At 34.0% G+C, this 144179-nt stretch overlaps 7 protein-coding genes and 3 long non-coding RNA genes across 22 annotated transcripts in view; 8 read left to right on the forward strand and 2 right to left on the reverse strand.

Moving 5' to 3' along the window:
• LOC127850213 (uncharacterized) overlaps positions 1–889 on the reverse strand; it is a 29669-nt gene extending 28780 nt beyond the window's left edge. The window contains exon 1 of the long non-coding RNA XR_008035133.1: positions 647–889. This is a non-coding gene — a long non-coding RNA (uncharacterized LOC127850213). The remainder of the gene's footprint in view (positions 1–646) is intronic.
• Positions 1–3858, forward strand: part of LOC127849824 (uncharacterized) — a 38530-nt gene extending 34672 nt beyond the window's left edge. The window contains exon 5 of the mRNA XM_052382575.1: positions 3010–3858. Within this exon, the coding sequence (XP_052238535.1) occupies positions 3010–3465 (456 nt within the window). The 3' untranslated portion in view covers positions 3466–3858. The remainder of the gene's footprint in view (positions 1–3009) is intronic.
• A 3847-nt stretch (positions 3859–7705) lies between these two features.
• LOC127850212 (uncharacterized) lies at positions 7706–31029 on the forward strand. 2 transcript variants are annotated; one of them, XR_008035132.1, is made up of 10 exons: positions 7706–7786; positions 13604–13761; positions 14054–14173; positions 15003–15067; positions 16920–17012; positions 21149–21382; positions 22262–22327; positions 24938–25002; positions 25703–28934; positions 29216–31029. XR_008035132.1 is itself a non-coding variant. In XM_052383072.1 (9 exons), exons 1-9 carry the CDS (start codon positions 7773–7775, stop codon positions 27861–27863), a joined length of 2976 nt encoding a protein of 991 aa, XP_052239032.1. In that variant the 5' UTR covers positions 7706–7772; the 3' UTR covers positions 27864–31029. The 2 variants fall into 2 exon arrangements, 1 of the variants encoding a protein (XP_052239032.1); XM_052383072.1 differs by having other exon boundaries at positions 25703–31029.
• A 9543-nt stretch (positions 31030–40572) lies between these two features.
• Positions 40573–55157, forward strand: LOC127850185 (uncharacterized). 3 transcript variants are annotated; one of them, XM_052383012.1, is made up of 9 exons: positions 40573–40780; positions 45220–45274; positions 46441–47358; positions 49114–49404; positions 49660–49863; positions 50248–50318; positions 50625–50753; positions 51510–51653; positions 52074–55157. In XM_052383012.1, the coding sequence occupies exons 2-9, from the start codon at positions 45250–45252 to the stop codon at positions 52116–52118; spliced, it is 1827 nt and encodes a 608-aa protein (XP_052238972.1). In that variant the 5' UTR covers positions 40573–40780; positions 45220–45249; the 3' UTR covers positions 52119–55157. The 3 variants fall into 3 exon arrangements, with proteins under 3 accessions (XP_052238972.1, XP_052238973.1, XP_052238971.1); XM_052383013.1 differs by lacking the exon at positions 40573–40780 and having other exon boundaries at positions 45072–45274; positions 49114–49190; positions 49224–49404; XM_052383011.1 differs by lacking the exon at positions 40573–40780 and having other exon boundaries at positions 45074–45274.
• A 5719-nt stretch (positions 55158–60876) lies between these two features.
• Positions 60877–68809, forward strand: LOC127850187 (uncharacterized). Of its 5 annotated transcripts, none has more exons than XM_052383015.1 (8): positions 60877–61134; positions 61465–61887; positions 63238–63582; positions 63864–64067; positions 64414–64484; positions 64722–64850; positions 65416–65559; positions 65785–68809. In XM_052383015.1, the coding sequence occupies exons 1-8, from the start codon at positions 61113–61115 to the stop codon at positions 65827–65829; spliced, it is 1383 nt and encodes a 460-aa protein (XP_052238975.1). In that variant the 5' UTR covers positions 60877–61112; the 3' UTR covers positions 65830–68809. The 5 variants fall into 5 exon arrangements, with proteins under 5 accessions (XP_052238975.1, XP_052238977.1, XP_052238978.1 ...); XM_052383017.1 differs by having other exon boundaries at positions 60877–61101; positions 63238–63567; XM_052383018.1 differs by having other exon boundaries at positions 60878–61115.
• An 8364-nt stretch (positions 68810–77173) lies between these two features.
• Positions 77174–85176, forward strand: LOC127850190 (uncharacterized). Its single transcript, XM_052383023.1, has 8 exons — positions 77174–77625; positions 78050–78148; positions 80766–80939; positions 81334–81366; positions 81920–82021; positions 82367–82479; positions 83577–83699; positions 83932–85176. Exons 2-8 carry the CDS (start codon positions 78052–78054, stop codon positions 83962–83964), a joined length of 675 nt encoding a protein of 224 aa, XP_052238983.1. The 5' UTR covers positions 77174–77625; positions 78050–78051; the 3' UTR covers positions 83965–85176.
• Positions 85177–97809: 12633 nt separating this feature from the next.
• LOC127850189 (uncharacterized) lies at positions 97810–103120 on the forward strand. Of its 4 annotated transcripts, none has more exons than XM_052383019.1 (9): positions 97824–98075; positions 98378–98476; positions 99462–99635; positions 99851–99883; positions 100009–100041; positions 100578–100649; positions 101019–101131; positions 101580–101723; positions 101954–103120. In XM_052383019.1, the coding sequence occupies exons 2-9, from the start codon at positions 98380–98382 to the stop codon at positions 101984–101986; spliced, it is 699 nt and encodes a 232-aa protein (XP_052238979.1). In that variant the 5' UTR covers positions 97824–98075; positions 98378–98379; the 3' UTR covers positions 101987–103120. The 4 variants fall into 4 exon arrangements, with proteins under 4 accessions (XP_052238982.1, XP_052238979.1, XP_052238980.1 ...); XM_052383020.1 differs by having other exon boundaries at positions 97832–98075; positions 99480–99635; XM_052383021.1 differs by having other exon boundaries at positions 97844–98075; positions 99483–99635.
• An 8795-nt stretch (positions 103121–111915) lies between these two features.
• On the reverse strand, positions 111916–118008 carry LOC127850990 (uncharacterized). The gene is made up of 4 exons (XR_008035613.1): positions 117943–118008; positions 114911–115010; positions 114417–114478; positions 111916–114045 (listed from the first exon to the last, which is right to left on the reverse strand). It is a non-coding gene; the product is annotated as an uncharacterized LOC127850990 (long non-coding RNA).
• Positions 118009–123688: 5680 nt separating this feature from the next.
• LOC127850657 (uncharacterized) lies at positions 123689–131986 on the forward strand. Of its 2 annotated transcripts, none has more exons than XR_008035404.1 (4): positions 123689–123821; positions 127759–127825; positions 128558–128610; positions 129705–131986. It is a non-coding gene; the product is annotated as an uncharacterized LOC127850657 (long non-coding RNA). The 2 variants fall into 2 exon arrangements; XR_008035405.1 differs by lacking the exon at positions 123689–123821 and adding an exon at positions 124865–124889.
• A 10362-nt stretch (positions 131987–142348) lies between these two features.
• The window catches only part of LOC127850250 (uncharacterized), a 23305-nt gene continuing 21474 nt past the window's right edge, over positions 142349–144179 (forward strand). For both annotated transcript variants that reach the window (XM_052383130.1, XM_052383129.1), the window contains exons 1-2: positions 142349–142403; positions 142579–142677. In XM_052383130.1, coding sequence (XP_052239090.1) covers positions 142364–142403; positions 142579–142677 — 139 coding nt within the window. In that variant the 5' untranslated portion in view covers positions 142349–142363. The remainder of the gene's footprint in view (positions 142404–142578; positions 142678–144179) is intronic.

Consider the following 144179-nt stretch of genomic DNA (forward strand, 5'->3'; position numbering starts at 1 on the left):
AAATATGAAGGCTGGCTCAGTTAAGCATCTGCTGCACTGTCCATACTGTAAAAATGCCTGCCATTCCATGTCGGTGAAATGGGGCTCTGTTTGAATGTTCATGCTTTTCGCAAAAGTTTTAGTTGCCTTACTCGATCACGGAGTCCCTGGCGTTGAATTCTAACTTCATGTAACACATTAACGCGACACGGTCAACCAATATGCGGTTGAATTTAAGTCGGAAAGCAATTTAGCCCTTATTCCACTATATAAGGGTGGGGGGTCAACTTGAAAAACAACTATTCCACGTCAAATAATCTGAATTCATGCATTTAATGCACTTATTTTCTTCTCTTTTGCTAAGAAATGACCAAAAATCTGCTTTGCCAGTCATATTTTGCACTTGCAGATGATATTTCATTTTTATCATAAGTTAGTTTAGGTCACAACATACCAAAAGATTTCCTGCACAAATTCAATGTAAAAGCAATAACTTTAACAAAAAATAAAGTCAAACTTTTGCGCGTAGACACCCCCATAACCATACCTTTTCTTAAAGAGCATTCCAAGCCGCAATGATTTAAACAATAAAAAACATAGGTCATCCAATATGTAAGAAAGAACTCAATGCAAATCAGCGGTCACTGTTTTATGGCCATCTTTTTACCGGCATCTCTCCAGTTGATGATGGTTTCCCGCCAACTGTCAAAGTCTTATGTAGTCTCCAACCTAAAAGCAAAACAGGGAATTTGTAGTATACAACAATGTTTTCCCTACCACATGAACACAGAAATATTCAAAAATAAAGTCATGGCAAGTGCCCGTACAGAGAATTGTGTCTTCAAATAAATGAAGATTTTGTTTTTAGAGGGTATAGCATTGAACACCAAAAGTATTTAGTGTATTGTAACCATAAGAGAGCACCGATTATTCAACGGGTGAATTTCTTTCTTTTTGTAAAACTTTTTTGTTTGTCATGCAAATTGTATGAAATAAAGTTTTTCTGCTAGTGGAGATGTTAAGCTAGTGTTATAACAGAAAAAATGTTTGAAAAACATGCATTTTGTAGTTATTTGTCTAGGAAAGTAAACACGTTGACACATTAAAAAAAAACATTTAATTAAACTAAATGCAATATGTATCATTTGATTATATGCATCAATCTTAAAATCGCGTAATCCTTTGCATTCCAATGTTGAATTGCCCGTTTGTTCTGCATAATCCGATTATCTCGTTTTGATCAGATATTATCCAGACTTAACTAACAACATGGCGTCACCCCGGGGTGTCATAAACCACACTGGGTGGCAGATGACAGTCTGGTCATTAAACACAATTGATGATGCCACCATGTCTTCTCTTTCTGGTAGTATTAAGCAGTCATTTGGTTTAATATTTTACCCCCGACATACTTAACAGTTGCGTTCATTAGATATGTTACATATTGTACAAATTAAAAGTTATGTCCAATATAGAATATCAGAAATTGTACACCGTAAAGATACTAGCCCGTTTAATCCCTGGTTTAATTTATAAAAAAAAGTATTTGATAATTTTAAAATTTACCTAAAAACATAACATTTAACGTATTTAGCGGGTATCGGTTAATTAAAACTACGTCATTTCGTATGAAGATTTAATGTTACGGCAATGCACGAACGACATCATAAAAACAAGAAATTACATTTGACACGAACGGGGGTAAATAATGTTTAAAAAAATATTAATATAGATATATGTGTGTTAAAATGTTAGATATTTGCCACTCATACTCACTAGTAACGATTTTTCAATATACATGAATACACAGTTCAAATTGCATCATGTAAAGTTGTGTTTTTCAGTTGTATGTTAATATTCCTCAATAGCGTCATTCTCTGTACAAAACCCATCAAATTAAAATTACATGTAAATACTGTCATGCACTTCGCTTTTAATAGGGCTTTGTAGTACGTTTATTTTCAATGCACCCCTTACACTTTCTATTACTCACGTGTTTATCACACTAACGTACTCATGCCATTCATAATTATATTTTTATAATTAGATGTATTACTATTGTAATTTATTGAAGCTTTTCTGCAAAAAATATTACGGCTTATGCATAGAGCTCTTTGTTGTGTCAAATTGTTGGCCTTACAGTCTTCAGATAATCTTTAATTTGATGCTTATGCCGCGTTTTTAATGTTGCAAATAAATGTATTAATAAATTCGTTTGGCGCTTAATAATATATTTTTGAAATATTATTTAGGTGTTTTTTCGGAGTTTTTTTGTGTGGATTAATTGACTAAACATTTGGTGTCGTTATCCATATGTTTTGCGTTACTTCAAAGACCTATAAAATACATTTTAAAGTATTTTTTAGCTTTATAGCTGTTAAATGATTCACAGATGCAAATATAGATATATCACATAGATCACATTCTCTTCATCTTCCGAATAATCACATAAAATATCGTCAAGATCAATATCACTCTCTCATGATAAAAAGCTCGTTTTTAACGTGACAAAATTCCATCTAAAAAAAAATAAATATAAATCCAAACCACAATTTTTTATCTTTGATATCAGTTAGAACAAGAAAAATAATGGAAGGCGTATCAAAAATATCATACCGTACTTAATATAATATGTTATGATTTTGGAATGTAGATTTTTACAAAATGAGACCAATTACAAACAATTAGCGGTAATTAATTGCGCGAGAATCTTTAATAAGTATTAATTAAAATATAAATTGCTTGATGTTGCGGCTATTAACATCAACACAACAATACATGCGTGAATTGTTTGTGAAACGTTAAAAGTAAAAAGTCTAATCAAAGACATAGTATGAGCGACTGAACCGGCAAATTTTCGCCGATGATTACCACTTGATTACAGATATAAAAAAGCAAATACACGAAAGCATTTTAAACATTTTATTTGTAACAATCAATCTCAACTTCAAACAATCATTTAAACAACAAAAATGTGATAATCGCCTCACATTAATTCATTAAGTAATTTATTTATCCGACAACGGTTAAGCGGGTATTCTCTACGTCTTTGGCTTTTGGAATCGCAGACTCGCACCAGTTAGCAGCAGTGTAATGGCGGACAGTCACGTGACTGACAATATGGCGGCGGTCAATTTATCGATTATGGAACGGTCTATATACAACACAGAAACCAATCGACGACGATTACCGCTAACGGGTGTAATGGTCAACTCTGTCGCAATTGCTGCCAACAGGGAACCTTTTGTTGTCGGGAAACCGTCTCGAACAATGTTTGATTTCGTTTTAAAGGCACACTCCGACTTGAATTTAAAGAGAACTGTATTTGTAGGTGATAATTTGAAAGCGGACATGGCATTTGCGCGTACTGTTGGTATAGATTCAGCTCTAGTATTGACAGGCGTTCACAAAGTCGTAGATATACAACACCACACTGATTTTACACCCACCTATGTGTTGAACAGTTTAGCAGATATAGCCTGCTGATCAGTTTTGTATCGGTATGACGTTCACAAAATCATGAAATATATTTAGTATTTGGGCCCAATGTTTTATTTGTTGATGCGTTAAGACAAAACATTGGAAAAGATGTAACGCACCATGGATAAGAAAACAGATAAGGGTCCAAAACTTCTTAATGTTAAATGATAATACAAAGACATTTTGAATTGCTTTAAGAGGATATCTAAAATATGCATAACCATGTACAAAATGTACTAGTCCTGTTATTTTATTCACCATAATTTCATGTTTTGGTGTTTTATTCAGATAATCCTCAAATCAATGGTAGCTTATTTCATCGATATGCAGATATATATTGTAAAACTGTTCTGTGTGTACTTGAGAAACGTTCAACATTAAACATTACTGTCCACATTATACATTGTGTGTTTTGTTTATATACGCGTACTAATTAATATTTTGTCTTGTAGGTTGTAGCTCACTGAACGGAGCGTGCAAGTTTTTCAAAAAGCAGCGGTGCAAGCTTAAATAAATATTATTTTGATGTAAAATGTTTCTCCACCTGTTTTTATAACATACCCTCCGATAGGCAATTGTCTCGCACATTTGGCTTTCAGAGTTTCTTAATTGTCGGTCGAATTGGCAGTTGCTAGGCGTCACAATGCAAAATTTTACCAATATCGCAATTGGTCTGTTACATTGGAATTACCAGTGCATTGAGCAGAATTACAACTTAATATAATTTACATCTGCAATATACTGTACATTCGTTAGGTATTCTCGTAATTTAGGTTCCACCCATCAATTACCTATCTGGTATTACACCAATTAAATCCGCAGAACAATCAAAACATTGTAATATTAAGGTACAAACTATAAGTGTTGCAAATCACTTCTTTAAACATCACTTTGTATAACAAAATAAAAATTTTGCTTGAACTTAACTGTATAATAATGGAAAGTTTAATCAAATTAACAGGCTGCTTGAAAGGTTTAGTTTTTATTAACCAGGTTTTCCGAAGGAAAAAACTGGTTATTAGATTGGCGAATGCGGGCGGGCTGGCTGGCGGGCGGGCGGAACAAGCTTGTCCGGGCCATAACTATGTCGTTCATTGTCAGATTTTAAAATCATTTGGCACATTTGTTCACCACCATTGGACGGTGTGTCGCGCGAAATAATTACGTCGATATCTCCAAGGTCAAGGTCACACTTTGAGTTCAAAGGTCAAAAATGGCCATAAATGAGCTTGTCAGGGCCATAACTATGTCATTCATTGTGAGATTTTAAAATCATTTGGCACATTTGTTCACCATCATGGGACGGTGTGTCTCACGAAAGAATCACATCAATATCTCCAATGTCAAGGTCGCCACGACTAAAAATAGATTTATTTTGAAACAAACTTACAAAGGGGGTTAATTTTGTTTGTTCATTTCAAAAGTTCAGTTTGAGCTGTCTCCCTTTATCAATTTTTTTTCACAATGAAAACCTGGTTTTGTGACAATTTTGTCCCTTGTTTATAATTATATTTATGAACGTTTACTGCAATAATATTGTATTGTTTAAAAGAAAGTTTCGTGCGACGAGCAGCAGATAATATTGACCATTTTATGCACTGGGCATCTTTATTCGACAGACATATATTGTTTGTCCTTCCTTACGCCCAAGACAAATGCAGTAGATGTTACCATAGTGTATTTACCTCTTACTATAATTGTTTGATACTTACACACTTGTTCAAGATGTGTGATACTTACACACTTGTTCAAGGTGACCAACATCCGTTTATTTCACGTAACCTGACTATGAGCTTTATCTGCTTTGGACTTAACGGGGGATTACTTGAACTATTTCAAATCGTCATTCATTATCTTTCTGTCTTAATACCATTGTACGATTCTTATAGGATTATATCTTAGTGAACATTAAAATTTTATCTGAAGCTAAATATAGGACGCCTAACACTATGCGGTGTCAAATGTGTTTATCAATCACGTGAAATGTTGGTGCCGAAATACGCCGGCACTGAATGGTTGTATACTTTGTGTTCTAAGCACACTTAACTATATATAAGAGATCAATTTGAAACTTCTTTGGGAGGAATCTCTAATGAGGAAAACTGCAAACGAACAAAAACGACACTGCACGGTATTGTCATTTGTTAATTTTATTACATAAATGTTGTCTGCGGTTAAGTCCTTCTGGCATGGTATGTCAGCGTTTATCATTTCAGTCACGAGAGTTAAAAAATCCGGATATATTTTCCAGCTTCATCCAGTACGTCCAGTATTTTATTTACTTACAACTTAAAACATCGCTGTTACGTCTTCCCTCTGTTTCATACTGTTGGAATGGTAGTCGTCCAATCAAAGACGGGCTTTCGTAATATTATTAAAAATATTTCGAAAATGAGGAAAAACGAGCAAATACATATTTACATCTGAAAAGCAGTTACTATATTGCACTTTAGTCATGGATAACGTCAGTATGAGGTTCACAAACCGAATGTCCTGGGGCTTTTGATAAGCTTATGATTATTTATTTTTTTTACAAAGAATTGTAAATCTTTCACGATAGTGTCAATTTAATTTTACTTAAATAGACTATATCTTGTTTGTATATATTTTTATTTTATATAATAGCACTAAAAATAACAAAATATCGTATTCGCATAAACCATTACTCTGAGTGTTACTTGTGGTATCGATATAAATTGTTTACTTGATGTCGTAAAATGCCCATGCTTTTTTTACACATTATTGTGCACAAACACAGTACGCTTAAAGTGCAAATTTATTTTGGTTATGAACAAAGTATATAAATTGAAAAAATAAAAGTTAGCGTCTCGAACTAAACAACAATCATATTTTTTATTTGTATATACGTGTATATCGTGTATAGTGTTAAATTACCACAAGTTTAAGCACGTTCAAAATGTTAACAATTAGCAGACTGACAGAGTTGAGCCTCGGTCCTAAAAGGGTGATTTGACCATGTATATATATATATATACGATGCTGTCCGGTAATCTTGCGCAGTTAAGGGTCAATTGGTTTAAAAACATGTTCTTTTATAAATTGACAACATATTATCTAAATTTATTATGGAAATAATAAATTCATGTGCTTATTAACACAAAAATATCTGAGTAATTCAGTGAAGAACTGTCCGATATGATTTCAAAACAAACATGACTCACCTCATTTTCAAACTATCACAGTGTCCGGTAATCTTACGCACTTTCTGTAATGACCGCGTTTAGGCAAAATTGTAGACGTATGGTGTCCAATTATTGACAAAAAAACATTCCAGAAAAATATTTTTAAAACTCAGTTTGTTATACCATTGAAATTAAATGTGGATTTCTAGTGCAGTTTTTGTTCACTACAAATCAACAAATAATATAGTCACTAGTAATAGTGTACAATTAATAAAAAAGTACCGGTATGCGTGAAAAAAATGTTTATGCATAACGGGTTTGATTTTACCACAATCATGCTTTCATAGTTTACAAAAAATATCAAAACTAGGCCATTGCGCATGCGGAGATCATACCAAATTGGTTTGACAGAATGGCGGGAAAGAATGACTACAGGAATTAATTGACTATGTCGGTCTGATGCGATATATTTTCATGGCCAAAAATACCATAACTGATCGGATATTGTGCAATGGAATGCTAAATTACACGTTGGATTTATGAATTCTTAATTTAAAGTATGAAAACGCTAAAGACTGCAGGGAATATGTGATTCATTTCGAATTTTTCGTAAGTGGGCCAGTGTTTACGATGTATAGGGATGACGAAACCGGTGTTTAAATGTAATGATCGAATTTTATTTTGCATGGAATACGTACCTTTTAAATCCGTTAATTATTAAAAAATGTGAAATTCCATCTTTCTTCACTAAAGAAAACCATTTGTCGTCTGCGAGATTCGCAAATGCGAAGTGCGCAAGATTACCGGACGCGCAAGATTACCGGACTTAACTGTATATGGTATTTAGTATTTAATGGGAAAATAAACAACAAATCAAACGTTTACCGGTAATAGTTATTTGAGGAATTAACGAATTCGATAGTATTTTAGTTGTTTCAAGTTTCAACGTCATGAACACAATCTTGTATAATAAATCATTGTAGCTCAAATAACCTCTCGACAATTGTTTTAGACAAAAGGAGACCATCCCGACCTAATACAATTTCTCTAACATACCGAATTGGCCTAGGGCTGGTTTGGCGTTTTACTTCCGCTTTCAGTTAACTACTTTCACTTCCGGGTATTATGGCGCAAAGTTCGAGTTGAAATCTGTACCAAATCGCTCTCAAAATGGATTTGTTTAGGTATATTTGAAAATAAACACATGATTTTTATATTCATAAATGAATAATCCATCAATTAAATGGTTGTATTGTCATTTAGCAATCAGATGAAACTGAAATCTGAAAAAGTAACCAACACTGATAACAATTGTGGACAAGCCTCAGAATTGTCTTATCTTCGAATTTGAGTGGTCTTCAGAAAACAGTGTTTGCATATTTTCACCCATGACCTAATGATTCTTGTGGCCAGCCATTCCACCCCTATTTTGTTGCATATTTAAGGCTTAGCCTAGGAGAAGCCCTGTTCCGTAGTCTTATTTATACGGCGCGAAAATAATTTAGAGATACTTTTTATATGGGATTAATTCTTAGGAACGTCTTATCGGTGAAGGACCAGTAACACTGTGTAAACCAGAAATGTTGAATTTTCATCAATTTGTGTACAATTGCAAAATAACATAACCAACTCATTAAACAGGGCCATAGATAACGAGCGTATTTGCGTTATTACTCAATAAAAATAACCAAAAACGTAATTAAATTCATAATAATAATAATAATAAAAGCGAACAAAAACACAAATACAAATTTAATAACGTAATTCCCAAAAAAAACTTGCGTCACAAAACGTAATTATTTGGAACACCGGGCGTATTTTTTAGACTGGTTATTTTCCGTACAAAAATGTACCGGATAGTTTATATGCCGTCCTATGAAGAAAAGAAGGCAGTCTTTCCACAGTTATCAATCTTTGGGGCATTATTGTAATTATTCATTGACCTGTCCGACTTCTACTTTCATTTTCAAGGTATTGAACTCAAAATGACCCGAAAACAGGGTGCATCGCTTTGAACAGCCATAACTTCATCAATTGTGCAGCGTTTTTCACGAACTCGGTCTTATCCATCGCAAAAAATGAATGAACTTTGATCTGAAACTCAGTTACTGTAATTGTTTGTTGTTATGTAACGGCAGTTTTTGAATTCTAATTGTATAAATAATATAGTAACCTTAGTAGATTTGTATTATATAATATGTCATTCCCTAAATTACCCAATTGAGTTAAAAGACCTGGGGTGAAAAACCCAATTAAGCTCAAAAGTAGGCATTCTATACAAAGATGGTGACGTCACTACGTCAGTGCTCCAGCTAGGCCCAAATTGAAGGGCGCCCCGCCCTGCCCTCTGGAACCTCCGCCCTGCCCTTCCTATGGTCCCCCCTGCCCTTAAAAAAAAAATAATTATTTTTTTTTACATATGAAGATTAATAAATCTCTTATAACAATTCATTGTAATAAATTTATTCCTCATTGTAGACATATTTGAATCGTTTAATAATAATGGAAATAATATATTCTAACAATTTTTATAACATAAAAATTAACATGCAAGAGGAAGCATTCAAGAAACGTCCGCGCGCTCGAAAGTGCCCTTTTAACAAAATACTGCGAGTCCAAAGTGCCCTTTTGACAAAAAAGCCCCCCCTGCCAGGGGTTTTTTTTACTAAGAAAGTGACGCCGATATTCGGCGTCTTCCCCTACCAGAATTTTTCCCCTTAAAATACAATTTCCCCACCAAAAATATCATTTTTCACCAAAATATAATATTTTCTCTCAAAGAAATGTTTATTTTTCCTTGGGGCATTCGACAATTATCCAATTTGCACCATGTACAACGAATTCGCGCTCTCTCTCTCCAGATGAACACACAACATCTGGGAATCCCAGTTATTCTAAATATAGCTCTTAAATAACGTCATGTAAACTGGGCAACTAATCGTAATAATCATGTGACTATTTTACTGGATACCGGTCTTGCGCGAGAAGGGTGTTTCGTCAATTAATTACCGGAAACCAGTCGAATTTTCATCCGGGCTATGTGCAAGCCGAGGTATAAACGTGAAAACAGAAAAAAATGTCTCACAATTAGCGTTCTTACACAAACAAAATAAAACATTCGAACTCGGAAGATACTGAACGCATCGAGGCATTTTTTAAGAAAGAATCATCGAAAACCGTTATAACCCAGCAGGATTCCGAGGTAATCTACATCGAACATTGTGAAAGTGAAAGTAGACAATCGGCAGCTGCCGCTCCTTTCCCTTCCAATACTGTAGCAAATCAAGATCGTCAACCCATTCATCATGAAATTGAAATCGCAAAATTGACATCGTCCCCCGGCCCCAGTACAAAAATATAGTTGAAAACATTTCCCATTATTAGATCTACACCTGCAACTTTATTAAGGACTTTGACTTTAATACCTGTTAAATGTGTTTAAGAACAAAAAGGACAGAGACAAGTCTCTTTTGATGAGTTATAGACATTGAAATGAACAGTTTTTATTTTTTCCCCTAATATCTCTCTTTCGCACTCTTTTTTTCCCCTTTCACCCAGCGTCCAGCGTCTTCCCCTTTCTCTAAAAAAACCCCTGCCTGCCCTTTTCAAATCCTAGCTGGAGCACTGCTACCTTATTGTCACCTCTATACTAAGACGCATCACATTCCCCTGGTTTGGGGAATTATGCTTCCGCCAAAGTAGGTCTGCGTAGGAATGAAAATGTTAATAATGAAAGAAAAATCGTTTTTATTTTGTGTTTTAAAGCGGAATGTTGTTTAAAGAAATGCTATTTAATTACGTTAAAATGTGATTTTAGATCTCTATTAAGACTGATGGCGATTATCAGAAGCACGATTACCTGACCTACTTTTGCTTTAACTTTTCACTCGAAAAAGAAGTGCTACCCACAATTCCTTTCGCGTTAGTACACAGGTCAGTAAGACCGGTGTGTACACAATGCAAAAGTAGGGGGTGAAAATTTTTGCTAAAACTATCAAATTTACAAAAACCCTATTGTTGCATGCCTTTTCCGCCTTTTGCCACGGGTCAGAATATCGGCCCCATTCCCAATGCAAATCTGGTTGTTTTTTCCCAATTGAAAAAAAATTCCCTATTCCAAAAAAAATGAATTTTTTTTTTAAACCTTTAAATATATAAGTTTAACCTGATCCAGTGTAGAAAATAGTAGAAAAATATTGCATAATTAAATTATCTGTTGCCTTGAATTTGTTTTAAAAACAGTAAAATATATTAAATTGATTATTTAAGACTTTCCTTATTTTCCCCAAAATCCGGCGTTTCGCGCGATTTTTTTCCTCTCAAAAAAGGCCAGGCCCTTTCCACAAAATCAGATAAAAAAAACTGCACTTATCACACATGACGATGTTCATAATAAATTATTTTGTAAAATTTTAATAATATGTTATCAAAATAGTCATTATTTAACAGTTAATGGCTTCTTTGAAATATAAGAAACACTATTTACATGCGATTATTATTCCCAATTGAGCCAATTAATTTTTTTCCCAAAATGGGGTTTTTCACAGCACGAAATTCCCAAAATTCAAGTGTGGCCTTTTTTTCAAAATGGAGCGAAAAAGGCCTGTGTTGTCATAACAGGGGGTGAAAACCCAATATACATGTACCCCAAAAGTTATCTATAGCCCTGGATTAAGTTTAAGTTCAGAAGTCCATCTTTACCTCAAATATCGTCAAATTGAAGTAAGGAAGGCAATAATTCTTGAGTTAAATGTCTGCTTAAATCGCAACACAATTATTAACCTCACACCATGTTTTGAAACAGATTTAAATATCAACCAATCCGAAAAATGGGGTTTGTCGACACCACAGTGTAACGTGTACGCGTAATTTGTCTTTAAATGTCATATTAGTAATTCATCAGCGAGTAAATTCGGCATAAATATGCGCATGTTTACTATCGGTTTTTACTTGGAACATGTGACAAATAGTTCTAAAAATATATGTTATTCCATAAAACATAATTGATAATAAATTTCAGCGTTTCTACGTACAAAAATTACCAGTCCAACGTGTGTCTGAGATAGATTACAGAAACACAGACACTGACAAAAATTGTTTCGGTAAATCATATACACATGTATATTCAATATATATAAAAATAAATACAAACACACGCATATGTTCAAAACAGGTAGCGTGCAGTGTCTAGTCACTCTTCACAGTTTGAGCAACTTTTAAATTATGTCTTGTTTTTACCTCTTTCTGTGTTGTTATATGTACTTACATTCTACGTTAGATAGGACGATATACTGTATGATATGTATCACTTTTATTTATTAGCCGTTTAAAAATAAAAGTTGTCATTTATTTGTGTACATGTACTTGCAAAATTTTGTCATTAAAAAAAATAACAATGCTAAATTATTACAGAAAAGTAGAATATCATCGCTTTACTATATAACGCTCTCCGTTTACAACAGACGAATGCAAACTGTGTTTTCCGCCGTTTATTCTTCACATTTAAACCAGATGGTTTACATGGAGGTTATGTTATCGATTAATATCTACACAGCGGACGGATCGAGAGATATTGAAAATTTGAATAATGGTTGGATTTAAATTGCTTAGGCCTGCAAAATTCAAAGTGTCATCACATAAGTCTTACGGAACATTATCGAGAAATGAATTATCTACACAGGTATGTAAATATTATTGCAATCCATTTATATAAATTGTCTGATATCGGGGCTTGAATGTTGCGCACAAAATACTTGCGCAACAATATAAACAAAGAAGGAAAACTTTCCACCATTGTTTTGGTCTTTCCCCCGTCGTACGCTCCAAATATTACCAATTTGAATATAAAAAGTAGCTTAATATTTGAGAGCGTCAACAAGTTGGACTAGCCTGTTCCATAGGCAATTCTGGGTCTAGTATTCTTCTGTTTGAAGCACCCTTTACACTGCAGCTACCCCTGAATTCTGGCATATGATACAAAAAATTAGGATCCACCCCTTTTATCGGGTGGTCTGTTATGTTTATCCCCTCAGTGCACCAATGGAATTAAGGAAGTGCTGCAACAATACGCCAAAAACCGTATTGCAATATATTGTCAGTTCAAAAACCCGTATTGCAATATATCGCAATATATTGCTAACTTGTACCAAAATTATAACTTGCCAATTACCCGATATTCCAGTTTTAAAGCAAATTTTGGTAAATATTTACTATATACCGGTAAATGTGCTCAAGAATAACAAGAAACATAACATTCGCTACTTTTCTTAAGTATCAAATACATTTTGGCATTTGTTACCATTTAAAGATGTGATGAAATAACGTCCAACCAGGGCGTTTTTTTCCACTGAACAGGCGTAATTCACCTGACGTGATGTTCCCATTTTTATACAACACAAAATACACCCATACTTTCCATGTCTGTATAATTTTTGCGCGCTTTTTATTGAGACAAAGGATAAAGCACTTTTTATTTGACGCTATAATTTTTTATTGTCGCATTAGCATTAAATTTTTGAAGCGTATTTCCAAAATTTGGATTACAAATTTAATAATGCTCAATTCAGAATCGAACGAAACATTTACAGCTGTGCGCAATTAATTCAACGATAATCTGTTCAAAAGCATCGAACGAATGCTCCGATGTAACAACGTTACTCCGTATAATATACTTTTCAGAATGCTATTTTTACGGAAAAAAATATTTACACTGCTTTGTTTTGTTTACCTTGTTATCATTATTTTGGATGGCTTTTCTGGACAAAATGTGAATGAATTTTTGTAAAATTTTCGTACCGGTATGATGAAAATCGTATCGCAATACAATATGCGGATTGCGTATTGCGATATATACCAATATACCGGTATATTGTTGCAGCACTACTCTTGGCACATTAGAAGAAACGTAATTATAAATATCAGCCATGTATAATATACTATTTTAACAGCAATTTTAAATATCAATATTTTACCAATAAAATGCATGCAACTGTATTTTGCAGGTCAAGAAAACGTGATGCTGACCAAATGGGTCAAGGTGAAGGGTCAAGTCTGCAGAAGCGCAAAGCTGGGCTGTCCAGTTCCCTTGATAATCTGCTTGACATAGGCAAGCTAGAGGACCCTGATGGAACCGATTCTGAAATGAGCGCCACAGACTCGGGTGAATAATATTTAAATAATGACTGAAGTGACAAAATTAGCTTTTGGTATCGTCTGGGTAATCCCATAGCACGAATGGTCGGGCTATGAAAAACTGGCATAATTGACTTACTACCCTGTCTGCTAATGAGACTAAGAAAAAAGTGTGTGACTTAATAGTGGACAGCAAAGCTTCTGACCAGACTACACAATTTCGCAGTCTGGTTTAGAGCTATGTTGTCCCATATGTACTGAGACCCGTTTTGGCATCACCTGGGTCATAATATAATGTTCACTGTGACCTTTTATTTCAGACGAAGACATTGATCGTAATGATGTCAACAAAGCAAGCAGGAAACAGAAAGTGTTTGCTATGAAGTCAGTGAAACGAGACAAGAAGAAAGAAAAAGACCTGCGGAAAAAGATTGAAAAAAGTACAGAATTTGCTCTGTTAACTTGTATTTGAGCTCTTACACTTAACTAGAACTAATTTGAAGTACTTGCAGAGGTCTGTAAAAAAGGCCGTTAAACTGACACAATCTCAAATAAATCAGACCCGATCCCAAACCCAAATTATTTAAAAAAAAATCCAATTTCTTACAAACAAAACAATTTTTTTTTCTTTTTTTTTCTTTTTTTTTAGATAGAAAGTGTCTTATGACTAATGATTATTAGACTCCATATTTCAATTTATTTGTTTTAACAACCTACAAATATATAACTATAACTAATATAATTTTTTCTCAAAATTGCCAAGAAATGACCTGTTGTGTGAATATTTGTTGATAAAAAAATTCCCAATTTGGTCCTTTTTGAAGATGAAAAATTCCCAAATTAGCCACTTTTATCGATAAATAAATTCCATTATGACCAGACTTTTTTTCCCGAAATGGCTGTAAAAACCCCTTATAAGGGAACATGGGAACAGACAAGTTGGGGGCCTATGGAGTGGCAATTAAGAACATGATAAACATGATGCAACAAGTGTTGTAAACAATAATCAGGTTATTAGATCAAAGCAACAAATCAAGGTGAAAGGTCAAAACATAGTCTTGAGCAAATTTTAGATTTTGAAGAAATTTTATTAGGGGTATTTACATGCATACTGCATGGCATGTACTGCAAGCAAGTTTTGATGTCAACGGTCAACGTCGCAATATAAAGTCCAAGTTTAAATATTAATAATAGACATTATCCAATATTTTCCTTTAAATTGTTATTACCATCTAGTGTAACTTTTTAGCAATTGTATTCTTGTTTCAGATATGATCACCATGGACGACTTCCTAGGAAAGCAATCTGAGTTTAAAATGTGGCTGTTTGAAGAGGTAAAGTTGTGTCATTGAACAACCATGCCAGAATTCTTAGGCCAATGTAACTTGAGATTTCAGATATTTAGCTGTTTTATGTACTTTTTGTCATAATTGTATTTAGTTTTTAGCTTGTCTGTTTTCGGAGAAAACACGAGGTATTGTCATAGCCAGCTCCTCGTCCTGCGTCCGCCGTGCTAAAACCTTAACGTTGGCTCTAAAATCTCAGTGCTTCCACCTACAACATGGAAACTTCATATGTAGCTGCACCTTGATGAGTTCTACACTCATTTTTGGGTCACTAGGTCTAAGGTCAAGGTCACTGTGACCTCTAATATTCTTCTTACAAGCGTTCATTTAATCAAAACTGCACCCGCAGCTGAGCGTTGGCACCCACTATGCGGTTCTCTTGTTAGTTTTAATTGTGGTTTGTCTTGATGGCATTCATTAAAAATCAGTGTTTTGGGGTAGAAAAGTCATGTTGCAATATATTTTATTGAGGTTTTTAATTGTCATGTTGACTTTTTAATTATTTAAAAAAACTCCACTTACTTACCGCATTTTTATGCCCCCCTTCGAATAAGAGGGGTATATTGTTTTGCACATGTCGGTCGGTCGGTCCATCCACCAGATGGTTTCCAGATGATAACTCAAGAACGCTTAGGCCTAGGATCATGAAACTTCATAGGTACATTGATCATGACTGGTAGAGGTCAAGGTCACAGTGACTCGAAATAGTAAAATGGTTTCCTGATGATGACTCAATAATAATTAGGCCTAGGATCATGAAACTTCAAAGGTACATTGATCATGACTGGCAGATGACCCCTATTGATTTTCAGGTCACTAGGTCAAAGGTCAAGGTCACAGTGCCAAAAAACGGATTCACACAATGGCTGCCACTTCAACTGACAGCTCATATGGGGGGCATACATGTTTTACAAACAGCCCTTGTTTTACTTTTAAAGTAAATTCTTAAATTAAATATGGGTCACGTTCTGGGAAAACTGCGCTTAATGCATGTGTCTAAAGCACTTTCCGCTTTTATGGAATTTTTCATGTAACATATGTTTCTCCAAAATGAAAATCCTGTCTAGGTTAGCCATTTTCCTGGACAGTTGGAGAAATTTGCAATTTCAGTATTGGGAATTTTTCTGCATGAAAAGTCCACTGATTTTGGAAACAATAAATTGAATATAACTCTTTATAATAATTCAATTTTAAAAAATCATATAAACTATATATTTTATTGGATGTAATTTTTTTTATGCCCCCAGTAGGGTGGCATATAGCAGTTGAACTGTTAGTCTGTCTGTCTGTCTGTCTGTCTGTCTGTGTGTCAGTCCGAAAACTTTAACATTGGCCAAAACTTTTTCAATATTGAAGATAGCAACTTGATATTTGGCATGCACATGTATCTCATGAAGCTGCACATTTTGAGTGGTGAAAGGTCAACGTCATCCTTCAAGGTCAAAAGTAAAAAAATACAATCTAAGGGAAGTAATAAGCTTTATAAGGGAGTTTCTAAAGCTGTCAAATGATATATTGAAATTTTATTTCAAAGCCGTGCAATAGGGGGCATTGTGTTTCTGACAAACACATCTCTTGTTTGATATAATAATCATAAATAAGACAGTTCTTTATGGAAAATGATATTTTTTTCGAAATGGGAATATTTTTATAAGTTCGCTTTGGAAATGATCCGTATAAGCATGGATACGCCAGGAAAAACCAAGTAGGCGGACTGCACACGCTAATCTGGGATAAAGTTTACGTGTATGCATTAAGTCCGGTTTTCCGAGAGCGCAGATTGTATAGATTTTGTTTATGTTTTTAATGTTGCCGCTAATCATTGACTTTTCTAATTCAGAAGAGCAAAAACGCCAGTGAAGTGAGCTCCCCAAAGCTGAAGACTTATTTCAAGCAGTTTGTAAGGCTCTGGAACAAACGTAAACTGACAGGGGTGCGTAAATAAGTCATTTTTATGTCCCCCACTATAGTAGTGGGGGACATATTGTTTTTGCCCTGTCCGTTGGTTGGTCTGTTGGTTGGTCTGTTTGCGCCAACTTTAACATTTTGCAATAACTTTTGCTATATTGAATATAGCAACTTGATATTTGGCATGCATGTGTATCTCATGGAGCTGCACATTTTGAGTGGTGAAAGGTCAAGGTCATCCTTCAAGGTCAGAGGTCAAATATATGTGGCCCAAATCACTTATTTTATAAATACTTTTGCAATATTGAAGATAGCAACTTGATATTTGGCATGCATGTGCATCTCATGGAGCTGCACATTTTGAGTGGTGAAAGGTCAAGGTCAAGGTCATCCTTCAAGGTCAGAGGTCAAATATATGTGGCCCAAATCACTTATTTTATGAATACTTTTGCAATATTGAAGATAGCAACTTGATATTTGGCATGCATGTGTATCTCATGGAGCTGCACATTTTGAGTGGTGAAAGGTCAAGGTCATCCTTCACAAGGTCAAGGCCATCCTTCAAGGTCAAACGTCATATAGGGGGACATTGTGTTTCACAAACGCATCTTGTATTTGATGTTTTTTTCCCTATGAAACTCTGTGCTGTTATAAAACTAACATTGATACCAATAGAATAATTTTTACATAATTTTTTAATGTGTATTGCATCTTTCCAGTCCTATGTCAAGTGAGTTGTAAAACTATGTAACAAGATCAAATCTTAGAAAATAATAGACACAACTTTTAAGCTACATTTATTGCTCTATCTTAATGAAACTTTGTTTTAAACTTGATGTTAACAATATCTTGCCAAGTTCCAATATGGTCCAAGTAAGTTGAAAAATTGAGCCACCATGTAAAAGCTTATTACCAGTATAGATTAGAAGCCTAATTTATGACTCGGTCTTGATGTTAATTGGTAAGAATTTTTATCTAGACTAAGTTCTAATCTAGTTCTATTAGTGTCAAAATCTGAATCACCAGGTCAACTCGTAGAAAATAAATATATAATACATGTACTGATAAACTTGCAATTATTTTATTTACGCTCTATGATATGGCTATTAATTTTCTTTATGAAGTGTGGAAGTTCCATATGGGAAATGACATCATTCCAGTTGTTTGAAATTGTGCAAGCCTAAAGAAGCACATAGTGATAATTTTTAATTTTAAGCACATGGGTACCACAGATTAGTAAATTCAAGCACATGGGTTTCTCAAGATTTGAAAATTTAGACACAGTGGCACCTTTGATTGTCAAATTCAGACTCAGTGACTAAAAGGCTCGTGTTAAAAGCCTGCTGTTACAGATCAATAATTCAAGTGAATCTTTGTTAGAAATAGGGGTTAGAGCCAGAACGTGATAAGTCCATTTTTCAAATAGTGGAGAAAAACGCAAAATTAAGGTTTGACAGACTACAACTTTTAAATGAATATGAATATCAGCATAATATTTGGTTATAATATAGGTAATAGTATTGTTATGTCATTATAGACATATTATATGATTGCATACAATATTTAATGCTTTTGTATTCAAAATAGCACTTACTTCATTATGGCATAAAGGTAAAACATATATATTTTCAGAGTAGCACTGTGTTAAGTGCACTTGGTGCTATTTTGCATAAGAATTGAACCCTGCTCTTCTTATGCCATACAGGACTTAGTGCCATTAAGGCAAAACAGCCTTGTGCTATGCATCAATTTTGAGAGACTAAACGAAACATGTGCACTTAGCACAAGATTATTTTAATAATCATAATAATAATTCTTTGTTTAGGAGTACATACTTATTTCCTTTTGCATTCTAGATTTGAACAGAACATGCAAATGTAACAATATAACAATCCCTTGTTTTCTTATCAGATGGAATATCCTTGAAATACTGGTGATATTCTGAAGGAATTATTCAATAAGAGCAAAGTGATAGCAGGTCTTTCTTCTTTTCTGCTGTCAATGGAAGTCTGGAATCTAATGATACAAGGGTTTTATGTCACATTTTATAGAAGGTCCTTTGATAGAGGATTTGATTTGATCTTATAGAGGATTTGAGTTTTCACCACTGAAAACTGGGGTCATCAAAACTGCACTTAAAAACACACACTCCGGGTCACCATTGCAGTTTTATCAATTTTATTTTTTTCCACTTACATTTACAACATTTGGCGGCATTACAGTTTTAGCTACATGCTTGATATAAAAACGTCATAGTATTTCATAGGCATTTCAACATACGGATATCTCTATGGTGTAACCCTCAAAATTGTTTCCCATTGGTACATATACCAATGTAAATTTCTTTGTTCGTTCTATGGAAGCATGTACACTATCACACTCCATTTGGGTTGTCCACTTTCTAAATACTTTTGTTCAATGGTGTCTATGTTTTTTACAATTTCTAAAGCATGCATCAATGCAACAGTAACAACCTATTTGCAATTTTGACTATTACAGCAGTCAGAATAAAAACACATTCTTTACTGTGATGGGAAGGGATTTCATGTAAGTCAAAAGACAAAGTCCCACTTCACAGCCGCGTTTTCCTTCAGTTTCATTCCACAAAAAAGATGTTGAACTTGTGTTTTGTAAAGAGTAAAAGGAAACATTGAAACAATGAGTTATCTTTTATAATAAACTTGACTTACAAGAGAACATGGAATGGGTAAAACAGCCTCTAGATCAAATGTTGCAACATGGTATGACTCCTCCTGACTTGTTGCGCAAGAGACTTATCAAATTTCTTTTTATCTCTAGCTCTGTATTTTCTTTTGATATGGTCTTGAAAAGCAAGTTTCAAATCGGTGGTCAGCTCGCCTGCTACCTCCTTATTTCTAGACACAGCTCGTGTCTGACACGGGTCCTTCTTGGGTATATGGAACGAATAGTTAAATTACTCATACATTTTTTTACGATACATTGAACTTGATATGTATTTCCTGCCCGTTTCTTAACACTTTTATTTGTATAAAGAATACAGTTACATTTTGCCTGTATTTAAATCAGATCCTAGAAAACGCCTTTTAGTGTCTTGGCGTGTGTAATGTGCTTCTATTGTAGAATATGACTCTATGTGCTTACAAACATCTTCTTTCATCGAATCTGGGGTTTTGTTACGTGTAGTTTCATGCCTGTTAAAGAAAGGAAATGTTCTTGACGATTGTGCTGTATCTATCATTCTGCCACCGATATCTAACGTCTTCTGGAAGAAAGCTTTGCATACACGTTTCTTATCTAGGCGAAATACTCTGGAAATCACTCTGTGCTTTGATGAGTGTGTCCTTACACGACTCAGCACATCCTCCGTTCTGTTGAAGTAAGAATGAACTTTCACTGAGAAAGGTGTTGAAACAATGATATTATTTTATCATCTAAGTGGGAGAATCATGTCTTTTATCAACCAGATAGACACCAGTAAAGGCATATTCTCCCTATCTAATTAGTAATTAGCACAATAGTTTGTGTATTCCTGTTTAAATAAACCAGATGCAATAATTCCTTAACAAGGTAAGGGCTTCATATTTTGTGTTTACCTCAAATAAGGTGCACAAATGGCTTATGTTTAATGATTTAAGTGCACTTAAATCCTTTTGGCACATGTTTTTCCTCTCAATATGTTTGAAACCTTATTGCGCCAAAATGACTCAAGTGCACTTGAAGCATTCTGGCATACACCAGATTTGTTGATAAGCACTTAGTGCACCTTGGTTCTGTCGGATAAACTATGTTGTATTCAAAATGTGATTCTGGGGAATAGTGCAAAATGTAGAGCGTTGGAATAACTATATATAAAAGTGCAAAAAAGTGATTTTTGATAAAATGTGCACTTATCACGTTCTGGCTCTAACCCCTCGAATTATTTACACTAATAAATAGTAATGAAACATTTATATGGCAAAAATATAATGCAAATTCGTCAATTCAGTTTTGAGAACACTCAGCCCAAACTGGATTTGGTTAAAAGAGACTTCCTTTAAGCAGAAAGTTTACATCTGCAAAGGGTAGTCCCTGATAAGCTTATGCAGACTTCACAGCCTTATCTGGTACGACACCATGCACATGCATTAAGCCCAGTTTTCCCAGACCAGGTTTAGTATTATGGAACATTTTACTCTTCAGAAGTACTACCGATCCTCCAACCTTCCAGACAGTCCAGCCACTGTGACTTCAACGAATGTCAACTTCCTCGCGGAGTACCCAGTGACTATCAACATTCCCTTGAACACTGTCGTTGAGAATGTCTCGGAGAAATCACAGACAACGTCCCCGTTTGTAACCTTTGGGAAAACACCACCAAAAGTTTTCCGCTCCAAGAAGTTTCATCTGTTTAGCGGGGCTAAGGATGTCGCACTGGTATTTTTTTAACAGCTTTATTGATCAGTAGACTGAGATTTCAAGAGATTTGAGAACCAGCAGGCAAATGACCCTTACCAATAGAAAATAATTGGTATTTTGCGTAAAAACAGAAGTTGGTACAACTTAAAAGGATAAACCTGTTGTCATTGTTTTGACCATTGGCGCACATGATGGTATAATTAGTGTCTTTGGCAAGTTATGTATTCGTTTGCGTCCCACTGAGATGCATTTTGAACCTTTTAATCACAAACATCAATTGCACTTACTGTGGTGTGAGGATTAAGTACTCCATGTTAATCAATGAATTTATTTTTATGAAGATACGGGTGTTGAAACAGTTTATTGATCACACTTTCTGCAGTTGCTAATTGATTTCTTCATCAAGAAGATTTAGGTCCCCACTTTTAATCTTAAAAGGATTTTTAAATATGCAGCGGAGGTGAGAGGGTCTATACAGTATGCCCCAGTTAAATACTAACAAATATGAACTCTTTCGCTATCATTTTAATGTAACTGCATTTTTGGTAAAGCAGAAATATTCAATCATCAGCAGGCAGGCTATGGATAAAAAATTGCTACACAACAGAAAAGATCTCATACTTCTATGGGCTACACAAATTTTATTTGGCAATCAGACTTTCCATGGATGAGTTGAATTTGTTAAGGGTTTGAATATAATACACTTGCTGTTATTTGCTAAAAAGATGATTAAAATGAGGTATGCATGCAGTTTAATTAAGTTCATACATCAAATATTCTTATAGTTTTTTGTTTTTGTTTATTTAACAGATTGAATCTGAATTTCTTAACAAGTTTTTTGTCAGTTTCTTTCAAAATGACAATAAGACCGGATTAAATTGATGTTACATATTTCAGATTTCTGTGGCCCCGATTGGCTCTCCGAAAGTTGAGGTGAAAAACAAGGAAAACATCAAAAATGAGGTAGTAATTATAAAATTGCAAATAGGGATGAATTTTGTTGAGAGCATTGCACCGCATGCAATACACTATCACTGTTATAAGTTAGGCGAACAAGCTACATACATCTGCATATCTCAAGCCTTTAAATTGATTCTTGAAAAGTTAATAAGATCCTGTGACAGAGTGGATACACCTTGACTCCTGTCTGTCTGTCTGTCCATACTTCTGCTCTCTTAGAAATACAGCATTAAAACTTGCATTAGTGTTCCTTGTGATGTGAAGTTCATGTGGAATTTTTCTTCCTTTAAAGTATGAATATTACAACTTGCTGCATATTATTTTATGCGGTCTTGGATGGTATAACTAGTTGCAGTGCTCATACAAGGATTGCAAGGGGGCTAAAACGGCACGTTATAATAGTGCGTGGTCATGTTATCCCTGTGGCATATTTTCAAGTTAAGCATGTATTATTTATATATAATAATACTTTTTCATGTATTTTCATTTAAGACATTATTAACAAAATTATTAGTTTTACGGGGTTTTGTTGAGAAAAAGTTCTAGCCAAATGGAAATTTCTTGAGTCAAATTTTCTTATTTGTAGCCATTTTTTTATTTGGAAAACAGAAGACAGGCCCTGCTCTACACTTTATTGGCACATCAGATTAAATTCAGAGATTCTGCAAATACCAAATAACTGATCAAATAAAATCATATAATCTTTTTAATTTAATCATTAATGTTTATTTATGTTACATTACCTACCACTTGGCTGACGGCTATTATTTTCTGAAATTTCTACATGTAGATCAGTTCCTGACTTTAACCACCACTTAGATACTATTTTGAAGCATTTGTAGTCCCTCAGAAAGTTAAATTTAATTTAAGACCTTTTGTACTGGATTAAAGTTTGAACGGATTAATTTTCACCCCTTAGATACTGCTGAGCAGCAAACAGTATAAAACTTGAACAGACCGCGAGTTATTTGCAGGCTGTTCTGGTTTTATGGTGTTTGCACATAGCCATTTTCGCTTTGCGTTTGAGTAGGAAAGGGTTAATATACCTTTCAGACTTGTACCACTTGATTGACAGGGCCCTTGTTTGGCCGTTTTTACAGCCGATATAAAGGTGGCTTCCCCCATGACAAAAGTATACTTTTTTCCCCCTTTTCAGCTAAAAATTCCCCCTCCAAAAATAATTTTTTTTTTTTTTTTTTTTACTTTTATACCTATGTTGCCAGCTGGTATGGTGCTACTAACCTTTGATTAAATGTATATTTATGTACAGGCTAATATTGGACAACACTTTACACAAACTTGTATTTAGCCTGGTTTTCTCATAGGGCGGCTCATTTATAACAGATTTAACAGGGGTTCTGAAATATGCTGTCCGAGTTGTCCGAGTCGTCAATTTACCCTTCCGGGCAAGCAGTTTTTGAAAGCTGGCTTGTCCGGGGACAAGTAAAATTTCCGTGGTAAAATTTGTTTCGAGAACGAAACTTCAATATTTTTCGAAAATAAAAAACGAGGTTTATATAAATAGCTTATGATTAATCTGCGGACTAGCACACTTTTTTAACTGGAGGTATGTTATTTTCCGATAATAATTATTTAATGTGGTAAACCAGTCCACAAGTATATATAGCAACAGCCAATCACGCATAAGAAAACAATTTTAATCAGGGACCTATGTCCCTGTTTTAAAAGAGAAACCAGCACACATGTGTATAGCAACAGCCAATCACGCATAAGAATTTTACGATAACACTTTTCGTACATTGCAAATGGCCGCATACATGTTCTAACGACCTGCATTCGATTTGTATATAATAAAACCACTTCAACGTCTAGCCATGACGCTAATCAGACCAATGATAAAATCAGTTTGGCGTCGGAAAAGAAGAGAAAAGCCAAGTATGAATATGATAAACACACGACGCCAAGCGGAAACGAGAATTTTTTGAGTCTTGGCTAATTGATTTTCCTTGGCTTGAAACGTTGCCGATGTGTGTAAATGTAAACTATGTAAGGAGTTTCCTTTATTAGCGGATAATTATATACTTATAATTAACGGAGATTATTTTATTTCAAGTGAATTGTCTAGTCATGTTGAGATTATTAAATATCCGATGGTACATGTATCATGTTAGTCGAACTTGTTTACGCTCTCAAATATTAAGCTACTTTTTATATTGGTAATATTTGGAGTTCCAAAGAATTTAGCCCACATAAAAAGTATCTCTAAATTCTTTGCGCGTCTTATAAATAAGACTAGTATCATGTGTGACTTAAACGTGATCTTATTATATGCACATCTTGCTTGTATTTTTTGTTTAATTTTCCAGTTAACTATGTTTATAATTTAAAATAGAAGTTAACAAAAGTGTATGCTTGTATTATTAGCTTAATTAGTAATGACCTTTTCCTTTATCTATCTTAAAAGTACGGACAAGTACTTCTTTGGTACGGACAAGTGAATTTGTGGGTCCAACTTGTCCGTGGACAATTAGACTCTTAAAATATTTCAGAACCCCTGTTTAAGTACTGTCCTTATTTACTTTTTGACAATGTTTTACTGTTAATGTATTTATATCTATTTATTCAAGTATCATTTATTTCTCGCTCCATCAGGTGCACTATCTTGTGCCAAGAGGGGACAAGCAAGCATGCGATGGCAGCAAGGGACAGACAACTACGTAAGTTAACGTCCGTTCATTCATTTCAGGATCAACAATTTTTCTGGTGTAAACTAGGCAGCTGTTATGACAAAACTCAAGTTTTTAGGGGTAAACACCTTAAATTTAACAACTAAATTGTTATATATCTTGCAATTTTATTAAAACAACTCAATTTTATGGCCGTGAATTCTTAGCCTTAAATTTATCCATTAATCAATCATAAACGCATCATGATCATAGATGGGTTTTTTGTGATTCAAAATTAGTCAACATAACTTAAATTTTGTGAAGGAAATGTGGATGTGTGATTTTATATTCACACCTGAAATAGGTATCAACACAAACAGATACAGCAGCCATGTCACTTTTGCAGAAATACGACAAGTAAAGAAACCTTAATGTAAAAGAGCTAAATTTATTGAAAAGAATAATTTGTTGTGATCAGTAGATAGGAAAATTACAACACTATAATTCAAGATTTAATTCAGGATGCTAAATACAGCATTCTAGCACCAAAAGAATATAACAATAACATATCTTCTGTAAAAAAAATCAACTTTGAAACCACATGAATGTAATCATTGTTTTAATAAACCCAGTTCTTCATTAATGAATAATGGCAAAATGAAGAAAATGCAATTGGTTAAGCAAATTATGATTTTACCATAATTAATAATATTTAGTGTACACTATATCTTTTCATCCTTCATCTTTTCAGCCACCATGGAGCCATTCCTTACAAGGTATCGACATATCCTTGGGCATCTGCAGACCAGACAAGCATCAACACGAAAGACTCCTCCCTAGATATTTGCTCCACATCAACACCACCAAATATGTCCCAGACTTCTGGGGAGAATTGGCCTTCCCCACCCACCCAGCAAGAAATCAGGGGAATGAACTGTGTAACAAACAGTGACTCTCCCCATGTCCCACCTCCTCCACCTCCAAGAGTGGAGAGTCTTCAGAGAAAGAACAGTGCAAATAGGTCACCAATGTTGTCTTCAAATTATTCAGACCCTTCCGACAAACTTCCTTGTAATGGAATTCCTGAAGATCCTCATTATCAAGATCCTATTGACTGTGTGAGTGCAGTAAATTCAAGAACAAGGCCTGATCATGCAAAGTTGGTTTTGAAGGTGATTGGTTCACATAATGATGAACCAGATTTGAGTTTGTATTCAAAGCCAGTGATTGAGAAAAGGTTAAGCAAAGAAGAGCTGGAAGGAATGTATGCAAAACCAATGAAAAAGTCCAAAAGAGATCCTATATGTGAGGGAAAGATAGAAGATGCAACTTCAGGAAATTTGTATGAAATTATTGATAAAATAAAAACAAAGAGTGTTGCAAAAGATGTTCATTCCAAAGGAAATATTCAACCCAAAGCAGACTTGGCTCCCAAACATTTTGTAGAGCCTTTATATCAAACAATGGAGGAATGCAGAGCTAATTTCAAACATGACACTGTAGATGGTGATGTAAGGTGTGTAAAGGATGATAATTTGTATAAGAAGAAAGAAAGTCCGAAAAAATTTGCAAGCTTGTCACGCTTTTCAAACAAACGCGTGATGGCTGCATCCACTGAGAAAATCTACGAAACATACTTGAGCTATGGACGAAAGAGTAAGATTCAACGAGCTAAAAATGAAGCAAAAAAGTCTGCAGAACTTGGCTCAGAGTTGCAGCCAATCAAACAGAGGTGTAAGTCTCAACCAGATATGTCCATAAGTGAGAAAATGAATGTTTTCGATATCAACATAACCAATGATGACAATGTGTTGTCCAATCAATCCAGTCCAACAAGATTAAGTTCATTCAAACCCAAAGATATAAATAGTACTCATTCTGTAAACCATGGCGCGCGACTGTTACGAGACAGAGCTAAAAGCTATGATGATATGGACACGCCTGGTACACCAATAATACTCTCGACTCCCTCTTTTGACTCATTGTGCAATGTTACAATGCTGAAAAATGATTCTGTGTCAATGAAAAGCTTTTCTGTAAGATCAGGGTCCTCAGAAAATGTTTCAATATGCAATATATCTTCCTCAACGAATTCCAGTCTTTCTTTTGGACCGGACGATAGGTCAGAGAAATCTACTTCGCTGCAGAGCTTGCATTCAGTGCATTCAAGTAAATCTTTATCTCCAGTTAAGGAAGTTGAAGAGCTACCAAAAAAGGAAACTACTCCAGAGAAGGTTGAAAATGTTTGTGAGAGTGGTTGCCCTTCAGACAATGAGTCCTACAAGTCTGGGTTTATACCAATCACTCCTGGTAAATTAAATGCCAAGAAGCATGGCATTGATTTCAGTAACTATTTGTTGAAACCGGTACAAATCAAAGAATCTCAACAACCGTCAGACATTGATTCTGGGACAAAGATTGGTAGCAGTAGCAAAGGGGTTTTGCCAGAATCTTCTGAAGCATCACACAAAATAAATAGAAAGGGACAAATTAAAGTGGTAATTAAGGACACTTTGTCGGGTGTGAGGACGAATATGGACAATTCAAAGACAGGATCAGTGAGTCGTAGAACAGAGCCGGAAAACAGACACGCTGTGCAGACAGTTCAAGACTGTCAATCTATGAGCGATGAGAATAAAAAACCGAATGTTCCAAATATTGGAGTGGCAGGCAGAAGCAGAAAGAAAGAAACTCAGTCTACAGCAACTAAATTACGAACATTGAGCACTGATCGCCGACAGGAGTCTCAAAGTAAGAGACACAGGGGCGAGAAAGTGAAAGTGGATTGTAAGTTTTTGGAAACGGACTTGGACACAGTGGTCAGTGAAAGACCAAAGTCATTGATGAAGAAGAGCAAAAGTCACAGCGGCTTTGAGGCTGGTAGTGACACGGTGGTGACTGAAATTTGGTAGCAGTTGTTGAGACTGGCATGCAGTGGTAATTTTAAGTTATTAACTAGCCTCACTCTTGGAAAATTGGACGTAACGTATGTGCCTAAAGTGACAATCCAGATTAGCCTGTGCAGTGACAACGTTTCCTCTTTCATCGAATTTGTTTATGAAAGGAAGTGTATTCTGAGCAAAAGCTCCACTCTAGGCGGAAAGGGTTGTCCCTGTGTGGACAGCACAGGCTAATGAGGGATGACATTACCAGCATGCATTTAGCCCAGTGTTTTCAGAACAAGGCATATACATGTATGTGTGCCAGTATCCACCAAACCATTCTTTGGTCTTATGAATGAAGTTTCGACTGCAACCAGAGAAAACATAATTTAGTGTTATTGCAGATTAATGGGTGCCTTTTTTATGCGTCCGTCTGTCCTTCCATCACACTTTGCATTTAGGTTTCGCATTTAGGTTTCAAAAAATGCTCATAACTTATATGTCCCTTCACATAGCAACTTGACATTTGGCATGCATGTGTATCTCATGGAACTGCACATTTTGAGTGGTGAAAGGTCAAGGTCATCCTTCAAGGCCAAAGGTAAAAACACATGTATCAAAGCGGCGCAGAAGGGGGCATTGTGTTTCTGACAAACACATTTGTTGATATTGTTGAATTAAAAAAGGATGTAATTTAGGTGACCAAAAAAATATTTTTAAGCACTTGCATAACAACAATTTTTAGAATTTTAGATCACAATTTGTGGAATAGTGCATACATTTTTATGCCCCCCTTCGAAGAAGAGGGGGTATATTGCTTTGCTCATGTCGGTCGGTCGGTCGGTCCGTCCACCAGGTGGTTGTCAGACGATAACTCAAGAACGCTTGGGCCTAGGATCATGAAACTTCATAGGTACATTGATCATGACTCGCAGATGACCCCTATTGATTTTGAGGTCACTAGGTCAAAGGTCAAGGTTACGGTGACCAGAAATAGTAAAATAGTTTTTGAATGGTAACTCAAGAACGCATACGCCTAGGATCATGAAACTTCATGGGTAGATTGATCATGACTTGCAGATGACCCCTATTGATTTTGAGGTCACTAGGTCAAAGGTCAAGGTCACGGTGACCCGAAATAGTAAAATGGTTTCGGATGATTACTCAAGAATGCATACGCCTAGGATCATGAAACTTCATGGGTAGATTGATCATGACTCGCAGATGACCCCTATTGATTTTGAGGTCAAAGGTCAAGGTCATGGTGACCCGAAATAGTAAAATGGTTTTCGGATGATAACTCAAGAACGCATACGCCTAGGATCATGAAACTTCACAGGTAGATTGATCATGACTCGCAGATGACTCCTATTGATTTTGAGGTCACAAGGTCAAGGTCACGGTGACCCGAAATAGTAAAATGATTTTCGGATGATAACTCAAGAACGCTTTTGCCTAGGAACATGACACTTCATAGGTACATTGATCGTGACCCGCAGATGACCCCTTTTGATTTTCAGGTCGCTAGGTCAAAGGTCAAGGTCACAGTGACAAAAAACGTATTCACACAATGGCTGCCACTACAACGGACAGCCCATATGGGGGGGCATGCATGTTTTACAAACAGCCCTTGTTGTAATATTCTTTATTTTAGTTGTTGACTCAAGTAAAATAATGGGTTAGTGAAAATGATTCTAAGGTCCAGAAAAGTAATGACATGATTGTAGCTGATATCTGCTGAAATTTAACCAAAACTGTTGTAGAAAAACTAGAAAAGATTAAACCAATTTGTTCACACTTCACACAGAAATGTGGCTTACATATATTTATATGGTATATAGCTCGATAAGAGCAAAAAGGTATTAACATGTGCCATTTAAATACCGGTATAAAAACTTATGGTACCTTTTTGAACCATTTGGTTGAATTATGTAGTAAAAGTTTCTGTTAAAATTCTGTTGGGTTATTTTTTGGCAAGGCATTTTCTATAGCGGTGTCATGTGTATGGTTGAAAATTAGAAAAGTTAAAGTTTTGTTTCATACACTAATAATAGCCAAAGCTTGTGGCAGTGCAATTGTAATATTGGGTCTATCAGTTTCATTCATTATCTGGTTTTACAATGAGTTTTTATACCAGGTACTTGCAATAATTGTTAACAGAGATGAAAGTTATATTTTTGTTATAATAATAACGATGTATAATAACAAGTTGTATGGAATATATTAAATTCAGGTTGTCTGATTCAAAAATGTAAAAGACATGCATGTTATAATAATATAAAGATAATAATGTAAAAAAGATAATAACATACATTGTAAAATAAGTGCTGTGCAAATATGAAACACATTAATAAAAATAGAGGTTATTAACTGATATTACAAAATTTAATTTTAGTAAATTGAGCAACTAAATTTAAATGTAGTGAAAATGATCGCAAACATTTGTTATTTTGTTTATTTAGCAAAATGATTTAAACTCAATCTTGAATTCAAAATTATTCGGTAAGTAGGATTAGTGAAAACTTACAAACAACTTTCTTTTTTCAACCTCCTTGTTCTTGATTGGTAATTGTGTGCTCCAAAATCATGTTATGTTGATTTTGTTGATGTTTGTGTTTCATACCAAGTTTAGTGTTTTAATATATGTACATGTTGAGTTTCATCTCAGGGTTAAAGATTGTATAATAAATTCTTCATGTTTCAATTGTATATAATTATTTCATTATCATTATTTAATACTCATCAGAATAGCATTCTTTAATTTCTTGCAAAATGAGGAAATATATAGACTGTTTGCTTTTATAAATATACTTTGTTATTAATAATGCTTAACACACGCCAGGGGTTTGATTTATCCTGCTTTCAGCTGATTCCCTCCCTTTTAATGTCAAACTTATTTTACAAACAGTTATTATCTTTGCTGGGTCTATGTACACATGCAGAATTTAATTGAGCTCTGCTGTGGAGGTTCTGAAATCACATCCCTGCATGTCGTTTGTTGTTGGGTTAGATGGCAGGGTTCATCTGCTACTTGATATGAGAACAAATCAAGATAGTTTAAGGAAATGTGATAAATAGATACCTGTAATCAATACCTTATTTGGGATTGCAGTTAGGGTGAAGGTCACAGTTACTACAATGGAAAATAGCCTTAGGTGAAAGTGCAATAACCCAAGGTCAAACTGGTACTTAAAGGGGCCTTTTCACAGATTTTGGCATTTTTTTAACTTATTCATTAAATGCTTTATATTGATAAATGTAAACATTGGATCATAAAAGCTCCAGTAAAAAATCAAGAAAAAAATTTAAAAAAGGAAAAGAACATTGCCCGGACCAGGTTTCGAACCAGTGACCCCTGGAGTCCTGCCAGAGTCCTGAAGTAAAAACGCTTTAGCCTACTGAGCTATTCCGCCGAGTACACATTCTTGACGTATTTTATACCTTATATAAGCAATCTTCGTAGTTTCACAAAATTTAACGACAAAAACAGAACTCTCCAAATTATTCAATCGTTTCGCGTTGCAACGCTTTATAATTTTTAGGTTTTAAAATCGTCAAAAGATGCATATAATGGCTATATTAGAGCATGGTTAATGTTCAGTATTACTGTTTCCTCACAAATATCATAACTAAAACGAAAACTTACGAATCTGAAACAACTTTTTTCAATTTTGTCAATTTACCAAAGCGTGAAAAGATCCCTTTAAAAGAAAGGTACCAGGTATCAAAATATATATTTTGATTGCATATGGAACAGTTTGGGTAAATGTGACGGTCAGTGTTACTAAAAATGGTCTCCTCAACTTTCCTGAGAATTCTAGTGTATGACTTAAGATTATAGCTTAATGCTTTGTTATGGTATATTGAGACCTAATTATAGATTTCATAATGGAAGGGATAAATGCCACAGTTAATTAAAAACAATTACATAATAGAAAAAACACGTGTCTATTTGTTCCAGTAGCACGAATTTAGCATTGATATTTTCTTAAGTTAACTCTGTATTGTTTAAGTGTTGTTATTGACTAGATGTAGATGTAGTTGTAATTTTTTGAAAATAAATTGGATCATAACAATCAGTTTTTTGTTTGGGTTACTGAGTTTGGAACACAAATCGCGTGAGAATATGAAAATAAATTTTCATAAAGCTAACATGCCTTACATGGGCTGTGAATTTTTAGCTAGAGTTATTGTAGGAAATGCAAGCTTTTCTACTCGCCACAGGATCGCTATCAGATCATGGTTTTATGTCGTTGTTTTTTTATGAGCTAGTTTCTCAGGAAAGGCTCTTTAGATTTAATTCAAATTATCCATATTTAAATTACCCCATCAGCCGTTTTTTGGTAACCTCTAGTTTGAAATGTGTCTAAATAAGGAGCCTTGTTATGAAATTTACATACACACTATATTGCCATGTAAACGTTTTTCGATGAACTAGCTCCTGAAGAATGGTTTCAAACTTAAAGCAAGTATTATATAACTATCACTATTATAACTTTATTCCGAAATAAAATTAACCATTGTTAAATCGCGTGCAAGTGGTAGATTATGCATACATGTTTTAGTATTTTCCAAATGTACTTGTTTTGGATATAGCTTTCGCGCTAAAAAGTTCCGTTTAGTGTAGGGGTATCAATCTAACTTTAACTAATTTATTCTTATCATAAAAAAATCAACGATCCCAAATCGTGAATGTACATCGTCTTTAATGCATATAATTATAAATAAAGTAATGTCACGTATCAGTATACTATAGAAGGTAACCAAAACAATATAATTATGTATATATGTTAGTAAGCTAAATGAAATTTCAGAGCTAAATTCAATGAAATGACATTTCTAAACAAAATAAGAACAGAGAACAATAGCGATTTGGACAAGGAAAAACATAATAATTTTAAAGGCAGTAAGGACGAACTATTGCAAATACTATCAGTGACTTCAAAGTGATACATACACTTCTTTCAAGGAAGTCAAACTATTAATCAAAATCAAGTAGTGGTATTTAAAATAGCATTTCGTACAATTAATGCTTCCTTTACATATTTACACACGTTTAATATTTCAGATTTACAAGTTGATGTTAATAAACTATGAAACTTAACAACCGATGGATTCATGAAATGAAAACGTTTAATGAATTTTTGCCGTAGAAAACGGTAACATGAACAAACACAAATGAAATGGAATTCATCCTCTATGTGCCGTTTATTACAACACAGGATATAACGTTCTTCACGGGGAATATTGTTGCGTGCGTATCTTCCGATCTGAATTCTAAATGGATGGGCAGAAGCCCTTAATTTCACAAAGTATAAACGTAGACTCTTGGGTAATAAATCTAAGTAGTTTACATATTCAAGAGTAGTTTTAAACATTCTATACATATCTAGAATAGAAATTCTATTCATATCACCAAACCATTCTTGTTTAAGGGTGTCAATAATTCTGCATTTAAATTCACATACAAAAGCATGACTATTAGTTATATTTGCAGCTTCAAAAACATAGGAAAATCCGAAATCGTTTAACAATTGTTTAACATTTGCGACCCACTTGTTGCATCCCTTATTACAATCGTTTAATGCTTGCATATAAACAGTTTGTATAATAATATTTTTACTGTTAATAATTTTTAACCAGTAATTAACAATTCTTACATATCTATTTACATATAATGGATATCTGCCTACCTCACCATAAACTGTAGCGTTACATGTGTTTATTTTCACATTTAACAATCTCTTGCAAAATTTTAAATGAATGCGTTCGATCTCTTTTGATTTATTAAAACCCCATATTTCAGAGGCATAACAACAAATAGATCCAACAAAAGAATCAAACAACTGACAAAATAATTTCGGCTTAAGATCATACTGCTTACATTTATAAAGTAAGATATTCATAGCCTTAAGGGCTTTCCCAACCAAATGTTCTTGATTTAAATTAAAACTACCAGTGTAATTCAAAACAGTGCCGAGATAATTAAACATGTCGACGATTTCTATATCTTGGCCATTATATGTCCATTTTTCATCTTTTCGAATTTTACCCCTTTTACGAAAAACCATTATTTTTGTTTTTGAAGTATTAACATTAAGCCCCCATGTATTATAATAGACATACAGGTTATCTAAATGATTCTGTACTTCTTCTGGTGATTTACCTAGAATAGCCATGTCATCCGCAAATAACAATAAAATTAAGGTTATGTCGTCTATATTTAGGCCAGACAATGTGCTATCTTGTAAAAATAGTTTCAAATCTTCTACAAACAGTGAAAAAAGATTCGGGGACATTACCTCCCCTTGTCATAGACCGACAGCATAACTCAAGCATTCGGAATATGATGTACACGACTTAACACAAGATTTAATTTTCATACATATTCTTAATTATTCTCAATAGTTTACCTTGTACCACAGATCAATACATTTTTAACCATAATGCATTACGATATATACTATCAAAACATTTGAGCAAATCAACGTATATAGCATACAAACGTTTGTTTTCATTTAAAAAATGCTGCACAACAGACAACAAGATATAAATAGCATCAACAGTTGAACAACCTTTTGTTAATTCAAATTGTGCATCTGAAATTTTAGCATTATCTTCACAAAACGATTCTATACGTTTGTTTAAAATGGTTGTAAACAACTTGGAAAAACAACTAACAAGTGTTATCCCTCTATAATTATTAACATCATCAACAGATCCTTTTTTATGCAGAGGTATGATAACTCCTGTTTATTTATACATGAGTTGGCAGGGGGGAGGGAGGGCGGCGAAATATTTTTTAACCATCAGCAACTGTTTACAAACGCATCAAACTGCACATCACACGCCATTGTAACATGCACATATACTTATTTGTGCAAAGTTTAATTACATGTACTTTATACGTCTGTACGATATACCTTTCACTTTCTTCTGTTCGGGTTGCAAGAAACTCAGGTTCTTATATTTTTGCAAAGTTGTATTAACGAGTACGTCTGTACGATATGCCCTTTACTTTTTTCAGTGTGAAACGCCAAACAACATGTAAGTTGCATCTGTTTTCCCGTTAGCAACTTTTGTTCGGTTTGACACAGACGACCTAATTCCGTCATTTGTTTTTGTACGTTTCAAGAAACAAACTGTCAAACGAAAAATGCTAACTTACAACTTACTCTAAATTTACTGTATAAAGCCCATCACATCACAGAGCTTTCTTATAAATAATAAAGTGCGATATTAAAAAGTCGAACCTTGAACAACTTTCGAGGGCGCGCGCCTTTTCTGCTCACTTTATTTCCTCCATCCCATCTAATGCTACACATGATAGCTACATAATAACCTTAAAGAGACACTCATTATACACAAGCAGATGCAAACCCGGACAATATTAAGCGCCCATTGTCAAGTAAAGGGACATTTTCATTTCAAGTAGTTAAAAACCAACTTGTAGTTAGTGAAATTTTGATGCAACCAATTGAAACTTTAGACTATGCATGATGAAAAATTGGATATGGGTACATTGTGTGTGCTTTCAATAAACATGACAGTCACTACAAAATCGTATATATAACATACTCTGTAAGATACGTTATATATTATATCATTTCAAATTAGGACTACAAAATTGACAACTATCCAAAGATATATCATTCATTTGAGTGAAGGAATGATATAGTATAATAACCATGATAAGTTTTTCCGTATGACTTTGCCTTTTAAGGAATAATTTATCATAAAAGTTATAATAAATGTATATAAAATAAACGAGATCAAGGATGGCTTCCTGTCATGTGTAGTGTACTTGTAAGACAAACAGATTCTTCAGAAATATTGCTGTCATTACACCAGTCTATTAGTATTTCATTTACAGTGAAATAATTTGCAGTTCATGTGTGCAGAGAATGGTTCCTATTTTGGTAAAAGGAATTGTACTTCTTTTTAACGTATCTTACAAAATTATATCAGGCATTGCAGAAAGCACTTTTTAGAACAAAAACATATCAATGAATGACTGACTTGCCTTTCTCTAGAAGTAAAATCGTTTAAAAGTCTAAACAAAACCACATGCTGAAATAACTGCAAAAAACATGAAATTGTTAACGTATCATACATTTAACCTTCAAGTGTCAACTAAACTCCTTTTTTAAGATGCTTGCTAGTTTAAGCTGAAAACAATATTTTTATATATACATTATGCATTATGAGTTTAAAATTATCCCATGTAAGCCATATATTGGACTGATATTTTGGCATTGTATGCCACTACAAAAGTTAACGTATCTTACAGTGTGAATCTTTTTTAGAGAACAATATCGTGCCTAGTCTGTTGCTCAATATCTGTTTAAACTATTAATTAGTCGATGTTTTATTATTACAGTGGCTGTATCTATAAAATTCCATTAACACAAATACACAGTCTACATCCTCAATGAAAAAAAAAGAGAAAGTATGCAAATTGCTACTTGTGCTTATTAAAAAAAATTACTTTAGTTCATTGTTTATTCTGTAAAAGAATCAAGTTAGATCATTATCAAACTGTTTATGTCAGAAGTCTTACATTATAAGTAACTTATAGGTAGTCTTATACCGGTATAATCAAATAAGATCACCATGAATTTTAAAGGGGCCTTTTCACAGATTTTGGCATTTTTTAACTTTTTCATTAAATGCTTTATATCGATAAATGTAAACATTGGATCGTAAAAGCTCCAGTAAAAAATCAAGAATAAAATTAAAAAAAGGAAAAGAACATTGCCCGGACTAGGTTTCGAACCAGTGACCCCTGGAGTCCTGCCAGAGTCCTGAAGTAAAAACGCTTTAACCTACTGAGCTATTCCGCCGAGTACACATGCTGAACGTATTTTATACCTTATATAAGCAATCTTCGTAGTTTCACAAAATTTAACGACAAAAACAGAACTCTCCAAATTATTCAATCGTTTCGCGTTGCAACGCTTTATAATTTTTAGGTTTTAAAATCGTCAAAAGATGCATATAATGGCTCTATTAGACCATGGTAAATGTTCAGTATTACTGTTTCCTCACAAATATCATAACTAAAACGAAAATTTGCGAATCTGAAACAACTTTTTTCAATTTTGTCAATTTACCAAAGCGTGAAAAGATCCCTTTAAATAAATTTGATGAATATAAAAATCGTATGAAATCTAACGGTACGAGCACTCGTTGTTAAGTTTATATTTTTTTGTAATTATTTTTATCATCTTAACTGTATACAGTGCCAAGAAAAGCTCATGTACTAACACAGTGACAGCTATTAGATAAGGTTAATTTAAAAAAGACAGCGGTCTTCATTAATGGTATTATTATTATACGTTTATTAAAGTCTGCATTCTCCATGACACACAGATTGTGCAGTTTATTGTAAACAAACTGCTTTATGTCATTGCGCATTTCATGAAGGTATCTAGCTCATATACTACTGTAACATGTCCAATTATTAAATTTACCATGTCACTGCAGGTCATTCACATTTAAATTATTTCCCTATCACTGTATTCTGTCTGATATACCCATGGTGGAGTTCGGATAGAAATGTTAGATACGTTAGCAAAATTGTAAGATACGTTAAATACAATATAAAAAACACAAGGCCTAATGGAGTATTAGTATTGTCAAACTATATACTAACTTACATTGTAATGTAATTTTGACCATTGTTATATCACCCAAGCACGCATTTACTGACAGAATAAAATTCATCTTATAAACATTGTGCCCTAAACATAACATACAGCGTGTAATATACGTTAACTTTATGTAAGATACGTTAAGCCTGTTTGTTACGTGTTATGCACTAAACCGCACATCCATTCATTAACAAGACCTTTAAATATTAAGATTAAAGTATAATATCATGTTAAACACAAAACAAATTATTCTAAAACGGTAACTTATCCCAGCTATAACGTATTAAATTAACCACGGGTCCAAAATCAAACTTTATATCAAGTTATAATCAACCTGCCTACAAAACTATGGTAATTACCCAAGAACATGGTTCTTTCGAGTCTATCTAATGTTAGTTATGCACGTGTGTGGTTTAAAGAATCTAAATATAGGATTTTGACAAATAGGAAACTGATTACATAAAAGCATATTAACGTATCTTACCATAACGTATCTTACCAGCATTTTTAGTTTTTATCACCATCATAATGTTTGTCGTTCGAATTACAATAAATGTGCTATATCTTGTCATTATAGAGCAGGTGACTAAGGAAACTTAACCTGGAATATCATAGTTGTGTTCATTTGGATTATTCAGTCGATAGAGTATTAACGTATCTTACACAAAATGTACGCAACAATTAAAATTCGAATTTCGTCAATTTGTGGTGTTTAAATTCTCAAATGATGAGTCTTATTACTATTATAAACATATAATGTGACCACTGCCAATTTCATATACATATAATTAAAACTATATTCACATTATTTCATACCAGATATGTGTTGCCAAAATTTGTTAACGTATCTTACCGCAGTTTACTGGACACTCATTTAATATGTTATGTGAACATTATGAGCATGCTTTCAGTGTCAAATGCATATTTTAATGTTTTCCAGTAATGTTTCCTTCAGTTCACAAACAAAAACCCTCTCTAAATCTTCAGTTAATTATATGTTGTGTCCCTAACACTTTATCACCCACGCCTGGGACATTGGAAATATTACATTTTAGATGTATATGTCGTCAAATATCAACTTAAAATGACTTTTTAATTGGGTAAAAATTGCTGTGTTCGGGTAACAGCCATCGTTGTCTGTCCAAAACAGCTTGAAAACTCAGCACATTTAGTTTCAATTAAAATATATTGGCTCGGGACAGTTAAAAAATGAAAATGTCCCTTTAATTGACAATGGGCGTATGCATAAATATTAATGTACGGAATTCCGTCAGTACTATCGTGGTTACACATTAAAATCCAGAGGGCGACAATGCGATAGTACGATGGCGACAATGCGATAGTACTATGGCAACAATGTGATTGTACGATGACGACAACGCGATAGTACGATGGCGACAATGCGACAGTACGATGGCAACAATGCGATAGTACGATGACGACAATGCGACAACGCGATATAACGATGACGACATCGTACTATCGCACTGTCGCCATCGTATTGTCGCACTGTCGTCATCGTATTATCGCACTATCGCATTGGCGCCATCGTGCTATCGCATTGTCGACTATCGCCCTCCGGTACACAAACTATTCTTATAGCAGAAACAAAATAGATGACTTTTTAAAGATGTACTTTGAAAGAGGTTACAGTGAAATCAAATGCTTATTAAGTTATAGAATGGGTATTGATGTAAGGTATGCCGAACTGTAAAGTATTTTTAAAAGTGGCTCCATCTCGGAAGAAATACGATGTGCGCATGTGTACCTGAAGGCGATAGACGACAATGCGACAGTACGGTGACGACAATGCAACAGTGTGACAATACGATGGCGACAGTGCGATAGTACGATGGCGACAATGCGATAATACGATGGCGACAGTACGATGACGCGATAGTACGATGGCGACAGTACGATATGACTATCGCATTGTCGCCATCGTACTTTCGCGTTGTCGTATTGTCGTCATCTTATTATCGCATTGTCGCCATCGTACTATCGCATTATCGCCATCGTACTATCGCATTGTCGCCATCGTACTATCGCATTGTCGCCATCGTACCATCGCATTGTCACCCTCTGCATTTTAATGTGTAACCACGATGGCACTAACGGTATTCCGTATTAATACGTTGAACGATCATGTATCTATATGATTCGTGAATATATCTACTGATTGCAGCGGCGTAGCTGCAATTACGCACAGCAGGCCCGGGCCTACTTTTTTTTTTTGAAACATGAAAATAATTAAAATGCTTCAACTTCGAAAAACACATTAAATTGTTAACCCTAGAGGGTGAGGTGTTAGAAATCTGCATTTCATATTGACATAATCCTCAGACAATGGATTCTGGTCTTGTTCAAAGTACATATTTTCCAGTTATCAACTCTACTTGCTTCTATGTGCATAGATTCTAGCTCGCTACTTTTCACGCGACTTGCTGTAACAAGTTAACATAGATCTACATGTAGATCTACTTGTCTCCCTTCTAACACTATAGTAAGTTGTAATCGATTATTGTTGGATTTTTAAGAAACATTCCTAATGATGTTTATGACCGCGGAAAATTAAAATGGAGCACTTGCCCCCGTATTCCGATCCATGTTTCTTTTTTCCATATTGTTTTAAAATTTAGTTCTCTGGTATAAAGATAATACAGTAAAATTTAGTTCTCTGACATTTAGATAAAACATTAAAATATCAAAGAAAAACAGGCCAACGTCTTATCTTATTATTTGTCCAGATATGCTTTAAATCTCACCTCAGGCGTTATAGGATTTAAAAAATTTCAGGGGGAAGACCCCCGTATCCCCTGTTTTTATGTATCAATCCCGGGCCTACAGCTCAAAAAATGCTAGCTACGCCCCTGGATTGATACATATACATGTACTTAAACATTGCGTTTTTAATTGAAATGATATAATGATTGGGTTGCGATTTTAATGACACAATAATAACCTGCACCGTAAAGCGAATATTTGTATCTTTACGAACGCGTTTGTGCATGTATTGATATAACTACTGTCATCAATATATCACCGCAAGTGTCAGCAGATCTCCAGGTTAGCCGTACAGGAAATGACGAATGGATTAAATCTATTTTTAGTGCTTTATAAGACGACACACAGGTGATTTTGATTTTAATAAGTTGTGGGTTTTTCCCGATGACGGACCTCACAGGAACCTAAAAGCAAACATAAAGTAAACAAAACAGACTTTGTGGACAAGTGGATCGTTAAATTTATTTAGGATTTAAACGCTATAAGACTGCTGTTGTAAAGCCTATACAGGTGAGCAAATTTAAAACATTTAGCAAATTTATAGCTGTTTTGATTAATATTTACTTACTACAAAAATCATAATGCTTGTAATTTTAAGAACAATACATCATCAGACTATTAATATAAAACAGAGTTCAACTTCTACCGCGAAGTCAGTTTCGGACAGGAAACAGACAGTGTTGTGTTAATGTGTCGCTATGGCAATAATCCGTATTTATTGTTACATGTGCTTTCAAGGTGGTGAAAAGTATGTCATGTATGAACATAAAATGGCGTGTCATATATTTTTAAGGCGCTTGTTTCAATGATTACCCCCTTGTTATTGTGATAACATACTGTAGACATGTATAAGTTCATACACATTTACACCTTTTTGCACAACTTGAGGCTTAATTATGTTCATTTGATGTGTTTACTTAAACCTCCGTCAGTCAAGTCATGCATTGTGGTAGCTAAAGAAACTTCAGCGTACAGTTTATATAGTATTGACAGACCTAACGCCTGTCAAAAATCATAAAAAGCGACATTAAAAGTTATGGTAGCCAGAACTAGCATTGTGGGTTTAAATATATTACGGTCGTAAAAATTCATAAATGTACTGCCACTCTCATGCTTGGATGAAATTGAAATTTTCTTTGAATAGCACATCTAACACCTCTTCTATGTTAATATATTTGCTGATTGTTTCATACACTGGTTTTATTTGTACGGTAAAAAATATTTTCGGTTAGAAATCTATGAACTATCGTATCGTTACGTTGATTTCGGGACATCGCAAATGTTGTTTTTTTTATTATAAAATCACGACTACCTTGCAAATAACTAGTATTTGCTATGTAATAAACATCAAGTTACTTAATGTGAATACTTGCTATATACAAAGCGTACTGTATACGTGTGTTTGGTGCTGTAATCTATCGATCGATATCCGTTCTTGCTAAGTAGAGCTATATAAACTATCGTACTTACATCACAAGTGCTTTACGCTGCTCTTACACTTTGTGTGCTATTGTGCATTTGAAACATGTGCTTTATTGTACCGACCTTGCTGGTTATACTACATAGCAACGTGCTAGAATATTAACAAACAGTACTAGTACATGTGCGCCAACCGTGCAAAACGTCTGTTGTTGTTTACTGGCGCATTATTTTTCACTATCAGTGTATTGCCCAATGACATATTCATATTTCAGCCAGAGCCTAGTTGTAGAGTTGACTAGTTTTAATTTTTAAAGGACTCAAATAGTTAGTTTAGTGACACATTCGGGTTTAAGTGTATACGTTTCATGATGCAAAACAGGCGTAATCTCACGAAAACGATTTACCACCTGTAAGGTTGTACCGTATTGCACGCTCGAATTCGGATGAGGTGTAAAGTCCTGAATGCTCAAGCTGGTTTTCATTAAAATCTGAGTGATGCAATACTGCACCAGCACATCCCACTATACTATGGACAAAGAAGTCAACAATAGCAATATAAACCAAACAAGTTTGTAGGCACACAAACGTCTAACACCCGAAGTGTACCCAGGGGACAAAAATTCCACTCGTCCGCTCGTATTGACGAGTGAAATCTTGAAAGGACGAGTGAATTTCCCCAAAGCTCTCGTCCTACAGGACGAGTGAAAAAAAACTGATGTTAAAATATGTATTTTCTGACCAGTAAGACTCTTTTTCATTAAATAAAATCATTTCTTAAAGCATATCTATTCCGAAAGTAGATCGCGAATGAACCGGAAATCGTAATTGTAAATTTCATACAGCAGGTGCGCGTTGTTATGCGAGACTGTGTCCCGAGTAAATATTGGCTTTTTGGTGTAAACTTTGCGTGTCCATGTTGACAGGGAACCATCTGACTTCATTCACTGTAAGTATTGATTTTTTTTAAAGAATTATTTTACTGCGAAGTACGGTTTTAAACCAGTCTGAATTTCGTCTGAAAAATGTCTGACATACGAGCGTTCTTTAAAGGGGGCAGGAGCGATGTTCAACCATTCGAAATGGAAAGCACGCAAGCATTAGAAAAAGGAAAAAACAAATTTGTCTTCATTTATTTATTTTGTGTTCCTCATAAATAAAGTAAGTTAACATTTCTTCTGTGATCAGCTGGCATGAATAACTAAGTAAGCAGCATTTTAGCAGTGATATAGGAAACATTGTTTGTCATATCAGTCCTTTGCAATCTTTCTTTCACACATATTTGAAGGACAAGTGCATGTGTTTGCAGGACGAGTGAAAATTTTAATGCACTTGTCCTGCAGGACGAGTGCAATTTATAAATATTTTTGTCCCCTGGTACCTATAGCAAACGATATGTTTATCGACAATAAAAAAGCCACAATTATCAGACCAACCACTGTTTAGCATGTTTTTAAATGCGTTCGCAACTTTAAAATACGATCGGTACTCATTCGGTATGAAATTCTCGAACCCTCTGTATCATTTTGCGCTACGTGATGTCGACCGCAACCTTTCTTAAACGAACATGCTTTATGGCAAAACTCCGCAAATTTAATCCCGGACGGTCTCCGAAAGTAGCTTTTTTTAACGGTAACGCGTACGCAAACATGCAGAACTGATGTACAGAACTATTTGTTATTGTAACAAGTGAGTCTCGCTCTGGGAGAACGGGTTTTAATGCATGAGCGTAAAGTCCGCCATGCTCATAAGGGACGACACGAAAAATAAAATAAAAACGGATAATTTCGTACCTGATTAGCCTATGCGATCTGCGCAGACTAATCTGGGACGACACTTTCCGCATGTGCATTAAGCCCTGTTTTCCCAAAGCGAGACTCAAGTGCTTAATCTACGGAGAGGAGAGCTTAACACGTAACAACATTAGCTTCGGGATTTTGAAAGTAAATGTTTTTATATGATATAAAAGGATTTGCAATTACTCTTTTTGTAGACCATCCACTTAAATGTAAAAAAATTAAATCAAGCAGACTATCATTTAAACTATGAACGTGCCTTATCATTTTTTTCGTACGAATATACTCGGCACGTGATAGTTGCACAGTGTGACAAATACAGGCTACAGAAAAGCCCCTATACAAGATCTATAACACATGTTTTCATATCATACCTGGATGACGTCATTACATGGAATACCAATGATCACGTCGGCTTTCTCCAAAATAAACTTACCAATTTTCTTATCTATGTGACTCGCCATATGAAAATCTATGCGACAGATTGGACTATACAGTGTCGTTTGATTGTAACAAGTGAACATTATGGAAAAATGCAGTCATCTGTTCAATATTAAATTTGTCATATTTGACATTCATTTATACAAGCTATCATCTATTATGATTCAACCATTACGCAATTTCTATTAAACACGTTAACACATTTCCAAAGTGATTTTTATTGTTTCTTATTTGTTCTGATTGACAGATGAGAACTTTTTCAGAAAAATAAGAAAATGCAAAAATAATTGCATGAACATTAATTGGCGGCACATTTCATACTCGTATTTTGTACTCGGGTGCAAAATGCTATGAAGAGGGTTGTTTACAACCAATAGATGCGGTCGATATTTGTATTCACAATTTCCGCATGTGGCAATGTTCGTTAGTTTACTTGTGGTGTTGATAAAATAGAATTAATTGATAAGTGAAAGCTCGCGAATGCAGTTGCGTGCTTGTGCGATGAATCAATATTGATTGTTTTGATGAAGGCTTGAGAAGACTGGACATATAATCTACTGTCAATACCCGGTAGAGATAGACATAATATTTTAATAATACGGATATTTATTATTTATATTGGAGAAAGAAGTACATTTTTATGGTTCGATGCCGACATATAAAGGTGCGGCGCTTGAATATTAAAGTAAAAACATACTGTTGATAACTTGATAGGTCATGGGTGTCCATTAAACGGGGTAATTTGTTGATGTACGGTAAAAAAATTAAGAAAGGTAAAGGTGTGTGCTCTTATGCGAGCAAGCTCGCTATACAGGAAGAATGAAGTTTACGTTGGTTGAACAAATATATTCTTCAGAGCTGTGCGAACAGGACATGTTTGGTCCCAATTAAAGATAAACAACACTACTCTCGAAAATGAATAAAAACCACAAACTTGGTCGGACCATTCTGACAAATCTGTCCCGGAAAGAGATCAGCACTTCATTGAGATAAAAAAACACTATAAATAGTGTATCCATTATGTTGACATGCAAATAGTAAAATTGATATTTTTAGTTTTTAATCTAAAGATCTAATATGGGTATGCAATTTCTAAAAATAGCACATTACATTTGAGTGTCGATTGTCTGACGTATGCGCAGTCAACGCCCTCTGGGGTATCTACACTGCGCAAGTCTAGATTAAATGTTTACATTTCATTGTTGTATTTTTACGGAGTGTTTAAAAGCGAGTTTAATGACCACCCTACGCTTGTTAAATAAACCTTAAATAAGTTTATTATTTGTTTTGTAGCTGGATGTTAAACACATTAAAAGCGCCTTTATGGGACACGGAGGCGATTTTAACAGTAAGTGTTTGATTAATAATGACGATACAAATAATTTAAACTTTTTTAAAGTAATAATGATTATACTTTTAATTAAGATAATAATGATGATGCTTATAAGGGAAATCTTTTATTTTATGCTTTCCGATGGTTTATAGAAAAATATCAGTGAATTAAAACTAATAATGTCACTGTTTCAAACAATGATTATGTTAAATGACGTCATTTGTTGACGAAATGACGTCAGTTTCCCAGCGAAATTCTTTAGTTAAACTCTTTAACATAGAGAATAATAGATTAGTGTTGATTATAGATCAGGTTTATCATGCGAGGCTTAGAAAAAAAAGCACGAGCCTTGGCGAGTGCTTTTTCGTTTTCGTGCCGAGCATGATAAACCTGATCTATAATCAACACTAATCTATTATTCTATTTATCCCACTTTTTTATTTTGTAAACCTTTTCATTTAAACAAAATTTGTTTGACTTGATAATTTCGCTGGATTTATGACGTCATTTCGTCGAAATATTGACGGCATTTCCTGCCGTTGATTATAGATGGTATTTAATCAATGGGGCTTTAATCAACCGAAATCGCTGTAAAAGTGGGATAAAACGTATATAAACTGTGAAAAAAAGCATAAAATAAAAAGAAAATTTGTTGGGTTCGGTGGAATATCGATTTTAATTCACTCGTGATCATATAAAATATATATTTTAACTCGTGGCTGCGCCACTCGTGAAAATATTATTTTCTATGATCACTAGTGAATTAAAATCGATAATCCAGCGAATCCAACAAATATCCTCTATATTATTTTTAGTAGTAGTAGTATAATTAGTGACATAGAAATAATAATGACAAAAATAATATTATTAATTTTAATACGCGTCTTAATGTTAATAATATTGTTGTTTTCATGTTAGTTTTTTTTTTAATCTTGACGCATAATTATTGTTTTATTAATATATTTGTATGGTTCTGTTTTGCTATTTTTTATCATAGATATAACTTATTTTATGCTATTTCGATCATTGAGTGTTTGTCTACAATTTAAGTTGTTAGTTTTCTCTTTATCAAACGTCACAAAAACAATTTGGCGTCTGTCTCCCGTTTTATGATTTTACTACTTTGATCGTTAAGATATCTTATTGTGCTGAATCTTTCATTTACAACATACTATTTTCAGCAATGACAACGTCCGTTAGTAGAGCAAGTGTCACACGGCACCCTACGGTGCCGATGTCGAGGCCAGAATCGGTGACATCCCCTTTGAGGAAGCTCTCATTTTTCTCCCCCGGATCGAGTGGGACAAACGGAACTGTACATCACAAAACTGGGGACAATGTCACGCAGGTTAATACTCATTCGCAAATGATCGCTGGAAAAAAACGCTCTCCAAAGGAGCTGAAGCGCCGGAACTCTTACAGACTTGCGCTTAACAGACAATCAGCGGCAGACGAACTCGACAAAGATGGAAACGCGCGACATTCAAAGACAGATCTGGATTTAGAGACTTCTAAATGCAGTGACGTCACCATTTCACGTGGTGACTGCAGGAAAAAATACAACACCCTCCCGATCAAGCCGGGGTCTCTTTCTAATGATCCAGTGGTAGCGAATTCGAGTGACGTTCTTTCAGAAAAATTAGACAATAAAAGTAGGACATTCAACCGAAACTGGTCTCAAAAGTCCGGGTCCTATCCTTCTCCGGATACTGACGAGGACCGAGGGTTAATGGCGTCTCCAAGAAAAAAGAAATCTAGATTTAGGCGATTCAAAGAACGGCTGATAGAAAGTTTTAGACGAGATCGTGATCACGTAAATGACTTTGAAAAATCTCAAAATGGTGCCCCTCATATAATTCACAAAGGTCATACTCATAAAGTAAAGCCGAGTCATCCGGTCGCCAGCTCGGCCTATAATACCCCGGATGATGAAAATGCAGTAGCTTACGTTGGACATGGAGACAATCGTGCTCGGCTGAGTAATGCTGCACCGGAGATGGAAATTTCTTCTGGCGGACCGAGTGGCGACAGCGGCGCTAAAGGCGACAAGAGTCCTAGCCTTTTCAAAAGATTTCGAAATAGCTTCAGAACTTCGAAAAGTAAGTACAATAGCTTTTTCCATACTAACCTGATTGGTACCGCTTGGCATGGATAATTACCGCACGCGTTCAAAACCACCAAACCGCGTCTTGTATAAAATACATTATATTAACGTTTGTCTTTTGATGTCACTGTGACAGATGGATGATTAACGACGCATACCCGTTTTTAAACTTTCCCGTTTCTATCTGTAAACATGTACCCAATAACCAACGAAATCAGTATTTTGTTTCGCTTTAGCGGAAATAATGTTTGTACATGCATTATGACATTGTCTACCACAAGATTTTCTCATTACGATACTGTAAAAGTATCATGACACAGCGTGCTTACTATCGTATGACTATGGTATTAATTTGTATAATTATAATAATAGAGATCAATCTTGATGTTTTTTGCGCATTAACAAAACAATACCGCCCACCGGTTAATGCAGAATTCTTTAAACAATGGGGCATGAAAACGCGCTTTGTTCGTAGCATGTATGTAGGCAGATACTGGTGATTGTAATTGTATTGTTAAAACAGAATGAACAATACGGGTATATGTAAGGTATTACAACATACAACATACAATTACGTGTTCAGAAACAAGGGCATGATATCGGATAACATATATTTTGAAATCAATCCGACATAACGTAGTATAAAGTGAATATAAAGTGATATACCATCTGATTAATACAGTAAGACTGATGTGCGTGTGTGGCATCTATACGGCGTTCCTAGAAGGGGTTGTAAGGTTCAAACTTAAGACCACGACACACCTATGTCGAGTGTTGAGCGTGATACTGCTGTTTAGAACTTTAAGGAAGACTTGCTTTCGCGATCGACCCAAGATATTAGTAAAACAGCTATGTCTTACAATCTATGAACGGTACATTAAAACGCGATAACGTTACAATGATGTCATCAGTTTTTCTACAAGGTATATGGAAACGTGATAACGTAATTATGACTTCGCCATTTTTTTTAAAGGACGGCACATATCAACGTGATGAGGTTATTGTGATTTCATAAATTGTTATGGGCGGTAAATTCAAACGTGATACAAGTTATTATGATTTCATCAGTTTGTATGGACGTCGTCTTAAAACGTGAAAGCGTTCTAATGATTTCATCAGTTATTATAGATGATATATTACAACCGGGTAACGTTATTCTGATTTCATCAGTTTTTGATACGTTAACGAATACGCACATGGGCATTACAATATGTGTACAATATTTGTTCCTTATGCAACCCCACATATACTTACCGAGTAATGCTGAGCAATTATCAACTTCTGTCGGCTTCATAGTATCATTAACAATGAACTCACTCACCCGAAACTAATTGTCCTTTGAATATAGTGCATACACATAAACTGGTATGCGTATGTACATGAACTCATTATTTAGTAGATGTATTGTTTCAGGTAGATAAACGTCTTGTGTTTCATTATAAGCATTACTAAATTATACCAAACGGTTTCGACTTATTTTGTCCATGTGTTTTATTTTATTACAAGAAGCGTTGCACTGCACAACTTATTCAAGGATATGTCTATTATCGATAGATTTGGAAAGAATTAAAATAAATGTAACTTACACATGACAATCAAACTGTGAATGTTGGTCGATATATCTACAAAACGACATGGCCATGAGAAATAAAATAAAAATGTAATGACAAATTAATAGTATTTGAAAATAAACATTATGTATGCACATATTTCATTTGTGACATTATGAGTCTTTGTTTTTCTACTTCAGAAAAACCGAATGTGCAGCAAGATATAAAGTTTGTTCTGACAGAGATACAGGAGGTATGCCCGGCAACACCGTCAACAGAAGTGATACCAGAAAGCACGCATCCGTCCCTTGAAGATCTACCACAAAAAGATGATATCACAGACCTTTTCCAGGAAATCATTGAGTGTGTGCCAACTCGAAAACCTGACCGTTCAAAGTTACGTTTAGAAGGTTTAGTGACAGCTAAACCAGTCAGCTTTGATTTATCACCCGATGTTGAAACTGACGGCGGTCGGGGCCATGACGTCACAGGTAACAAACTAATGTTCATGCAATTGAACGTGTAATTTTTAAGAAGTCAAGCATTATTACCTTATGGGATGATGCCATAACTGAAATAAATACTTATTTTAATATATTACATGTATGTGATATAGAGTATGTATGTTAAAGTACCGGTAATGTTGGTCTCGCATTTTTTATAAATTGTGGTTGTTGTGTATAATTTTGTGCTGTTCGATCCGAAAATCTTGATCGCGATTCATATCCAGATATGTTATGTTCCAGATGGACCAACATTACCGACGATCGGGTTGGACGAAGATGTAGAGGACGAATCAGACGGCGGAATCGCCGATCAAAAAGACAATCAGCGTGCTTGCAATGACATCGCAGACAGGCTAAAAGCCATCGGTGATTATATTGTGAACAAGAAATTGTCCGAGTCAGAATCAGAAGCGGGCAGCTTCCGAACCAGGCGACGACCTTCAAGTAAGTGATAAGCTTCACGCGGAATAAAGCGATTGATGGACGCACTTGGGTATCTCATGTAGAATTTATTGTGGTGACCTTCGAGGAAATTTGGTAAATAATTGTTCGGGTTGAACATATTTTTATACGAAAGTTCTTGAATGCAACTTTGAAAATGAAAAATCGAATATCATGATTAAAAGTCTTTGTATTTTTCTATAAATTTCACAGAAATTATAAGAGGGGTTTTCTAATCTTCATGCTTATAAACCATTAACATTGAAATTAATGATTCCTTGTGATTTTTGTCTTATGTTTAGATAGCGATTGTAAAGATATTTCGATTAATCATCCGTTACACAATAAAACTATGTAGATAACTGTTTCATAATTTGATTTTTTCAGGTTTGGAGTTGGACATTATCAGACAACTGCGAGAGGTTGCCGACACTCATCCTGTCTTCAAATCCGAACGGGTAAGTGTTGCTCTACACGTCGCTGATGCTAAACAAACAACAGTTCACGAGTTCTCAACTGTATATAATTAATACGCAACTATTTCCCTACATATTGGTCTGGAGATACGAAAACTACTGATTGTTTTGTTTTTTCAAAATAAGTGCTAGTTTCATGTTTGTTCCTAAACTTGTTAACCATCTTTGATGTATGTAAACTGTTCTACATCGTATATATATACTAATTTGCTGACTTTGAATTATCAAGCAATGATAAAATAAACTATTTTTTTCGCTTAAATGACATAGCATGATATGTGGTTCCAGGCCCAGCCAAGTGTCCAATTACTGCCGCTTATTGCACCGGCCATAAAAAGCCTCCTTAAGGCGCCAACGTACGAGGAGTTCAAGCAGGCTGTGAGCCGGGAACTGGCCGACACTGTCGGATGGGAGCAGGTAAACAGCACTTTGTCATTTTCTTATAGCCTCGTTCTGGGAAAACTGGGCTTAATGCAAAGGCTAATCATGGACGACACTTTCTGCCTTAACGTTATTTACGTTTAGAAGAGACTTGCTTGAAACGAAAAATTCCATAAAAGTGGAAAGTGTCATGCAGACCAGCCTGTGTGGACTGCATAATCTAATCATGAACGACACTTTACGCCATGTATGCAGTCCAGTTTTCCTATATTGAGACTTATTTGTTTACTTGATTACCGTTACGTATCAACAGGTACACATTCTTTTTTATTTGGTGGGTGTTTTAGCCATTGAAATGTTAATCAAATAAGAATTGCTAAAAGAACTGTGAACACGTGATAATAATGTTACTATGTTCACCATTTATACTTATTTAAGTCATCAGTAAAAACATATACAATTAAAATACAGTGCTGATTATTTGACAAATATCTCTCTGCGATCAACCAATTGTGCACAAAAAGCATGTGCATGTGAACATCTAAATGGATATTCTTAACCTGGTTGAAATTGACGACCGTTATCAATCTTTATAAAAAGGGTAAACATAAGGCACACGCAACAATTTATTTGTCAACACTCCGTGCCAGACGAACTTGTTCTTACTTGTTCGTACTGCACAGGCTTATCTGGGAGGACACTTCGGACATGCATTAAGTCCGGTTTTCCCAGAACTCGGCTCATTAATCTATTAAGTGCACCATTATAGACGCTCATCATTTTCTCCTACAGGTGGCGTGGTACACTTACCTTGTCCAGACGTCCATGCTGGCGGTCAAGGGGGGAATCTCGGCTGGTCAGTCCTTGAAGAACTATGCCACCCGATATTTCCGCTCAAACATTCGGCCGTGGATACTGGATAGGCCAAACGGATGGGTAAGACCATTCATGAATGCTCTTTTTAGTTACCGTGCAGTTTTATACCATCATTTATATTTTAACTGTGCATTGAATAAGATACTGTTTTTGTGACAAGACATAAATGACAAAATTCATTGTGTGAAATTTACACGTAGTATTTGACTTATACGAATTGTAGCGCTTAGTATGTTCCAAAAGACAGTTTATGGGTTTTTGACGAAGGCTTGTATAATACTTTGCAACTTCAAAAGGTTTTGCATGCTTTTTATTGCATGAGCATACTTGTAACTGACGCAAAATACATGCAGTTCTGCAAGTTAATTAAAATATGTTTGTTTTAAAACATTATAGAAGTTACACGATCAAGTAAACAATCCCAACTGTATTTCAAAGAACAACTTTTTTTTGCTATATTTTTCTCACTTAATTTTTTAGGAATCCATATACGAAGAGACGGATGTTGATACAGAACTTGACTAGAAAGCATGCTGCTGAACCCCGAATACAGCCAAGGACTTAAGGCAACGGTATTATTTGGAAAGATCTCTCTGTGCATGATCTAGGCATAATAAAGAAATAAATGTGCTACGTGTGCCAACCTGACAGTCAGTTGTATTTGACATTTGGCAGAAACAGAGAATAAGGCAATGCAATTGTGCGTTTGGCGTTCACAAACCTCACGGGAATCAGCATGAATCATACTATCAACTTTGAACATGAAGTGGTATGACATGGTATTATATGGTACATAAACGCTTGGCCACACTCCATAGGCAATGATTTGGAACCGGGTACACATGATTCAGTGAGAATGCTTGTGCAAGAGCGTATTTGTATGTTTAAATAGTATATTTTGTTACGGATTTATCATGATTCAGTGCAACAGCATTACATGGTGTAAAGGACTGTAGGTAGAAACTTCGCGGCAATGCTTTTGTACAGGCAATAACAGGTTGAAATAATGCGCAAAGGTCCAAAATACAGTAACATTTTTACTTACGATAATTGTCAACATACATTTAGGTCAAGTGACGGCAATCATTTATTTTGCATTACATATCGGGTAAGACAAGGGATTTTTGTCCCTGTTAATGCTACGGGTATACTGCATTAATAATTTCTATTTTTATATTTTGAGTTATCGTGATCACCTGATAGTGCTATATAATTGACATTCTCATAAATGTGTCATCAAAAAGTGGAAATACCGCTTCAGCTTTAAGTAAACAGTTAGGTAATGCAAATACACATGCAGTATATAATGTAATGAAATCAAACAGCCTGCACAAACGGAAGGTACGTTATCGAATGAGATCACATATTAATGTACGAGTACATAGCAAATAGACCACATCGGTATCCATTCACACCGATGTAAAATTCTTATCCAAGGAAATCGAGACTTTTAACAATAACATTTTTTTGTTTCGTTTGCTGACGCATCTTACATATGATTCAATGTCATACGGTTTGAGACAAGGAAGATTGTGGTTTTCAAATATTCACCTTACTTTTATATCTATATTTAGATTTAAACAAATCAAACCTTTAATCAAATCTTGCATAAAACATGTGCGCACTTAAATGACGTGGACACCTATGGTAGAAAAAAAACTATAGACAATCTCAATTAAGTGCACGTGACTATCTTTGATCAATGTCCTTATCAAATCCATGTATACCTTAACGAAACTGCATTAAGTGCAAGTCAGTGAGATCAGAGTCTTTGTTCAAACTTATATAGAAACCGCAGTGACCAGTTTGTTGCCTATTTAATAGGAATGGCTGAAATCGTTCATACACCCCAGGCACATCAGTGCTTAGTTATTGATTAGAGGTTACATTCTTTGTTCCTGTTTATGATGACACACAATTACAAATATTCAGTCTGAACTTTTTTATGTTTGAAAAACGATATTTACATTGATGATACAGCCACTAGACAGGTAGATGAGTGTTTAATTATTGATTGCAGGCATTATTTATAACATGATGATGTTATCAGGGTCTTCACCTGTGAGTAGTATTATTACATGCTGACATCATGCTGTTTAGACAGACTTCACTTGCTTCGGCCAGTATATCGGTTAAGATATTATGTATGATTCAACTGTGTTTGTTTGTTATTAATAATTGAATTATGAAAGTAAATGTTTGCAACAAGCATGTTTATAAATAAACTAAATATGATATTAAGGCCAAAAAGAAACCTAGTAGTTTTATCACTTTTATTCGGAATTAATGTACTTGTCAGATAGTTGATGTCATAATAATGTCACCTTGTGCTCTTGTTTTGACATTTAAACACGTATAGTAAGCGAATTCATTGAATCTTGATAAATGTTCTTTGCCAGTCATACTTTAATCTTTTAAACTTCCTGTTTCGTTTTTATGAAGATTTTGAGAAAGGAAATGTTCGGCCTCCCGTATATTAAATAACATGTGCATTACACAATCATTTACGACGGTAGGTTTTATCGTTCTAGATTGTCTTAGTCGTTCGTATTATGCATTAGAGTTTGACGCATAATTATAATGCATATTATACATGATAGCAATACGATTCCCATTCATGACACACTATCTTATATTCGATTTCATGTGCTAATATGCCCAAAAGGCTGAGTTATGTTTTAGCATTAGCTAATATTTATTATAAACCACTTTACTGGCATTTACAGGTATGCCAGTCTAAGGCCTTAAAAAGGAAACTCGTTTTATTTACAAGATCTTTCAATGTTTATCTTTGCTTTATATCTTCATACAGTGTATGTAATTGCACTCTAATCATTGTTACTGTTAACTGTTCTAGAGGATAAGGGTTGCGTAGCTTTAACTATCGTTTATTAATAACTTATCCGGTGGACATTTTTTCTGAGTTTTTGTTATATAATTGGCTAGATACAGCAGAACTTGTATTTGACTCTCGCTATGGGAAAACAGGGCTTAATGCACGTGCGTTAAGTGTCGTAACAGATCAGCCTGTGAAGTCCGCACATGATAATAAGGATTGACACTTTCAGCTTTTATGTGATTTTTTGTTTAAAGGAAGTCTCTGCTTAACAAAAAACAGTATAGGCCGAAAGGGTCGTCTCTGATAAGCCTGTGCGGACTGCACAGCCTAATCTGGGACGACACTTTAAAGACATACATTAAGCCTGTTTTTTCCAAGGACGACTTCGACTTATAGATCTGTATGAATGTGATAGGGATCATTCACCATTGATTACACTGGTCAACTACTTCAAAATGCGTTTTTGTTACTAATAGTGCCTTGAGCTTTTCTTCATTAAATGGATGTTGATATGAAAATGAAAATTATGCAAACATTTATCATGTCTTCAAATTTATTAATTCCTGGAACAGTTTTCAGATGTACTATTGTATGATCTCATTTATAATATATTGCTCATCAACTGTGTTAACCTAAGAGTTTGATAATACTTTTGTTAATTTTATGTTCATGTTATTGTGTTCATTTCAAACTATAATTATATTTGTATTTCTTGCTGTTCAATACTCCGGGATTGATTTTTTTTATCACACACCTACAACCTCAACGTTTGTAAACACTACTTACCTGATGGAGTTGTTTGATTTAATCGGGTCCCTGTAAAATGTCGCCGGCGGTTGTAAACATGCAGTAGTAGTATATCTTTATTTAAGTCTCATCAATATACATACATGGTGATAACAATGCAAATAATTACAAAATGTCAAATGTATATTGCCATTCCATATTGGAATTATAAAAGACTATCGCAGTTAAGAATTCTGCTTAATATATACAAATTACATACATTACGACTTTTATCAATTCAACAATTTTGCACAAATAAATAAAATATAAATTTAAAACTGAAGAAAACTTTGCTAATCAATTTAATTAAGAACTGCCTTAAAACAATGGTAAGATACTGGAGGAAAGAAAAAAAGCACTATCGCGCATAAGTTAAAAAATGGATATAAGAAATCATATATCACGTTGATCATGCACACGATATTCTGCTATAATTCACACGTGCGCCACTGTGTGTGTTGATGTCATACATTCAATTGTTGCAAAATCGCCTGGAGCTGTTTCTTTGCTCATTTTTATTGGGAATTAAAACGTCTTATTAAAGGGAACTATTTACAGGTTTTGGCATTTATTGAAGTTGGTCATTAAATATTACAGTTTATATTGATAAATGCAAACATTTGATCTAAACAGCTCCAGTAAAAAAACAGAAATAAAATTAAAGAAAGAAAAAAAAGTAACCCTCAACTGGGCTCGAACAACTGACCCCTGGAGTAAAAGTCTATCGCTTAAACCACTCTGCCATCTGTGCTCATACAATGAGCGGATTATTTTATACTCTATATAATCAATCCTCGTAGTGTCACAAAATATAACGATAACAACAGAACTCTCCAAAGTATTCAATCGTTTCGCTTTGCAACGCTTTATAATGTTCAGGTTTTGAAATCGTCAATAGATGCATATATTGGATATTTTAGAGCATGGTAAATGTTCAGTATTACTGTTTCCTCCTATATATCATAACTTCAACGAAATTTTGCGAATCTGCAACCATTTTTTATTTTTTTTGTCAATTTACCAAAACATGAAAAGATCTAAACCCATGTATGCCTAGCGTCTAGAAAAAAGGCCTTGGCATGATGCGGCGTCTCATCTGGGTCTGCGCTGTTTGCTTAAAGGAATTTCTGTAAGAAATATTCTAAATATAGAAATAAGTATACTAGACATCCCTTATTTTGGAAATAAATTGATCCGATTTAGAAGGATGGGAGAATCCAGTAGGCATAAATGGGTTATATAAGTCTATAACGTATGGAAGTATCCACCTTACCATAGGCACATTTTTTTCGGCGGAGCTGACTACGGCAGCTTTTCACCTTACGTGACCTGTGTTAGCGTCCAATAGAATTCAAATAAAACTTCCCGCGGCCAAGTGCAGATGAATACCCTTCATTGACTGCATTGGCTGATTTGAGAATACGACCAGAACATTGGAAACATGTCCGCGTCTTTGTAACACTGTTTTACTGCGTGTTTAGCATGAAACAATTTTATCTCTAATGAAAAGGCTTTATAGATAGAACAGTTTTACACTCAATCTCGACATCAATACAGTTTGTGCGTCCACCTTTTATTTTCAGAATATTTTCAGCGCGAGAACGTTTGCACTTAAAGGCTATGTTCTCATATTTAGTACAAACTTCCATATTTCTGTCAACATGTTAACATGTAAAAGTATAGAGAGCAGTGGAAGCGAAGACTAACTTTAATGCATTGCATTTCAACCCGCGAGGTATATCGGGTCAATTTGCGGCCACTGTGTGTGAATGTCAGAGTTTACATACATGTAATCTCTGCGTCTCTACCCTATGTGCTGATCGAAGTTCGCGACCAGGAAAATAATCGTTACATAATAAAGACGCTATAGCGTGAACTAGGTGAACTGGAATTTTCTTTAGACCAGACAGATGTTAAATGAAGATATCCAGCGATATAATATGGTATGTCAATAATAGATTCTTAATGTGTTTTCAACAATACTATGATAAATATTATTTTTAATTAATTTAACAAGAATTATTCCATCATATTGACTAATGAATTAAGCATGAGCGCGATGATTCTCGATACTGTTAATAATCAAATCAAATAGCAATGCCAGACAAACCACTAAAACAGGTTAGTTCGAAGAACGCGCGTATAAATATTTAAAATATGTACGGATACTTCGCGTGTGGCTGGTTGACTCGTATGTTTTAATTTCACTTCCATTCTTCTTTTGGTTTTCTGTTTTGTATCTATAGGTTTATGACCAGCAATATGTAATAATGTAAAATAAGCCGCGAAAACTCCCGCGTATCATCCCGTACTGCGTTTGATGCAGCTTAGAACTGCACAGAAAAAGACATTCGCTATCTTTGATCTCATTCATTGAACTCTACCTTTCATTAACTCCAACCACAATCAACGCCGTATATTTTTTTTAAAGATATTTCTTGTTCCCACTTACCTGACCGTGCAGGTCATCAACTCATTGATATTCCAGAATTAGTTTTCCATTATTTTTTACTTAATAAATCATATTTGTAAAATTAAACTATAATTGTCGAAATATGGAATGTTAAATAAAAATGTTGATAATGTCTGCAGGTCGTTGCATATCATAATTACAACGAAAAATAACTCGTGTATTTAGAAAAAAATTAGAATAATAACGCAACCCGACCTACTTAATCTAAGAGACGATTGTGGAAACAATTGAAAAAAGTACATAAATAAGAATTACTTGTCCAACCAATCTGGATCCTGTCATAAAAAGTACATAAGCTAAGTTGACGAAAACAAGTACATGTGTACATGTATGCGGATAAAGAGTCGTACGGCAAATAATCGCGTGATAAAAAGTGCGCATCTGACAAAATGATCAACATGTGCTATGCCGACAACATGGACGGATCTTCAAGGCCTATACAAAAGGCCACTGGAACTCGTAATTTATCAGTGAGCATTATTATGCAAATTTTTGCATAGGACCCCGCCACTGAAAGTCTGAAATCAACAACTTATTATTTTTTTATAATGTTTGTCATTTTTAAACATGAAGATTATTATTCACATTTGATTCAAAGTATCTCACCCAATATGGTTTAAGTTTAAACGTCCGATAAAAACTTTTTGTTAAGTGATCGGGAATTTAAATTTCAGCAATACATATATTGTTTACAATATACCAGAATAACTTCGTGGTACGCATTTGAAGTGACACAGAAACATTTCATTTTTTCTGTAAACCAGCTATACACAAATTAGTCATGTAGAAAATAACAAGAATTTGTATCAAATTAGAAACAAGAGCTGGCTCCATCGGAAGACATATGCCCCCGAAAACGCTTTTTCGAAACCTAAACACAGATTTCGAAACCTAAACGCGGACCATAAGTTCAAGGTAAAGGTCGAAGGGTCCAAATTTGTGTGCGTATGGAAAGGCCTTGTCCATATACACATACATACCAAATATGAAGGTTACATATGAAGCGACATCGAAGTTATGAACATTTTTCGAAACCTAAACGTAAAAGTGTGACGGACAGACGGACGGACGGACAGACAGACGGACAATGTGATGACTATATGCCTTCTTCGGGGGCATAACACAGAAAGTTACCAATCCTTCCTTATGTGGAAAGATTTTACCAACGAATATGGTGTCTACCGGTCTACCGTTCTATTAAAGTATACGTCAACTAAATAGAAACTTTGTTTGAAATACTTATTAATTGCATACCAATAATGAAGTACACTGCCGGGGATGATAACAAATGATTAAATAACAGTGCATGCCAATGGTAGTTCTAACGTGACATCTGCCGATAATTCATGGACAGGATATATGGGTTTATTTCAGTAGTGTGAGTGTCATCATATGATTCAGAACACGTGTTGCCTATGATATGATTAAACATAAATATTTTCCGATTGCCCTCCTTACTTGTTGTGCATGCATTCTTTGCGCATAAAACATGCAAGGACTTCAGTGCTGTAATTAGACGCTCTCCTTGCTCCCGATGACGATTGATATCGTTTATCTACACCGCGAGTACACCATCAATGATAACACCTTATAGATCAATACTCATATAATATATATGTAATATATTTTGACATTTAGCTCATTTTTTCATACCCGATTACCCGCATGATTTAATGATTATAAGCTGTTATCGTCATAACATAGAATTGTAACTTGGCATAGGCGCGTTACCCATATTTGTACTATCTTAGATTTATGTTCAGTCTATACTGGGGGACATATTGTTTTTGCCCTGTCTGTTTGATGGTTTGCTGGTTTGTTTGCGTCAAACTTTTACATTTGCCATAACTTTTGCAATATTGAAGATAGCAACTTGATATTTGGCATGCATGTGTACCTCATAGAGCTGCACATTTTGAGTGGTGAAAGGTTAAGGTCATCCTTCAAGGTCAAAGGTCAAATATATGGGGAGACATAGTGTTTCACAAACACATCTTGTTTATTTTATAGTTAATTGATTAGTACATTAGCCAATGAGTTTCGTCCTTTTACAAATACTAACATTTATCACACGCATGCGGGAATTTTCCAGCAAGCCGGATATAATGGGCGAGATGTGTATTATTTAGTGAACAAGTTATTCATAATACGTATTTTAATATTTTTCGACGATTTAGAAATAGACATGATGCATGGTTAATAACTTAAGCAACTGTTTCCCTAAATTCAATAATATTTTATGCAACATTATACAATCGATTTAGGCCTATTATCTCGATGATAATGCACATGTTATATTGTCTCGCTTCCTTAAGTATTGCTGTAGTTTTGTCCGTATACTGACTTGAACACTATGTCTATTTGCATGTCTTTATGTGCACTGGTTCTCAATCAAGTTACATCACAATTCTTGTTAAGAAGTCTTACACGATCTTCAGATAATCTATTTTGTGAATTTTTGATGTCGTCTTTGAAAATCGGCCGGACCGAATGATTCTGACTTAAATAAAATATTCCCATAAATCCTAGCGAATTGTTTACGAAAGGCCACTTTGCAAAGTTGGTATGTTTCAGGTTAACGGGGCGACGATCTGAGATCAGTTCTTGTCTGTATTTAAAGCTTCCAGGAACCCGCAATGCCTGTTTGGAATCTAAGAAATCTTTGACAACGATATTTTTTAACATTTAAAGTTTGAACATAGAACTTTTAATCGGGGCAGTTTTGTGGTGATCGGCAAACCATCGATAACGCTCCAGAACGTTTCGTCACCAAATGGTATTGACTCGTCCTGTTATGGAAAAATCCACCCAAGTTGATCGTGCATGATGCGGCATTGCCAAAAGACAGCTCCCCGAAGTTGACGATTGGAAGAGTTTTGTCTCAGGTATACACTATGGACTTATTCCATAAGAAGACTGTATTTAGACAAGTCAGCACCACATTCAGACAAGATAACAAGACGGTTTGACATAATACGACTGTGTTTTGACAAGACAACAACAAATATGGACAAGATATCACGACGGTTTGACATAATAAAACACCTCCTAAAGAAGACAGACATAAATGTAACAACGTAAGACGGCTATGGCGTTCCATAGGTTATCATGCAAGGCCACGAATACTTAGCCAAGCTCCGCCATTTGTTCCCTATCTTTTTATCGACAACTCGTTCACAAATTAAACATGTAAACATGCTTTGATATCATACACGGGTTACGTAATCCGATGGAATTCCAGTTTTAACGGTCCAACAATAAACACTCATTTCCTATCTAGAAGACACGTGACATTAAAATGTTTATATCTAAGCGTTGTAAAATCGAGTGTAACGACTAAACATTTATTTTGTAATTGGATATTAAACACATTAGACGCGCCTAAATGGGACATGGAGGTGATAGTAACAGTGAGTGTTAGATGGTTAGGCGCTTATTGCTAGGTTTGATTATTATCATGATGATTATAATGATAGTACTAATATTTAGAATAAAAATAATACAAATAATTATAATAAAAACAAAATGATAATTATAGCTATTATAATATAGTCGCTTTAGGTGTTTTACGTATTTAAAAGTTTATGTTGTTTGATTGTGTACATTTACAAAAATAGTATGGTAGTGAAATCCTTTATTTTATCATTTTAATCAAATCAAAGTTAATCGGTCTTCTCCTCTTACCTGTTTATATGTTTGTCAATTTACCTGATCAGACATATTTGGATACGATTTAAAGTTTTTTATGTGCTAAAATAGCATACTATTTTCAGCAATGACACAGCCTCCAAGGTTCGGGACCTATCATTCTACAGCTGCGGACGATGACCAAGGATCAAGCATGTCTTCCCGAAAGAAAGAATCGAGATTGAATCGATTCAAGAAACGCATGAACAAACAATTTAGACGCGATCGCACAATTAAATCTAAAACAGGTGCTAGCCCCGAAACTTGTACAGTTAAAGTGCACAATGTGAACCCTTGTCATTCGGAGGCAAAAGCGTCCTATACTACCCTGGATAATGGAATCATGGAAGCAGGTCATTATGTACAGTCGGAAGATCGTACTCGGGTACATACAGAATCACCGGAAGCGAATGTGTCGTCTGGCAGGAAGAATGGCGACAGCGGTGCTAAAAGCGATAAGAGTCCCGGCCTTCTGACGATAATTCGAAATAGCTTCAGACGTCTTAAAAGTAAGGACACACCGTTTTTCTAAACGTATCAGTTTGCTGTCGGGTGGTATCGATGTACCTATCACGTGTATCACAATAAAAACCGTACCTGGATATAATCATTAAGAAGTTTTAAGTTTGTTTGTGGTTACCTTTATTAGGGGTGCATGATGACATATATCTGTTTACTGAACATGGGTCAAATACTGCGACAAAAAGTTTTTTTCATACGTCGTTCCAACCATTTGACTGAAACCCAATAACCGACGATTTCTTTCCTTAAAAGTTCAATAAGCGTTCCAAATATCGTTAAAAAACAAAACTTACTGACACTGAAACCAATTATTAATTGAATGTAGTAAGTATGCATATACAAAACTGTACATGCGTGTGGTCACAAATCCAAAGTGTGTTGAGCGTAACGTATCGTTGAGAAATTAAATACTTATATTATATTTCATTACGTGGCTTGTAGAATTTGACCAAATGGCATCAACAAATCGTTGTACACTTGTTTTATCTGAATACAAAATCCAATCAGCATGCATTTGAAATTTAGAATACTACACGTATTTCTTTCGAGTAACGATGTTTAGAAGAAGGCATAATGTCTCAACCAAAAACAAGTTCATTTGTGGCCAACGTAGTAATAGTGATTTTAAAGTGGTTTTTTTATTTAAAGCTTTCTGTGTTTGGCATTGGTTTCCCAACGATGAACTTTTATTTTACGTGACCTAAAACCATTGATTTATTGCGTATGGATTGTTGAACACCAGGTAAAGTAAACATATTGGAGAAATTTGATATTTAACATGAATCCTTTTATTTAAGTTCTGATTAATGTGTATTTCCTGTCATCAACGTGTGACCTATATTTTACGATTGCGGATAATATTGCGACGTTCTAATATGTTCAGGTATCAGTTTAAACTCAATCCATAAGTAAACTACCCATGCATTCAAAAACTGTACCCGATTAAGGACGTGTGATATCAACAAATCGATATAAATATATCAAAATTTACACATGGGTATTAAAACTTAAACATTAAAGAAATTAATAGTAACATTGTTGACATTCTCGTTATCGTCAAACTCGCCATGTGTAATACATAATATCAAACACAAAGGACAACAAGAGTATAAAAGGCAACTTGTAAAAAAAGTTCTTATTAAAAAAGAATACCACAATTGAAATCTGTAAGCTTTTCCGTACATGATTTTCAAGTTTACTTTATTTCAATTACATACATGCTATTAAATACATTGCTTTCGTATGTGATATATTCATACTAAATATATTAAATATATTATACACGAATGCTATTTCATTATTGAAAGTTTGGGTCTTTGATTTTTTTCTTTCATAAGACAAACCAAAGCAGCCAGACAAAACGTTTAAACTTCAAAAGAATGAAAAGAACCGTCATGAAAACCCAACACCGCACTCGAAAACGCCGCAAGCAGAAAGTATACATCCGTTTATTGAAGATTCAACGAAGGAAGCTGATGATATCACAGACCTTTTCGAGAAAATCATTGAGTGGGTGCCAACTCGAAAACCGGACCGTTCACAGTTACGTTTAGATGGACTAGTGAAATGTAAACCGGCAAACTTTGATAAACTTTCGCCAACTTGCAGAGAATGGCCAGGTGTGAGAAGCGATTTATCTTCCGACGTTGAAACTGACGGGGATGGGGGTAAAAACATCACAGGTAACAAACTAATGTTCATTTGTATAAATAGTTGAAGAGTAAAGTGTTTCCTTTCATGTACACAAAACACGTGATTTTTAAAGAAAGTAAGCAGAAATACTTTATATGATGATGCCGTTGACATTAATATTTATTTATATTTTGTGAGATGAAAGATGTATGTATGATTAATATTGGTGTCACATTTGTAATATATTGTGGTTGTCGTATTATTTTGTTTCCTTCGATCCGACAATTCTGATCGCGATTCGTATGGTGGTAAATGTATTTTAATGTTTAAGATGGACCAACATTCCCGACGGTCGAGTTTAACGAGGTCATAAATGACGAATCGGACGGCGAAATCGCCGATCGAAATGACAGCCAACGTGCTTGGATTGACATCGCACATAGGCTTAGAGCCATCGGTGATTCTATTGTAAACAAACAATTGCTCAAGTCAGAATCAAAAGCGACCAGCTTCCGAGCCGAGCGTCGACTTTCAAGTAAGTGATAAGCTTTACATGGAATAACATGATTGACGGACGCACTTGATCACCTCATGTAGAATTTATGGTGTTTGCATATTTTTTATACGTAAATCTCGAAAGCAACGTAAACTGTGAAAATCTGATTTCATCATATAAAGTATTTTTATGTTTACATAAACTTTTAATGAGATTGTCTGAAGAGCTTTCTAACCATGAGATGCTTCTTAGCCATTAACACTAACATTAATCACTAAAAGTTAACTTTGTCATAATTTTGAATTGCCGGACAATTTACATCTTCCTCCAGAGACCAATAAAAATACAGTAATGTGGATAACTATTTAATAATTTCGTATATTAGGTTTGGAATTGGATATCATCAAAGAACTGCGAAACGTTGCTGACACTCATCCTATCTTCAGATCCGACCGGGTACGTAGTGCTTTATGTGACCTTTAGGTTTGTAAAAAGAACAGTTCACTTGTCCTAAACTGTATATAATTAATACACAGCTATTTCTCTATCTATTGCTCATGTTAGTTGCTTCGATGTCAAACAAAAGAATTATATATATATATATATAAGCGCATTTGCTGACTTTGAAGACTCAATCAATGTTTAAGCACATTATTTGTTCGCTTAAATCAAATACATCATCTGTCATCACAGGCCCAGCCAAATGTGGAATTACTATCGCTCATTGCCCGGGCCATACAAAGCTTGCTCAAGGCGCCCACTTACGATGAGTTCAAACAGGCTGTGAGTCGGGAACTGGCCGATACTGTTGGATGGGACCAGGTAAACACCATTTCTTCTGATTTGAGCCTCTTTCTGGGAAAACTGGGCTTACAGGTAATTTATGACATGTGCGTTCAATGTCGTCTAAAAACAAAAATATGTATAAGTGCAAACTCAGTACGAGACGAACTTGTTCTTTAAATCACTTGTGAATGTTCTTATTGGTGGCTTGTAACTGTTCAACGCTCATGTTCCACAAATCACCTCCAGATTGATACACTGTACGCATTGGTACAATATGCACGGAGAAATGTGCCTCGCCATGGGAAAACTGGCTTAATGCATACACATAATGTGTCGTCCCAGATTAGCCTGTGCGATCCGCACAGGCTTATCAGAGATAACATTTTTTCGCCTAAACTGGTTTCAATGAGTCCTAGGAGAGACTTCTTTTAAACGAAAAAAAAAACACAACGTAAAACCGGAAATTGTCGTCACCGTGTGCGTACTGAACAGGCTTATCAGGGATGATGCTGGACGCACATGCACTTCCCAGAGTTTTCCAGGCACATCTCATCTATGTATTGTGAGTACCATTTTAGACGCTGGTAATTTTGTGCTACAGGTGGCGTGGTACACTTACCTGGTCCAGACGTCCATGCTGGTGGTCAAATGTGGAATCTCGGCTGGCCAGTCCTTGAGAAGTTATTCCACCCGATTCTTCCGCTCAAACATTCAGCCGTGGATACGGGAAAGGCCAAATCGATGGGTAAGGGCATTAACGAATGCTTTCTTTCGTAAGCGGACTGTTTGATACCATAATCTATATTTAACATGTGCATGAAGTAAGATATTTCACAAAGGAATAGACTTAAACGATACAAATAATTGAGCGAAACTTACAAGTCCTTGCTATACTCGTTCCCATTGTAGCGCTAACTCAAATTACAGTTTTAGGAGATTTATGCTATATTGTTTTAACTTAAATTTTCAGGAATCAATATACGAAGAGACGTATATCGATACCCAACTTGACTAGAAAGCATACTTTGTGAATCCCGACTACAGTCACGGACTGAGAACCACGTTACAATGTTGACGGATCTCTCTTTCTATAACCAAGACGCAATACGAATAAAAATGTGCTTAGTATATCAAACGGACAGCCTGTGCTTTATAACAGGCATAATGAGAAAGGGACTATGAAATTGTGCGTTTGGACGTGCACGATCTTCGCGGTATAATGTGAGACACGGGAATCAATATGAAACATGCTAAAACATTGACAATGAAAGTGTTTGATATGGTGAACACACGCGTTGAAAACTACGTGGAAAAAGTTTTGGCACCGGGATAAAATGAATCAGTGAAATAACATGTAACGGTGCGACAGTGTATATGTACAAATGTTTAACAGTATAGTTTGGTACAAATTAATCATGATTAAGTGAAATGGCATTAGATGGTGCAAATGAATGTATGTATATATCGCGTGGCAGGGATTTATGTGCTGACAACATTGTAAGACGTTAAAATGGTGCACAAGGACCACAATATAGTAACATGGCTACTTATGATAATCACAAACATTACATTGCCTCCAACGACAACAATCATTTTTTTTTAAATTACATATCGGGCAATGTAGAGGATTTTCTTCAAATGTTAATGCTACGGGTATACTGCTTAATACTTTCTATTTTTATATTGTGAGGTATCAGTATCACCTGATTGTGCTAAAGCATAGATATTCTCACTGATGTGTCACCAAAAATTGGAAATACCATTTCTGACATTAACCCTTTGCATGTTGGGAAATTTGTCGTCTGCTTAAATGTCGTCTGCTGAATTTTTAAATTCGCATTTTTATTCGATTTTTTTCAAAGAATACTATCAGAATAGCAAACAGTTTGGATCCTGATGAGACGCCACGTTCTGTGGCGTCTCATCTGGATCCAAACTGTTTGCAAAAGCCTTCAAAATTCGGTTCCAGCACTGAAAGAGTTAAATATACAATTAGGTTATGCAAACACACAAGTAGTAGTTAATAAATCTACAATCTAAATGAACTGAAGATATGTATTCGATTTCGATCACATGCTACAAGTAATTGACAACGTTATAGCAGAGTAACAAAAACGGGATCCAAACACACCCTCTGTAAAATTCTGATCCAAGGAAATTTAGGCTATTATTGATTTAATTGATAACGATGATATGTTTCGCGTGTTGACTTAACTAATATAGATTTTGAATGAACATCATTTGATTCAGTGTCATAGGGCTCGAGACAAGGAAGATTGTCGTTTTTAAACATTTACTTCGCTTTCATGTTTATATTTAAGTTACATGAACGTAAAATATTAACCTCACTTTAAATCTATATTTAGCTTTAGCAAATTCTTGCGTGAAACATGTGCGCGCTGTAATGATAATCACCACGACAGCAAACATAGAAACCTGAGGTCAAAGAATTGTAGAGACAATCTCAATTAAGTGCACGTGACTTTCTTGGATCAATTCCTTTATCAAATGATGTATACTTTAACGAAACCTCATTAAATGCAAGCAGTCATATTATATCAGCATCGTTTAAACACCCATAGAAACCACAGTGACCGCTTTGTTGCCTTTGTAATAGAAAAGGCTAAAATCGCAGATACACAACATATACAACCGTGCTTAGTTATTCATTACAATTTTAATTATTTGTTCTTGTTAATGATGAAACACAATGACAAAATGTCAGTAACAACGTTGTTCAGTTTTTAACATGGTGTTTACATTGATGATGCAGCCACTAGGCTGGTAGGTGAGTTTTCAATTATTGCTTGCATGCAGAAATATAACCTGTATATATCAGGGTCTTCACCTGTGAGCAGTATTTTTAAATGCTTACATCGTGATGTTAAGACAGACCGTGATTTGTTCCGGCCAGTATATCTGTTAAGATAGTATGTATGATTCAACTATGTTTGTTTGTGATAAATAATGATATCAATCAAGTTTATATTGTCAACAACTGTATAAACTAATTAACATTATGCATGAAAGGGGGCAAATAAGAAACGTAGTTATTTAGAATTTAAATACTTGTCAAATAATACTTTGATACCATTAGTGAGTAATATTTTAAGGTAGTCAAAATTGAATCGTTGAACTTGCTGTTTACCTTTTAAGGACGATTTTGAGGAAAGTTCGGCTCCCCGTCTATAAAATAACATGTGTTTCACATCATCATTCACGATTGAAGTCTATTTTTAATATAGACATTGTATAAATAGTTTGTAGTATACATTAATGTTTGGCGCGTAATTATAATGCATATAAGTATTTCCGTTCTTGAATAAAAATCGATTGTGTTAGATTACGTGCTATTATGTTCCAAAAAGCCGAGATGTATTTTGATAATTGCTAATAATAACGTCTCCGCTTGAATTTGAAGGAATAAAAGTCTAAAACCTTGAAAAGGATTCTCGTTCAATGTATAGGATATTTGAACGTTTATCTTTATTATATATGTATGGTATTACATTCTAATTACTGTTCTTGTAAACTGTTCCAGGTGATAAGGGTTGCATAACTTTAAATGTCGTAAATTTATAAATGGTCTTAGAGGTTATAATACAACTGGCGAGATACAGAATTAGTACTTGAGCCTAGCTCTGGTAAAACGAGTCCGCACAGGCTAATATGGGACGACACTTTTCGCACATGCATTTCGTCCATTTTTCCACAGCGAGTCTTATTTGAGCTATTAAACTGCATTAATGTAAAAGGGATCACACAATTCTTTCAGCTATTCTTTATTATATGTAAGTTAAAATGAAAATGTGTATTATGCAAACAATTATCGTGTTTTCGAATTGATTATTTCTTGGAACAGTTTTATATGTGCTTTTACATGATCTCATTTATTATAGATTGCTCATTAAATGTGTAAATCTATGAGTTGAAAAATAATGCTGTTACATTTATGTTAATGTTACTGTATTCATTTCAATAAAACTATAAATATATTTGTGTCTATTACGTTTTGCTTGCCCTTCAGGGCTCGGGTTTTGAATTTTTTACATCGCATACCTACGCACAACCTCAACGTGTGTAAATATTATTTTCCTAAGCGGGTTGTTTGATATAAACGGATCCGAGTGGAAATACCAGTGAATGTTGTAAACATATACACTGTATTATGATATAATTCACACGTACAGCACTGTGTTATGCGACGTCATACCCTTCGGTGTTGCAAAATTGTGTGGAGCTGTTTCTTTGCTCATTTTTATAGTTAAATATGTTTTTAAATAAATTAATTACGCACGGCATAATCCATCTTACCATTTGCGCAAAGACGATGTTTCCACATACCAAACCGTGCAGACATTGTTTGGAACTTCAGAATGAGTTTTCGATTATTTGTGCCTTCTTCGATAGCATTCGAAAACATAAACTAAAAGTAACTTAATATTGAATGTTAAATAAAGATTGTGAAGATTTCATGACGTTGTATATACTTATTATAAAACAAAACAAAGCATGTATTGTTAAAAAGTTTTAAAAAAGTAAGACGTCCTAAAACGAGTTTTTTGAGACGACAGTGGGTATTATTCCAATTGAGCCTTTGAACGGAGGTTTCGACATTGCAATGCATACATATTAAATTGTTATAGATGCATATGTCCAGTACGAACAAATGCTCATGTATTTAAGATCATTATAAACTCTCGCCTATATTAAAGTATGGAACGCCTTGACTGTCTGATAATACCAAAACTTGTGATATTAAGTCAATCTGACTGTGCATGAATGCATGTAACCATTATATATAAATAAAAAAAAAAAATATATATATATATATATATATATATCCATAATCACAATATATCAATACATAATTTGAAAATATACAGATAGAGCATTAATATATAAAGATTTAATTTTCTTAAATATAGATTAAATGTAAAAATATACAGATACAAATATATTATACACAGATAATTTTCCATTCTATAAAGTATATAGGCATTACTTCTTTATATGAAGGCAAAAGATCTTTATATGAATGCCTGTAACCATTATTTATATGCATAATCACAATATATAAATACATAATTTGAATATATACAGATAAAGCATTAATATATACAGATAAAATTTTCTTATATATAGATAAAATGTAAAAATATACACTATAATACGAATGTATCATGCACAGATGATCTTCCTTTATATAAATACATTACTTCTATATATTTGAAGGCAAAAGATCCTTATATTTACATAAAACATTGAGAGATACAGATAAAATTGTATTATATATATGTATTATTATATCTCGATACATATATATTATGTATTTATATGAAGATATATGTATTTTAATATTTCTATGAAGTTTAGACATTAATATACGAAGCTATTCGTTATTTATGTATTGGTCACTCATCATTATATAAAGTGCTTTCATCATTATTATACTTCTGAAGAGTGAAATTTACAAGCCAAATATTTTTGCACGCACTCGAAAATCGCGCATTAGTCTACAACATGACAGACGACTGCGGTAGGAGTGTTTTACATTAAATTGATATACACCACTGTATCAAAATTTTATCAGTCAAAAAGGAGTTCATAACGGAGAAAATGATTGTAACAAACCATAACTATGATTATTTTTGTTATGCTTGTTAGTCATAAAATGCTGCAACCTTGAGGTATACATTAATAGCTAAAATGAGAAGGTCACATACAATGTAATGATATGGTTGGTAAATGTCAGTTCGGACGGGCGAAAAGGCATGTCTCTGGGGCGGAACATGCCAATCATAGATTGTGTGGCGTGTAAAAAAAACGAGTGTTTAATTATTAGAAAGGCAGATGCACACTTTATTTGCTACAAGAATTTTCGCTGAACGCCGGTGACGGTAAAACATAGTTTCGCTGAACACCGATGTCGTTTGTGCCCACCTTATCTCTTCAATGCGTTATATTTCTCTTATTATAAACAATTCTGAAATTTGGTGGGGTTGATGATGAAACGCTGAGAAAAAAATGCCGATTCAGAATTTTGCCAAGTAAGGTATTTGTGGCGACAGAACTGTTCGAACTTGAGAAAATACCCCCTAAAGACATATAATGTCCTGATTGTATTGGTTAAAAAATTAAGACACTATTAAAAGTTTCCGTCATACCTTTATAATGATTCTGACATCTTTAGATAGGATCTGACACGAGTTGTATTTTCATACTATATTTTATTGAACGAGTTCAGGAATTTTGTTAGTAAGCGAGCCTCGTTGACGAGTTTTACAAATTAAGGTATGACATTAAAACAAGTGTCAGATTTTTTATATCACATGCTTTAAAATGCATAAAAAATATTTACACAAAGACCTGCTTTACGTTTCTTAAAATATTAATTGTATAAATCAGTAAGATTCAACTGCACAGAAATAAATCCCATATGCTACTTGCTAGTTTTCCAATTCCGTGATACCATATATCCGGACTACTTTTAATGACGTCACATTGAACACAGAACATAAAATTTTTTTAACTTGAATGATTCAAAGTTGATTAAGGAATATTACTCTTGTCAATTGTTACTAGTGTTTGTACGAGTCACATGGCTTGCGCTATTTCATATCCGCCACTCGTGAGATACGTCATCACACAAGCCACTCGAATGGTACAAACACTTGAAACAATTGACTAGCGTAATATTCCGCATTATCACATATTCAGTGTTATGAAAACTAGCAAATAAAAACGCTTAAAGGTATATTGCACATGTTTATGATAAAAATATTCGTAATGGCTATATAATATGGGGAAGCAAGGTATATCATAATTATGATAAAAATAATGTGCAGGCGGAGTATGCTGAAATTGCACCTCTGTCATCATAAAAATGTTCATTCTCAATTTATATTGAACATGAAAATGTTACGTTGATAGCGCAAATGAAGGAAGTGCATTTGTAGCTTGAAGTATAGATTTTACTTCACCATAATAACCATAATTAAGTACAAAATATTATTTAAATTAATACTTGCGCTTTTGTAGATTTAATTAAGTCAATTAATATATCGGGACTAAATAAATTGCTTTGAAAATTGAAACATATTTTGGTATAATAGTCACGAAAACACTTTCTGCAAAGGGTTGAACGTCTATAAACAGGCCCCTTAAACTCCGCTTGGAAATAATAAAGCAGCTTGTAAGAATCAAGCAATCAATCGTGTTGTCATTCAGTTAATATCTGTTTAGCTGTCAAAAAGATGTCTATCCCGTGATTGTTTGACTTCCAGTTTTGAGGACATAACTCGTTGAGCCGTTGCGTCCGGATTTCTTCAACACTAATTTGAAGAGATGATAATACTGGCCTGTTGTCCAGGGACTCCATATCCTCATCAGACGAAGATTCTGTACGAGTGTTTGGAAGGATATCATCAACATGTGCTGATGGGTTGTCCATAATACCGGCCGTGTAAAGCCGCATTGGTGTTGAGTTCACTGTTCGTATTCGATGTTGATTCCATGCACCTTGCCAAGTGTTTAACCTTTCATTTATCTTTGAAATAAATACGTAATGAAGTGCAAACAAGTCTATTTCATTTAAAATGTCCAGCAGTCCATTCTCCTCTAAAAAGTAAAATAAGTCATAAAGATAACTAAAGACTCCGTCATACACGTCCCTCCTCAATCGTTCAATACGTTGATTGTGTGTAATTTATGGTTGCAGTCGATTTGCCATAAATAATTTGAAGCTGAAAAATTGTAAATGCGACGTCGTATCCGCCTTCTTTTTCGTGCACGAATTCCATCTTCGTCTAGGTGTTTCAGACACTGACGAAGCCTTAAACGCTGAACCTATATAAGAAATAATACTTTATGTTGGTTTTTTGCAAAAATGAATATGCTTTAATTTACTTCTCCATTTAGCCAAGTGGCTTAGAGACAATAGAAATTTCTAAGAAAAAACTCTATCAAAATTCATATTTGTAATATATTAAAGCGATAGCCGTTTCAGGTATGATGGTTTGGAATTAATCATACTGTACTCTAAAACAAGTCTTAACAATTTAATTAGTTTTCAATTGTTTGATAATACTTTTTTAGAATCTGCACAGACAAATGTATCTGTTTATTTATAGACTGTCTACTTAAATCAATCAACAATGTACCGGTCTATGTATACGCCTTCAATAATAAAAAAGATCTAGTTATACATAGTAAAATCATGGTACCTTTATTCCTTTTATAAGTAAAACTTTTTGCAGCATTTCTTCTTCACACCTAGGAAATTCAGTGATAATCGTGGCAACAACAATGTTTAGTTCTTCTTCATCAATTTCTGTAAATGCGGGCTTTGACAAGCGAAATTGACACATCTTCCGGTATAAGGTACTTTCAGAAATACCAAGCGCAATACTATTGTCCTTCACTGAATATCCGGCTTCGAACAATGTTTCAATCACACCCCAGGAAACCCGATACCTTGCGGGTCGTGTAATACCATAGGGGACAGTGCTGTGCATTTTAGCATGAACTTTCATAGGGTAAGTAAATTGGAAAAAATAAATTTTTCAAAGTCCAATTTGAAACAACTGTGTATTAAAATTGATAACAAAGGTATTGGCCTACATGTAGAAAAAATCCTGACAAATTTTCTTACAAAAAATGAGCGAAATGTGGCTCCCTGAAGTAGAAAATCGGGCAAAACGGGCCATGTTCAGGCATTTAGGGGAGAAAAAACTGCTTTAATTTGCAAGCCACTACCATTATTAAAGGATTTATACTAACTTTCACATGTCTGCCATAACCTCTCAGCAGGGTTTCTTCAGAAAACTATTTATTGTGGAGAAATTTGCGTTTTTAATGACCATGTTGGGGAATCATTGATGCATCAATGAATTTTGCGCAACACATACCTTTATGATCACAGGTGGAATGGAATATAAATTATTAAAAATGCATACTGTAATAAAGTGAGTATAGGTAAAATGTCTTCAACATTCAAACATATTATATCAATATGAGAGCTATTGTTACTCTAAAATCTATCACTGTCATTGCACAAAATCAAAGACTGCTTGTGATTGTAAATTTGTTACAGCAACTAGCTGTAATATGAGCTTTTATTAGTCCCATTTTGGTTGGCAACTTGCATTATTACATCTGCAAGTGGGATAGACAGGAAAAGTTGCTTTTGCACAGTGTTCCTTTTCATCCTCTTAATATATCACATGCATTTAGCAAACATGCTTAGTGTTTTCTGGCAGTGTGGTATTAATAACTTATCAAACTTCTTCTCAAGAAGGTCAGATATCTTTCGGTTATTATGGAAAATATGGTGGACGAACCAGTTATCGAACACATAGGGAATTACGTTTAAATTTAAACACTTAAAATAACAAAAAAATTGTGTTTTAACAAATAACTAAAAGATTAATCATTTAATAACTTATCTGTAAAGTTTTCCAGCAAATATCCTTCAAGAATTCATAATAATGATTTAACTTGTCTGTGAACAAGGTAAGTGTTATTCTTTTAATCAACTGTACTTTGTGTGGTTAAATGTATCAAATCTGTATCAACGTCATGTGTTGAAGTCTTGTTTGCGGCTATAAACTAGCAATGGCCAAACTTGTTAAATGGGGAGTAACAAGTCAGCTCATTGAAATTAAAATGTCAAAATCAATTATTATTTTGTTTTATAGACATTTTTTTCCAATGCCAGTCTGTGCTGACTTTAATGCTACTTAAATACGCTTAACAGTAAAATCACAGAAAACTTGGCAATCTAAACAAAATTAAGCGCAAGTTTAGCGACTTCATTTCAAATGAGTTTTTCTCATTATGACACTTGTCGAATTAGCACCAAAAGTCTCAGAACACGCCACATAAATATTTTACATAAAAACCCCATATACACTTATTAAGACATAATTTTTATGTACCTAACCAATTAATGTATGCGACAAAGCAGTCAAATCTTTCTTTATATTTTCCAAAATAGTGTTGGTAAAAAGAAATACAACTCGAGAATGTTGAAAAGGCACTACTGATCATATATAAGGCATTAAAAGTACAATTGAATGCATATGTGCCCACATAAACTTACTGTAGGCCTCTACAAAGCAAAGAAATTGCAACAAAATGGCTGAAAAAGAATTATAAAGTCGCTGCCCACATATGGTTTCCTGGTCTTTCCCAAATGGCATCAATGTTTTCCCAACATGGTCATTAAAAACGCAAATTTCTCCACAATAAACAGTTTTCTGGAGAAACCCTGCTGAGAGGTTATGGAAGACATGTGAAAGTTTGTATAAATCCTTTAATTATTGTAGTGGCTTGCAAATTAAAGCAGTTTGTTCTCCCCTAAATGCCTATACATGACCCGTTTTGCCCGAACGTCTACTTCAGGGAGCCACATTTCGCTCATTTGTGTAATACAATTTGTCAGGATTTTTTCTACATGTAGGCCAATACCTTTGTTATCAATGTTAATACACAGTTGTTTCAAATTGGACTTTGAAAAAATATTTTTTCCAATTTACTTACCCTATGAAAGTTCATGCCAAAATGCACAGCACTGTCCCCTATGGTATTACATGACCCGCAAGGTATCGGGTTTCCTGGGGTGAATCATGGTACTTGAAATTTCAAAACGTATATTTCGACACCGTGTACTACCAGTATTATGTGATCACGGATTACTCCGGTAACAAACACATTCAACACGCAATTTCATGATAGTTGTTTTGTCATTTACACCCAAGCATTTTAAGTCGTACAGTGACATAAGTGATATGATGTCCGGTGTTATCTTCTCCTGTCTGAAGCGCCGTATCACTCCTTCTTCCACACCAAGTCGCTCAAGTTTCAAAATCCATTGTCGTGAAATGATGCAAAACAAATTTTCTCCCGTGTGTAATAAAAGCTTCGTATATTTAATGTTATCTTTATTCATTAAGATCATATATATTGCTTACGAAATTTTGTATTAATGTAATTATGTTAGATGTTCATCAACATCTTAACTTAGTATGGATTTATGTAATAACGTAATTATCTTAATAAAACAATTATTTAGGATCATACCAAACATTAAAATCTTTATGTACTATAAATTTATCTTTACGTGTTGAGATTACATATTTACATAAATTAATTTAAGCTTTTTAACGTATTTTTTAAATTTTATCTGCATATGAAGACGATATGTGTTTATATAATTACGATTTATGTTTATTTAAAGGTCTTTTGCCTTTATATATACAAGTTATGCCTATATATAATGCAAAAATATTTGTTATCGTTATTACCTAACGATTTATGTTCATATAAAGATATGTTGCCTTCATATAAAGAAGTAATGTCTTTATATAATGGAAGATCATCTGTGTATAATGCATTCGTATCTGTATATTTTTACATTTTATCTATATATATATATATATATATATATATATATATATATATATAAGAAAATTATATCTTAATATATTAATGCTGTATCTGTATATATTCAAATTATGTATTTATATATTGTGATTATGCGTATATATAATGGTTACAGGCATTCATGCCCAGTCAGATTGCCGTAATATCACACGTTTTGATATTATAAGACAGTGAAGGCGTTCCATATTAAAGTGTTTCCTTTGTTCGCATAATAGTCCAATATTTAAAGTACTTAAACCGCCAGCGGCAAAAATACCAAAACAGACATGTGGCTTTTACACATTACACACACAAACACAAAAACAACAACACATGTCCCATATATTCAAGCTGGGAGGGGACCCTATTTGCAAGCGGTCTATTTACATAGAATGTCTCTCTTAAACTCTTTCTAAGAGGATCTTTAACAATCCATAGCGATTAGTTTTTAATTATCATTATGATTTTTTATTTTTTTAAACATGTGCATTGATGTTCATAATTGATTAAAAATATCTGACCAAATCTAGTTTAAGTTAAACGTCCGATTAAAACAATACTTATATTGTTTACAATATATAATATTTATTTCGTGGTAAGTGTTTGAAGTGAAACAGGAAAATTTCATTTTTTTCTTTAAACCATCTATACAAAAATAAGTAATGTAAAAAATAACCAGAATTTGTATAAAATCAGTAAAAAGAAAGTTACAAATAAGGAAGGATTTTTATAGCGAATATAGTGTCTACAGTTCTACAAAAGTATACGTCAACTTAATCGAAACCTTTTTTGAAATGCTAGTTAATTGGATACCAATATTTAAGTACACTTCCGATGATGATAGCAAATGATAAAGTAACAATGAATGCCAACGGTAGTTCTTACGTGATATCGTGTTACGCCGATGATTCATAGGCAGTATATCTGGTTTTATTTGAGTAGTGTGAGTGTCATCATATGCTTCATGATACGTGTTGTACATGATATGATTATACAGAAATATATTTCCGGTTGCTCGAAAACAACCTTTAACGAATATTTTTTAAATTAAAATCAAAATGTCTCACCGAATACGGTTTAAGTTATGATAGATAGTAATACCATGTTTCTAAATCGGCATCGAACGACATACAAATAGACGATTGACTAGTACAAAAGAACTGTTTTCAAACGAACGCACTACCATACATTTCGTTTAACATAACGCTTTTTTGCTGAAATCAAATCATACACATTGTAAGTGATGAAACGGAAACCGGACAATATTCATTGTAATACAATCCATAATATTACACTGTACACATTCGTAAACCAGTGCAGTCTTAAATCAAACACGACACTATATAATATTCGAATTTTATAAGGAATATACGAACGAGTGTAACAGGTAGGTAAATATTATAATTTTTTCGCGTTTATATACAGGGCTATTTGTTCAACCTTATATTTTATGTATTGTGACCTCGGCTGTTTTGTAAATATGTTAATATTATAAGAAACACGTGCATAAAACAACGTAAAGTTGTGTATACATAGTGATTACTTGAATCATGAAAACTTATTTTATAATACATACTGATCTCATTGTATGTGCTTTCTCCGACAGTCGAATAAGCCAAAGGCGAAGGGATATAGAATTGGCGTTGTCCGTCCGTCCGTCCGTCATTCCGTCCGTCATTCCACCCGTCCGTTTGTCACAAATTTGAAATTGGCGCGGATATCAATTCAACGAATGTGCTTGTTTTTCACTAGTGTTCACGTCTTAAGATTGATTAATTAAAATATAACATTTATACATGTTTTTAAAACAGAAATGCAAAGGTCAGCAAGTAATCAGCAGGCTTCGGGTTATTTTCCGTTTGACCCGTCAGATCAAAGTTCTTACAAAAGTTCCCCTGGACCCATCGAACGTGAGTTTCAAAATTACAAACTTCTAGTGTGAAATTTGATACGTATACAACAAGTTAAAGTGATATTATGCGTATTTTTGCTGAAAAGAATTAACAGGTCAAAAGAGTTAGTTAAAATTTGGTAACTGACCAATTATATGCAACTCATCTTGCTACGAGTTGTTAATAAAAATATATATATTAAATTCGATATTTTACATGACTGTCCCAGTCCTCTAAGCCGAGCGGAACAGTCTTTTTATTAGGATCGGAGTTAGTGTTCGTGTGTCGTATGAACGAATCTGCACTAAAACTAAATTTAGATTCACATCGTACATTTAATAATTTCTGTCGTCAGTTGTCAAAACGAAAGTACGGTTGATATTCAAATGCATTATTTTTTCTCTTTCCGGGATATTGTTTTAATATGTTGATGCTGCATTCACAAATATAAGTGTATATGAAGTGAAAACACCAAAAATAAACAACGGTTGCGATAGACACCTATAAACATAGGATATATTATTACCTGATGTCTTATATAAATGATAATTAATTATTTTTTGCTATTTCCTCGTCGAAAAAGAAATTTGCAATGTTTTAAACTGTTACCGGTGAATATCGAACTGTTGACCGGTCAACAGTTTGAACTGTTGCCCGCTGGAATAATGACGTCATTTCCTCGAAAAAATGACGTCATTTAACAGTTAAACAGTCAAAATTATTTATTTTATCGATTACTGATGTGTGTTAATAAAATTTTAGTTTGCTGTTATTTCTATATTGGAAATTTGATCAGGTAATAAAACACTTATTTCATGGATGCTTGGTGAACAGTCTAAACTGTTGTCCTTCGGTATCAGGCTGACATTTGGAACTGTTGCCCTCGGCCTATCGGCCTCAGGCAACAGTACCAAAGTCATCCCTGATACCTTGGGAAACAGTTTTGACTGTTCACCGCGCATCCATGAAATAAGTGTATACTGTTAGATGCGCATAATATCACTTTAATTCATTTCAACGATCTTATAGTGTCGTTTTGCAAACCTAGTTACAGATACAGTTTTATAAGCCACTTGAATAAATTGTTATCACTAACAATCTGTTTTAAAGTCGTTTTTCATGTGCTTTACAAAAATAATTTTCGGTATCGATTGCGGTTTAAATATTTGTATATATAAACGCCATTTACAGTTCAGTAACAGATCGATAAACCTTGATCATATTTAATGCTTTTACATGTGGACGGTATGATAAAAACACCAAGATTAAAACCTTATAAGACAATTTACACTATACACCTCGACTTAAAGTTGTATGACCGAATGTTTGTAAATCTACGATGTTAACTGTCAACTTTTTTTTGTTCACTTAAATATTAAAAAATGTGTAGGTATGTTAGCTTAAAGTAACATAAAGACTCAAAATCAACGAATATTTTATACAATATTTCTAAAAAATAAAGTTAACACATAAAAAATCAATGTTTCTTATAGCAATAGTCAAAATTTTAACGATATATGTGGTATGGTAACATCGATTTGAAGAGATACAAAATGTTCGTTTTTATTTTTGTGTGGAGCCCTTTATTCCATTGTAATTTCGCGGAACGATATCTAATATACGACACACAAACACTAACTTGGTACATGAACATGTTTTTAATATATTGTTAGGCAAAAAAAAATATAGCATTTTGTATCTACGTTAAATCAGACGTGTTACAAGACTACATCTAGCGTTGAAATTTTGGCTATTGCTAAATGGAACATTAATTTATTTGTATGTGTTAACTTTATTTTTAGCAATATTGTACGAAATATTCGTTGTTTTTGAGGGTTTATGGGCCTTTAACTTTTTTGTGTTACTGTTTTATGATTTCGATTTTTTATGTCCAACTTAAATAGGGATATAACAAGACAAGAATCTCCGAAATATGAAATCTTTTTTTATGTAAAAGCATATTTAAACGAATATTTAGATGTTTGAGTGTAACAAAAATGATCTAAAATTCGAACTAGTCCTCGGAAAAAAATAAAAATGTTTGGTACAAAATAATTACGGTCAGTCGATTAAATGGCAACAATGAACTTTGTTAGGCCTTATGTCCGTGTAGAATTTGCAAGATCTGCCTTGCAACAATGACTGCTTTGAAACCAAGTAATTTTGTTTTTAACTATACATATGCGCACATAATGGGAATGAACAATTTCTTTAATAAAACAACATGTTTTAAATGAAAGCAATCACTTTCGAATGCACTCATTATCCCCTGCAGTATTTAATTAAATTCATATTGTTAACATCTCGCAAATACTTGTGTTGTTTCGAGATTAACCAAATAGAAAAACGGGATGAAACAAATGCTAGAAGATTGACTTTGTCAGTATTGTTTGTCTGCTTAGTTGTCTCACCCAGGTTTTGACCCTTGTAAATATTCAATTTGGAAAGAAATTCCGCCGTTAGACCCTCAGTATTAAATGCAAACTATACAATAGTTTAAATATCGTGACAAATCTATTTGATCTAATTGATTTGACTTCTCATATTCTTTCAAATTTTTTTAACATAATCTATTAACCAAGTTTGATATGCTATGACATTCACACTTTTTCTAATTAAAAAAAAAATAATTCAGACGCTCCATCGTCGCAAGCAGAAGAGGGTCAATGTGATGCTAAGCCTTATGAAAACACGGCTTCTGTCGACAAAAGTTATGCGTTTGATACAACCACTGAACTGTTCGCACAACTTATTGAATCATCTTGGGAAATAACAGATGAGGATGACGCAGATGAAGCCGACGCTATAGGTACACATTTTGAATCTGCCAAACGTATATATTTAACATGTAACATTTTAAATACTTTTATTACATGACAGGATAAGGTACCCACTCCACGGAAAAGGTACACATGTTAAATCTGGAAATAAATGCGTCAAAATGATTGTTTTGTACAAAAGCATTTCCAAAACGTGATAACACACGTAGCACAGTCTAGCGGTAGATATCCCATTAATCACCAAAAAATTATGTTATATTCACAAATAATGGCACGTTTGACGAAGAGGACGGAAAAGGTTAAAATGTTAAATTTGTAAATAAAAACGCAAACAAGTTTTTTTCCATTGAACAGTAATTACATGTAGCGATCAGTAGCGATATGACACGAAATAACCACCTAACGATTTTGTTATTTACACAGGTGAAGAGTTTACACATCAATCTGAAGCAAACGGTACGTATTTGGGGAACTCCAAAAAAGTCTAATTTATTAAATTATATGAGGCATACATTTTCCGTGTTTTATGCGAATAAAAATGGCCGTATTAAAATATTAGTTTTCACGAAGCTGATACCAGCAGAATTGTTGTGAATTATATTGTAATTGTAGTACGTCTTTAAGGTTTATTGCATTTTTCAAACTTTATTCTGGACACATACAATCGCAGTGTTGATACTTTGGTGAAAATATAATCTTACTAAATGGTACAAAAAAATTAATAAATTAATTTATAATTTGTGGTATGTTTACATGAAACATGAATTATTTGGATGACTATTGTGTTGGTTCCAGTGTTATGTAACGAGATTAGTGAATGTTATTGTAATTTTCCCTATTTGAAATTCATAGCGATGTACAACAGGTTGTACGATAAGTGAAGATCTACCTAAAGTTTTGTTCTTGTGAAAGCGGTGATATGAGACATTATAGATCAATCGACGATAATTTGGTGGTTCATTCTACGTGTAACGTAAGCGAAATCAGTTTATAAAAACAATCGTTCAAGGTGTTCGTCATGATCCCAAAGCCAAAGAGGTCGGGGCCAGATTAAGGTTGATTGCCGACGCTTTGAATAAACGTAAATTACAAGCCCCTGTTGAAAGTGTCGGTAAGTGTACATGTTGACGAATTCAATTCATTTAACTAACGTTAAGCAATCTAAATACAGACATCAGTAAACATATATTATAACAAACTTGCTTATTGCACATTTAGCAAAATTATTTGTTTGAAATTAACGTATGAGTTGAAATATTACTTTTTAATTGGGTAAAATTAATTGACCCAAACGTTAACGACCGTCAGCTAGATGACTGTCAAAATACTGAGCGACCCTGGTTAAACGTATCTATTGTTAAACAGGTTTTACTTTTTTTTTAAATTGCGTCTTTCCATGCCGTATTATACAACAGCTGACTTTATTCAAACGTGTCGAACATGTCGAACTTTTCAGATCCGTCGCAATATATATTTGATATAGCCACAAATATTGCGTTATCGACCACATTCGAGCAGTTTGTGGAAGCGTTGCCTAGAGAAGCTGCCAAAACCATTGGCTGGGATCAGGTAAGCTGACATTTGCAAGCAAGTAATGTTTCTGACGTGCAGTTGTAAATCGACATCACATTTATGTAGTATTGTCGCGTATGTGCACGCCATACCCCTTTCTATAGCTCATTCAGTGTCACATGTATAGGTCAAACGCCAAATCCACCACACTTAAGAATGTCAGGTCAGTAAGATAATTATTTGTCAGGAAATTTTAAAACCATTCCTATTAGATTATCACAAAACGCAACACTCAAGACAATTGGTCATTTGTCAAAATATCAATATTTTAATATAACTCTTAGTTTAAACCTATTTATTTTACTCGATTGCATCGAAAGCCTCAGGCTTATATAAATGCTATCGAGTCCGTTTCCTGGGCAATATAACTCTTAAATATCAAAACTACAATCTTGTGAGTATTATTTGTCCGAAATGTGCGTTCATTATTTAGTGTGTAATGTTATAATTAATTGTAATGGTAATCATATTGAGGCGACATGTTTAAAAAGACTTTTTTCCCAAGATAAAAGAGGTCAAAGATCAAATATATAAATTATAACTGTTGTCCAGACAAGGTGGGAGCCATTTATGCATGTGTTCGTCCGAACGTCCGAAAATCTTTACCATGCTGTAACTGTTTTATTCATCGAGGATTTTTAGAATCACTAACCTCAATGACAAAATTGCCGTAACGGAATGTCGTTAACCTTTTTCTCGTCTCTATTTAAGATGCCAAGGTCAATCTTCAGGTCACACTTCAAATAATGGCATATATGTCTAAACGCGTGTCGTGGAGTCATCATGTGTGTAACTGATCTATTTATGTACACTTTAGCAGTAATATATTGAAAAACACTCAATCATATCCAATATATTATACATAGTAACGTTCAAACTTTGATTTAGAAGTTTTATTGAATATCAAGAAACTATGATACTTTATCAGACTAGAAGTTATTATTAACCCACGCTAGTCAAGTTGAGTTAAAGAAATGTGTCGTTTAACTAACTTGACATCATATATTGGTAATTTTAGTTCGCAACAAAAACAACTCCAAACCCTTTATATACATATAAATGCACATTGCTAACGATTTGGTGTTTATTTTAAGGTGGCAGTGTACTGGTACATCATAAGAACGTCATTTAGGATCAAGAATTCCATTACGATCTTTGCCACTCAGTATTTCAGGTCAAGATTCCGTGACTGGATTAACAGACAGCCACGTGGATGGGTAACCGTATAAATTGTATTTCAAGCAGTATGATATTGTTAATTAAGATATTGTTACAATTTAAAACTTCCGAGGTAAAATTAATACAGCGTGTACTGACATATAAAACAAATATAGAAGAAAGTTTACAATTGCCGCCCTTATCCGACTCTTAATGTATACATGTATTTAGTTTGTTATTTTTATGTGTGCTTTTATTTTGCTGTTAACCTTTAATTTGCATCGGTTGCAGGACTCCATTTTTGACGAACCGATCGTTGACTGAGGTCGCCCCAACTGTGAAAGGTGATTGAAATAACTGTAACTTGAACATATTTTTAAATATATCCGCCTTGACTATAATGTATGACAATAATTTAACTATCACGAGTCATCGTAATGTATATCGAATTCTTTATCTGTATCTAATTACACATAAAGTTAATCACATAAGATCATTTAAATCAAAGGCAACGAGAGTTTTACTTTGAAACAAGTAAACCATACAGAAGACGGTGACTGTTACTTAAGCTATTTAAGACTATATGACTGCTAGTTTGCAACCGACATAAGTCAGTTTAGCTGAGACATACATCTATGTAAATCATTTAATTGAAAGGTCTTACATTTATAAAATACACAATGCACAATAAGTATAGTATTTATATTGTGTCAGGAGATAACCATTGATAAAAAGTAAATCATGTATTGAAATAAACTGGATTGTCAAAATAATTATCAGGACGCATGTTTTGATGATAAGCCGCTGTCATTGTGATTACATAAGCATTTTGCATTGTATAGACCTGGTACAAACATTTGCACAATCTCAGGTTGATGTTATGTTAAGTACGTGTAGATAAAAGTAGCAACTGTCAAATTATTTACTGCATGCTTTAAATATAACACGCGAATAGGCATTCATACCTAACATTCTCAATTGTGGATGCATTTAAACTTCCTCGTCCTGAATACCAATTTTCAACCGGCTTAATATGAGAATATATTGGTATTTGTTAAATACGCCTGCTTAGTTTTACTTTTGAAAATCTATTGTTTTCTAGAGATCTATGAACTCTTGTATCTCTGAATTGATAGCTAGACACCGAAAATCTTTTGCTAATAATTTAACTTCAAATTACTGATAATTGATATATAATAAATATCAAGTTACTTAAATTTGCTATTTTTAAAATATCAAGTTACTGATGCTTGCAATAAACCTTGTATACACGTATTTTGTATATCGATATATCTTTCCTTGCGCAGTAAATACTCTTCTGTACCTACCTCACAAGGGCTCGACTCTTCTGTAGTAGAACACAATTTCTGTTATTGTTGAGTTGTTGTTCGTACTTTCGTGCCTTGAATTTATTTGTAAATTTAGCATAGCTACATGAAATAACAATGTACATATAGAGCAAATCTGTGCACACTTCTTTTGTTGTTTTTGGCGCATCATTTTATAGTCGGTACAATAATAAATTACATATCTCAGCGTTGTTTTATAGTTTATTAACTAATACAATAAATAACATACCATGGACTTTTCTAATTTTACAAATACTCACATTTATCAAACGCATGTAGGTATTCTCCAGCAAAGCCGTTCGGATATTATAAACGAGATGTGTATTATTTAGTGAAGAATAAATAATGCTTTGTTTATTACATTTTTCGACGCTTTATAAATAGACATGAATAGTTGTCAATTTAATAATAATGTTTATTCGCTCAAGAATAAACTGTCTTATTCAACGCAAACGCTATTTTCCTAAGGGATCGCCGAAACCCAAACCCTAATTTTATAACCCATCCTACCCAGCCTACTGTAACACATAGACTCGTCCACTAAGTACAATACCACTGCCCGTGCAAATTGTCGGTCTTTGACTAGCTCGTCGCATCACAGGGTAGGTCGCGCAAGGGTTTACAAGTTTAAATTTTTATGTGCTGGTCGATCATCCGAGTAAGTCACTAATTTATGAATTATTAAATTGTTGTACGTGGTTGTGAAATTTTTATTTACCGCTTTTCAAATGAGCACTCTATAATTGTTTTTGTCGCTTGTACATTTTAATATTTAAAATGGTTGTGTAATTTTTTATTTAGCTCTTTTTAAATGAGCACCTCTTAAATTGTTTTTGTCGCATGTACATTTTAGTATATCAAAATAAGTTTACATATTTATTTATATTTATGCGTTCTTAGATTCAAGATAGGACGACCACGCGTTTGGTCTTCAACAATTTGTCTGAAGTATTATTTTAAATGCATTTCGATGTTTATGTATACTTTCAAAATGTTTTTCGTACTGATATTTATTATATAAACAATAAGTACATACAGTTTCGGGGAAATATAATTATATTTTGTATATTAGATATAAGATTAAATGTAGGATTCGTTATAAGATCGATCGATCACGTGTCTGTATGGTTATCGAAATTTGAATCTATAAATAAACAGCTAAAGTCTACTTCAACTTTTTGTGGTGTAGTGCAGTTTTGTGTCATTTTGAAAGCGGCTTACATTTTGTATTATTGAGCAAGCTTCAATTCTTTGTTTAATTTAGTTTTGCATTATTGTTGGTACACTTTTATTTTATCATATCAAAATCTCTTCTCACGGAAATCCAATACTTTACATTCTAAACTAGGTGTATCTACTTTCTAGTTTGTTTTTTGTTGTGATTCACGGTTTGTTATCTTCCTAGCTGAAACCCGATATTTGTGTATCTGGCATTTGTCATAAAAACATTTTACTCTGAACAAAGCCTGAATCTGAGATAATAGCGACAATTTTGTGGCAACTTAGCGAACATGTATTTTAGTGTAAAAGTTTGTCTTACATGTTGTTAAATTGTCAACATGAGTTTATAAAATTTCAATTCAATATTTAATTTAAAATTATTGTCTATAATATTGTTCGCTTTTCGTTTGCTATTAACAAGACTCTTTTTATGGTTTTATAAGTAAGCTGTTCGTTTATCACCGGTGATCGGTTTATCTTGTTAGTGGTTTGTTGAGTAAACTTGTATTAGCAAACTAATATTAACATGTAACTGTGGACATTGTGTAACTCAAACATAACTGGTTATTGTGGTTGGAATTTCAAAAAGTAAAAGTTTTGATCAAAGTCTAGCAAATCCTCTAACACTGGTACAGTCAATTACGCAGGAACTTGTCGTCGGGGGCCGAACTAAGTAGACCATTGGACAGACTGACGGTGTGCCGTACGCTGTTAAGTCCCAGCCATGACGATGTGGGTTTCTAATAGAGCTCGTAATTCTCGACAACACTGGAATATAACAAACATCTGGCAAGCATCGTGTTACAATAACAAATTAAGTGGGAGGGTGGGTGGAAAATGTAAACTTGTAAACCATAGCGCGACTTACCCTGTGATGCGACGAGCTAGTCAAAGACCGACAATTAATTTGCACGGGCAGTGGTATTGTACCTAGTGGACGAGTCTATGTGTTACAGTAGGCTGGGTAGGATGGGTTATACAATTAGGGTTCGGGGTTCGGCGATCCCTTAGGAAAATAGCGTTTGCGTTGAATAATACGTTTTATTCTTGAGCGAATAAACATTATTATTCAACGACAAACGCCAAACAGTTTAACTACGCAATTTATTATTTTTAAAGTTTGGCATAATAATGTCAAGGCTGGGATTACTTGTATTATACAGGTTCCCCCGAAAACGGCGTGAAATTTAAGTACAAAATGTCGTTTTCGGGGGAACCTGTATAATACAATTGATCCCAGCCTTGACATTATTATGCCAAACTTTTAAGATAATAAATTGCGTAATTAAACTGTTTGGCGTTTGTCGTTGAATAATCACTAATACCATTAATGCAATACTATATAATCTAACTGAATACTATGGATTTATTCATCAAAGAACAATGCAAATGTTATCTTGTTTTTCTTTCTAATGTATTGCTGCTGGGTTTGACCGTACACCAATATAAACGCTAAGTCTATTTGTATATTTCTGTGTTTTCAACGATTAATCGAAGAAGTCTTGTACGATCTTCGGAATATCTACTGGGGACGTAGGGCTGACTGAATAGTTATGTGTTTAAGCAGCTTGAGCAGTGGGTTTGATTTATTTTCAAATAACATATCCCTTTAATCATTCCTTCAAGGCTAGCGAATGGTTAACGAAAGTCGATTTGGTAAAGTCGGGAGGTCTCTGGTCTATTCGCGACGATCTAGGATAATTTCGTGTCTTTCTTGAATGCTTCTGCAACCTTCTGGAACTTTCTGTGCCTATTCGGAATCGAAAAAAACTGTGGCACACATAATATTCCTAATATACTATATTTTCGCTGAATGAAAATTTGAACGTTTTCGGGATCTTCCGCAAACTATCGAAAACTCTTTGGAACTTTCTGAAGCCCATCGCTAATAACGTTAATGTAAAATGTACCTCAAGGGGATCGTGCAGGATGCTCAATGACCAAATAATGCTCAGCGAAGATGACTAGTAGAGAGTTATGTCAATTGTATATTATACGAACTTATAAACATCGGGTCATAAAAGGTGCCGATCGGTTAGATATTATCATTCTTTAAAAAACAACCAATCATAAATTATTTTGCATGTTCTACGATGTATCCGCAACGTATAAGCACTATCGGTAATATTTTGGGAGGAATTTCTTAAACCGTCGACATCATTCCGCGTCTCAACCGACACATTTGGTTTTGTTTCGTGTTGTTTTCCGCAATCTTAAGCAACTTTGCGATAACATGCCAATCAGGAATTCATAGCAATTATCCGCCCATGTTATCCCGAAAGGTCCTGAAAGAAGGAATGTCTTATCGAAATCCTTACACAAATCGTCAGAACTGCAGTAGGCAGCAACAGTTACTGGCCGAGTTCCGCTCATTTAATCCCGAACGATCCCCAAAAGAAGCATTTTATTTCGACAACTTGTACTCAAATAATCGGTAGCCATGATATATTATGTACAATAAAACGTCCTCAATCTACCGAGAATTGCGCTCTAAACGTAACAAAAGAAGCTTTAAACTTATTTTAAACAGTGGATAAACGTGCAATTAATGTATTATTTACTACATGTTTAATGTTTTAACTCTTTTAAATTACGACGAATGCTACTAATGAAAGGAATGGTAGATAAAGTTTCAGTGCAAATGAAAATGTGTTGTAACAACCATTGTTTAAATGCCAGCTATGTTTCTCAAAAAAAGTTCGTTTTCAATATATCGAATAAATTTCTAGAAGAGTTTTTACCCTTTTACCTACTCTAACTTTGAAATCGCTATCAAGAAGACAATTATTTTAATAATTGAATAAATACATGTAGATGCTTCTGTCTTCGCACATGGTATTTACACAGTGTGGCAAATACATTTAACGGAAATACTGCTTCAAATAACACATGTATCAATTTACATGTTGTGATATCATACTCGGGTGACGTTATCAAATGGAGTACCATGTTCATGTCGGCTTCGTTCAAATAATAAATAATTCCCTTTTTCTATATAGAAGACATACACCACAACACTATGCATGTTTATAACTGAGGTCAACGTATTGGAAGGTTTGGAGCTTTAAACCAGTTCAAAGGCTAGCTTAACTCACACTTATTCTAGATTTAGTCTCAAAACATGCGCATGTCGCCATGTGCGTTAAGAAGAAGGCGCCATGATTGGTTAAAATGCTGAATCAGTTGATGCGTTGTTTGGTGGAATAAAGACGCAGATAATTAAAAACACTGTTCATTAAAATGTCTTCTGCCATTTAACACCACATATTCTTGTAAAGCAATTATCTAATAAATAAAAGGACTCCCTGAGGAAAAGAAAATAGACCCCTAGTGTCTATTGTTTTCTAAGAAGTGCTCAACCTTAGCTCCTCGATTTAAGACGGCAAATATACTGGCATTTAGGCCACGCTTGTCCGCATTGTGTTTGTGTAACCTATTTTTTTTGCATTGAAGTCGGTTGGTTGTGGCGTTGACATTTGCTAAGCATGTCTACTCCATCGGTTTCTACGTCATAAGCGAGATATTAACTCCTTACTGTAAGTCAACATGAAAAATTGTTTTAAAAGTTTAAGCTAGATAGGAACTGTAATCAAACAAACATAAGCGATATGAAAGAAATTGCGAAAATTTGCAACTTCCATGGTGTTGATATAGACATAAACGTGAATTAACAATATCAGTTAACGCCTATATAGTGCACTACGTGACACAGTTAAATAAAAGACTTGTTTTGCAAATGAACGCATTATTATTGAAAAATAAACATTAACAATGACAGTTGATAAAATAATTGACGTAAGTCAACGTACAACTAATGCGTGCTTTATTGTCAATTTATTTGGCCTGCACAATATTCTTGATTCTTAGGAGCTTTCCATGTCTGCGCATTTATGTCAACGGGAATATTGTTGGAGTTGATCGTCAGAGCCGGCCTTTGAAATGGCAAAAAACTAATCTAGAACGGCCGTCATGGTTTCCTTCAAATGCATTTTTCGTTTCAATACAAACTTTTCACTATTATAATTATGGATGTGTTTGTGTTCAAATGTAATCAAGAGCAATAGACATTAAGGATGTGGGTAGAATTTCAAACGATTTATTTCACAATTAATAAAACAACAACAACAGTGCATTTAATTAGTTTTACTTAACCAAGAAATATATATGTGCATGGCCATTCTTACAAATCTGTCCCAAATAGAGATGAGCGCTGGCTTTGGATTCCAAATTACTGTAAATAGTGGACGAGATGTGTTGACGCTGATAAAGCATTAAATGTATAAGCTTAAAAATATCCGCGTATACAATTGGTGTCCACACTGCGCATGCTTTGATTAAATGTTTATATTTACATGTTGTATTTACTCAATGTTTAAAAAGCGAGTGTAACGAATAACTATTTATTTAGAACTTGGATGTTCAACACATGAGGCTGGCCTAAATGTGGCATAGAGGCATTTTCAACAGATAGTGTTAGATGGTTATATTGGTTGTTATTAAATGGTTTTAATTAAATATTAATAACATGAAAGTTAATAAGTCAATTACTCTCATATTTCCTTTCTATAAATTGACTTGTTCAAAGATAGTTTAGTACACTGAATCATTTATATACTAGAATAACATCATATTTGCAGCGATGAAACAGTCCAATAAAAGATAACGTGTAAGATGCCACCCTATGGGTGCAATGTATAATGTCAAAGCAGAAATGGTAAACAATACAAACCAAAGAATCACCCAAAATTGGTCTAAAAAGGTCCAGAGCGTATTCTTGTCCATACACGGACGAGGACCAAGAATCAATGGTGTCTTACAAAAGGAAAGCATCTAGATTTAGGCGATTCACGGGACGCATGATATAAAGTTTTAGAAGCGATCGCGACAAAGGCAGAAAGGACTTCGACAAATCTGTAAATGGTACTACCCCCAGCATTTAAAAAGTTCACGCGCACAAAGTGAACCCGAGTCATACGGAGGCAAGCGTAGCCAATAATATACCTGATGATGGAATCGATAAAGATCATGATAAACACCCAGACGTTCGTACTTGGGTGCATATACATGCACTGGAAGCGAAAGGGTCATCTGGCAGGCAGAGTGGCGACAGCGGTTCTATAAGCGATACGAGTCCCGGCCTTCTGAAACGATTCCGGTGTAGCTTCAGACATCTTTAAATCAAGTACACTATTTTTGTCCAAACGTATAAAATTAGATTTAGAATATATTCATGTTTCTTTCGAGTTGAGATGGCACGAAGAGAGAATGGTGCTTCATCAAAAACAAGTTCATTTGTGGCATACGTAGCATTAGTCATTTAAGAGTTTTGTTTTATATTTAAAGCTTTCTCTATATGGCATTGGTTTCCCAATGATGTACTCTTAATTTACCTGACAAAACACTGTTCCGACCATTGAATTTATTGCGAATTTGATGTTGAACACCAGGTGAAGTCCACCTATTGCAGCATTTTAAACTGACGCATGTTATATAAAACACGATTCATGTGTACTTTCCTGTCATCAACGATTCACGTGTGACCTATATTTTACGATAACGGATAATATTGCGACGTTATAATCTTTTCAGTTATCAGTTCAAACGCAAAAAGTAAGTAAACTATTTATCCATGCATCCAAAATATTTACTGGATTTAGGACTTGTGATGTCAAAAATTCAATATAAATAAATCAAGATTTACACATGGTTTTTTGTTGACATTGTTGCTATCGTCAAACTCGCCATGTGTTAAAATATCAAACACAAAGGAGAACAAAAGTATCTCAATTAAAAAAGATTACCACAATTTAAATCTGCTACTTTTTCAATACATGTTTTTGAGGTTTACGTTTTATATTATTATATTTTATTGTATTTACATACATGCAATTACATACATGGCTTTCGTATTTTATACATACATATTAAATACATGATACATGAACACTATTTTATTGTTGAAATAATGGGTATTTTATTTTTTTCTTTCAGAAGACAAACCAAAGCAGCCAGGCAAAAAGTTTAAACTTTAAAAGAATGACACGAGACAACAGGAAAACCCAACACCGCAATCAAAAACGCCGCAAGCAGAAAGTACACATCCATTAATTGAAGATGTAACGAAGGAAGCTGATGAAATCACAAACCTTTTTGAGAAAATCATTGAGTGGTTGCCAACTCGAAAACCGGACCGTACACAGTTACGTTTAGAAGGACTAGTGAAATGTACACCGGCGAGTTCTGATAGACTTTCGCCAACTTGCAGGGAATGGCCAGGCGTGAGAAGCGATTTATCATCTGATGTTGAAACTGACGGCGGTGGGGGCCATGACATCACAGATTACTAATGTTCATTTGTATAAATAGTAGGAGAGTAAAGTGTTCCCTTTCATGTACACATTAATACTTTTTTAAAGGGATTAAGCAGAAATACCGTATACGATGATGCTATTGTCATAACTATGTATATATATATATAACTTTTATAAGATGAAATATGTATGTATGATTAATGTGAATGTCTCATTTGTATTGAATTGTGGTTGTTGTATTTTTTCCTTCGATCCGGAAATTTTGAACGCGATTCGTATGCCGGTAAATACATTTTTTAATGTTTAAGATGGACCAGCATTTCCAACGGTCGGGTTGAACAAGGTCATTAATAACAGCAAAACCGCCGACCGAAATGACAATCAACGTGCTTGGATTGACATCGCACATAGGCTTAGAGCCATCAGTGATTCTATTGCACACAAGTTCAACATGTTCAAGTACGTGAAAACCTTTACATGGAATAACATGATAGATGGACGCACTTGGTCATCTCGTGTAGAATGTATGGTGTTTCATTTTTTTTTAACGTAATTCTTAAAAGCAACGTAAAATGTGAAAATCTGATTTAATGCTATAAAGTATTTTTATGTTGATAATACAAGTAAACAACACCAACTGTATTGTAATAAGAAAGAAAATAAACGCAAAAAGTGTTGCTATATTGTTTAAACTTAATTTTTCAGGGATCAATATACGAAGAGACGGATATCGATACCCAACTTGACAAGATAGCATTCTGCGTGAACGCCGACTAGTCACGGACTGAGAACCACGGTACAATGTGGACGGATCTCTCTTTCTATAACAAAGACGCAATACGAATAAAAATGTGCCTAGTATATCAACCGGACAGCCTGTGCTCTACAACTGGCAAACTGAGAAAGGGACAATGGAATTGTGCGGTTGGGTGTGCACGATCTCCACGGTATGATGTGAGACACGGGAAAAATATGAAACATGCTAAAACATTGACAATTAAAGGGTTTGATATGGTGAACACACGCGTTAAAAACTACGTGGGCAATGTTGTGGCAGTGAAATTGCATGAAATAGTGCGCAGAGCGTATATGTACAAACGTTTAATAGTATTATTTGGTACCAATTAATCATGATAAAGTGAAATTGCATTATATGGTGCAACAGAATGTATGAATATATATATCTCGTGGCAGGGCTCTCTGTGCTGACAACACTGTAAGACGTTACAATGGTGCACAAGGACCACACTACAGTAACATAGTTACTTATAGTAATCTCCAACATAACATTGCCTCCAACGACAACAATATTTTTTTTAAATTACGTATCGGGCAATGTAGGGGATTTTGTTCAAATGTAAATGCTACGGGTATACTGCTTAAAGGGATCTTTTCACGGTTTGGTAAATTGACAAAATTGAAAAAAGTTGTTTCAGATTCGCAAAGTTTTGTTTTAGTTATGATATTTGTGAGGAAAAAGTAATACTGAACATTTACCATGGTCTAATACTGCTATAATATGCATCTTTTGACGATTTAAAAACCTGAAAATTATAAAGCGTTGAAACGCGAAACGATTGCATAATTTGGAGAGTTCTGTTGATGTCGTTTAATTTTGTGAAACTACGAAGATTGCTCATATAAAGTATAAAGTACGTCTCTCATACATACTTGGCAGGATGGCCGAGCGGTCTAATTGGTTTTTACTCCAGGACTCCGGGGGTCACTTGTTTGAGCCCTGCTGCGGTCTACTTTTTTTTCCTTTTTTAAATTGTATTATTGATTTTTTACTTGAGCTTTTTAGATCCAATGTTTACATTTATCAATATAAAGCATTTAGTGATAAACTTCAAAACATGCCAAAATCTGTGAAAAGGCCTCTTTAATGCTTTCTATTTTTATATCGTGAGGTATCCGAATCACCTGATTGTGCTAAAGCATAGATACTCTCACTTATGTGTCAACAAAAATTGGAAATACCATTTCTGAAATAAAATATACAATTAGGTTATGCAAACACACAAGTAGTAGTTAATCAAATCAACAATCTAAATGAACTGAAGACATGTATTCAATTTCGATCACATGTTACAAGTAATTGACGACTTCATAGCAGAGTAACACAAACAGTAACCAAACACATCCTTTGTAAAATTTTGATCCAAGGAAATTGAGGCTATTATTAATTTAATTAATAACGATGATATGTTTCGCGTGTTGACTTAACTAATATAGATTTTGAAAAAACATAATGTGATTCAGTGTCAAACGGCTCGAGACAATGAAGATTGTCGTTTTTAAACATTTACTTCGCTTTCACTTTTATATTAAAGTTTAATTAACGTCACATAATTACCTCACTTTAAATCGATATTTAGGTTTAATAAAATCTTTCATGAAACATGTGCGCGCTGTAATGATAGTCACCACGATAACAAACATAGAAACCTGGGATCAAAGCATTGTAGAGGCAATCTCAATTAAGTGCACGTGCCTATCTTATATCAATGCCTTTATCAAATCATGTATACGTTAACAAAACCGCATTAAATGCAAGTAGTCATGTTAGATCAGCATCGTTGTTCAAACACCCATATAAACCACAGTGGCCGCTTTGTCGCTTTGTAATAGAAAAGGCTAAAATCGCAGATACAAAAGATAGACAATCCGTGCTTAGTTATTTATTAATTATTTCTTGTTAATGATGACACACAATGACAAAAATTCAGTCACAACTTTGTTTAGTTTGTAACACGTGTTTGTTTTTTGTTTTTTTGGTGTTTACATTGATGATGCAGCCACTAGGCAGGTGGATGCGTGTTTAATTATTGATTGCAGGCATTATTAAACACGTGTCGATATCAACATTTTTATAGGCTGACATCATAATGTTAAGACAGACTGTGAGTTGTTCCTGCCAGTAAATGGGTTAGGATATTATGTATGATTCACCTATGTTTGTTTGTGATAAATAATTATATCATTTAAGTTTATATTGTCAACAAATGTGTTAACAAATAAACGTTATTCATGAAAGGGGGCAAATAAGAAACTTAGTTATTGTAGCATTTTTATTTAGAATTAATATAATTGTCAGATAGTTGATACCATTAGAATGTCAACGTGCGCTATTGCTATCTAATTTAAACCCATATAGTTTGGTAATTAAAATAATAAAATCGTGAGTAATATGTTAATGCAGTCATAATTGCATCGTTTAAACTTTCTGTTTCCATTTTACGGAAGATTTTGAGAAAACAAAAGTTCGGCTTCCCGTCTATTTAATAACATGTGTTTCACATCATCAAATTCGATTGAAGTCTTTTTTTGATGTAGATTGTATAAATAGTTTGTACTATACATTACAGTTTGGCGCGTAATTATAATGCATATTAGATAAGATACATATATTTCCGTTCTTGAATGTGGTATTATGTTCCAAAAAGCTGAGATATATTTTGATAAAAAATAGCTTATAACTGTTAATATTTGTTAGTAATAGCTAATGATAACCTATCCACTTGCATTTGCAGGAATATATAATACTTTGAAAAAGATACTCGTTTAATGTATAAGATCTTTATATAGTGTATTGTATTACACTCTAATAGCTGTTCTTGTAAACTGTTCCAGGGGATACGGGTTGCATAGCTTTAACTGTCGTAACTTAAAAAAATGTCTAAGAGGTTATAATACCACCGGCGAGATACAGCAGAATGTGAACTTGAGCCTAGCTCTGGTACACCGGGGCTTAATTCATATGTGTTAAGTATAATAAAGGATTACCCTGTACAGTCCGCACAGGCTAATATGGGACGACACTTTCCGCGCATGCATTTCGCCCGATTTTCAGAGAGCGAATCTTATTTGAGTTATTAAACTGCATTACTGTGAAAGGGATCACACAGTTTTTCTTTCAGCTATTTTTTATTATATGTAACTTGAAATGAAACAGTTTCTTATGCAAACTATTATCTTGTCTTCAAATTACTTATTTATTTGAACAGTATTTAGATGTGCTATTTAATGATCTCATATATTATATATTGCGCATTACCTGTGTAAATCTATGAGTTGAAAAATAATGCTGTTCCAGTTATGTTAATGTTACTGTATTCGTTTCAATAAAACTATAAATACAATTGTGTTCATAACGTTTTGCTTGCCATTCTGGGCTCGAGTTTGAAATTGTTACATAATATACCTACGACCTCAACGTATGTCAATATTGTTTTTCTAAGCGGGCTGTTTGATTTTATCAGGTCCGAGTGAAAAATATCGGCTGTTACAAACATGTACACGGTATTCTGATATGATTCACACGTGCAGCACTATGTTATGCGACTTCATAAATTCCGGTGTTGCAAAATTGAATGATGCTGTTTCTTTGCTCATTTTTATCTTGAAGTAAAATATGTTTTTAAACCATTTATGCCTAGCGTCTAGAAAAAAAGCCTTGGCAAACAGCGTAGACCCAGATGAGACGCCACATGATGCGGCGTCTCATCTGGGTCTGCGCTGTTTGCTTAAATGAATTTGTGTAAGAAATATTCTAAATAAAGAAATAAATATACTAGACAACCCTAATTTTGGAAATAAATTGATCCAATTTACAAGGATGGGAAAGTCCACTAGGCATCAATGGGTTAAATAAGTTCATGGCAGTATCCACCTTACCATATGCGTAAAGAAGATGTTTCCACTTACCAAACCGTGCAGACACAAAATAGAAAAGAAAGTTACCAATCCTTCCTTTTGTGGAAGGATTTGACTGGCGAGTATAGTGTCAACCGTTCTACAAAAGCATATGTCAAATAAATCGAAACTAGGTTTGAAATGCTTTTTAATTGCATACCAATAATGAAGTACAATGCAGGTGATGATAGCAAAGGATTAAGTAACAATGAATGCCAATGGTAGTTCTTACGTGATATCTACCGATGATTCATGGACAGTATATCTGGTTTTATTTGAGTAGTGTGAGTGTCATCATATGCTTCATGATACGTGTTGCCAATGATATGATTAAACAGAAATATTTTTTTCCGATTGCTCGTCTTACATGTTATGTATGTCTTGTTTGCTGATCAAACATGCAAGGACTCATAGATAAATACCCATGTAATATATATGTTGATATATGTAATATATTTTAACATTCAGCCTTTTCTTTCATGACAAAGGTTTTTTCAAAACAATCGTAAACAAATTATTTTTAAATTAAAATGTGTCACCGTTTACGATTGGAGCTTCATTTTACTACATGAGAGATAGTTATACCATGATTTCTTAATCGGGATCGAACTACATACAAAATGAACGATTGCCTTGAACAAATGAACTTATCTTACGAACGCGCTACCATACACTTCGTTTGTAATAATGTACTTCAACATAACGCTATAGGATTGAAATCAACCGGAAAAAATCACATAATTGTAATACACAACATAACATATCTCTGTACACTTTCGTAAACCAGTGCAGTCTTAAATCATACACGACAAAATTTGATAATCGAGTTTTAAAAGGAACATACAAACGAGCGTTAGAGGTAAGTAAACATTAGTTGCCGTTTCTTTCGCATTTATATACAGGATTATTTGTCCTACCTAATTTTTATCCTATGTATTGTGACCTCGATTGTTTTGTCAATATGTTTATATTGTAAGAAACAAATGAATACAACAATATAAATTTGTTTATACACACAGATTACTTGGGTCCCAAAGCTATTCTCATTATACATAGTAATATCATTTCACTTGCTTAAAACAAGCTTTTTTTCCACTAGTGGTCACGTCCTGAAGATTGATTAGTAAACCTATAACATTTATACATGTTTTTTTAAAACAGAAATGCAAAGGTCAGCAAGTAATCAGCAGGCTTCGGGCTATTTTCCGTTTGACCCGTCAGAGCAAAGTTCTTACACATGTTGTCCTGGATCCCTTAAACGTAAGTTTCAAATTTACGAACTTCTAGTGTGAAATGTTATAAATATACAATCAAGTGTATTCATCTTAAGGGGCTTGAAGTGTCGTTTTTGTACACCTAGGGACAGATACAGTTTTATAAGCCACTGAATTAAATTTAAAATCACTTAAAATCTATTTTAAGGTAATTTTTATGGGCTTTACACATATGATTTTACTACCGGTTGCGGTTAAAATATTTCTACATACACGCCATCTACAGTTCAGTAACAGCTTGATTAACATCGATATGTAATGTTTCTACGCTTGGACGGCATGATAAATACATCAACATAAAAACATTAGTAGACAATTTATACTGTACACCTCAACTTAAAATTGTGTGACATTTTTTGTGTGTAAAATTACGTGTTGTTGTACTGTCTCCCATATAAAAAAATACATGTTTTAAATAGGATATTTGAACGAATATTTAAATGTTCGAATGTAACATAAATGATCGAAAACTCAAGCTAGTCCTCTCCACAAATTAACTTGGTTTGGCACTAATTAATTACGGTAAGTCGATTTGATGCAAACAATGAACTTATTAAGATCATAAGTCTATGTAAAATTTGCCTCTGCTGCCTTGCAACAATAACCGCTTTTGCAACCTAGAAATTTTGTATGCAGCTATACATATACGTATATCACATGCACTCATAATCCCACTGCAGCATTTTAGTAAATTCATATATTTTACATCCCCCAAATACATGAGTTGTTTCGAGATTACCCCGATGGAAATACGGGATGTAACCACTGCTAGGATATTGACCTTGTCAGTATTTCTTGTTTGCTTAGTTGTCGAAACCAGGTTTTGACCCGTGTTAATATCCAATAGATTTTTTTCAAACGAAATCCCGCCGCCGTTAGACCCACATTATTAAATGCAAACTTCAAAATAGTTTACATTCCATGACAATTCTATTTCATCTTATTAATTTGACTTCTGATAATTAATTCTGACGCTCCATCGGCGCTAGCAGAGGAGGGTCAATGTGATGCGACGCCGTCTGAAAACACGGCTTCTGTCTACAAAAGCTGTGCGCATGATGCAACCACTGACATTTTCGCACAAATTATCGAATCGTATTGGGAAATAGAAGATGAGGATGACGAAGATGAAGCCGACGCTATAGGTACACATTTTGAATCTGGAAACTAACGCGCTAAACTTATGTAATTGACATGTAACATTAAAAATACTTTTATTTATTTAAAAGTACCCACTCTACTGAAAAGGTACACATGTTAAATCTGGAAATAAATTTAGATTTCCAAAACGTGAGTCATGAAGCACAGTCTTGCGAATGATCTCCCAATAATCGCCTAAATCATAATGTTATATTAACAGGTGATGGCTCGTTTGACGAAGTCGACGGAATAGGTACATATTTTTAATCTGGAAAAATAAAAACGCAATCCATTTTGTCTATTAAACTGTATTTACATCTAGCGATCTGTCGCGATGGTACAGCAACTAACCTCCAAATGATTTTATTACATACACAGGTGAAGAGATGAAACACCAATCTCACGCAAACGGTACGTATTCGGGGAACTCCTAAAAAAGCTTATTAATTTAATTTTATTAGGCATACATTTCCGTGTTAAAAATGGCCGTATTAATATTGATGTTTTCACGAAGCTTAATCAGTAGAATTGTTGTGAATTATATTATGATCGCAATACGCCTGTTATTTGTAATGCATTTTTCAAACAATATTCTGGACACATGCAACCACTGTCTTTATACTTTTGTGAAAATATGATCGCAATAAACTGTATAAACAATTTTATTTAAAAATTAATGCTTTTTGGTATGTTTACATTAAACCTGAATCATTTGGATGACTATTGTGTCTGTTCCGGTGTTATGTAACGAAATTAAGTGAATGGTATTGAAGATATTACCTGTTTGAAATTCATAGCGATGAACTACAGGTATGAGATAAGTGAAGATATACCAAAGTTTGTGTTCTTGTTAAAGTGGTGATATGAGACAATCAATCGCATAGTATATGGAGATTTATTCTACATGTAACGGAATCGAAATCAGTTTATAAAATCAATCGTTCAAGGTGTGTGTCATTATCCTAAAGAGGGCGGGGCAAGATTAAGGTTGATTGCCGACGCTTTGAATAATCGTGTCGGTAAGTATTGACGAACATTCAAAGCAATTTACTTACGTTTAATAATATAGTTGCACACATCAGTAAACATATATTATAAGAAACTTGCCTATAGCACAATTAGCAAACCTATTGTTTGCAATTAAAATACGAGTTGAGATATTACTTTTTATTATTTTAATAACATGATTTAAAAGTTAACGACTTTACGCTCGATGGCTGTTAAAGAACTGAGCGATCCTGGTTTCATAGCAAACATCATTTTCTTTCTGAGTTATATAACATATCTAGCGATAAACAGGTTTTGCAAACTTTTTTAAAATTGTGTCTGTCCTCACCGTATTATACAACTGGTGACTTTTTCAAACGTGAACATTTCGAACTTTTCAGATCCGTCGCAAAATGTGCGTGATGTAACCACAAAGATCGTTTCATCGACTACATTCGAGCAATTTATGGAAGCGTTGCCTAGAGAAGCTGCCAAAACCATCGGATGGGATCAGGTTTACTGATATTTTTAAGACAATTTTTTTCATAGTGCAGTAGTAAATCGGCCTCAAATTTTTGTAGTTTTGCCGCGTATGTGCACGCAATATCTCGTTTTTATAGCTCAAAACTCAGTGTAACGTTTATAGGTCAAACGCCAAATCGGTCATATTACAGCTTGTCAGATTGGAAAGATACTTATTCAGCAGGCAATTTATAAACCATTTCTATTATCACAAGACGAAACACTCAAGACTCTATGTCATTTGTCAAATATCAAATTTAACATATTACTCTTAGAATTTTAAGGCTACAATCTGATAAGTATTATTTATCCTGTTTGTGTAGTTTTATACTACATTGTAATGGTAATAACATTGAGATGAAATCGCTTTAAAAACAACACCAATATATGCATTTATACACATAAATGCACATTGCTCACGATATGGTGTTTAATTGAAGGTGGCACTGTACTGGTACATCATAAGAACGTCAATTACGATGGTGGGCGATGGCACAGACATCAAGAATTCCATTACGAGCTATGCCAAACAGTATTTCCAGTCGACGTTCAGTGACTGGATTAACAGCCAACCACTTCAATGGGTAATCGTAAACCTTATATTTCAAACACAATGTTAATGTTAATTAAGATATCGTTACAATTCGAAACGTCCCAGGTAAAGTGTAAAACAGCGCGTACTGACATATAAAACAAATATAGAAGAAAGTTTAAAAGTGCAGCCCTTATTCGACTCTTATATGTATTTAGTTTGTTATTTTTATGTTTGCATTTATTTATTTTGCTGTTCTCCTTTAATTTGCATCTGTTTCAGGACTCCATCGTTGACGTACCGATCGTTGACTAAGATCGCCCCATCTGTCAGTGAAATTGTGATCGAAATTACTGTTACTTGTACGTAGTGCTACATACGCAGCATATAATGACTATAATGTATGACTATAACTTAACTATCACAAGCCATCTTAATGTACATCGAATTCTTTATCTGTATCTAACTAAACATAAAGTTACCAACATAACATCATTTTAATCAAAGGACACGAGAGTTTTACTTTGAAACAAGTAAACCATACAGAAGATGGTGACTGTTACTTAAGCTATTTAAGACTATATGACTGCTGTTTTGCAACCGACATAAGTCTGTTTTTTAAGACATACACCTATGTTAATCATTGAATTGATAGTTCTTACATTTATAAAATACACAATGCACAGTTAGTTTAGTATTTTTATTGTGTCAAGTGATAACCATTGATAAAAAGTGAAGCATGTATTGTAATTAACTGGCTTGTCAAAATAATTATCAGGACGCATGTTTTGATTATAAGCCGCCGTCATTGTGATAACATAAGCATTTTACATTGCATAGACCTGGTACAAACATTTGCACAATCTCAGGTTTATGGTATGTTAAGTACGTGTGGGTAAAACTAACAACTGTCAAATTATTTACTGTATGATTTTAATATAACACTCAAATAAGCATTCATACCTAATGATTTTAATTGTGATGCATCTTAACTTCCTCGTTCTGAATACCAAATTTTAACCGACTTAACATGAGAATGTATTGGTATTGGTTAAACACGCCTGCTTAGTTCTATCTTTGACAATCTATTGTCTTCTAGAGATTTATGAACTCTCCTTTCTTTAAATTGATATCTAGATACCGAAAATCTTTTCGTTCAAAACAATAATTTAACGTCAAATGACTGATACTTACTACATAATAAATATCAAGCTACTTAAATTTGCTATGTTAAAAATATCAAGTTACTGATGCTTGCAATAAACCTTGTATACACGTATATTGTATATCGATATATCTTTCCTTGCGCAGTAAATACTCTTCTGTACCTACCTCACAAGGGCTCGACCCTTCTGTGGTAGAACACAATTTCTTTTATACCTAATGATAAACTATGACATTTCTGCAGTGAAATAACAGCATTGAAAATAAACCAAATTGTTATGTTCACAGGTGAACTCCTTTTTCTTTTTTTAGATTATCATAACTATTATATATATTTATTTGTTTTCTATGATCACGGGTGAATTAAAATCGACATTCCACCGAATCCAACAAAAATTTTATTTTATGCTTTTTCACCGTTTATTTACATTGAAAAAGAGTTTAACTGGAGAATTTCGCTGGTATAATGACGTCATTTCGTCACATTAATGCCGTCATTTTGTTCGATGAAAGTTTGACTGTGTGGTTTCCATGAAAATCCAACACCTGGCTGACATGCTGCATTTCATTATTCAGATCCTGTTCTTCTGAAATTATTGATTTAGCTCTGCCAAAAAGAGTTCTAACCAATGACAGTTTGTGTTCATTCGGATGGTGGGAGTTGAAATCTAGATATTGGTCTGTATGTGTCGGTTTTCTGTAGATAGTGATTTTTAGTGTCAGCCAGGACTTGAAGAAGTGCCACTATCCGGAATGGGCACTGAAAAAAGGAAGGGAACAGGCCAGCAAACCTAAGTCCGTTACGGAGAGCAAGAGAGTACCAGGGCAAGCCAAGTCTAAGGGAAACGCCGTCCTTCCATATGTTCAAGGTACCTCTGAACAGTTAAAGCGGGCAGTTCTTAAACACAACATCAGCGAATCCTTTAAGCCACATAAAACTCTAAGACAACTGCTAGTTCACCCTAAGGACAAACCAGACAAGAAAGAAATCTGCGGACTAATCTACCATACCAAATGTGATGGCCATCCAAAGGAACAGTGTTCACTGGACTATATTGGTGAAACTTAAATAAATCTTTTTTTGGTTTTCAGTATTTTATTTTCGAAAAGCATCAAGTTTTACACAAGTACCAGAATACAGAGATCATATATATTTTGAGATAATATGTAGCTAATAACGTAAGGAGCAAAACAAGGGAATGAAAGAAGAGCTTTAAAAAAACATATTTGAAAAAAGAGAAAAAAATCATAGAAAAAAATGCGCACAAAAATTTTAGCCCAAAAATGTCTTTTTTATGGTATTTTTGCTAAAAGGGTTTGAAATTGTTCTCTGAATAAATTCAATTTATTTTTGGTTATAGCAAGCGTTTCTTCAATTCTAAGTCTACGCTTAATAAATCTTAAAGCACGATTCATGAAACACAGGAGACCGAGTTCAACATCATCTGAGGTCTCAATGCATATACATGACTGTAAACCGGACCACACAATCACAATGGAGAACGTAAGGATGCTGGACCATGAGTCATCTTTGTTCGAGAGAGGGGTCAATGAGGCTATTTACATCCGTGCACTAAAACCGGCGCTGAACAAGGAAGGGGGCCGCTACCAACTCTCGTACACCTGGGACCGTTCGTTAACATCGCTCACCCCGACAATTAGCGGTTTTAACATTTCCCAACAGTAGAAATCATTCTGCTGATAAAGTCCGTAGTACACGGACGAAAGCTCCAGGTATGGCTTTCAATACTTAGTGTGTGTAATTCGACAGTCTAATACTTATTGGATGACGTCATTTTGTGTTTTTAAATGCATAGAGGCACGCCACGGGAGAAAGGGTAACTTTTCAGCGAAAGGAAAACAGCTGTTAATTATTTTCTTGAAAAAGGGGCATAAAAGAAACATAAAATTTGTTCATGTCAGTGTAAGATCGTTTGTTATTTCACTCGTGATCATAGAACAGTTATATTATCACGAGTGGCGCATCACTCGTGGCTGCGCCACTCGTGAAAATATATTTTCTATGATCACTCGCTAAATACCAAACGATCTTACACTGACATGAGCTAATATCCTCTATATCTTTTATTGTTGAGTTGTTGTTTGTACTTAAGTGCCCTTAACTTCTTTGTAAAGCTACATAGCTACATAAAATAACAATGTACATTTTGCGCAATTCTGAGCACACTTCTTTTTTGGCGCATCATTTTATAGTCGTTGCAATAACAAATTACAAATCTCAGCGTAGTTTTATAGTTTATTAACTAATACAATAAATAAGATACCATGCAATTTTGTAATTTTACAAATACTCACATTTATCAAACGCATATAGGAATTCGCCAGCAAAGCCGTTCGGATATTATAAACGAGATGTGTATTATTAATAAATAATGCTTTCTTTATTACATTTGTTTTCGACGCTTTATAAATAAACATGAATAGTTGTCAATGTAACAATCACTAATTCCATTAATGCAATAATATAAAATCTAACATAATACTATGGATTTATTTATCAGAGAACAATGCATATGCTATTTTGTCTTTCTACTTATGTATTACTGCTGAGTTTGACCGTACATTGATATGAACGCTAAGTCTATGTGCATATTTCCGTCTTTTCATCGATTCATCAAGCAAGAAACCTGAAAATTTACGAACGTTAAGAAGTCTTATACGATCTTCGGAATATCTACTGGGGACGTAGGGCTGACTGAATAGTTACGTGTTTAAGCAGCGGGAGCAGTGGGTTCGATTTCTTTTCAAATAAGATATCCCTTCATTCCTTCTAGGCTAGCGAATGGTTAACGAAAGTCCATTTGGAAAAAGTCGGGAGGTTTTTGGTTTATTCGCGACAATCAAGGATAATTTCGTGTCTAATTTGAATGCTTCTGCATCCTTCTGGAACTTTCGATGCCTATTCGGAATCAAAACAAACTGTGTCACACATAATTTAAAAGTTTAACTTTTTTGACACCGAATGAAAATTTGAACGTTTCCAGGATCTTCCGCAAACCATCGGAAACTCCGCGGAACTTTCTGAAGCCCATCGCTATTAACTCAGCCTGTTAATGTAAAATGTACCTCAAGGGGGTCGTGCAGGATGCGCAATAACCAAATAATTCTCCCCGCAGACGACTAGTAGAGAGTTCTGTCCATAGTATACACTACGAACTTATACCAATCGGGTCATAAAAGGTGTAGTATCGTCGCCGTAAAACGATATTGTCGACAGAAGGAACTCTAAGCAAAAGATGCAATTTCCGATTTATTAAATAGATATAGCGGAAGGAACGCCATCTATTCATTGATATTTAACTTAAAGACACATTAGGTATTAAATTGGTAACACTTTCCAAATTTCAAATAAAAAGACAATCTCCCAAAAATATTCGACCTGTTGTAATATTCCATTTTTCACACTCGAGTTCGGCAAAGGTGTAAACTCCTATCTGACAGCTAAAAGCTGGTATAAAAAACTTAGAGATGCACCGTCACATACCACTTTGCTTATGCCAAGTAAATCAACAATAGCAATAAACCCAACAAATTTTCTTGGGCAGAAACTAATAATATCAAGGGTCTCATTAGCAAACGATGTGTACTTCAGCATCGATTATACACCTTTTACGAAAAGTCATTCGGAAATTGTTTCGCATGTTCTACGATGTATCAGCAAGATATTAGCACGATCGGTAATCATTAAAGAGGAATTTCTTAAACCGTCGACATCATTCCGCGTCTCAACCGGCTCATTCGGTTTTGTTTCGTGTTGATTACCACAATCTTAAGCGACTTTGCAAAAACATTCCAATCAGGAATTCATATGAATTATCCACCCATGTTTTCACGCAAGGTCTTGAAAGAAGCAATGCGTTATCGGAAATCCGTACACAAATCGTCAGAACTTCAGTAGACAGCAACAGTTACTAGCCAAGTTCCGCTCATTTAATACCGAACGGTCCCCAAAAGAAGCATGGTATTTCGACACCTTGTACGCAAATAATCGGCAGCTATGATATCATATGTACAATAAAACGTCCTCAATCTGCCTAGAATTGCGCTTTAAACTTGACAAAAGAAGCTTTGAATTAATTTCAACAGTGTATTCAGCGTGCAATTATTGTATTGTTTACTACATGTTTAATGTTTTGACTCTTTTAAATTACGACGAATGTTACTTATGAAAGGAATGGTAGAGAAAGTTTAAGTGCAAATGAAAATATGTTGTAACAACCACCGTTTAAATGCCAGCTATGTTTCACAAAAAGTTCGTTTTCAATACCTCGACTGAATTGCTAGAATAGTTTTTACCCTTTTACCTACACCTACACTTGGAATTTGCTATCAAGAATACAATCATTTTAACTTTTAACTTGACGTATTATCTGAATCACTGTAAATACATGATTTTGTCTTCGCTCATGATATTTAAAGGGTGTGGTAAATACATTTAACGCAAATACTGCTTCAAATAACACATGTATCAGTTTACATGTTGTGATATCATACCCGGGTTACGTTATCAAATGGAATACAAGTGTTCACGTCGGCTTCGTTAAAAAAAATAATAATTCCCCTTTTGTATATGGAATACATACAACACAACACTTTTTATGTTTATTACTGAGGTCATCGCATTGGAAAGTTTGGAGCTTTAAACCAGTCAAATGGCAAGCTTAATTTCACACTTTTTCTAGAATTTGTCCGAAAACATACGCATGTCGTCATGTGTGTAAAAAAGAAGACGCCATGATTGGTTAGAATACTGAATCAGTTGATGCGTTGTTCGGTGAAATAAAGACGCAGACAACCCCAAAAAACCTGTTCATTAAAATCTCTTCTGCTATTTAATACAATATATTCAGGTAAAGCAATTATACAACATACCAATTGGACCCCTAAGAAAAAGAAAATAGCTCCCTAGTGTGTATTGTTTTCTCATATGTGCTCGACCTATACACCTCGATTTAAGACGACATATATGTTGACATTAAGGTCACGCTTGTCCACAACATATTCTGGTAAAGCAATAACACAACATACAAAATGTACCCCTGAGGAAAAGAAATTAACTCCAAAGTGTCTATTGTTTTCTCATATGTGCTCGACCTCTACTCCTCGATTTTAAACGACACATAAACTGACATTCAGGTTACGCTTGTCCACATTGAGTATGTATAACTTATATATATATTTTTAATTTAAGTCGGTTTATTGTGACGTTGACATATGTTGAGCATGTCTACGCCATGGGTTTCTACGTGATCAGCGAGATATTAACTCCTTACTATAAGTCAACACAAACAAATTGTTTTAAAAGTATAAGGTAGACATCAACTGTAATCAAACAAACATTAGCGATATGAATGAACTTGCAAAAATGTGCAACTTGCATTGTGTTGATATAGACATTTATCATACCACCGCATTGATATCTTCCTGATTGAACGTTGCCTGATATATTTTGTATATCATGGTCAACAGGAAGTTCTAATATCAGTCATGTGTGGAGGATGGTCGTATTACTCGGAATGAACCATAAAGTAATCATGTTTAGTAAAATCGAATCAGATTTAACAAAACAAACAATTTGATACCGAGATGTAATATATTTTAAACACAAAATGCAACACAAACAGCAAAACATATTTTTACAAATATAAAGCGCGCGTGCTCATGAGGTCATTATTAACACGTCAAACGACAAAAATCATATTATTACCCGCTAAAACTGCAAATTTATAGCGATTTTTTCATTATTTCTTAAAAATCGTAGTATCGAAAAATAAACATTCAAAATTACAATTCATAAAATAATTGACGTAAGTCAACATACAACTAATGTTTATTGTATCGTTTAGTTATTTGGCCTGCACAATATTCTTGATCCTTCGGAGCTTCCCATGTCTGCGCATCTTTGTCTACGGGAATATTGTTGGAGTTGATCGTCAGAGCCGGTCACTATTATTAATATGGATTTGTTTATATTTATTTTGTGGTCTAATGTAACCAAGAGCAATAGACATCAAGAATGTGGGTAGAATTCTAGGCAATTAATAACAAAGCAGTATATTTTAAAAAAGGATTTTCCACAGAATCCCTTTTAAAATGGCCATTTTCAAGGAAATTTCTTTAAAAACAACACACATTTTTTTCACTTTTTATAAGAAAGTACAAAAATGTTATTCTGGCAGTACAACCCTACTTACATTAAGACAGGAAAATTGAACTGAAAATGTTACGCTGGCGGTACAAACTCCCCAAGGTTCATTATCACATCATCAAATAATTCAACTTAAAATGTTACGCTGGCGGTACAAACTCCCCAATGTTCATTATCACATCAACAAATAATTCAACTCAAATGTTACGCTGGCAGTACAAATTAGACACAAAAATTAAACAGAAAATGTTACACTGGCGGTACAAACTCCTAAAGGTTTATTATCACATCAAAACATAGTTCACATTACGCTGGTGGTTCAAACTCTCAAAATTTCATCATCACTTCGCAGAAAAATTAAACAAAAATGTTACGCTGGCGGTACAGACTCCAATGGTTCATTATCACATCATATAATTCAACTTAAAATGTTACGCTGGTTGTACAACCTCCAAAATGTTCATTATAACATCAACAAAAATTGATTGTACTTTAAAATTGAACAGAAAATTTTATGCTGGCGGTACAAACTCTCAAAGGTTCATAATCCTTTCGATAGAAAAATTTAACAGAAAATGTTACGCTGGCGGTACAACCTCCCAAAGGTTCATAATCACAACAGATAATTCTTTGAAAATGTTACGCTGGAAGTACAAACTCCCAAATATTCATAATCACTTTGACAGAAAAATTAAAATAAAATGTTACGCTGGCGGTACAAACTCACAAAGGTTCATTCTAACATCAGCAAATAAATCATTCCACTTTAAATGTTACTCTGGCGGTACAAACTCACAAATTTCATAATCACTTTGACAGAAAAATAAAACTAAAATGTTACGCCGGCAGTACAAACTCCCCAAGGTTCATAATCACATAGACAGATAATTCTTTGAAAATGTTACGCCGGCGGTACAAACTCCCAGATATTAATATTCACTTTGACAGAAAAATAAAATGTTACGTTGGCCGTACAAACTCACAAAGGTTCATTATAACAACACCAAATAAATCATTCCACTTTAAATGTTACGCTGGCGGTACAAACTCACAACATTCATCACTTTGACAGAAAAATAAAATTAAAATGTTACGCCGCTGGTACAAACTCCCCAAGGTTAATAATCACAGACAGATAATTCTTTGAAAATGTTACGCTGGAGGTACAAACTCCCAAAGGTTCATTATAACATCACCAAATAAATCATTCCACTTTAAATGTTACGCTGGCGGTACAAACTCACAAAATTCATAATCATTTTGACAGAAAAATAAAACTAAAACGTTACGCCGGCGGTACAAACACCCAGAGGATTATAATCACAATGACAGATAATTCTTTGAAAATTTTACACCAGCGGTACAAAATCCCTGATATTCATAATGACACAAAAAAAATAACACTGAAAAAATGGAAGGTAAATCACTTTTAAATGTATAAATTCTTAATATATTAGTAAATTTTAAAACAAGTAATAATAAATACAGAACACAAACAAGAGCTGTCAGACGACAGGGCGCTCGACTATTGGAGTGCTTGACAGTATAACGTTAGCTATCATGGGGAAATTGTACATACTCAATAATTTATTAGACGATCTTTCAAAAATAAAAAAAAGGAAAAAATATATATATAAAAATTGGGGGGGGGGGGTTGAGAGGGGGTATAATGTGGGGTGTGGTCATTTATTAGACGATCTTTCAAAAATAAAAAGGGAAAAAAAAAATGGGGGGTTAGGGCGGGGTGGTGGTGGGGGGGTAGGGGAGGTGAGAGGGGGGTATAATGTGGGGTGTGTTAATTTACTAGAGGATGTTTAAAAAAAATGTGGGGGTAGGGGGGTGAGAGGGGGTATAATGTGGGGGGGGGGGGTAATTAATTAGATGTTTAAAAAAAAATGGGGGGGGGGGATTCTGGGTAGGCGCTGGGGTATTGTTTCGGTGGAATCCATTGTGGTATTCAGGTAAGTGTTGTTTTGTCAAAGTAATAATAAAATGTGATCATAAATAAAGAAGTTATGGCAATTTAAGCAAAATGTTGTTTTATCTAAGTGTAAAAGGGGCCATTATTATGCCAAAATGCTTGATACAGTGGTCTGCTCTTGTTTATAGGTTGGGGTCATGTTGGTTAACAAGTATGCAAACTAAAAAAGCAATATGTCAAAGGTTATAGGAAATATTTGGGGTAGTACGCAAACTTTAACATAGATTTATCAATAATATGCATATTCTAAGTATAAAAGGGGCAATAATTCTGTCAAAATGCTTGATACAGTTGTTTGCTCTTGTTGGGGTCATGATGGTAAACAAGTATGCAAAATATGAAAGCAATATGTCAAGGGACAATGAAAATATTTGGGGTAGTACGCAAACTTTAACATTTGCTGCATATTCTAAGTGGAAAAGGGGCCATAATTATGACAAAATGCTTGATAGAGTTGTCTTATCTTGTTTATATGTTAGGATCAAGTTGGTAAACAAGTATGCAAAATATGAAAGCAATATGTCAAGGGACAAGGAAAATAATTGGGGTAGTACGAAAACTTTAACATTTGCACGCTAACGGTAACGGAAAAGCCGACGTGAGTAGGATAGCTCCACTATATATATTTCATATATAATAGTCAAGTTAAAAAAGATGTGCAAACCTTCAAGTAGTGAAATTCCAACTATTATGTACTCAATCCACCAGTCAGTAGGTTAGAAATATATGAAATAGTGTGAAATATTCATTTTTCATGACTAACTTAAATTAGTTCTTAAAATAAAAATAAAATACAATACATTTTTTTACACATGAGAAGTCATTTTAAAAATGCAATATCTAAATAAAACAATCTTTACATCAATTATAAGCATCCTAAGTTCTTTAACAGATGCATTTGCTGCAATTTGTAATTGCATTAATAAACAATTCTGCCAAAATTTTAATATATATAGTATGGACAAAACTTCATTGTTTCTTCTGACTACTCAAACATATTATAGGACATAAACAAAGCTGTCTCCATAGGATGACATATGCCCCCGAAAAACGCTTTGATAGAAGTTATGAGCATTTTTTTAAACCTAAACGCGGATCCTATTGCCTAAGTTCAAGGTCAAGGGGGTCAAAATTTGTGTGCACATGAAAAGGCCTTGTCCATATACACATGCATAGCAAATATGAAGGTTACATCTGAAGCGACATAAAAGTTATGAGTATTTTTCGAAAACTAAACCAGATTTGGAAACCTAAATGCAGACCCTAAGTTCAAGGTCAAAGGGGTCAAAATGTGTGTGCGTTAAGAAAGGCCTTGTCCATATATACCAAATATGAAGGTTGCATCTCAAGGGACATAGAAGTTATGAGCATTTTTCGAAACCTAAACGCAAAGTGTGACGGACAGACGGACGGACGGACAGTCCAATCACTATATGCCCTTCTTCGGGGGCATAAAAACTAAAACCAATCAAATAAAAACTGTCCAAACTTAAAACTTTAAATACAATAGGACAGAAGAGATCAAGCTAGTAAAAATGACATAAATAAAATATCAAACCACTATTTATAAAAAAACAAGAGCACCGCATAACAGGTGACACGCTCGGCTGCGAAAGCTTGTCAGAATATTTTTTTTAAGTCACAGTGACCTTGACCTTTGACCTAGTAACCCAAAATGGGTGTGGCATGTAGAACTCATGAAGGTGCATCTACATATGAAGTTTCAAAGTTGTTGGTGGACGCGCTTTGATTTTAGAGCCAATGTAAAGGTTTTAGCACGACGGCGGGGGACGGCGAGCAGGCTATTACAATGCCTTGGGTTTTCTCCGAAAACAGCCTCTCTAACAATGATTAAAAGTTCACAGTACACAAAATATCTACCTCCACCAAATTAAATGCACTTTGTTGTTAGAATCATAACATGTCTGCAGGGGCAAGTGGCATGGCAGGCCTTACCTGTTGAATCTCACTTTGTCAACAAATAGTGCTTTGTTCAGCTTTTGTGGGAAGATAGCCCATGGCTTTGAAATTGGGAATTTTATCTGCATTTTTCAAGACATTGGGAAAATAAGTTGGGATTTATAACTACATGAATGAGTTCAGCATCTTTACATGTAATCACAAACACCATCATGATCAACCATGATCAACAGTTTTCCACATAATAAGCTCACACAAAGTCATCAGTCACATCAGGCACCATTTATAAGGAGGCGCTTCATCTTCTTCTGAAGAACTGCTGCTTTCAACATGTTGAATATCAGTCAGCGCTTTGCTTTCGGAAATCAAAGATGATGATGCAAAAGAGTCACTTGTTATTAAATCACTATCATTAACAATGGAATGAGTTTCAATGGGAAGACTTGTACTTCTTGACGATGTTTGTTTATATAATGACGATTGCTCAATAAAATCAACAGTTTTCGTTTTGCCGCCAAGGTTTTGCTTAGGAATCTTTTTCACGTTATATTTCTAATTGTGCGACATATTTGTTTTCCATGCAGCCAAATTACAAAACGCTTAAATTTAATCGCAAATATAATAAGCGCCTGAACAAAATTGAGAATATCTTGTACACGAATTATGCCGACTTTATCCAAATCAAGGTATAGTCTAAAATCCGTACGAAACCGGATCGGACTACGCTTTGTTAAAAAGCAAAACAGCCGATGTCATTAGCGTTTTTTCCCCTATAAGGCTATTAAGAATTTTTTTAGCAAATTTTGGGAAAAAAGTATACTTTTTGCTATTGGGAATATAGCCGATTTCGGCTATAAAATCAGGTCAAAAACAGCCCTAACAAAGGTGATACGCTTCTGCTTTCCCTGATGAACAGTATTGTGTTGCCACCCCATCATCAATGCTATAGCTGTAGACAGCAGTGAATATAAGTTCTCTTTAATGGTGGACAGCTTGCTATGTCCTCTTCTTAGCAGACTTTTGAGAGCTTCCCTGGTGTGGATTCCTCCTAGGCTTAACTTGCAGTGTTATTTTCTGTCGCCACCATCTCCACTTCACCCTCCTCAGAAAGATCCATGTTGTTCATATCAACAGCAGACTCTGTTCACAATAGAAGCAATAATAGGATATGTTACTTAAAGACATGAATATTAGATTCTTTGAATGTATACCAATCATGCACATTAATAATCTTCATGCAAAATGTTACAATTTAACCTCAATTATACAGCATCCTACATGTGATAACCCTTCAATTCTCCAGCTTAATCAGTTTACCTTCACATAAATGTTTGTTGTTATAATAAGAAGTTGTCAAGAGTGGCAAAGCTTTCTCAACAAAACAATCATTCATCATGTTAAAAAGTAAGAAATTGTATTATTAACACACAAACTTAGTCAATTACCTATCTAAGCAAAAAGTATGGAAGGAAATTATCCGTAAAAGCACACAGAGTTAGTCAACAACATACCATTTAAGGTATCACCCCAACGCGGCATATAGTCACTGAACTTGCAGAACAGGAAGTCTGAACTGCAATATAAATGCAATTAATTAGGATATTAAATTCAAAACTTAAACAATTGGCAAAATAAGCCTTGCTTGTACAAAAAAAAATGTCATAATCATATAAAATCACATATCATAACATGTAATTCAAGCTGCGCATTTACCATTTTATTATAAATCCACGAAGATTATTATATAATTTGGACCTTATATACATGTAATTTAGCCAATAATTATTTATAAGATGCTGACTGTAAAGTATCAGATGTTAATTTTTTATTTAATCTGCACAAATATTTCTTAAAGTGTGTCAATACACATTAAATTCAATTTGGCAAGAGATTCATACAAGGGTACTAACAGTAACAATAATCAAAATAAAATACACACATAGCAATTTAACAAACATTTCTATATACTTGTATTTTGAATGTAAAACAGTTTATAATGTTTTACCAAAGGTGGACCACTTTTTTAAGAATGGCAAACGTGCATCCTTTCCTTCATTCATGTAGTTTTCCATGTCCAGAAGAAAACAACTTGTTCCAACCTTAACCTGAAAAATGCCCGAGAACACATATTAGAACGAAATCTCTGTACATAAATTTCATAATTACCTAACAGTTTGAAAAAATAGTACATAAATAACCCTTTTATCAGTGTCATAATGATAAAAAAAAAATAGTTATATTTCGGTACCTGGGCGAGCATACCTTGTTGTCTTTATTATTGAAATCCTGATGTGTTTGTTGCCAATTTATGTTCTTATATACAAAAATAATCAATACATTCATTATTTAAGCCGAATACATTGCATCAATTGAACCTCTTTAACACTGCAATGTAGAGGTTTCACTGGGTAAAAAAAGATGTTGCCACGGTATTTGTTTCCTTGAAATAAGTTTAAGCTAATGTTTTGACAATAACAATAATATAAACCCTTTCCATCTCAGAAAAAAATTTGAAAAAATTCCTGAATTCAATTTTGTTCCTGAATGGCAGCCTTCAGACGTTATCCTATGCATGCAACCTAAAAATCACAATGATGTTATCACACTTATCTTGTTGACATTTTTATGTTGAAATTTGGAACAGTGTAAATATTTGACATCTGTTTGACATTGTTAACTACTGAGGTCACATCAAATATTACGATGAGCAAACGATTGGTGTACTGCCACCTAAGCGATAGGGACACTTATAGTCGGCAACATTACGAAAGTTTTCCAATAAGGTGGATAAAGTGTACCGAAGAATAACAAAGTAGCCACTTTTCCTGTTGGTTCGGCCACCTACGCATTCAAACTCGCGCATGCGTACAATGATCGTCTGCATTATTAAGAAAAATGTGATATTTAAAAGGGAAAATATCTATATGTTTCATAAAACAATAAAAATATTTGTCAACAAACATGCATAATACAATAAACTTTCATTTTCAAGTTGACAGCTGGAAGTCAATATCTGCTAGACGTTTTCCTATAAGTTTGTGAATTCGATTGGTCGAACGCACGCGCTCTACTGTGAGGCTCTGTGAGGGGACATTGCTGAGGCAAACGCAGAGTCTTTCGTTTCTCTATCTTGCGATTACCTTATCCTCGATACATAATGAACTTATTTAACAAATAACGTATAAAGTATGAACATTGAACGCATTCAAATGGTATATTCAAGCGAATGTAATGAATCATTAATGATCAGCGATTGAACGATTTTACAATCAATTTATTATTAACGAATGCATAACTTATAAACGGTTCAAAACAACTTTAAATTTTAACAACAGTGTGGGCAAGGGAAACTGTCTCCTCTTCTCAGCACCGATTTTGTATGGCAGAAGGAAAGGTGGACCCAATGCCCACACTCGTCCCACTGCCCCCAATTAACTATTTTTATGTGCGGTTTTGTGTCCAGATTTGTTGGACTAAATTGTCCACATACGCAACATTTTTCGGACTCGTACGTGGCCGATTCGGTATCAGAGTCTTCACTAACAATGTTGGCTTGAAATTTTTGTATGCCAGTTATTGACAGCCTCGGGCTTTTACATATCATCTGGCTTTGAGATGTGATGGCATTGACATTTTTCTTGGCGTCGTACATCTCCACCTCTTCGATGTATGCATCACTTGTTATTAATTTCCCGCCAGGTTTTGGTTTTGTATTCGCCGAAATCTTCTTTTGGCATCTGCACGTGATAGGGGTTGGCGCCTTTGTTTTTGCCCGGAGATACTCTTCAACTGCCTGCTTGCCAGCCCATACAGCTTGTAACTTCTGAAGAGAGTTCGAGTCTCGGAATGACTCGCATGGCATAAGCTTTTCTGAAGGCACCGCATTCTTGTTTAGTGGGTACACACCGGCCTTCGTGAAGGCTGACACGATGTTCCACGTGCTAACTGCCTTCAGGTAAGCGCATGGCTGTATTGCTTAAACTGTAGCCAAGCCTTGCGTAGTTTCCGCATGTTCCACAAGCCCTTACTCTTCGTCATTTGTAAAAATGGTCTCCTTTAGGAATTTGTTAGGTTCTACACGTCCACTTATCCTATCTCTTAAGGTTTGATAGGGGATGTACTATTGTAGCGCCACTCGACGTACCAATAGTTTTTTGGTCTTTACATCTGATACTGCTTTTAGAAAAATATCGGGGTTGTATGATCTATACCTTCCATGGTATCTCTGAGGATTGGCTTACAACGTTAAAAAATGCACGTGGCGTTTATAAGATTTTAATTGATTTCCGTGTGTATACGATAAACCCCTGAACGGGCCTCTAAAATATGACAACGCCGACCTGAGTCAATAATGTACGGTAAACTGACCTTGACAAATGCGAACACAGGAACCCGGATTATTGGAAAACGTATATTGGAAATATTTTTACTTAAAAGGTGCTTTTTTTCAAAGGATTTTATGTTTGTGTTCATTGTGTGTGCAATTATTATGGTGACAGTACAACTTCTTACATTCTTTGTCCTCATTTTTCGGATTTTATTGCCAAAGAAATATATTCGGCTTGAAACTGTAACGAATTCGGAGGGTGCAGTGCACGGACGGCTTAAAAATTACGTCATTAATAAATTCACAAACTAATAGGAATTCACGAACCTATAGGAATGAAGTTTAAATAAAGAGCAATTATTTCTTGCTTATATCAGTTTGTGCTTTTAATAAACAGGTAAACATTGTTAAGTTTTTGCATAATTAGCGTTCCTTAGCCCTTGCAGTGGTGATCAAATTTTGCACCTTAGGACAATATACGGCGAATTACAACTCTTAGCAACCCGTTGGGTTATAAACCGGAGAAGTGAATTATTGCAGTTCTATGAACTAACAAAACAGTAACATGTTGGCAGGCTACTCGAAGACCATTTGCGCGACAATACAGAGAATGTTATTTTATATACAATATTCTATGTAAGAACGCTGACAATAACAAGTATTTCTCAACCTTTATTTATTTGCAGAAAGTAAAAACCATAAGTGCATACCGAAATCATCCAACCGACGCCATTTTAAATCCTGGATCGAAATTTTGGTCAAGGCGGTCCAGTCCATAACGGTCTGTCTGCTAACGGTCCAATAAAGTAATAAAAAGGACGCAAAGGATTGTCCGTAGCATTAATATGCAAAAATCGTATAATAAAAATATATTTCAAAATTCTAATTAGAATAGTCGATTGTAATGCATACTTGCAAAAAATGAATAATAGCGAAGTCGCATTTTAGTGCTTGTTAACAGCTGTCAACGAGATGATAATTTGTATAGGGATAAAATCGTGTGGCGTTGTGCTAAGTAGGTTGTCTGTCAGTTTACATGGTTTAGATTCATCGTGTTTAATATATTGTCCGATATGATTGATCTGTTATTCACCATTCAGCGTCTTGCATTTAACACATTACAGTGCTCCAGCTAGGATTTGAAAAGGGCAGGGGGAGGGGGGGGGGGGGGCTTTTTGTCAAAAGGACACTGTGGACGCGCAGTATTTTGTCAAAAGGGCACTTTCGAGCACGCGGGCATTTCTGGAATGCTTCCTCTTGCATGTTAATTTATATGGCATTAATAATTGTTAGAATATATTATTCCCATTATTTTTTTATTTTTTTTATTAAACATTTCAAATATAATGTCTACAGTGAGAAATAAATTAATTACAATGAATTGTAATAACATATTTATTCATCACCATATGTAAAATAAAAAAACGGCAGGGGGTGGGGCCTAGTAAGGGCAGGGCGGAAGTTCGGGATGGCAGGGCGGAAGTTCGGGAGGGCAGGGCGGGGCGCCCTTGAATTTAGGCCTAGCTGGAGTACTGCATTAGAGGCAACCTATACTTGCGTAAAGGTCAAATAGCAAATAATTTGCATTGGCCCATATATTTTACCAATGTATATATAATCAGAATTTAGTTCATCAAATATTAATATACTACATTTGTTTGCATTATATAAATTTGTAAGGCTTGATGGCGTTCTTTTCAAACTAGGTATCAGATCAAGGTTCATACAACAATGATCGAGTTTCTAAATACTATTAAGTTTACAATGCAACTCTCTTGTGTGTGGAATTATTAATTAATACAATAGCAACATGATTTTTGTGTAAAATCTATCAAAATACCACCACAATCCAATACCGTAATTACTCAAGACTTTGGACACACATTTAAAGCAAATATGATTAATTTCGTGCCTATAAATTTTCGGACATACGGATTTTATCCATAATTAAAGACTCTAAATTTTCGGACAGTCAATTTTACAGCAGTATTTTATCAGATTTCGTCCTGTTTTCGCTTATCAATTGACCCTTCGATCATCGTGTTTTTACAACCGGATTAAAGTCATAAAACCAGAAAGATGAATGCCTGAGGGCAATGGAGCATAACATTTGCGTTATTGGGTAACCGATAATAAACAATGGTTTCTTCAAACAGCGATTGAAATGATATCGTATTAGATAGCAAAATGTTTAATGTTTATATTTGTATGTATAATAGGTTTATTATTGCAAAGATGTGAAGTTGTATTTATTTGGGTGTGTATAAAACGCGGCATTTAACGCAGACTGCAATTTGCAGGCTGCGTTATCGGGCCATAAAACGCAGCCAATATAGACATCGTTGCAGTCAATATAGAAATCGTTGGCAAACGCAGCCAATATAGAAATAGAAGGAATACGCAGCCAATAAAGAGATAGAAGGCAAAAACGTGTGAAGTTCGAGAATGACTGTATCAATAATTCGACGGTTTTAATTAACAGTATATGTATGAAAGTGGTAAAGGTGCATACATTTTTTAAACTTATTGTTTTTCATCGCTTAAATGGCAGTATATTTGGGTGCTGGAGGTTTCGGTAAATGACAAGTTCGGTAAATTGGATTTATATAGTAAATACCGTGGAGGTTTCGGTGTATAGATTTTTTATAGAGGTGTTATACCTACAATGAGGTGTTACTGACACCTATTATTGGCTTACAATAACATCAGGGGCATATATTTACAAACTAGGATTAATTTTGAGTTGAGTAATAAATGATATGCCTACGGTAAAGAATTAAGGGGCTTGAATGAGCAACCTCTGAACATCTTAAAACGAATTCTTTTAGGAAATTTAGGCCCCAAACCAAAAAAATGTAGATTGAAATTAAAATGGAAATCTAGTGAAAGTGAATTTACGATTTAAATAACTCAATAATATTTTTTTTAATAATTGGTGCGTTTATTTAAATAACATAATAGTATTTATAAATGATTATTTACGACGGAATCAATGTAAGATTTTCAATTACGTTTAATGCTATTAAAACAGGGTCTTGTAAAATATTGTAGACAAGATTAATTAAAAAATCATATCAAACAAAAACCATAAACAAATATGAAATAATTCGTTTGATATTAATTTCAGTTTAAATATAAATACTGCGCTTGGCCGCTACAAAAATTGTGGATTGCTTCAAATTAAATGTCAAATTCCGAGTGCGTTTTATATATAACAAAGTTTTATTATTTCTTTCTGGTTGAGAAAAACATAATAAAATAAACAATATATAACATATAATACGCGTACTAATTTAAAAAAAGAAGTAAAATGATATGTGTTATGTTTTATAATTTTGTTAAATGCTCGTGCCATTGAATGTTGAGTAAAGCGTAGAGATGCGAACTAAATTACACATAATTTAAAACTGATAAAAATGACATCTAACATAACGCCAGCAGACACGAATGAATACACTGTGTATTAGCAACCTGCTGTGGTGATCCCTTTCTTATCAGCTCAAAACACAGGCACCTGGCTACTGTATTGGAACAATGGGATTGACGGCCGAAATAACTGATTTCATTTTTTGTCTGGACAAATCCGTTGAATAAAAAAATACTAACTTATTATCTTTGTAATCTGTTTAATGTACCATATATTATATTTTATAAATTAGACATTTACAACATGGATACAATATATAAAGGACATATTTGAATCTTTTATTTCTTAAAAAAATCAGGACGTAGATACATTAGTGACACAGTACAATACAAATAAGAACATTAGCATCATTCAGAGTTTCCACATGTCTCTTTAATTTCATGTCAATTAATTGACCAACCATACATTGAGCAACACTTACCTTAATTACTTGATAACACGTGAAAACCTTCTCTTCATCCTCCCTTAACTTTTTTGTTTGAAGACGGCCGTGATAATTTATATAATTACCCAATTACATAATTATTTTATTCATACCACAAATAATTAAATCTTATATTTTTGCACGTATTATTATTTTCTGAATCAAATTGAAAACATAATGATTTTTTATACGCACACAAGAGTAATTCAAAATGTATTAACATACTTTTATAAAATGTATAAAAATGTATGTATGTACAGATAAATGTTTGTACAGATTGAACGAATTGTTGTTTTTAACGCAGAAAATATAGACATCGCTTCAAATTGCAGACTGCGTTATCGGGCCATAAAACGCAGCCAATATAGAAATCGTTGCAGTCAATATAGATATCGTTGGAAAACGCAGGCAATATAGAAATAGAAGGAAAACGCAGCCAATATAGAAACAGAAGAAAAACGCAGCTTTATAGAGTCTGAGAATAAGGCAAAAACTTATTGATGTTGTTTGTGGCTAATTTTATGTTATCGAGATTTGCTAAGTGTGAATTTAATGATGAACAATTAGCTGCCAAATAATACTTCCCTTTGAATTTCAATCCAAAAGACCCTTAATTATGCCGGGTTTTTATTTGCTCAGATGACTTCTTAGCGATTTAAATTGCAACCTTAGGAAGGAAAATTCACACATAATTTTAAACAAATTGTTATATTTTAACGAGTAACTCTTAGCCGTATATATTCATTTCGGATTTTTTTATCCATTTCGTATCAGTGTTATTACTTGTAATATCAGTGCTGTCAGTGATAAGTGAGAATAAATTTAAGGATGATAACATAAAACAAGGTACAATCCAATTCTTTAATGAGTTCGAAACGTATAATGCTTTGACTATATACATACTGGCTGCGCTGTCAACTGCCTTTCTACTTACGCATTTAATTTAAAGTAGAAGAAATAATAGAAATAACAACAACAACAATAATATTTACTATAATCACATGAGATCACATGAGAAGTAGTAGAGGTTGCAGAAATAGCTAGCAGTAGTAGATGTTGTTGTTGAACTATTCATAGTTGGTGTTGTACTTGAAATGGTAACAGTAGCATCAGCAATATATATCATCAGAATAAAATGTAAAACAACAGCTGCATTAGTTATGAAGAAGAAGAAGATGATGATGATGATGGTGGTGGTGGTGGTGATGATGATGATGATGATGATGATGATGATGTTGTTGTTGATGATGATGATGATGATGATGATGATGATGATGATGATTATGATGATGATGATGATGATGATGATGATGATGATGATGATGATGATGATGATGATGATGATGATGATGATGATGATGATGATGATGATTTTGATGATGATGATGCATTATAATGCATTTTTATTATTAGTAGTAGTAGTATTATAGCAGGTATGTGTATTAACATTAATACACATGCCTGGATTATAGGTTATCATCAACACATGTAATGGATATCAGAACTGAATTCACATAAAAATTGTTTCTATTGTCACAGGACGTTGTTATGATTCGCACATCAGACAGTCGGTTGTCATAGCAGTAGTGTACCAATATACAAGATATGGCTTTGCGATAAGAAATTAAAGGTCTCTTAGTTTACAGCGTTAAACATGGGTTTTCGTTTTAACAGGGCATATGTTGGTCCAAATAATATTCATGTTGTTAGGATTGGAAAGCGTTCTTCTTTAAACTAAATCCATTTATGTAATTAAAAACATTTGGCATCGCAGATTTGCTACATAGAAAGAACTTAATATCATGTAAAAAATATCAGTAGTAATATAACTTGCAGTAGTAGTAGTAGTAGTAGTAGTAGTAGTAGTAGTAGTAGTAGTAGTAGAAGTAGTAGTAGTAGTAGTAGTAGTAGTAGTAGTAGTAGTAGTAGTAGTAGTAGTAGTAGTAGTAGTAGTAGTAGTAGTAGTAGTAATAGTAGTGGTAGTGGTATAGTGGTAGTAGTAGTGAGCTAAATAGCTGGAAATTGCATAAATCTAAATACACACACGCACGTATGCACACACACACACGCACACACAATAGCACTCACTCGAGTAATATGAGCAGTAGTAGTAATGCAGTTGTCTAGTATGAAAAGACAAAATGTGTTCAGCAAGTATTGAAAGATGAAAGTTCCTTTTTCAGCACATGAAGTTGGTATTTGCCATGTATAAATCAATCTGAACAACAATATAATAGAAGAATAAAACAGATACTAAATCGGTTTGTTATACTAGGTCCCTCAGTCAAGAGCCGTTTATAAATGTTTGTTTAAAATAAAGTTGCGTGTTACCAAAAAGCTATCAATAAATATGTCTATTAAAAAGTCTTTCGTGTAACCATATCGCTTTCATATTCGCATCGTATGATAAAATTGAACCTACGAATGTGACAACGGTAAATTGTTGTTCCAAATGCATATACAGTTTATAATTTGTTAACTTGTCTCTAAAATCGTTGTACAGCAGCGTAAGAAAAATAAACGTTCGGAAACAAACAATAAAATAGTGTAGCCGTAATCGATTAAAACGCAGTGTTTTTTCAATCGAGATTGTCCGTATTAAAGTGTTTTTTGATTGGATAGTAAGCTTTACAATAACCAATGAGAATGATTGTAACAAACTAAATAAATGGCGGTTTATTATTTTGTTTAGGAAAAGCAGTTAACCGAAAGCTGTATGTCTCATCTGGTCACGATAAGTAAGGCATTATTTTGAAAGAGGAATGCAGTAAACAAAGATTACATACAATATTAAATAGCTCTCGAGCATATATTTAAACCATCGGTATAGGTTGTTTTAACTAGAGCTTCATGTAATAGGATCTTTATCGGACTTGCGGTAATTTCGGACAAATTCGTTTGTAACGTATTCAAGTTACTTGTACTGATATATATTTACATTTAAGGTCATTAGCACATACAGATATATGACAAATGAGACATAGAATAAATCGCAGATTTCAGATAATTAAGACTAGTAGGTGATTTAAAATTCCAATATATATTTATTATATAAGAGCATCAAATAAAACGCTGTTGCTGTATGCAAATTTTTAACAATAGACGAGTTAACGAGTGACGTCACGCGCACCTGCAAAGTTTAGACTCCGCCCACTGGTTGGCAAAAAGAGATGGAGTTCATATAATCGCATATAGAGATGGTGATCATAATCATCGAGTTTATTGATAATCATGCACTGTATCAAATATAATTTGATAAATTATTTCTAAATAAAACATTAGCATGCAAGGAAATGCATTTTAGGAAAGATTATATTGCTATTATTTGTTTTTACTAAACAAACTTGGGAGTAGAACACAATCTACAAGCTCGGTATTTGGTTACCACAAAGATCTTTCTGCCTAGCACATCATTTTAGATTAAAAAAATCTCAGAAAATGTAAATTCTTTAAGAATAAACTTAATTTAATGAAAGAATACAATTAAGGATGAACACAACAACAAATAGATCGATTTTATGTACGCAACATAGTTCTGATTTGAACGTTAATACATGACGTCTGTAAAAACTTACCATGGTACACATTAAATAAATTCACTTGATAAATGTAATTGTTTTTATTTAATTGTTCACACCAATTTTGACACTGTTTGTTTCATCATTTTAAACCCGGTGTTTAATTGCATGATTATCTCGTTATGATCGGATACTGTGCAGACAGTTACAAAGTAAACATGGTGTCATTAAACCAGGGACCTATACTTGGGGTGCCTGCATAAACCACATGTGGCAGATGATTTTATGGTAATTAAACACAATTTATTATACCTTCATGTCATCTCTTGTCATATTGAGCAGTCATTTAAGCCAAATTTCAAAGCCAAAATGAAAATATGTTACAGTTGCTTTAATAAAATATGTTAACATATTTAAAAAAAAAATGAAGATATTACTTCGAAATGGATTAGCAGGATTAAGTGTGTATATATATATATATATATATATATATATATATATATATATATATATATATTAGCCAGTTTAATCATAATATACATTGTTTAATAACTATAAATTTAAAATTTTGAGCAATTTTACTACTACAAAATTAATGTATTGAACGATTACCAGCATTTTTTTAAAAAATCGGCAATTACGTGTAAACATTGTAAGTTACAGCAGTGCACGAAACACCATCATGAAAGCAATCAATCAAAACTACTTGCGTAAAATAAATTAAATATATAGTGTTATTTATCATAAAATGCTTGATTGTTACATGTATCACTCGTTATCACTTAGTTAAAAAATTCAAAATACATGCAAAGACAGTTCAATTTGCACAATATGCAGGGTGTTTTTACCATGTGTATGCTTAAAATAATCAATATCGTCATTCAATGGAAACGAAATGAAAATTCATTCAATGGAAAAGAAAATGATAAAATTTAACAAATGTTATGTATTCCGCTTTTTTAGGGTTTTGTTTTATAATTGGTTAAATGCACCTCTTACACATTCGATCGCTGATGAACAATAACAATATCCACACCACTTATAAATGTGATCAAATAAATTATAAATATATGTTTCATTATTTTTGAAATATCATTTATAAAAGTCTTACTATAACAAAGATGACGGCTTATTTATTATCCCCGCCAAATTTTTTTTCAGAGGGGATATAGTAATTGGTCCTGTCCGTCCGTCTGTCTGTCCGGCTGAAACTTTGTCCGGAGCATAACTCCAAATCTATTCAATGGATTTACTTTAAACTTAGACTATAAACAGATGGCAACTAGGAGAAGTGCAGTGACCAAGAACCATAACTCTATTTACCTTACTTTTTGAATTATCTCCCTTTTTATATAATTTTAAATTAAATTTTTGTCCGGAGCAAAACTCTAAATCTACTGAAGGGATTTACTTGAAACTTGAAATATAAACAGATGGCAACTAGGAGAAGTGCAGTGACCAAGAATCACAACTCTATCTACCTTAGTTTTTTAATTATCTCCCCTTTTATATAATTTTAAAGTACAATTTTTTTCGGAGCATAACTCTAAATCTACTGAAGGGATTTACTTGAAACTTGAAATATAAACAGATGGCAACTAGGAGAAGTGCAGTGACTAAGAACCATAACTATATCTACCTTAGTTTTTGAATTATCTCCACTTTTATATAATTTTAAAGTAAATTGTTGTCCGGAGCATAACTCTAAATGTACTGAAGGGATTTACTTGAAACTTGAAATATAAACAGATGGCAAGTAGGAAAAGTCAGTGACTAAGAACCATAACTCTATCTACCTTAGTTTTTGAATAATCTCCCCTTTTATATAACTTTAAAGTAAATTTTGTCCGGAGCATAACTCTAGATGTACTAAAGGGATTTACTTGAAACTTGAAATATAAACATATGGCAACTAGGAGAAGTGCGGTTACCAAGAACCATAACTCTATCTACCTTAGTTTTTGAATTATCTCACCTTTTATATACCCGGTAATGTTAAAGTAAATTTTTGTCCGGAGCATAACCCTAAATCTACTAAAGGGATTTACTTGAAACTTCAAACTTAAACAGATGGCAAGTAGGAGAAGTGCAGTGACTAAGAACCATAACTCTATCTACCTTAGTGTTTGAATTATATCCCTTTATTTAATTTCAAAGTAAATTTTTGTCCGGAGCATAATGAATTATCTCCCTTTATTTGTTTTTACAAATATTATTCTACTCTCTAAAACAAATGTTGTCATACAAGCAAACACATTTCGGCGGGGATTTGGCACTACTGTGACAAGCTCTTGTTTGTTTTTTTTGTTTTTTTGCTGTATTTAGTCTTCCGATCACGATTACTCTGATGCTAATAACTAATTCGTATTTTTATAAAGACGAAAATATATTTGTCAATAAAAAATTATTGTTACTAAATATAATCTATTTGCGCGATTATTTAAGTGATTTGATGTTTATTTCGGATAATTTTATCGTTTTATTGACTATACAAAAGTCTTATATACATGTTTTACATTACTGTAACCAGTGTTTTTGCCAACCAGTCAGTGCGCATGCGCGGAAAATCCCCAATGTAAACAATAACAATTTAATCGTCTATACGGGAGTTTTGTAACTTAAGTAGATTCATATGAGCATGAATGCTTATGACCTATGGATAACCCATTAAGCTGAAAGATAATTTCCAATGGGGTCCATAAAACACACACTGAAATAGCCAAATGATTTAAAGATACATAACCATATGAACAAACACTAACAACATTATGTTGGTTATATGGTTATACATAACCATATGAACAAACAACATATCCAATGTAAACTACTGGAGCAGACATTATCTTTCTAAAAAAACAAGTCTAAAAATAGAGTGTACTGATAGCTTGCTGATATTTTGTCTGCGTGTATTGACTAAAATGTATTTTTTGAAGCAGCGCTTGTTCTTTAGTAGATTATTAAGGTGTAAGAATTGCTGATACACGTGCTTAAAAATAACGCTGCAGCGATACCAGTATATTGATGGCACAATAAGACTATGACCAGATCAAAAAAATATAGTTACGAGTTGGGCAATTAGTTTATTGGCACTGAGTGTCTAAGTCATGAGTTTTGTTTAATGACACAATTTAATAAACAATGCACTTTTTATTTAAAGGTGCAGATAAACAAGTGTAATGCTCCCGAAGAATGTTTGGGCCAAACAATATCTAAGAAACAAAAAGGTATGTTCCTAAAAAACTCTTTAGTTTTTTTTGTATAAGTAGATAAATACAGTCAATGTTTTACCATTTTCAATAACTTTAATTTGTAGTGGTGAATTGTAAACATAATTGTCCTCAGTTTGCAGGGTTTTTTTTGGCCCGATTTTATAGCCGAAATTCGGCTATGTTCCCAATCCCAAAAAGTATACTTTTTTCCCAAAATGTGGAAAAAATTTCCCAATTTCCAAAAAAAAAAAAAAAAAAAAAATTTTTTTTTTTTTTTTAGAAAGAAGTCTTATGTGTATTTTATCTCAATTTTAATTCAATTACATTTAATAAAGTATTATATGACTTTTTTCTTTTAATTTGAATGATTATAAAGAGTTAAATCAAATTTAGTATTTCCCTAATCAGTGGACTTTTCGTGTGGAAAAAAAGGCTAATGAATTTATTTTCCCAATTTCATGAAAATACCGATAAAATTCCCAATTCCAAAGCCATGGGCTATCTTCCCAAAAAGTGGAAAAAAAACCCTGGTTTGTATTAAAAGTAAAATATCATCAGCTAGTATAGTGTATGAGTATATTTTATGTTGATGCTAATTAAATTGATGGAAATGTCTACTTGATTTTATATAACACTTATCTTGTGTGTAGAAAAATATAGGAAGATTTTTGATCCCCCACTCATCAGCAACAGACAGCCATTTCATTCAAGAGGATTATGCTTCTTATGTTTTTACTTTTCTTTCAGTTGATAAAAATGCAGAAAGATATGGCCAATTCATTGAAGGTGACGACATGCAGGTGTGTACTTATTAGCATAAGTTCTGACTTAGATATGATTTGTGAAAATCTTGGTTGATGACTTGTATTTAATATTAAAGAGGCCTTTTCACAGATTTTGGCATGTATTGAAGTTTGTCATTAAATGCTTTATATTGATAAATGTGAAAATTGGATCTAAAAAGCTCCTGTCAAAAAAACAAGAATGAAATTTAAAAAAGAAAACAAGTAACTCTGAACATGGCTTGAACCACTGACCCCTGGTGTAAAAGTCTTATCACTTAGTTAGACCAATAGGCTATCCATTCAATCGTTACACGTTGCAACGCTTTATAATTTTCAAGTTTTTAAATCATCAAAAGATGCATATGATGGATATTTTAGAGCATGCTAAATGTTCAGTATTACTGTTTCCTGTCAAATATCATAACTACCATGAAAATATGCGAATCTGAAACATTTTTATTTTGTCAATTTACCAAAACTTTAAAAGGCCCCTTGAAAGAAATTAGAAACCTGACATATTGCCATATTAACTACCTATACAACTAGAAAAGTGTGTTTATCTTATTCTATTAAATTATTTATTTTCTTATAAACATGGGGTAAAGCTCTATAAATGTGTATATATTGCAATAAAATAATTGAGTACTGTTAGCTGATTTTGTTACATTGAACATGGCCATACTTCTCTACTACCACCTGTGTATGGGGAAAATGTGTTTCCAACTGGTGTTTTCACTTCATAAATAGATTATTAAGAATTATCTTGGCAAATGCATATGGTATGGGTGTGTTTTAGCTAAAGTTAAAGAAACTTTAATAAGTTTCAAATGATTCAAATGTTTCTGATTCATTATCAGGAATAATTTAAAGTATTCTTATAACCTCACTATGTAAATGTTATTTTAAGAAAAATACATTGAAATTGGGTATTCTGATTGGTTTGTTTTGCACATTGACACTGTGTTATAAATTGCAAAATCATATTTAAAAATAAATGTATGTATATAACAATTTATGTACCAAAAGGACACTATTGCGGTACTACAATTAGACCTTTAATTACACATGTTAATGAATATATAATGTACAAGTACATAATTGTGTTTTAGGTGTGACTGTATGCACGACTGTTACTGCTGCCTGGGTATTATGTGAGCAAGAAACACGTCTGGATTATAATTTGGACACACATGTACAGCTGTTTTGTGAATATGATAAATTATGTATGCTATATTTGCATTTTTGATGGGTTTTTAGATGTTTAATGTTCAATACATCAGACAAACTCTGAAGTTTTTTTTTTAAATAGAATATTAATTTATAAAACAAAATCCCATGAACTACAACCATATGTTTATAGCTTTACACTTCAAGAACAACTATTTTTGTGTATTATGATTATATATTTGTTAATGAGATACAATTTTGAGTTGAAATATTATGAATTTTGTTATGCCGGCGTAATATTTGATTTTGGTCTGTAAATAAGAAATTATTGGAAATGCCAGAGATTCGCTTATGAGTTGGAATGTTTTAAATTTTGTCACGCCGGCATAACATTTTAAATTTTTGTCTGTAAATAGGAAATGTTTGGACATTTATCAGCCATTCACTTTCTGTAGAAATGTTATGAATCTTGTTACGCTTGTATAGCATTTAGGTTTGGGTCTGTGAATATGAAATTATTGGAAATACAAGAGATTAACTTATGAGTTGAAATGTTTGGATTTTTTTTAAGCTGGCATATTATTTTGAATTTGGGTCTGTAAAAAGCAATGATGGGAAACTTGAGAGCAATGCACTTTCTGTGGAAATATTACTTATTTTGTTATGCCGGCTTAACATTTGAGATTGGGTCTGTAAATAAGTAATTATTTGAAATGCAAGCAATTTACTTTTAATTTAAAATGTTTGGAATTTTGTTACGCTGGCATAACATCTTATGTTTTAGTCTGTAAATAAGAAATCATTCGAAATGCAAGTGATTCACTTTGAGTTGAAATGTTTGGAATTTTGTCACACTGGCATAACATTTACAGTTTTGGTCTGGAAATAAGAAATCATTAGGAATGCAAGCGATTCACCTTTGAGTTAAAATGTAATCAATTTTGTTAAGCTGGCGTAACATTTTTTTTGTTTTCAAAAAATTAGCATGTCAAAATTATCGCAAAAAAACCCTGTAAAACACCCCTTTTAATTGGGATTCATGGACATTCCATTTTTAAAATAGACAGATTTTTATGAATTTTGTGAGTTTGTACCGCCAGCGTAACATTTAAAGTGGAATGATTTATTTGGTGATGTTATAATGAACCTTTGTGAGTTTGTACCGCCAGCGTAACATTTTCAAAGAATTATCTGTCTATGTGATTATGAACCTTGGGGAGTTTGTACTGCCGGCGTAACATTTTTATTTTTCTGTCAAAGTGATTATGAATTTTGTGAGTTTGTACCGCCAGCGTAACATTTAAAGTGGAATGATTTATTTGGTGATGTTATAATGAACCTTTGTGAGTTTGTACCGCCAGCGTAACATTTTCAAAGAATTATCTGTGTATGTGATTATGAACCTTGGGGAGTTTGTACCGCCGGCGTAACATTTTAGTTTTATTTTTCTGTCAAAGTGATTATGAATTTTGTGAGTTTGTACCGCCAGCGTAACATTTAAAGTGAAATGATTTATTTGGTGATGCTATAATGAACCTTTGTGAGTTTGTACCGCCAGCGTAACATTTTCAAAGAATTATCTGTCTATGTGATTATGAACCTGGAGTTTGTACCGCCGGCGTAACATTTTAGTTTTATTTTTCTGTCAAAGTGATTATGAATTTGTGAGTTTGTACCGCCAGCGTAACATTTTAAGTGGAATGATTCATTTGGTGATGTTATAAACCTTTGGAAGTTTCTACCGCCAGCGTAACTTTTTTTTAAGTGAAATTATTTATTTGGTGATGTTATAATGAACATTTGGGTGTTTGTACCGCCAGCGTAACATTTAAGTTGAATTATTTGTTGATGTTATACTGAACCTTGGGGAGTTTGGACTGCAAGCAAACGTTTTCAGTTAAATTTTTCTGTTGAAGTGATTATAAAATTGGAGAGTTTGTACCGCCAGCGTAACATTTTAAGTTGAATTTTTGAGTAGAATGAATTATTTGTTGATTTTATAAAGGCATTTGGAAGGTTGAACCGCCAGTGTAACATTTTTAAGTTCATTTATCATTTATATGATGATATTATAATGAACCTTTGGGAGTTTGTACCGCCAGCGTAACATTTTAGTTTATATTTTCTCTGGAAGTGATTATGAAATTTTGATAGGTTGTACTGCCAGCATAAGATTGAATTATGTTATGATGTGATAATAAACCTTTGGGAGTTTGTACCGCCAGTGTAACATTTCAGTTCAATTTTCCTGTCTGAATGTAAGAAGGGTTGTACTGCCAGCGTAACATTTTTTGTACTTTCTTATAAAAACTGAGAAAAATTTGGGTTTATTCTAGAGAAATTTCTTTGAAAATGGCCATTTTAAAAGGGATTCTGTGGAAAATCCCTTTTTAAAATATAATCAATTATAACCTAATTTGGGAAAATGAGTTGCGGCTAAGATTATGCAATAGCGAACAACTGGAGTATGTGAATATCGACCAATTGAGATTCAGCCTTATCAGACATTGACATTATCGGGAATGGTACGGAAATCGGACAACGAATGGATTGCTATCACCGAACCGTCCGAATCTGGTTGCAAAAGGCAAAGCGTCTGCCCACGGGTAGTAAGTCTCGGAAGTGTTGGTACGACAGCCAGAGTGCAAGTTCGTATTTTCAACATTTCAGCCAAGACAATTCAAATAGCGCCAAAATCAGTTCTATGCGAACTACAAGAGGCGAAAGTGCTGCGCAACTGGTCACCGGATTCAGGGTGCAAGACAGAAAAAAACAAGTAAAACTGAACCATCACAGTAGGAAAAAGATTATCTAATTAATGAACTTAAACTAGATTTTAGCCATTTAGAACCTGAAATGCAAGAACCCTTGAAATATTTTTTTTTTGAATTTCAAAATGTATTTTCAAAAGAGCCTCTAGATTTAGGAAGTACCAACAAGTCAAACATAAAATACATCTTGACAATCCCGAACCGTTTAAGGAACCATACCGTAGAATGCCTCCAGGCCTAGTCAGTGAGGTAAGAGAACATGTACAGGAAATGCTAGACATGTGAACCATACGACCGTCGAACAGCCCATTTTCATCGAATGTCGTCACAGTGCGAAAGAAAGACGGGTCGATACGATTTTGTCTTGATTTCCGGAAACTAAACAGTCGGACACATAAAGACGCATACGCACTTCTTATGATCGATGATACCTTACACCTGTTAGCTGGTTCCCGGTATTTCAGTAAACTTGATTTAAAAGCCGGATATTGGCAAGTGGAAATGAATGAACAGGATAAGGAGAAAACGGCGTTACAGGTGGGAAACCTAGGTTTCTACGAATGCAACCGGATGCCATTTGGGCTCTGCAATTCCCCCGCTACGTTTCAGAGGCTTATTGAGGCAAGCATGGGTGAGATGAACCTGCGGGAATGCCTCATATACCTCGATGACGTCATCATATTCTCGATCGACTTCTGGTCCAAAATATTGCGTCTCAGAGCCTGTTTTGAACGGTTAAGGGGACATAACCTTAAACTAAAGGCATCCAAATGTGACTTCCTGAAAAAAGAAGTTTCCTACCTTGGTCACATGGTGAACGAATAAGGGATCAAAACTGATCCATCCGAAACGGAAGCCATCCGCAACTAGAAAGTGCCAACCGCCATCAAAGAAGTTAGAAGTGTCTTAGGCTTTGCTGGCTATTATCGCTAATTTGTCGAAAATAATGCTACAATAGCTCGACCATTAAACGACCTGTTGGCTGCGTACGAACAAAAGCCGAAAAAACGACCATTTGTTTTGAGGCAACAACAACAAAAAGCGTTTGAAACGCTCATAGACAATAAGCCCTTCATATTGCACACGGACGCATCTTTGAATGGTCTCGGAACCGTCTTGTACCAGATGCAGGACGACAATACAAAGCGGGTGGTTGCATATGCGAGTAGAAGTTTAAAACCGTCAGAGCAAAATTATCACTCGAGCAAACTTGAATTTCTCGCTCTCAAGTGGTCAGTCACGGAGAAATTCCATGACTATCTGTATGGAGTGCCCTTTGAAGTTCTTACAGATAATAACTCCCTCACATATGAAAAAAATACCGCAAAACTGGATGCGTGTGGTCTCCGATGGGAATCGGCTCTATCAAATAACGATTTCTGTATACAATACAGAAGTGGAAAATCAAATATTGGCGCCAATGTGTTGTCAAGACAACCGCATGTCGATACCGTTTCAGTGGAAAATAATGTCATACGCGCTATTCTCGCGGTACATGTTTTTGACGATACACCGATTGTCGAGAAGTTCACAGACACACGACACTATCAAACAAAGAGCCAGACATGTGTGAATTTGTATTGGAAAGATACAAAGCTGTTAACATTCACGTCTGGGTATTAAAATACAAATTATTGTCATCTTTGTCAAATTGTCGTTGCTTTTAAATTCACAATAAACAGTTGCAAACGAAAATGGTTATATTGTTGATTGTCATTATTTTTTCAAAACGATTCTTTGATATATATTTTTATCACGAGATTAATCAAACCTCGCTAAACAAGCGGTGTTTGAATTTTTATAATGTCGATGACGACATTTTCTTAGAGAGATGAAATGGGTCATAGACGTATTTAAATTTTCGTTGTATGAAATAAATATATTTATTCTGAATTATATTGAACAGGCTTGGAAGTAAAATATTTTTAAAGGAAAAATTGCTCTCATTGTTCAATGATTGGACAGAGTAGATTTTAACAGTAAATAAGATTAATAGCGTTCTTTTGTAGTATTTGATTAGTTTCCAGTATGAAGAGACTGAGTAAAAAGTTGAACCCTTTTTACTAACACTTTTATACGTTAATTGGCTTGTCACGCATGAGTTTATTCACTCAACCGCATCCGAGTGCATGAATGTCTATTTCAAATGTCATTCCTTGCATATGATTCATGCTGTTAACGTGTATATTTATGATATTTCATCGCAAATATAATATATTTAGGTAAATATGCATTTTATACATATTTGCTATTGATGTATGTCGGTTGTTGTACTTTTGTACTTATTTTGTTATAATAGTTGTATTTTTGTATTAATTCCGTTTGTATTTTACCATCGGAACACATCATTCTAAATATAATTGAAATTTATACTCATTATAAGAAATGTCATTCCTTGCATATGATTCATGCTGTTAACATGTATATTTATGATATTTCATCGTAAATATAATATATTCAGAAACTTCAACATGTTGGTCGAACCCTGAACGCCCATCCGGCAACATATATACAACCCATTCAAATTTATAAAGATTGTGTCTTAAAGCACAGATCGAGATTTGTGTGCACTGTTTATCATCTTACATATGTTATAGAGATAACTTAAACAAAATAACAACAACATGTCCCTTTTTAGACGTTCTGAAAGCATATACAATATGATGAAAATGGTATAATGTGAACAAGTTCATATAAAATAAAATTTGCAATTACGATCATATAAAATGAACGTTGTTGGAATATAGAATACCTATCACACTAAGAATATATAATTTCCTGATGGAAATTCCCTTTACAAAACGTTGTTTTTTGACACAATATACAAATAAAAAAATAATAAAATAAGATAATTGATGAAATAAATAAAAAAAGAAATATGCGAGCAATACTTTTTACTCATGAATTAGGTAGTCATAAAGACAGCGTTATTGACCCGTACTTTGTTGTTGATGCATTACATGTTACCCTAGCAGTTCGCACGGTGTCTACTAGTCTCTGACCTTACCATCGGTAGATAATACAAATGCTCTTTTTTCGGCGTAGCTGTTTTACCCACATTTTCACATTAAATGACCTTTACATAACACCAGCAGTAACGAATTAATACATTTGAATATTTTATTGGCTGATTGGAAAGAAATTCTTTGAACTTTGGCCTCATCACTGCGTCTGTGCACAACGTAAAGGATGTAACACTGTTCAGTGTAAGGAATTCTGGACTATTCTCTGCTTGTTAAAAGGACACATAGACGCACATTGTGGTCCAGTTACAATTATGCGTTGAAATCTATTTCGCAGAATTTCAGGGTCTGTACTAGGTTACTAAATCGTCAGGGGAAGACATCATTGACTATCAACAAACACAGTTTTGCTTTTAAGATAAGAACACAAACACTACCGAAACAGTATAATGCCTCGATAAGAGGGAAATCATTTAATTATATAACCATAAATGTTTGCTGTACTCGGTCAGAGCGTCTGAAAATCGTTACTGAACGTCTGAAGAGGCTACTCTAATTTGCCAGTTTGCTGTATTTCCTATTTTGAATTCAATTTTAAATCAAACACCATTGTGCTAAAATGTACCATTTACAATACGCAATGATATTTTTAAAGATCCGCGGCATTCGAAAATGGGTCTTAGCCATATGCGTTCATCATAGCGATAGCCCACCCAGCCTGCAAATCTTACAGTCTTGCTAGGAGATACATTATGAGACCATATAACTTTGAGTGATTTTATAGCGGACAACATCGCCTCTGACAAGACTGCAAAAATGCGCAGGATGTGCATAGTCAACTACGCTGGCTGAAAGGCCAAGACTTATTTTCGCATGACGCGGCTATGAAAGCGTCGAAAGAAAACTGCGTGTTAATAAAATATTAACATACGCTATATTTCGATGGTGAAGAAATAAACTGATACTAAGCCACGCGATGACACATAACATGTGAACTCCCGCAGTAGAATTATAATCTACCTACACTAATGTGTGATTGACTATTATACCACGCATTTTATGCGGCGACTGTGCAAATAACACGTGGAAAAAACACACACAATATTTACACATTTGTTTATAATTAAATTATTTAGAAACTTAAATTTTCAAACTTTATTTTTGTGTAGAAAGCATTAATGCCTAATATCTTTTTTAAAGATATGTTTTGTTATATTAAGTTTTTCGTTCATATCCGGGTTAAGCGATTATAAAGCATTTTGTGTCGTTGTCTATAGTATACCTATACTTATTGGTGAACTCATGCTCGACGTTTTATAAACTGAGAACTGTGAAGCAAACTGTGAAACACACTTTACTTTATACTATTGCGTTGGTATCACCCGTGCAATAAAGAATACAGGAGAAATCGCTACCTGTTAAGAATAAGAGAACGTTTCCCAGATATACCAGAATAACCCCGCTGTACTAGCAAACACTATCAACAAGTTTACGCAACGGACGTGTGATAGTGTATTGGACTCTCCATACCCCACTATACTTGTTGATCAGCGATGTTTTTAATTTTTCCTTCACCTGTGCTGCGCAAATATTCACATGATTAAGTCGCAGCAAATAGTGGAATATTTTAATCATTCATTAACAATCTCTTCCGAAAAACGTATACTTCAAACATAGTTTATCGCTTTTGTCTTAATATGCATCCATTTAACACGATATTCACGTTATGTGTCAATTTGTATATGAAAATATATAAATGCTTCATTTCTCGGCGCCGCAAACTCTTTCTGTGCGCGGATGCGGCTGTTATCAGGTTTACAGTACATAACAAAAGTGGCTTGGTAAACGTGGTATTAACCTTAATTGTTCGAAGGCGAACAACTAAAAACGGGACGTTCTAATTTTCAACGGATTCGGTGAGATTTAAACATTATTCATTTAAAATTGTTTTGAAAATCTTTGCAATAGTTTTAGAAAGCAATATAACGCTTTTTATATATCATAGGTAACACGAATGTTAGGTAAAATTGATTATGTTACTTATTAACTTACTAGGACACGAAAAATGAGATAAACTATACATATATTATAATGTTATGGCTAGTTATATATGATTTGTTGTCATGTGTTGTACTTTCGCGGTGCAGAATAAAGATACAATATCGTGAGCAATGAAAGCTTCTAATAAAATCACTGAAGTTCTTGCAAAGAAAACATTCTTAATATGCAAGGCGATCAATCGGACAAATGTTTCAGCTTAATAATATCATTGGCAACATATGTTCTGAAGAATGTGGAGACACACACACTGCTTAATTAAGCCAATTATTTCCTCCCCAAATCACGGGCAGATATAACGTAAGCGATACCATTCCGTGTCCGTTAATCATTTGTTATCGTCATTGGAGTGGTACTTGAATATTGATAAACTGAAACTGAAACTGGTTTATTTGCTAAAACGCCTATTTCTACGTTTAAACATATTCAATGGCGTTGTACATAATCTATATAAATAAAAATATATAAATGGAAATAAATAAATAAATAAATAAAATAAAATAAATACATAATAAAATTCAACAAATTAAAATATAAGAAGTTTATAAAGCTAAAATGTTCATATCACATCTTAAAACCAATTAAGATATAGAATAATAATAAAAATACAGATAAATGTTAATATTCTAGTAAACTGTCACAAATGTCACTATTTTTAAAGTTCATAGACTTGCTAAAACAATGAGAAATAGTCTTTAAAGAAGTGCGTTTTCAGATTTCTTTTAAAACAGTCAACCGAGGAGATTTGTTTCAGACTCAATGGTAGATTATTCCACAGTTTGGGTCCAACTGTGCTAAAACTTTTGTCGCTAAATATTTTGCGTTTATTGAATGGCACGGTGTAACACTCGATGCAGGACTCTGATGATCTGGTGGAACGTTGTTGAACTTTTGGTGTTAACAGTTCAATCAAATACTTTGGCGCATTTCCAGTATGACAATTAAACATGTAAGTTAGAATCTTAAAGTTAATTCTTGCTTTGATCGGCAGCCAATGTAAATCGTAGAGTGCCTGCTTCGAACTATCTCTTCGTCTACGATTCAAAACTAATTTAGCGCACATGTTTTGAATTCGTTGTAATTTTGCTAAATCACAGTCAGAAATCCCATACAAAACGACGTTACAATAGTCCAGGTGCGAAATCACTAAGGAGAGAACGAGGGTGATACGTAATTAATTAGCATTTTAAACAATGTTTTCATTACGCGTACGTGTAATTTTTTGTATAACGATTGACACTGCATTTTCTAGTAGAATGTATCCACGTCAGGAAGAGTTGGTTACTTTTCCTAATTTAATAGAAAAAGGGTTATTTTCTGCATTATTGACTATTATACATGATTGATAAATATAAAGATATTAACTCATATAAAATACGATAACTTTTTTAATCGATTATATTTGCGAGGCTGGTAATGGCATTATAATGTATTGCCTGAACAAAACTTTGTATTTATCTCAGTGACATACGCGGCTGATTGCCCACAATTTATATTACCTGTTCACTTGGTTGCAACTTATTTCATGCACAGGTTAATGATCATTAGTATAACGAAAACAATAATTCAGTCATTAAATTGGTGATTGGTTGTAAACATGAATTTATTAAATGAAATGTTTTGACTACATATATTGAAAAAGAATAGACATATTGTATTGAAAGTTAGTGGCTTTAATTTTACCCCATGCCTATGTTACATGGCACATACTATAATCAAAACTACGATTACAAGAAGGACACAACAAACTACGGATAAAAAATGATTACATATGAGTTTGATGCAAAACTTTTGTTATACTTGTTATCAACTGCGTAAATATTCAAATAAGACTCTGGTGATGACAATTAATAACAATGTATGCGTATGTAATGAGAAAATCGCATCTGCCGATGATTCAGGGACGCATTATTAGCACGCTGGTCATGCGGATACTTCTATCTCGGATGGCACTTCGATAACAGAGAAAAACACATGTCATGCGCGAATTGTAAGTTCCTCATTTAGTTAATTTCATATCCTCAATATTATTTTTTGGGGCACGGTACATGGTGGAATTAATAAATGGGTGATCCTTTTATTTTGTGAAGAAAGAATTTCAAGAAAGAATGGAAGCTTTTTTTCAAAATATTAGAAAATTCCATCGGAAAACACCATAAACATATACATCATACCACCTAGTAAACCATTGTCTATCTGTATTTATATTTCACCGAGTTCTATCAAAATTTAAGTATTTTAAGTGCAGTACTTACTCTACATGTTGAAATAGAACACACTTTATCGCAATATTTTTAAGTATTTTTTGTTGAAATATGCACTAATAATCTATTTCATGATGATTAATCGATGGAATATATCGATTTATATATAATCCTTTCATCTGCGAACTTCTTTTTCGCAATAAGATGTGATATATCATTTATCGATCAAAAATGTTCCGTATTTAAAAATCCAATGCATCGAACATAAATTAAAAAAAGTTGATGACCTCACCTCTTGCGCGTGGTTTTGTTGTCCTCTGTTAATGCAATAAAATTTTAATGAGTATTTCTAACAGGGGACTACCAGTTAACTATAAATAACGCAAGTAGATTGATCATCATCGTCACGTGGTAAATCCAGGAATGCAAATTGCGCATGCGTAGTGAATTGTATATATATATATATATATATATATATATATATATATATATATATATATATATATATATATATATATATATATATATATATATATATATATATATATATAATATATATGATTAATCTACTTGCGTTATTTATAGTGAGTATATCGTTATGTCACCTATTTTTGCGATTTACTTTCACATCGCGAACATTTATAACCGAATATACTGACAATATTTAACTTACCAACTTATTTCAAGTAATGTAATATACCAGTCGTGATTTTTTTCGCGTCGCACTGAAGTGCGGCGACTAGTATGTAATACGTTTTTTTTCGCTTATGGGAGGAGAAGTTATTTTACGGATCAATGTATATATTTTTGTTGTCAGAATATATTGCATAGTGGTGATTTTTTGTGTAAATTAGTGTAAATAAGTACTGCATTTGTGCCTATTACATTTACTACAACATTTATTGCCAATAATGCAAAGCTAATTTTTTTAATTAATAACTGATCACAGGGACTGGGCAATGATAAAAGATCACAGGGACTGGGCAAATACGCGAACCGGTGAAACTTTCTGGTTTTGTATAAAAACAAAACTTCTTTGTTCCACTATTCTAGCAACCACCTAGTTTCTAATAAAGGCGCTATAGAGCGCGAAGCGCGACACGTATTACTAATTGTAATAATGAGTCTTGATAAAGGAAGCAGCCGCTTATCAATGAGCAGCACCATCACAGCACCCCAGTCTCATTACTATCAAGTCCTCCTACAGGTTTTTGTAAGAACCACATATAGAAGACCTCAGGCCTGACCCGTATCTTGCCAGTGGTATGGACCCTTAGGTATGGACCTTTTACCCCGCTCACTATCCAGCGTTTAAACTTCCGGATTTACATTTAAACCGACTATTAATAGCTTATTAATATCTTAGTTAGAAGGTGATTTTTGAAGCGGTTCCGTAGTGTAGTGGTTACACGCTCGCTTCACATGTGAGAGGCCCAAGGTTCGAGCCCCAGTAAAATCAAATATTTTATTTGTGTTCTATGTAAACTTTTTGTTTTGATGTAGACATTTTAGTTTAAATAAATATGCTGTTTTATTGTAACCATTTTTTGTTTTTATTATGCCCATGAATATATGTGTGAGAGGGTGGGGGGGTTCGTAAATACATTCAAACTTTTACAGTGTTTTCATATCAATGAGTACTTAACCCCTATCGTAAATGAGCAACGTAAGAATTTGTTCAGAATCATCTCCCCTTGAAGTTGAGAAAAATATGAAATTACGCTTACAAGATGAAGCAGATTTTTTAAAACCTAGACAGTTCTGTTCCATTAATGAAAACTGCACACGGATGACAGTAAAAAAAGGAAACCAATCTAAATAAAATGAACTATGAAATATTTGGGGGTTTCAACACAAAATCATAGATAATGGTTATTTGGGAGTTATAACACAGCATCATAAATAATGGTTATTTGGGAGTTATAACACAACATCATAGATAATGGTTATTTGGGAGTTATAACACAAAATCATAGATAATGGTTATACCAGAATGTTTTTCTATTTTGTTTAAAATAATCGGCCAAATAACAAATTGAATGACAACGCCTAATAATTAATAGTTATCTAAAGCTTAATATATAGCTTTACTTTGCTTTATTAAACTACTCTACTGCTTATCTTAAACAATTAACAACGGATTATATTTGAACAATCTTTATAAACATTTAATTAAACAAGCCGGATTCCTTTTTAAATTTATTTTAAAATATCTCGCTTCCGGTGTGGATTATCAAAAAATCTGAGATTTATTGTGTCATATGAACGGCATTCAATAAGCGATTTGCTTGTTCAAATGATAATAGTTAAAAGCGTATCATACACATCGTATGTTATCGTGTATTTTTACACAAGATACTTGGTAAAGGCTTAAACGTCAACCGGAAAATCTACATTAGAAAATAATGCATAAAACGTAACTCTACACATTCATAAACTAGTGCAGTGTTAAATCGTACAGGACAATAATTCAATAATTGAGCTTTAAAAGGAATAAACAAGCGGGTATTACAGGTAAGTAAATATTGCTTTCGCGTTTATGTGCACAGGACTTAACCGTTTTAGCTAATCATCTATGTATTGTGACATTGAATGCTTTGTCAATATGCGAATTTTTTATACGAAACAAGTGCACACAACAATTGGTAAGTACCTAGTGATTACTTTGGTTCCAAACCAAAGCTAATCTTATATATTTTAAGTGCATTGTAAGTGTTTCACCGATAGTCGAGTAAGCTCTTTTTTTCAGGCCATGAACAATAATTGTTTCAACATTAAAAATTATACATGTTTTGTCGATATACCTGTCATTTAATACAGAAATGCCCAGGCTATCACGTGAGCGGACTTCGGGTGATTTTTCGGCTGAACAGACAACGGATAAAGGTGCTGACCAACGTTCTCCTGGGCCAATCAAAGGTCAGTTTGAGTTTATACAAGCCTCCCCTCTGTGAAATTAGATATATTCTTGTTAAAAACTGTTATTGACTAACTAAATTAGACTTAAGTTATCTTAACAAACTTATAACGTTGTGTAAGTAAATATACGTAACTATTGAGTTTTATAGGCCACTAATAATAATTTAATGTATATACGGCTAATAGTAAATCTATTAGCCGTCTGAACATTTAAATATATTAAGTTGTCGTTTATTATCTTTTTTAAAATTAGCACTTTACAATCGTTTGCTTTTTTTTCGTGTAAACTAGAGTTACATGTCATCGACAGCTTGATAACCCGTGATTAAAAAGTTCATGTATTTACACGCGTCGAAGGTATGTTAAATACGTCAACAGTACAACCATATTCGAAAGCAGGAAGTGTCATGTTACTCTCTTCATTTGCACTTTAAACGTTCCGTTTACGCAACTGTTCATATGAAGGTATTATAATTTGGAAAAAACGCAAGTGTAGCCTCGACTACAGTGTTTTATTTTTTTTAAAAACAACTAACCTGCCTGATAAAGACATTTAAATGATTTCATTGTTTAGCGAAAACAATATGTATTTCGCCTAAAACACACAACAAAATAATTAACAGGGTATGAAGGTCGGACTTACTTTTTCGTTTACTAGTATTGTGTTATGATAACACGTTATATTTCCAATTTACTCGAAATAAATCTCCCAAATATGAGTTGATCAGTGTTTGTGTATATATGTATGCATGCATAAGAATGTGAAAACGTTTATTTAGATGTTTGATTATAGCAAAAATCTTTGATACTCAAACTGGTTCCTTCCAAAATAAATAATGTTTGTCACAAACAAATACGGGTCAGTCGAACTGGCGGAAACATGAAAAACAAATGTATAGGCCTCAGGGATGTGTCCTATTTGCAATATTTGACTAATAAACATTATTTTTGTTGTATTTTTTAATATACGTATTTTATTGAATTCTTATAATTTTTAAAGTAATCAACTTGTTTTGAAAGAAATCAACATGTTTCAATAGCACTCGCTATCCTCATGCGGCATGTGAGTTAATAATATATTGTTTACAACTTCTTGAAACGGCTTTATTTTTTGTTTGTGTTAAATAATATCATCAGTGAAATCAATCGATTAAAATAGAACAGTCACGGTAGTTAAATAAATACGAAGTTTCTATTGATTTTAGACGGTCTACAGGCGTAAAAATATCTTAAATTCTCATTAGATATTTAAAAGGGTCGAAACCTTGGTAAGACAACTACGTACACAATAAAGCTGACAAATTCAATCTGCTAGCAGTGGTTTTATCTTGTTGATTATCGATAACATGAGAAAAACATTTTGATTGTTTAAGACATTCCCAATTTTACTTATAAATAAAGTTGCCTGAACGATTTTTTTTCATAGAAAAGAACACACACACTTTTTTATTCTAATATTTCACCCAAATGGGCTTTATCAATGTTTACAAATATAAACTCAC

This window comes from Dreissena polymorpha, chromosome 11 (assembly GCF_020536995.1).
Source record: "Dreissena polymorpha isolate Duluth1 chromosome 11, UMN_Dpol_1.0, whole genome shotgun sequence".
In the NCBI taxonomy this organism is placed as follows: Eukaryota; Metazoa; Mollusca; class Bivalvia; order Myida; family Dreissenidae; genus Dreissena; species Dreissena polymorpha.

What these genes read in the sequence shown, in the direction of transcription:
- LOC127850187 (XM_052383014.1), top strand. Translation starts at nt 61,077, where the DNA reads ATGGGACATGGAGGTGATAGTAACA. An exon ending in ACATGGAGGTGATAGTAACA is followed by an intron (nt 61,102 to 61,464) that starts GTGAGTGTTAGA and finishes TACTATTTTCAG; the next exon opens with CAATGACACAGCCTCCAAGG. An exon ending in TAGCTTCAGACGTCTTAAAA is followed by an intron (nt 61,888 to 63,237) that starts GTAAGGACACAC and finishes TTCTTTCATAAG; the next exon opens with ACAAACCAAAGCAGCCAGAC.
- LOC127850190 (XM_052383023.1), top strand. Translation starts at nt 78,052, where the DNA reads ATGCAAAGGTCAGCAAGTAATCAGCAGGCTTCGGGTTATTTTCCGTTT. An exon ending in TTCCCCTGGACCCATCGAAC is followed by an intron (nt 78,149 to 80,765) that starts GTGAGTTTCAAA and finishes AAAATAATTCAG; the next exon opens with ACGCTCCATCGTCGCAAGCA. An exon ending in ACAGACAGCCACGTGGATGG is followed by an intron (nt 83,700 to 83,931) that starts GTAACCGTATAA and finishes CATCGGTTGCAG; the next exon opens with GACTCCATTTTTGACGAACC.
- LOC127850212 (XM_052383072.1), top strand. An exon ending in GCGGAAAAAGATTGAAAAAA is followed by an intron (nt 14,174 to 15,002) that starts GTACAGAATTTG and finishes TTCTTGTTTCAG; the next exon opens with ATATGATCACCATGGACGAC. An exon ending in AAATGTGGCTGTTTGAAGAG is followed by an intron (nt 15,068 to 16,919) that starts GTAAAGTTGTGT and finishes TTTCTAATTCAG; the next exon opens with AAGAGCAAAAACGCCAGTGA.
- LOC127850185 (XM_052383012.1), top strand. Translation starts at nt 45,250, where the DNA reads ATGGGACACGGAGGCGATTTTAACA. An exon ending in ACACGGAGGCGATTTTAACA is followed by an intron (nt 45,275 to 46,440) that starts GTAAGTGTTTGA and finishes TACTATTTTCAG; the next exon opens with CAATGACAACGTCCGTTAGT. An exon ending in ACACTGTCGGATGGGAGCAG is followed by an intron (nt 50,754 to 51,509) that starts GTAAACAGCACT and finishes TTTCTCCTACAG; the next exon opens with GTGGCGTGGTACACTTACCT.
- LOC127850189 (XM_052383019.1), top strand. Translation starts at nt 98,380, where the DNA reads ATGCAAAGGTCAGCAAGTAATCAGCAGGCTTCGGGCTATTTTCCGTTT. An exon ending in ACACCAATCTCACGCAAACG is followed by an intron (nt 100,042 to 100,577) that starts GTACGTATTCGG and finishes CAATCGTTCAAG; the next exon opens with GTGTGTGTCATTATCCTAAA. An exon ending in AAACCATCGGATGGGATCAG is followed by an intron (nt 101,132 to 101,579) that starts GTTTACTGATAT and finishes GTTTAATTGAAG; the next exon opens with GTGGCACTGTACTGGTACAT.